This window comes from Centropristis striata, chromosome 20 (genome assembly GCF_030273125.1).
Source record: "Centropristis striata isolate RG_2023a ecotype Rhode Island chromosome 20, C.striata_1.0, whole genome shotgun sequence".
Classification (NCBI taxonomy): domain Eukaryota; kingdom Metazoa; phylum Chordata; class Actinopteri; order Perciformes; family Serranidae; genus Centropristis; species Centropristis striata.
Window position 1 is genome coordinate 19,484,679 of NC_081536.1, and position 107,188 is coordinate 19,591,866.

Here is a 107,188-nt window from a genome sequence, read left to right on the forward strand (position 1 = left end):
GTTGTTTTTCTCACATCAAGAATAGCTTTTATCTGTTTTGCAAATGAACTGTTAAATGAAACACATTTGTTATTTTAAACAGTATATCTGCATATTCTTTTAAGTTTTTGTAAACTACAGAGTTTTGATTGAAAATCATATAAACTCTAATAGAATATGTAAACAACTCAGTTCTTTCTCATCAGTCATTACGATCTATCCAACGTAAAGCCACGATCATGTAGTCTAATCACATATTTTATTATCTCTCCATGCAGGAAATAACACGCCACATCAAGTCTGCCCTAGCTAAACACACGTGCGCGCGCGCACACACACACACACACACACACACACACACACACACATACACACACACACACACTCCTGTCATTTTGCCCTACTTGGCTGCATGCTGAGTATATTTCTATTCAAATCAATCTGGCCAGTCAGTGCAGGAGAGAGGAAACAGTAGAAAGGCCTGTGACCTTGGAAAAGAGACAGACTTTTCCTGTCTTTGTTCCAAAATGTCTATCATCATCCTCTTGGTTTGCATCACATGAAATCACAAGGAGAATTTCAGACAGTGAAACAAGCAGGGGAGAGAGTATCCAGCTGCATGCAGGGAGGGAAAAAAACAGTTCTGTTACATCTTGCGTCAAAAAACATTGCAAGCTGAGTTTTTTAAGAAACCACTGGTGTATTTGTGAAACATGTCCCTGGTGTTTATCCCGTTCCCTGGTTTCCAAGTGTTTGAAGTCTAGAATAAACCAAAAAAGTGGCACTGAAAGAAAAATCAAACCAATTTTAGTCGTGAGTGTTCCCGTTTGACAACAGCAACTTTCTCTGTCAGAGTGAGAGTCACTCTGTCATAAAGGGAAACAAACCCTCCTCTGTTGACTGAGACAGAAAGGCCATCCAAAATCATACCCCAGGCCCGGTGTTACCCAGTGATTCTGTCGCTGTTCACACACTCTTGGCTGCGTGGAGATGATAATGACAGAGATGGCTGAGGGCCTCTGGTCACTGATCATAGAACAGTGATTCCCTCTATGCTGCTGCTTCAATCAGCATGGCAACAAAGCTCATGTAGAGCTGCGCCGTCTGCTGTGTCAGCATAAAAAATTATCTTTGTAACATAGAATAAAATAGAGCAATGAATCAACTCTGAGATCACTGCTTGAAATATTGCAGGATTATAACTATTACAAATAAGCAGTAGTGGAAGAAATATTCAGATCCCTTACTTCAGTAATAGTAGTAATACCACACTGTGAAATTACTCCACTACAAGTAAAAGTCCTGCAAAAGTACAAATGTACCAGCATCAGAATGTACTTAAAGTCTCAAAAGTAAAAGAACTTGTTATGCAGTATGGCCCCACTCAGATTGTTTTATGTAGTCTATTTAATATTGTATTATTATTTTTGATGCATTTATGTAAGCAGCATTTTACTGTTGTCCAGGTAGGGCTAATGTTAACTACTTATTATACTTTTATGTGATTTGATTTATAAACATGTATTTCAAATTTATCATATTCTTTCATGTTAAATCATGACCTAAAAAAAACTGTTTAAATGGTAAGTGTCTAAGTTACTCGTAGTTAATGACCTGGTAATTATATAATACGTTCATGCAGAACAAGGAATTAATAAGATCTTTATAATGACTAATAGAGAGCCAATTTGGTATTAATAGGCACCCTGATAAACAAGTAGGTAATGCTGAATATGTGTACCTTAATATAAAGTGTTATATAATATAAACATTATTTGTAATATAATTAAAGTAACTTTATCTTGAGAGCATATAATATGTCATGTTCACAGCTGACCTGTAAGGTGTTGACCGCTGATTCTGGAGGAGCTTAAAGTTCCCTGTCAGGATTCACAAATCTATCCATATGTGGAAATACTAAAGTAAAGTACCAGTACTTTAAAATTGTACTTAAGTACAGTACTTGAGCAAATGTACTTAGTTACATTCCACCACTGCAAGAAAGTACTGGAAATTAAAAGCTATTTAAGCACTAAGGGAGGCGAAAATACAATCCAAACTGGTTCAGTGAAACTTGAGTTTATGCACAACAACAAAAAAGATTACGAAGCTCTAAATAAGGAACGCATGATTCCACAAATCCTACCTTAACTCACAATTCTGGATGGTTGTCTTGCTGTTCATACTGAACAACACAATTTCAAACTTTGAGACAGTGCAGAGCATCAAAATAAAAAAATAGGAAACATATTGCACAATTCTTTTCAAGTATATTCCGCTTCATTCAACAAATGTTTTCAGCTGTCTTGCCTTCGTCAGGGTGGTGTCTGAGGTTATTGAGGTTGACATCTGAGGAAAACAACCTCAGGTAGTTCTCTAATGAAGGGAAGTTAGCCAGATATGTTTGGTTAATAAAGCGTGGTGTAGAGGAGAAGACTTGTGCAACTTGTTTTCATTTTGATGGCTTGAAGGTTTGTCTTTGTCTGGCTGATCTATGTAATACCAATGTATAGGACTGGGACAAAAGTGGCCTGTATGCTTACTAAGTGTTTAAGTACACAAAGGAAGGTTTTTGTGTTTTTGTCGTGATAGTATATATTTCTATAGCCTTGCTCCTGCTGAAGAGGCCTCCACTATTCAGCCTTGAGTTTCCCTGCAGTTCAATAGATGTTGAGTCATCCTGCCTTACAACTCTGCTAAAGTTCAGAGATATTCATCTGTTTAGATTTCAGATGGCAGTTTAAGTGTTGCATGCCTGAACAGCTCTTTAAAGGGATTTTTTCACCTGGAAACACTGAAGGTAAAAGCATTAAAATAGAAATATTTAAAAAGCCTCAGCAGAATATTCAGAACATTTCAGATTGTATTTGAAGTGCTAACCTGCCGTCAGTCGTGGAAGAATTGAAAAGTAGATATACCACAGTGTACAGAACAAAAGCTTTTTTTCTGAGAAACTAAAGGATGAAGTGTTCCTTTCTGCATGGAGAAAATGATCTAAACTCAATAAACTCATTAAATACCATCCAAGGTCAGCTGGAAAAAATATCCCATCACAAAGCTGGACACGGGTGTTTTTTTGATCTCGTGAAAAAAAGGTTGATTGTTTTTAGAGTTATGTGGTTCTCACAGGACGCAACTAAACAAACAAATGATGATCTTACAGAATATGATGCTTTGCTGTTGATTAAACTACTGAAAATTAGCTCAACATGTAGGGCAGTAAAATACAACACATTAATGCAGAAGAAGAGGTGGAATGTAACTAAGTACATTTACTCAAGAACTGTACTTAAGTACAATTTTGAGGTACTTGTACTTGAGTATTTCCATTTTATGTAACTTTATACTTCTACTCCATTACATTTTGAGACAAATGTACTTTTTACTCCACTACATTTAGCTGCCACCTTTAGTTACTTTTCAGATCAATATTTAACATAAAAAAGCATGATCAATTTAAAGTAATGAGTCAGTTTTTAATTAAACCTCATAACAGTATATTAAGTGGTGAGCCCTACCTTGAGAAAATTTAATACGCTGCTTACATAAATGCATCAATGATAATAATAATCTAATAATATATTTGGAATATATTGTATATAACAATATGAGTGTGTCCATTCTGTATAACGAGTATTTTTTTTATAATTTATTATATTTGTCCAAACAAATGTACCTTAAGTTGTACCAGGCATTAAAATAAATAAGAAATTGAAGAAAACAGTACAATGTAAATTGTGCTGATTTTCACTCAAGTAAGGTTGTAAATGCAGAGCTTTTACTTGTAGAACACTTCCTCTTCTGCATTTTGTAGATTAGAAAGCCACAGTGCAGCTATTATCAGTAGTCTGTGACCAACTGCTACACCTCTCTCAAGACTGGCTAATTAATAACTCGGCTATTATTTCACACAGTAAATTACCCTCTGTGATCCTGTGTAATACAGCTGTCGTCAGCTCCGTGTCATTCCTGCTGTATCCCAACAGGTGGCACTCAACACCACAGCTTCCAGGTGGAGCAGAGCACAACAGCTCTGAGAGTTGCACCTTTATTAATCAACCTGACATTTATGCTAATGGACAAAAGGCTCAGCACACTGTGTAGGAAAGGAGGGGGTTGAAACTGAAGAGGTGTTATTAAAATTAGCAGTTATTGCTGCTTGTGTGTGTCAATCTATTTTTAGGGATGAAAAATGTTTTCACACAGTTACCACAGCTCAGTGGGTGTAACTCATATTTTCCAAAAGAGAGCTCCTTTTAAGGAGAAACCACAGAATCCATTCCTCCTTTGTTTATTCATTTAATTTCATGGCAGCTGCGCCTGCTTTAAAGCCATGTCAGAAACAACACGAGTGGATTGTTTCCCCCCAAATATAAACTTTCTTTAAACAGTACAGGTCATGGGTGAAGCAGGTGGCTAAATGGTCACACAACTCTGGCCTTGATTCCCCCTCCTCATTGCAGAAATACTGCTTCAGCTCAGGGCCCTGCAGAGTCACACATGTCAGGCATTTGCATGGGAGAAATTGGACTTAAATGGGTAACACATGACTCATTCTGTCTCAGCCCCGACAGCTGCAACAGGCCAAGCAGTTATTGGACAAATATGATTCGCCTCAGAACAGAGCGAGTCTTCAAAGCTTTTCCAGTGTGGAATCTTTGACGTAAGCCGAACAATAAAGAGATATTGAGGGGGATTTAGTGTGAAACATATTGAGTTACATTCAAATCCATATCATGAGTATTCATTTTCCTTTCACTCGCTGGATATTTTTTTCTGACCTTAACCTGACAACTGTTATGAATTCTGCATTAGCAATCAAAACAAAAGACTATTATGCAGCGCCGTGCTGGCCCCCGGTTGCTACTTGGCTCATATTCCCTGTACAGTAAACAGCCCACAGATGTTTTACATTGATATTAAGAACCTTAATTTGTCCTGTGCAGAAAAAGGCCAAGCATAGCGTGGGGATTAAGTTCTCAGCCATGTATCACACACAGCACAGACAGCAATCTCATTTAGCTTGAGTGAAGTTTACAGTGAGTGGGTTTTGCATAGGTCATTAGTTGTCTCAAAATACCCCCCCTGTCACCATAGCAACTTCAAGTGACTGCTAAATTGCCTTATAAAATGAGATAAATTATTAATGCCAAGAGTTTTTTTTCTTCTTTAATATGTGTGCTCGGGCTCTGAGCTGAACAAAATACTGTGTTTCCTCTCCTGCTCTGCTGCTGTAATGGAACAATTCAGCTGTTGTCAGTCATATTTCATTGTCTCCATTCTTGAATGGGCTGATTGCTGTGTCCTGATTTGCAGATATATCTCTGGGATTACACAGATTACAACAGTATTGCACACATGACATCTGAAGCTGTTATCCAAATAGAATACATTATGACAATCGAAAACGGCGTTGTCGTTATGCCTGTACGCACGGTTATTTGACATATACATAATGCAGAACTCTCAGCCCAGATGGGAGGGTGACACGCACCAGTGAATAATCTGATCATGGATGTCTGCTGACATTTATAGCCGTTTTATAACAATTCAGTGTTTGACAGTTGGTGATGCATTACACAGATGGTAAACGCTGAGGTCACTGTCCTCAACGACTTCATAGTCAATGATAGCTTGACCACAGGGTGTAATAACCTGACTGATGTTTGAAATGCACCCAGCAAATCGTAAATGCTAAGATCAGATTCTGTATTAATGCATTCCTCAGATGTAGAGGTGACACTGTGACCTCTTTGCTTCAGAAATACAGCTTTTCTTTTTTCTTTTTTTTGGATTCAGCAGCGTTCGTTTCTCTCTGCTCTGAAAACATCCATAACTCGCAGGCAGTAACTCAATCTAACAAAATGCCTTTTCAATCACTCTCATCTTTTATAGTTATACCCATCAGACATTTACATAAATACATTATTCATGGTTCTAATCCCGGTTTCAGATGGGGAGATATAAAATGCGACGGTGTGTGTGTGAGTGTGAGTGTGTGTGAATCCTGATGTGTATGCAGATGGCAGGGGAATGAAGCAGCCTATTTTGTTTGTGGTTTGCACATTTCTGATTCAGCTGAGCACTCTCTATCAATGAGGCAAATTTACATTTGCTGTGGCGGTAATAACCTAAAACCCATAGTGATGTTAACACTTGTATACACTCGAATTCACGTTGCCCTGCTGCATGATTACATTTGTGTGGCGCTTAATAAAATGACTCACTTGACATTATCAAACAATTCAGCTGTAATAGCGGCCCATGAATGTGAAATTGTGTTTTGCAGGCAATTAGTTCATTGTCATGGCAGTCATTCAGGCTGGGCCAGCCAATATTATTACTACACCTAACATACATATAAATATATGATTTTATGTAGGCTACAGTCATAAATGAATACAATAATTGGCTTGGTGGAAACAAGGGTCATAGATGTCGAACACTGTAATTGAATAGATGGATTGCAGAAAGCATAAATTATGCATAAAACATAATGAAGTATGGTTGCTCAGATAAACAAGTGTGATATTGGATAAGAACAAAAATGAAATAAATGCATCTTTATTCTGCGGTGAACAGCAATAATCCACACAGTTCACAGCATGTGGTAACCCCTTTGATGTTCTGAAGATATCACTGCATCACAGATATTTATGAGCGAAGTCAGTTAATATTCAGCCAACAGCACACTGGCTGACACCTGCTAATGCACACAGAAATCATCTCAAATAGCCTCCAGATGAACACGTCAAACTTAAGTCCTGATTAAAAGCGATCCTTTCACTAAACTAATTGGATTCCTTGTGCATGTGCTGTCCACTGAAGGTGGACTCACATGTGATTGAATGGAGAGAAATGTAACACCGCGTTATAATGAGTCTAAGGGGCTAAAATTAGCCCAGCAACATCACTCAGATCTCCTGTTACCTTTCCTAAAGTCATGCTGCAGACGAGGGCCATTGTCATGTGATTACAGCAGCACAAAGACTCAGGTGTAAAGTTACTATTCAAACGTGTTCCTGTGGACAAATTTACTTGATGGATTTTTAATGTCCAGGGGCTTTCCATTGATGATAGATGAATATCCACTGGGTAATACAATTGTGCATGCGGAATGAGTTGGAGATAAAGTGTGTTGCCCTAATTTCTCAGAAGCTTTCTCGCTTTAGTCATCTGTAGATTTTCATAATGCCTGGCAGTGCAGTTACAAATGCAAGTCCTAATATCACTGAGAGAGGGAGAGAAATAAATGAGCGAGAAGTTTGGCCATGTATGATAAGTCAAATATATATTTCATTATTATTATATATCTAAATATTCAAAAATAAGTTTTACTGTGGGTGTATTGCTATTTTTACTTAAGTAAAGGTACTTATTTTCCCACTGTGGAAATGTTTTCATTAAGGTGAGACACACTTGTTGTGATGAATTAGCAAATAGTCATTTCCATTAAGAATGTATAAGTTTTTTTCTCATGCTCTGAGCCATAAATCTCAACTTCAGCTACACTTACAGATACCAAACTTACCAGTTTTATTCCTAACTATATTCTGAAGGGTTTTTTTTTTACCAAGAGTTTTCTCTATATGTCATTCATACCCTGATATATAGAACATTTTGTTCCGAGAAATTCATTTTTTTATGCCTTTTGAAAGTATTTTATGATTTATGAAATGATAAAAGGAGATATCCCAATTTCCTTCTGTAAAAAAACCCACTTTGAATTCAATATATCAACAAAATAAAAGAATATCTTTGAAATTTGTCTTATCCAATGTTAAGATTTATGTCCTGGAAATATATGCAATTTAGTGCATATTGATGAGTTTATCCCTCATTTGCATATCTAAATATAAAAGTTAAGAAAATTTGTAATGCAAAAAAATTGTCTTAACATAAATAACAAATTGGTGAAGTTTAATGGTGACATCAATATTTTTTTTTTTTTAAAACCTTATTCACCTATAATAATCTCAAATATTTAAATTTAAATAAACATTCGTCAAGTAATTTTGTATATTGCTGAATGATGTAACACAGTGATGATTTAGCATATATGGCCCACTGATGAAAGCCTTTTGATTTGTTGTATTAAAACTGGGTGTCTGTGGCGACATTTGCAACAAAAATCTCAAGCAGTGCACAGATCCTGGAAGAGAGATTAACCCTCTGGGGCCTGAGCCTATTTTGGCCGTTTTTGAATACTTTTGATTTTGCCCTTCATGTACCATAAAAAAAAATGTTTACTATACCCATATTTGGTGTCCATTTTTTCTTCACCCATATAATCTGACAATAATTTTTTCACTTTAACCAATCATGAAATCTGAGTTGAAAAATTATACTATTTACTACAATAAAAACCACAAATATGCTCAATGAACTGTTTTGGAATATAAACATAGGATGCAAATATCAACATATAAAAAGGTAAAATTTAAATATAATAAAACTATATACAAAAAATTTCAATAAAAACATGTATATTTATAGGCGTTTTTTTCTTGTTAGCTGCAACTCTTCAAAACAAACGATGTGCAAAATTACACAGAGAGCTACACTAACGCTAAAATTTTTCTGTACTATCAAATTAAAACTATAATATCTTTGGTTTTACATGACCTAGGAATGTCAATGTTAAATGTTTTTTGTTAAATGTCACGTGATCTAATAAGGACAGCACGATCATAGACCCCAGAGGGTAAAAAAAAAAAAAAAAAAGGACACCTGCAATTACCGTTTATGGCCATAGATAGCGCCAAAGAGCACAATATGTCTCTCAGGCTTGTTTAAGTGTGATAAACCCAAAAATATTCCCAGGCTCACTGAACTGAACAAAATTTGGTTCATTAATATTCGCAAACAATCTAATACTTTGTCGTCTATTAAAAAGATTCCCTACCAATCAGTAGGAATGTCCTCTAATGGTACAAAAATAAATATTACCATAGAATATAAAGTTTACTGATGAAATACATAAAAACCTGATGAGTGCAATGTAATTTGGTTGCATATCTGTTAGAAAAAATGTCTTATTATGATTTTTCATACATTTTTTAAGATGTTTGAATGATTATACAGTGATAAATAGGTAAATTTACATTCTGCTATAAAACTGGTAATAATTGTTCAACAAAGCCTAATTTAAATCTGTTTAACTGGTTCTATGGCCATTTGAGGGCATTGGAAACAAGCTGTAAACCATACTTTACTAAAGAAATGTACATACAGTGATGCCATCCATTTGGTTTGTGTAATACAAGTCTTGATTTTGGCATTTTTGATCATCACCACCTTTTTTTTTTGGGTCAACAATGTTAAAAGAATGCTCTGTTTACCTAATCACTTTTTGGAATTTTTGTTATGAATATTAGTTATTAGTTAATTACTTTTTATTGTATTTATTAATATTTTTAATATTTCATGTTTTATTTAAAGGGAGTTTTGGTCTGGTCATTTAAAATATATGTTAAATTCAGAAAAGTATTTTATTTCAATTTAATGGGGGGGAAATAGACTTTCTACTGTTTGGTTGAGAAGCAAAGGCCTACTTAAAAAAAACTATGGCCACTGTTTGTGTTCAAAGGAACTAAGAAATGCAAATAAATCATTTTTGAACGGCTTTCTTCTGGGTCGGAGCATCAAAGGGTTGATTTACATTTATCTCTGCAGCTCTCTGTGGGCTGATTTCTTACCTCTGTGCTGGTTAAATAGTTAATATTATTTTTAAGCCATTGTAACTAACATCCATATTAATCATTAGGACATGTCAACATATGGTCAGAATTATGTTGGATATATGCTATTTTAATGGCTTTTGTGTTGCTTGTGTTGCTTTGCTGTGGTTGAAACTGTAACCCCAGCTTTCTATTTTGAGGTGACTTTCCAAACTCATTTGCGGATCCCTGCTGAGGCCGCCTCATTCTGTAGAATGTGGAACACCTGGGTTGAGAACAAGGTACGGTTCATCCACTTATCCACTCTAAGGGAACGACAAAAGCAGAAATCTGCTTTAAAGATAGTTATTCAGTTATTTCCATAATATTTCCCATAACAAGGCATTTTTGGTGCTTTCATTTTTAAAGATATTTCAGGCTGCTCTGCTCACTCATGCAGTAAACAAACAGTGACAGGAACAGGTTTGTGTCAGAACTTTAAAATGAAACATATAGTAAATTATGTTATTACACACAGCCACTCCAATAAACACATTTACAAGCTGTGATTGCAAAAGTAGAAAAAGCTGCTTGCGAACATACACTGAATAAAAAAAAGGCTTACTTTCAGATTTCAGAAGTGGGTTTGTATAAGGTTCTTAATCATAGTCAGTATATTAGCTACAGTAGATTGTGGTTCACATGCATATCATTAAATAAATAGTTCCACCTTTAAAAAATCAGTTTCAGTTTAAGTGTACACTATATTTGGAATAATTTCACTGATTCAATTCCACTCTACTTTCTGTCAGACAGCTCTGTTTAATTTTAAGTGGTGGAAACTCAAGCTGTTGTATGCTCTTGTCAAAGTCACCAGACTCCATTTACAAAAACAGTCATTTTACATCCGAGAACATGGGATTTGCTGGCTGCCTCCATTGTTTAGTTTGTTTGTGTTATTGTGCGACTTTGGTCAAAATCAAATCAAATCAAATCAAATCAGTAGGCTGTAGGCTGATGTATAAGCCTTCTTTCATTCATACATTCGTTTCATGTTTCAAGTTCACTCACGAGGTTAAACCATGTAAATGTATCTTATTGATTTCCTTTATTGAATCTTATCTAATCACAAAGACATGTCGAGATAAAGAGAAGCAGATGAGATTATAAATTCTGATTTTTAAGATAAATAAGTGCAGCATGTGCTCGGCTTTAAGATGTTCGTAATTTCTTTCCTTTTTTTAAATAATATCATATTTGCCCAATACCTCTCTCTCTTAGTTATTTTTCAATATATATTTCTCAACATGAAGCTCCATTCACACCAGTCCACATCAATACCTGCATCACAACACTGCAGCTGCTGCTGGGCTCTGGCTGTTGACAAGCAAACACTTGGAATTGCCAGATAAGAGCTCTAGTGGTGCCATTGATTAACCAGGGACTTCATTATAGTGGCTGCCATTAACAATGCAACCCCATTGATTTAGCCACTGAAATGGCTGGGAGAGAAATCAGGAAAGATAACACTAAGAGCCGTGGTTTATATTAGATTCACTGCAGGATCCCAACACTGCTGCAGCCACGTGGAAGACAACGAGCTTCTGTGTAATCCACCTTTTTACTCCGAACTGATGCGCTAAACTAGTACTTAAAATATCTGAGTGTCACAGAACATTGCCTCAGCTATTTTAGTATTAATACATCATGTTCTGCTGCTTCTTTGAATAGAGGGCAGTGAAGAGATACTGGTGCAATTTAGTGGACTGAAATTATTATCTTGTTCCTAAATGTTCTACATTATATTATAATGATCTATTGAACCCCATTTATATAATAGGTAAAAGTTATTATCTATGAACACTGGAGAAACTGTAAGTATTTAAGATAACTACCAGACAGCCAGTCATAACAGCAAAAAAACCAACTTGTCGACAGGGAAACACTTTACTGGATGTGAATCAATGCGCCTGTATGCTCTGCCCGTCATTTCAGGAAAAAAAAACAGCGCATTGCGTAATACTGTACTTGAAATAGCTGGTGTCAGAAGTAGGCCTATGTCGCTGTTGCTGTATGCTCTGTGATCTGAATGCTGGATAAATACAGGGCAAAGGGTGCATGACAGTGGGGAAACAGCACAGCGCTGTGGAAAGACGCGGTACTTTTCAACACATTAATAATTCCAGACAGCAGATAAAATACAGCTGACACATTCAGCGGCGGAGACTGAAAGGACAATGAGTCCACACATGTAAATAGAAACCGTCAAGTTTGCGTAACTTCGTATAAATATCATACATATGTTTAATAAGTCATAGCTTTGTATCGGTCTTTTAATACCTTTTGTAAATCCCCGGTGTTTATGGTAATAAATATTCATCAACATAATTATATAAGAGGCTTTGATCGTGTAAATGTGTTAACCCGTGTCAAATATATCCCGCTGTCTTCACAAGGTCAGCGCGGCGTTTTAAGATGATTTATGTCCGCTTAATGGACCGCCTCGTGAATTCTGTCTCGTGACGCCCCGCTTTCTAACTCGGCCAATTTTTTCTGTCTTTTCATGCTCGTTTAAAAAAATAATATATAAAGGCCATTATTATTTTCGGCATTAACGCCAGCCCCGCGCGCCTGAGCCATAACGCGGAGCAAGTGACACCGCTCAAAGCGGAGCCGGCACCTCACGGGTCCCACATTGCCTTTTGAGGAATCATTTGATAGCCCTATTAACTTTCATGTAACATTGTTTCTTGAAGGCATCCACAGCAAGCGCCTCAGTGTCATTACTGTGAGAAATGTGCTTTCATAGTGAACGTCTTTTACAGAAGTCCTGGAAGACACACAGCCTGAGAAAATCACATAAACACGGAATTATCGCACAAATTCTGTGTCTGTGGACAAATAATTATCCAAAATCGGTATTTTGTATTTGAAAATACGACTATTACCTACTATTTTTTGAATATTATTAATATTTTTGTGATTATATGTAAATATTTGTCCAAACACGTGATTACGCTTAATCGCAATGCACCAAAAAATCACTATCACCGATTTACTTCGAAATATTAATACGCAGGCTTACACAACACGTAATTCAGTGAATTTAACCAGGATAATTATTTTTCTACGTCCTTAATCGACTAATACACGATGTTTTAAACTCTACAGAAATATGTCCCTTCCAGGACCTTCGGCGATCCATTCAAGCCAGCAAGTTTGGAGAGCGTGTTGAGTTTAATCAATTCATAACGTCGAGATGGAGCCGAACTCACTGAAGGTAACGTTTGTTATCAACCGTCTATTTATTTTATTTTCGCATTGCGCTAATCGCCACCTACTGTAAACTATACTCACGTGCCTGAGCCACAAAAGTTTGACACATTGCATTTGGTGTGACCACATCTGTGTCATATGTTGAACGTCTAAAAATAGTTACATGATACTAATTGTGTGCAGAAAACTGCGATATCCTTTTGTGATATTTGCCAACCGTGAATAATTACGCAGCGATGTTTTGAATGTTTGTGTCCGCTAAGCTACGATTTGTTTACCAAATGAGTTGATAAACCATTCATTAATTTTGTGTTTTTTCCTCTACAGTGGGTGGGCTCGTCTTGCGGTTTACATGGACCATATATATTCTATAAAGCCTTTAAATTTAACAAGGACGGCAAGCCGAGGATTCTGTCTCTCGGAGACTTTTTCTTCGTCAGATGTAAACCAGAGGATCCTATTTGCATAGCGGAGCTTCAGCTGCTCTGGGAAGAAAGAACAAGCAAGCAACTTTTATCAAGCTCCAAACTTTATTTTCTACCCGAGGATACTCCCCAGGGACGGACAGTCACACACGGAGAGGTAGGAATATTAAACGCCGCCTGGTGAATAATTATGAATGACTGGCTGTTTCATCGTGTTGTTGTCTGCCCTGGTTGGCGAGCATTTTTATTAACCAGCGTCTTCACTGCATAAACAGTTGGCTGTTTAGTCTCAGACGTTCACAGACGCATGCATCAACACTGACATCGATCTTCCTCCTGAGCAGATAAAGGGTTGACCTAAAGCGGTGTTTGTTCTCTAGTTTTACTTTATTTGCCTATTGTGGTGTCAACTGCTGAATGTGCACTTGTCCAGCTGCGCTCAATAAGGCTGCCGCTGCGCTCTATGGGGTTAATTGTGTTATAAAGGGGAAAATCCGCAAGAATCCTGCGTCTAGGCTCTGTCATTTCATTTCTTAGTAAAGCGTGTCAAATACTGACATATGAGCGGAAATTGCGAAACGGTAATGAATGCACGGGGTCAACCTGGCTCAGATCGCTCGGTACGATAGTTATTAGATATTTTGTAATGCCGCCTGATGTTGAAAGAGGCAGAGCGAGTCATAAAAGCGTGGCAGAGCACAGCCAGCGCTGACACGTTTTAACTACTCTCCACGCTTTGCATAATTTTCCATGTGGACATTTCCATCTTTTAACAATGTGATATTGTCAGCTCTACATTTGAGGCAGCACTTAAAACGCCTCTGTGTTACATTACGCTGTTGTTGGCACAGAAAAGCAATAGTTATGATTGACTGTGGCCATATGTGGCGCTTGTGATCCGGTTACATCGCTGAACTGAATGGTATTACTCTGATATTGAGAGTTTTTCTCCCTCTCTCTCACCGGCTGTAAAACAAATGATGTGTTGTTTTCTCTCTGATATTCTTCAACCAGCGACAACAGCACTTTAATTACTACTCTCTGCTTTTGATCACTTGCGGCTGGATGGAAATTATTCTCTGCTGCTGTTATATTGTTTATAGGGAAGGACAAAGCCGTGTTTGTACTCGACTCTTCCGCTGATGGTTTACTTACATTCTTTCCTCTTGAGTAATAGAGTGGCTATCACATTTCCCTTTCATGAGAAAGGTGGCTATTTATGGGCTGCCGCTTAGACAAGCTATCATCTTTGTGGCAGAATTCTTCTATGAACGGGTATCATCTCCCGAAGCCCTCTCGCTTTAGCCTTTAACACGCTGCAATTATTTAGTAATTACTTTGAGTGCATGCATCACCGATCTTGAGGCCACACTTGCGCAACGACATGTCAGCTCCGCCCCTTACCCAATGACTTATTTGCATTGCAAAGTGCTTAAATTCCAGTCCATTGGGTATATCTGGAAAATATTATATTAACTACCAGAAGGGCTGCGATGCCAATGCAAATTAAATCTCAAATAGTCAAAGAAACATAGAGTGATTCAAGAAGAAAAAAAAACATCTACTGTAGTTTGTGCATTTGATAACAGAGTAGAAGCGTAAGAGAAATAAAAGCATTTCTCTGCATGAATTATGCAGCAACTTGCATCACAGCACACAATCCTGCAAGCACCAGAGACAGATGCACTTGCTTTGAAGTTGCAGCCACTTATAGAATAAGCCAAACTGAGAAATAATATAATTTGAGGATGATATGTTTAAATGCAATGTAGGTGCCTGCAGGCTGACCTCAATTAAAGGGCTTGTCAAACCTCCTGCTCTCAGCAAATCGGACTACTTACTGTATATTACACAGTGGAAATTGCCCTGACAACTTCAAGTCAGTTTATGACCTTCACTGAGCCCATTCAGATTCTCGCTGACTTTGCCCCATAACACTAATCTGCACTGTGTGAGTCAGCTAGGAGTGCTTACAGATGCAACACATAATCCTAAAAACAAACAAGGAAGGGTGAACCATGCAGCCTCGCATAAAAGCTATGATATGAATACTTATTGGCTGTTAAAATTCTGCACCTGAGTGATGTATCCATGTAAATATTATTTGTTTTTAAAGTGTAAACACTCGACAGGAGTTCATTTTTAGCAGCACTGGGAAGTTAAGTTTGTAAAACCTCACATTAGTTATTTTTGTTAGATTTTTTTGGGCATATAAAGAGAGATTAATGGCCGTGAAGTAACTCTGTGAATCTGTAATTGAGTGGCTGGAAATCAGGAGTTCAAATTAGTCGAGTGACTCATGCAGATCTGAACTTGATAAGATGCAGTTCTCAGGAAGTGTGCTATTTTCACAAGGTTTTGGTGCAAAAAGAGCACATCATGAGGTAAAGCCACAGCTTGGTGTCATTGAGGCTCATGACATTTATTCTTAGATTTACTGCTGAATATTTTCTCACAACATAAAACAGAAGCAGCATATGACATTTGACATAAACAACCAGTTGTGTTTTGCTTCTTTTCTCAGAGACCGCGACTCATGTTGTATTATCTTAAGCCTGAAGCACAATATCCTCCAAATACCAAAAGGCACAACTTTTTTCAATACATCAGAGCAGCTTTATATTGAACTAGCTCGCTGGAATTGGATTACTGATTCACTTGTGTTCTCAGCGCAGAGGTATGATGTAATTTCCTGGTTATTTCTCAGGTATTTGTTTGCTTTCAGCCTCTCCTGCACTGTGTTTGCCGTGTTTTGCTGTGCTGTGCAGTGACAAGAGGAACCAACCCATGACCTACTGTGCTTGTTTTTCTTCTGTCACAGGGTTGGAGGTCAATTCCTTTTTAAACGCAGCCAGCTTTAAATCCAGTCAGCTTTGGCTGGAAATAGAAATAATGATTCATTGAATAAACCCAGCTCTTGGCGGCTGTGTTTGCTGAATAGTTGATGAAAAGATCCAGGGAAAATTTATTAATCTATTTATTCTGGGTTAATTATTAAGTCCATATGTGGAGGAAGCTCTATTTTTCTTTGTATCTCCGCCTGACAAGCAGTGTTTACCCCCACCAGTTGAGCTCTGCTTGCTCTTTAAACAGGCTTTGTGTCGAGTTGCTCACCCATTATGACAAACCCTCTATTGGGGCCTCTGCTCTATTTGTCTGCCTGCAAACTGCCACTGACTAAACAGTCACATGTGTTTTAAAACTCATTGAATGACACATTATTTTCTTCTCACTCCAAATGGCCTGCCTCTCCTGCTGGTACCGCTCGCCGTCTGTAGTACTTTCTGTTTTTGGACTCAACATTTTCAGGAGAGAGCTGTTGTAGATAACAGCTCACCGCACACACAACACCCACTTATTGTATACTCTGCTTCAGGCGCTTAATTGCTTATGCTTATCTTATACTATATATCCCACTTTTGTGCAAATACAGCAAACCGCTCTTGAATTCACAACCGCGGAGAATATTTCTGGATCATGTTATATTAATATGCTATTATCATCACCTCTGATTTCATCTGACCTCTCTTCTCCTCTATTCTGTCCCTCAAGCTGACAAGGCTTTGGCACACACACACACGCATTCATACACACACATACACTGACAGGCTGGGGACTGCAGCAGTAGGCCAGTATTGATTGCTGTGGAAAACACTTTGGCATGCGTCCAGAGCCATTTCTTCAGTACATGGCAGTAGTCCATGCATGTGTTTCAGTGCTTGGAAAGCCAGCTTGTAGGGAAATTAGATTGTATTCATTTGCTGCTTCTTTGATTTTTCCTAAGGGAAAAACCCTGAATGGGTAATTCAGGCATCTGGGATGCTAGTTGAGTTAAGTGTAAGTGGCTTAGATATGCGACCAGCATTTTGATGGATAAGGTCGTTCTGCTGAATGAGTAGAGCGTAAATGTGATATGGCGCATTTTTACAGTGATCTTTTTTAGAACATCAACATCCATAGTGCTGCCTTGTCTTGGCCACTCTGTGCATTATACCAAATCTCCCCATTCACACAACAATGGCAGGAATTTAGAGGTAGGGGAGAGCGAGAGAGAGAGAGAGAGGGGGGGGGGGGGGGGGTGCTTTTAGCGTGCATGTAGCGTGCATGCATGTGTGCCTCCTCCTGCCGCAGAACAAGTCATTAACTCTGAACACTGCCCCCCAGTGAATTCCTCACCATTGCTGAAATAGCATGTAAATTATTACCAGCTTTTTAGGATAGTGTAATTTAAAACCTTTAAAACTGAATACCCCGGACTTCAAAGGCTATAAAAAAACCTCACTAACATTTCCCATTGGTTTAGGAGTTGTCATTCTCGTCCTTCGCAATCTTCTGATTCTTCTTGACCAAACTGTTTTGTGTCTTTGCAGCCTAAGTAATGATATGTTACAGCAGCGGCCCGTTTGTCAACACACAAGAGACTTTTGGTGCTCTTTAGCTCGGTTTTTTCCACTTTGTCATTGACTAACCACTTGAGCAGGCAAACATTTGCCTTGATGCATGACTCCAGTGCCCCCAGCTACAGTGGATCGTTATTATAACCTTTGAGGAGAATAGAGCCACAGATGAGAAGCTCTTGCTTAATACTGCAGCCAATATTTCTCTTTCTTAACTGTGGTTTCATAGATTACAGCATGTGGAATCATCAGTCTGTTTTTTGTTTTTTTCTTGTCTTGTGTGTGTGTGCATTTGTTAAAATACAAGAGTACAAAGCGGCTGTGATTCTAGGGAGCTGACGCAGCTTTTTTGTGGTGTCACCTTACATGATGGATGCCTCACCCACTTCTCAGAAAGCCTTTGAAAACTCCTGTTATCTCGCTATTTTTCTCTGTCATTGTAACTGCGGAAGAATGCTAAGTTCATATATCACCCCGGCTCATGTAAGAGCAATCTCTTAATGGAATCAGTGAATAAAAGATGAGTTCAGAACCCCTGCAGATATTACAGCAACTTTTATGCATATGAATAAACTGCATGCATAAAGTGGCAGAACATTATGTACAATAATTCTCACCTTTTAAACACCGTACCTTGAACTCTTTCTAGTCTTGAGGCAGTCTTAAAAAACATATTGTAATTCAATTGTCCCTGGCTTACTCTCCAGAGCGCACTTTTAATTCCTAGATAAGTTTGTTTTGGGACACTGAAGCCAAGGTCAGCCATGGGGAGGGGAGATAGATAATGAACTCATATTGTGTTTCATACCGCCGTTCTCTCTCTCTCTCCTTCTTTCTCTCTCCTTCTCCTGCTCTCTCTTCCTCTCTGTCTCCTCATTGTCCATGTCACCATGTCCATTACTCAATTACTAATCTCCTTTGGCCTTAGAAATTCCAGTGCTGACCTCTCTGAGGCAGCAGGCTGAAACCTTCCCAGCATGACAGCAGCACTGTGTGTGTGTCAGTGTGTGTACCCACAGTATAGAGAGACACCCACCCACGAGGAGCATGCACCCCTTGACTCCCGAGCTGAAAGTCCTGTCCGAGCGATGAGACGCTGCGCCGAAGAACGCTGACAGTCAGGAATGTCTCTGTTGGGGCACAGTGGCGTGGATTTCTCGCAGGGAATTGTTCAGAGTGATATGGAATATTTCAGGGTGCATTGTTTCTAATTGGATCACCGAATATAGAATCGGGAACGTCCCTTATGTGCTGTTTTGCCACCAGTGCACCACCGCATCCATATAAATTGAATGATATGGATTTTAGTGAGTTTAATTTCAATGAGATTGCCGGGCCGCTGGAAAAGAGTTATCTACAGTTTCACAGCAGAAGTCTGTTTTTTCCCCACTCTCAGTCCATTATGTGCAGTCATAGCAATAAATTCACTCAGTAATGTTTTTGGAGATATCATGCTGCTGCAGTAATAACATGAATTATTGATAGAAGAACGGAGACAGAATGTAACTTTCGGCTGTTAATGTGTCACCTTGCATTTTAACTCAATCATAAAACAAGCAGTTAGAGAGTATGCGCTTTTATTGACGTACCCGAGGTAAAATTCTGGTAACACATTAAGACGTTTAGTGTCAGATTCAGAGAGTATAAATGCTCTTAATGCATCTGTGTAGGAAGTGTCACTGGAATGACACCAGACTGTTTGGTATGTTGCTGATGTGGAGTGTCACCTCCTGGCTGGGGGCTCGCAGTCCTCTGACCTATATTATCAAGTGGCCTGCTGGCTGCGTCTGCCGCTTTGCTTAACTATCAGCTGCCTAACTGGAAATGACAGGACAGTGTGGACAGAAGAGCGGGTTTCCAAAGCACATCTTTGAGACTGAAAATACAAACATATAGTGAGTAGAAGACCCATTCAGGGCTGATGAATGCTGCTGGAATGATAAAAATCTGTATTAGGTCTGGTCTAGTTTGATATGAATAAATAAATAAATAATGAAATGGTTAAATAAATAATTAAAGATAATCAAAGGTAAATATACAAAGAAGAAAATTAAAAACAAAATGATCAGAAATGTATGTCACATTTTATCAATTAATTAATGCCTACATTTATTTTTAATATTATTTTTGGTACATTTAATGGCTTATTCATTTATTTATCAAGGTATTTATGTATTTATTTATTTATGTTGCCATCCTCCATGTAAACAATCAGTTGATTAATTGAATAGATGAAGCATTTAAATCATTTGTTAAGCAATACTTTATATCTGAAACTAATGGTTATTTTGATTGTTAATCAATCTGTTGATTATTTTCTCCCATTTTCATTGATTGGTAAAAAAAATGCAAGGAAATTGTTAAAATGCCACAATGCTACAGTAGTTAAAGTCCAATTAAATGTTTTGTTTTTTCAAACCAACAGTCCAAAACCTAAACATTTTGCATTTACTATCATAATGGATTCAGTAAGCTAGCAAAAACTCACAATGAACACAACTGGAGAATTAGTAGTTTTAATTAAAAAATCATATTACTTAAACATTTTTATTGACTATAGAAACAGTTGCAGATTAATTGATTGATTAATCGACTCTTTTATTAATAAAAATGCCTTTTTATGTGATATATGTTGAGCTTTGGACTATTGGTTTGATGAAAAAGTAGTATAACAAAGCCTGTGACTTCCTTTTTCATTGTTTCTAGCTCTCTAGATTACAAGGTGATTTGAATTACAGGGTTATGTCCGTGGTTTTTCATAATTCTTTTTCAAACCAGACAGTTTCTCAATAACGGTTTCTCAGAAACTCCTTCCATGGAAACACATCACATTTCTTAACTTTACAGTATTTGCCGTCACATTTCACAATCCTACATCATGACTTATGCAAACCACAAGCTTCTGACTGTAAACGCTGCATCACACAGCAGCCCACAGCCTTCAGCCGGTGTAAAGTTGGCTGGTAAGGCGAAAAAGAAAAAAAAGAAAAAAGAAGAAAGCAAATGGATGTAGCCTGTTGTGGCTCCGTTCATAGACTGATTATATTCTGGACTGTGTTGACAGCTGCTGAATTGCTCTCACCTGTTGTGTTTTGCTCTCAAGCCGAACAAGTCCCCAAACAGGATCTGTTGACACTCACACAAGGCAGCGTGTCATTCAGCTGATTGATATAGAGGGAATGGCTGTGTGTTTTTACGGTTTGCCATTGCTGTGTGTATGCTCTGGTGTGCTATTGAATTACTTGAAGTATTGCTGCTTGACTCATACATCAGCAGCAGAACATTCAGTACATTATTTTTGTTTCGAATGGACTCAACTGAAATATTTCATGGTTACGTTGTCTGCAGATTGCATCAAAGTACAGTAGCTAATTCTGTTCAAGGTTCAAGGAATTCTGTGGAGATACAGTACAATGTGGTTTTTGGCTGCAGGCTGAATGCTATTTACTGTTGCTCTACATTATTCAAATGGCCTGCTTTTCTGAAGGCAGAAACAGCAGTCAGTTTTTCATTGCATGGAAAGCCGGTTACAACCACCCGCCACCACTTGACAGCTGAAGACAGCTCATTATAAGAAGACCGAAAACCCATGTTTGATGTTTCTACTTAGTGAGGGAGGCACAGCTATATCAAGCTATCCCTCGCAGGCTTTTCCTTTATAAGGAAATGCTGTCTCCAACTGGTTGGGATTTGATATGCCTGTAGTTGCACATGATGTGAGAACTGAATATGGGTAATTGTATAGACAGAGCACTAAGGGAGAATCAGAAACGCTCAAAAAGTCATGTGTTTGTTTTTAGAATATGGCGACGAAATAACAGAAACACGTTGATATAATCCATTAAAAACACGGGGAAATGCAGCTTAAAATGCCAAAAAGAATGCCAAAAGTTGACATTTTAAGCTCCACGTAGGAAGGATTTACTGCAGAGTCGTCCTTTTAAATTTTATTAGATCGTATAGGTAAGCTTTTATTGCGTCCAACCTCTCTACGTTCATGTATAAACTGCATAAATATGTCAATATAAAGTAAATGAATGTTATTTTAATGTCACTAATATGCAGGCGCTTTTATGGGAAATGCGTACAGACAGACAGATGCCTGGTAAATTGGAGATAACTAAGGTAAACATCAGAGAACTACTCTGAGAGTCTGCCTGTACACATCTGTCCTCCAGATTTCCCTGTTTCTGTCTTGCAGCACACCGCTCCGCTCTGTCGGTAACAAGCACTTCAGCCATTAGCCCTTCAAATGGAAACACATTTAAGCATCTCTGCTTCCTCGCCTCTCCATTGGACTTGTAGTTTTTCGAGTAGGAGAGTTATTAGAACGGGCTAAATCAACCTCGGGAAAATAAGAAAGCTCAAGAACATACTGAGAGCAAATCTTATTAAGTAAACCGACTGAACAGAATAAAATATGTACACAACCCACCACAGCTCCATTGAGCTTACCTCAGTCTCAGCCAAGCACATCACTGCCATACAGTTACATTTATAGTTTCCTGACAGTGTCACATTAGTTTTATTGTGTGTCAGGGAGACCACTGGCTCACAGCTTTCTCCTGCTCTTTCATTACACTCTCACTGCAACAAATTACATTCCATCTGTACTCCTCTACACTTTGAAGGTGTTATCATAGCGGCTGAGTTAAAATATCTCAACATTCAAGGCGACTATCGGGAGCCTGTCTTCCTAAAATGCTAATCAAAAAGTCTAAAAACATCTACGTCCTCATTGACATTGATTTAACTGCTGGCATAAATTCAATTCAGCAATCATCCACATCATCCATATTCATGCTGCCGTAATTTACTTACATTAATGTGCATCCACTGCCGTAATGCAACTTGACGCACATAGCAATTTAGTTGATAAATAAGGACGTCCTGTTGTTCGTCCTGTTTCCTCGACTAAGGCTTCTGATTTGATTCAGATCTTTATCCTTATTTTAATCCTGCCTTTTTTACCCTCATACATTATACCTTATGCTGTCATATGTCACTTACCAACAGTGGAATGTAACTAAGTACATTTATTCAAGTTATGTAGTGAAGTATACACTTGAGGTGTACATGAGTATTTCCATTTTATGCTACTTTATAGATTTATTTTTTATTTTTAGCAGCTGCTATACTCCGTGTAAACAATCAGGTGATTCACTGATTTAACAGTTAATGAATTAACAAAAATTTAAGCAAAAGATGAGCCATTTAAGTAATTTGTTAAGCAATACTTTTTATCTGCAACTTATTAATCAATCCGTTGAATATTTTCTCCCATTTTCACTTATTGCTTCATAAAATATCAGAAAATTGTTAATATGCCACAATCCTACAGTAATTAAAATCCAAGTTGATGCATTTAAATGTCTTGTTTTGTCCAACAAACAGTCTAAAACCTAAAAATCTTACATTTGCTATCAACTAATTACATTTTTATTCATTGAATTTAAGTCAGCTGCTCATGCACCTTTACTCCATTTTATTTATATGACACTTTTTACTAGTTACTCTGATGATTTAAGGTTTTAAATAAATAAAAACATGTACTACAGATGTATGATATGATGCATTACTATACTATTAATCTACACAGTAGTCAACACAGTAACATGTGTGAAATGATTCACTGTATCCTTTATTGACAAAAATGAACTATATAATATTGCACTAGGGAGCCATTCTTCATTATGAGTACTATTGCTTTTGATATTTTTGGCACATTTTGCTGGTATCACTTCTGTAGTTTGGTTCTCTTTGGCAGCACCTGTGGCAATAAGTGGTTATTGCAGGGTGTTTTTGGATCTCACTTCCCAAAGATCCAGACACTGTTGCCTGTGTGATTTGCTCTTGTTTTTTGAAGTTTCATCATCTGTAGTCATGGCTCTTGTCTTTGTTTGTTTGGCCATAGTCAGCGTTTACTCCCAACGCTAGCATTGACCGGAAAATATATTTCACACACACAAGTGAACTGTGCACTGCCTGTGATTTTTCCCAGGAATGTCACCACAGAAACCCAGTTCATGTTACTGCAAATACAAAAACTTCTGTTTAGGCTGCAGGTGTTACCTTATTCAGCGATATTTGTCGACATTTAAATATTATTACTTTAAGTTGCATTTTGAATTCAGGGATGGGGTATTTTTAGACTCTGGCATTTCTACTTTTAGTTAAGTGAAGGATTTGCGTACTTCTTGCACCACCCTGACAAACTGTGTGGAAGTACACACATAAAACAAATCCAAGTTTTATACTTCAAAAGAGAGCTATAATTTTAAACAAAACTACTCATTAAGAACCACCTAACCCGGTATTTATTGGATTAAAGGCTTAAAATTCAGTGAGACTCAGTGATTTTAAAACAGCACACAAATTATGTATAAAGTCTAAAAGAAACGACAACGAGAAAGTGTCAAAGATGTTTAAAATGAGAGAAAAAGTCCAAATGATTTAAGAGCAATATGTATGTTTTTAAAAAAGAAGCTTTAAAAAAAATAAAACGACAAATATAATATAAATGATATTATTTATTATTAATAATATTATATTTTATTTTTGTCTTATTTTCATGTATTTTGTAAATCAATTGTTAACGTTGTTGAGATGTGTGGTTTACAAATAAAATGTATTATTATTATTAATGTTAAGATTATTATGATCTGTATTATTATTGTTATGATATAAATATTTAATTTTGAAGAATCACTTATTGTCAATACAAGTATAAACACCCCTAATTTAACCAACTTTCAGATGTGTTGTTTTTAAATTAATTGCAAAAACATTTTCTGGGTCGTAGAATTGTGTCAAAAATAAATGCTCCATGACCTCGATAAATTTGCTTTCATGTAACTCCTTTCATGCTCTTGTGATTGTAATTGTGATTCTGCCCCGCTTCCTTTCAGCACGAGGTAATTGCAGTGTCTGAGAAGGTGATTGTGCGGCTGGAGGACTTGGTGAAGTGGACGGTACCAGACTTCTCAGGATGGACCCACTGTCTGAAGGCCGAGCCTCTCAAACCCTCCGTGCTCCGGGAGCTGGGGACCAACGGGAGGCGGGAGGCCCTCCACCGCTACCGGGAGAGCACCTTGACCAGCGGACTCAACTTCAAGGATGTCCAGCGGGAGAGGGCGCAGCTAGGTGAGCAGCAGCAGAAACCTCAATTTCTTTTAGGTTATTTCTTTAAAGCATTTCCTAAAGGTTACTGCAGTGTTTCTCCGAGCTGCTGTGTTGAATGTATTTGTGTCCTGTCTCTGCCATAAATCAGCTTATGTTTATTGTCCATTGGTTGGTTTAACAAGTGTTGTCTTGACTGGAGTAATTCATCAGTATGTAGTTGGAATTTCTCCCGATATAATGAGCTGAGAATCACACTAATAGAGGCAGGATAGAGGTAATGGCAGCATGTTTGCCAACGCATTACCATCCCACAGTATAACAGCTCTGTTTTCAGAGTGCGACAACAACAAAGGCAGCATCGCAAGAATCGCATAATTCATCTGGTAACGTCTTTAAATAATTGAGTCAAATCAAACTGCAGTCTGCGCCACCTCTGACGCCTTCTTATCCATCAGTTCAGATCATAATTGGCCGTGTATCTCAGGAGCTTAAAGGATCATTGCTGTTTGTGTCTGAATGGTTGTCTGGCGTATTCATCATGTATACGGTGCCGTTAAGTGTCAGTGAATGTTTGATTCCTGCACCGGGCTCTCGGGGTCTCAGCATTACCTATGAATCAGGCCCAACATAAAGCTGGATATCTCTGCGGATGACTCATCGGATGCAAATAGGAAACTCTGGCATTTGAGCCTAATAATCAGAAAGAACATAATGTTCCCTTTGAAGCCTTTTCCCAGTTATTTGCCTCTCTCTCACATGGCTGTGATGTAATGCCTAATGCTGATTATAATGGTATAATGTAGCTTAGCAAACATGCTAAAAATACCGTCATGTCTTGTCAGGTTATAAGTATGCATCCTGGTGATTTAAGCCAGAAATTTAGCTTTATAATCCTCAATTAATTCATTTTTAATAAGAATTGTATGCCTAGAGCTTTTGTGGAAGTGAAACTGCTATAGGCTTAAAAACATGAGCTCTTTTTTTCTGTAGAAAATGGTGGTTTATTGATGAGTCTTGCACTGTTTTTTGCTCCGGATCTTCCAGGAAGAGAAGCTGTTGTGTGTTGTAATGCCCTTGATTACTCAGTATTGCTTGAATCTCATACGCAAAAAGGACAAGAGGATCGATAATGGATGCTTTGTTGTTATTCCAGTAATCAATACATTTTGATTGTGCTTGTGGGTGTGTGTGTGATTGCTTGCTTTCATAAATAGATGTGTCAGCCCGCTTCTTAAATGATATTATGTTCCATATCATGGCTTTCTATAAATGTGCTGTATCGTCCAGATTTTATAGATTTATCTGTTGTCGGTGTAATAACCTGACGATGACGCTATTGTTACTGAGGGGTGTGCGGATGTGTGTGTGTGTGTGTGTGTGAATGTGTGTGTGTGCGTGCGTGTGTTGCTAATGAGCAGCGCTGCCGTTAATGACTCCATCAGGCTGTTTCTAAATGCACTTGTCACTCCGATGGGACACTCCGCCAGAGAATCTGCCCACTCAGCAGAACGGGCTCAGACTCTGGCAGGGCACCAGAGACACACACACACACACACACACATGCACGCACACACACACACACACACACACACACACACACACAGACGGACACATGCACACATGCTACACACCGACAATCAGTGGTGTGCACTCACTTATCCATTTGTTTGTTTGTTCACTACGTCTTTGGCGTGTGTCAGTTGTTGACAGTCTAACAATATGAGCGGGGCAGAGAGTTTGGGAGAGAGTGAGAGAGATCACTTATTCATCAAGGCAAATGCACGTTACTCTGAGCAAGGGTTTGCATAGAAATATGAAATATGCCACTGCAATGCTGCTGACTACTGGAATGAAATATTCATGCCACAGCAGCAGCAGATCAGATATAAAAGTGCCCTTAAAGCTGAATGTCTGTAATTCTGTGTAATATTGGCTCATTGACTTTTTATGATGCAGCTATATGCTCTTTTTTTGGAGGGGGGGGGGGGGGGGGGGATTGGCTGGAAGTGGCTGGTCGCTGTTTTACTTGAATGATGTATTTGCTGATTGTTATTCTCGGGCTGATCTGTAACTATGTCAGAGGAATTGGATTGTTCCCCATAACAGGATACTGCAGCAATACCACAAGCTGCACAGAAAACCATTGTGAGCTAAAGAGCAATAAAGTGTGCCATTGTTATCGAGGGAAACTGCTCTTTTTTATTTTTTTCCAACTGCATATCCTAACTTTTCCTGGCAAACTGCCAATGTGAATTAAGTGCACTGTTTTGCATTGTGTCTCACAGGCAACTTATGAGAAATACTATGAGATAAACGTGTCTGAAATAGCAGAATGCCAATTGTTTTTGTTCCTGTTCTGCATTATGTACATGGAGCTTTATGTTTGGTGAACAAAGCTCCACTCTGTCCTCTGAAATGCATAAAGAGTGAAACCAAAGATGCCCGTACAAAGTAATTAATTAGAGAAACAAGTGACCTTTGCTGCTGTCCTGCAGCATCGACAGCTGTGACTCTAAAACCTGTGAGGCAGAGAGATGATTGCTGTCATAATTCAAATTCTAGCTTTTGCCGGGGTCTAAAATGCAGTGTTTTAAAACCCAAGGCCTTGAGAATGATGCAACATGAAAATAAAAATGTTTTTATTCATAAAGTTAAAGAAACACAACATCTGTCTGTTCTTGCTGTGAGACGAGAGGATACAGACGACTGTCATGTCTGCACCATATGATGCCAGCTGCTGGTTAGCTTAGCTTAGCATAAGGACCAAGGGTGTAAACATATAGATGCACTTGAATATTGCCATACTATGTTTTTTGATAATGTATTGATTCTCAAAAATGAAAAGTTTACATGCAAGATTTGTAACATACAGTTGCAGTTACAATGCAGATCACACTATTCTGATGGTATGAAAGAAAGTCATTTTTAACTCAGATTTTATGCATATGGTGGTTTGTTCTCTATACTATGACAGTTTTCCTAAAATTAGTCTAAATAATCGCAATATATTGTATCATGATACCTAATTTATCACGACATTCTTGATACAGCCAAATAAAGACTACTATCAAATCTAAAGCACACAGATTAGCATGTTATTATCCTGTTTGTTTAATTCCTACAAAACTACATTATTTATTTGCTGAGCTCTTTCATTTCTATGCTAAGCTAAGCTAACAGTTTGCTGGCAGTAGCCTCATATTTACTGTACAAACATGAGGTTGGTATTATCTAATTTTCTGCAAGATAGTGGATAAATGTGTTCCACAAAAAATAGATTATTTCCTTTAAGCATGTATCATTTTTCAAGGATCCCCAGTAACTAAGACTATCGTATTGTGGCTTTCATGTATCACCAAATAACATTTAATAGAGTAAACATACTGTGGTTTCCCATATACAGCGTTCCCAGCCAAGAGGACAGTAACAATATATTTCCATGAGTGCATAAAGACTGATGTATTTTGAAGTCCTTACATAATCTGTAATGTAATTCACTTAATCAGGTAATGCAAACTGTCCACTCAGTTTATCTTGTATTGGAGTGAGCATTAGAGCTTCTTTTTACTGTTCAATCCACCAGGGATGGCTTGCCAGGGAAGTTTACATTCTGCCCCTCTATCTCTCCCCAGAGAACTGGCCTGATTCTTTTTTTTTTCATTGCTGCCTGCCGAAATTGGTTTCTGGTCGTATACTACGAGGCCGAGCGTTGGAGAGCTGTATCTGCTGATACAGTTTGTTGGCTTTAGCTGGGAGAAACAGAGTGCCGTAGAGGGAAAATAATAAAAAAACAAAACAAAAAAAGGATTGCTCTTGCTCACAAAATAGCTCAATAGGTTTTCTGTCTTGTCTTTTTTCAATTCAAGCCTTCAGCGCAGCAGATTGGGAGTTGAGATGATGTGGAGGATTATACAAGGTCAAAGCTTGTGACTCCTGCATTCAAAGAACATAGATGGTGTTCCTGACTTCTGCCCTCACCTATAGTATCATCAGCAGCGGGTTCATCCCTCAGCGCAGCGAGGATCAGGGCTGTCTGAGAAAACATCCCATGTACCCGGGCAGGCGGAAAAAATATACAGTGTATGACAAAAGCAGCCACCACTCCCATATTTTATTATTGTGCTACACCACCTTTTAACATTTAAAGGAAATGACAACATTTAATTACCAAAAAATAATATTATCTGGCTTATTTCTACCTCTGACAAATATTTGTTTAAAATATTAGATGCTTCCTGCAGCACCACATATTAAAACGTGTGTAGCTCAACAAATTTATACAGTGAATAAAGTGGTGGGTGCATGATGGATTAGATAAAGATTTTAACATTTTCATGGAATATTCAGTTAGTGATGATAATGAAGGTCAGTTATTATTATTCAAGGAAAGGCTTTTTATTCATGCATGTCTTCCCTCCATGAAAAGCTGCAAATGGTGTACGTTGATTGATGGTTTCCTCAGTCAATGTTCAGAGTCAAATTTAATGTGATGGATTTGAATCAAAATGCACTTGACTAACATTACTGCATTTGGCAGCAATGGACGCTTTTGTCCATTTTATATCTGCAAATTTACATACACATTCATCCAGGGCAGTTTGTGGTGCAGTGTCTTGCTCAAGGACGCTTGATCGGAGGATTGGAGGAGACACGGATCAAACCACCAACCTACGATAAATGGCCTTCCCTTCCGACTAAGCTGCAGGATTTTATTAGAAGCTGTGTCCTTATTCCAAACTGAAATATGCTAAGTATATAGAGGATGTAGCTGTACTGTTTGCAGTTACAAAAGCTAGAATCTTCACTAGATAACATCAAATGAATGACACTGCCATTTTTTTCATTATTAGTTTAATATTTCTTTCAGCTTTGAGTAGCTTATTGATTTCTTTGTACATTGCATATTGGGACAATAGTGCGTAAAAAAAAAATTCCAAACAACACTAAAAAAAAAGCTTTTTTAAGGTTTTAAAGGCACTTTGTGAAGCAATTTTCATGGCTACATAACAAGGAAGTTATAAAACTTTTTTGCCATATGCGCCATGCGAGCAATATTCGTGCACTGAATCTCTGGGTCCAGTGTTCACTTCTTATGATACATCCCTGGTCACGTCACTGTTTTGCCACATGCCTAGGAGTCTCACTTGCGCCTTCAGAGTGCAAGTACAGGTATGAGCAATAGCAGTTTATGTAATGGCCACCAGTAGTCGTGTTTCCCTCAACGAGTTTCAGTGCACATTTTGAAGATTTGCATGAGAAAAAGCTTGATAGAAACACCAAAATTTGATAAAACTTTAAAAAATACACATCTTTTTAGAAAAATATTTAATATGCCAAACTGGAGATGGAAACGCCTTTTCTGAATAAATTCAGTTGTAGCAAACATTTAATTCACATGACTGATCAGCTGTCTTCCCTCTGACATGAAAGAACAATTATAAGTTGTCCAATTGAATCCAATTCCTGAAGACTTCTCTTCATTTTCTCTCGTGGGTGGCCAAATCTGTCTTTGTTGTTGTTTTATCTCTCTCGCCCAATCTCTTCTTCTACTAGATTAGCCTACAGCGATACATTACACTGCCATCTCTTGATGAAAGTTAGTTTATGCAGCTTTGTTTATTCACTGTTAACCAGTTGATGGAAACGTCCCTAATTTGCATTTTCTTTAATGAGACATTTCCATGCTTTCGACTTTAATGGAAATACGGATAGTGTCATTTGTAACAAGGATTTTCTGAAAGTTCTACATATTACCTTGAAGACTTTCTTTTTTACACACTGTTGAGAAATACTGCGTTGTCTGGAATTGGGGCACAGTCATACATTACTTTATGTGATCAGAGCTAAACGTACAGAGATTGAGCTGGAAGGCGCCGTAGGCCGGTGAGGCACGGAGCGATATCACTGCATTTCAAGATTCTTTACAGCCTCGCCCGCTCAGGGATAGGACCACTGTATTTCCCTCTGATGCAACATCTGATCTGTATGCCAGACTTGGCACATATACCCGACTTGATATCCCGACAATATTTCAGTCGGAACATTTCAATTTGATGTAGAGGGTAGATTCTGTCCCTTTTCAGAGACTGTTCAGAGCGTCACTGAGTGTTTATGCGGGCAGGAGTTGGTGATAAGGAAACAGACAGATGCTGTCTTCTCATGGTTGATTTGTCTCGGTGACAATACAGAACAATATTTGGGACTTTGAGTCACTATCACACATGAAAATGTTTTATGTTTCGACTGCAACGTGGGAAGGAGTAAAGCGCTTTCTTGGAAAAGATAAAGAGAAAGTGTCGTGGTGTTACAAGAGTAATGGTATGTTGTGACTCCGACGGAGAAAGAATGCCTTTGTAAGACACGCCACACTGTACTCCTCCATTCAGAATATGTGGCAGATTGTATCGTTTGCACTTGTTTGCTTTCCGCCCCTCAAACATATTTGCTTCCCTTCTGCTTTTTTTCCGCAGAACTAATTCTACAAACTGTCCAAAATCCCTTTTGAAATAATTTAATGGAGTGTTTGTATTGATTATGTGCCTCTCTCAACCCCCTCCCTTCTTTCTCTCCTTCCCTGGTATGTTTTTTTCTTCCCTTTTTGGTGGTGTTAGAAGGGTTTATGGCAGTATCTTCTTCATTATGCTCAGACCTGTAGGAGAGAGAATCACAAGCTGTTTTTCCTCGCTGATGTGCTCATATCATTAATTCACTTCTGACTGGCCGGAAGCCAGAGAATTCTAAATCTGTAAGCAGTAAATTGTGTGCCGGGGTGGAAAAATCTATTAGATGTTTGAGCATGCCTCGAATTTGAATGGGAGAAAGAGAGAGAAAGACACACTGTGAGAGAGAGAGAGAGAGAGAGAGAGAGAGAGAGAGAGAGAGAGAGAGAGAGAGAGAGAGAGAGAGAGAGAGAGACCACCCAACACCCATATCCTGTTATGGCTCGCACTGTAATCAAATTCAGCTTCTTCGGATAGCTATATTCATTAATAATTTGTGTTATTTTATTTCTGGAATGTCACATAATGTGTTTTTGGGCTTGTGCGAGGGAGGGGGCTGGAGGCTGGTGCATGGTTAAACAATGAGAATGGCCTCAGAGGAAATGAAGAGCTCCGTCTCTCCATTAGCGAGGTCTGAAACAACAGTTGTGTCTCTCTTCTCTCCATTAGTCAGGTCTGGAACAACAGAGACGCTATTGATGTGACCTCTGCCAGGCATCTTAAATAGACAGAAAGAGAGTGAGCTTCTTTCATAATGCACCGGCTCGTCTGCATCAAAGACAAATTTCCTCATAGATTTATTTTATATTATTATTTTATGATTCTTTTATTATGAAAAGCCTTGAAATGGCATTAATCAGGAGGCTTTATCTGAGCTTGTGTGTTTCCTTCCCTTAAAACAAATTGCCTGCTTGTTCCAGTTACACTCTGACTCACACTCAAGTGTTACCCAACCAGCAGCCTTCCTGGAGAGATTTCTATATTCGTCTTTGTCAAAATGATGCTCATTTCAAGTATTACTGCAACATTAATAATTCATCGCAGAGCTGCCTTTTGTACACATCTCCCTGATATGTTATGTTGACATTCTGCCTTCAGATATGGATGGTTCTCTCTCAGTAGTCCTTCTAGACATCACAGATTGTACAATTAATAACTCTGCATATTTTATGATCATGCCAGTCCATCTGCTTTATGAATGCATGAAAAAAAAGTCCTCTTCTTGGCGCCCTGTTGTGCATATCGAAAGTTCAAGTCAACAATAAAAAAACACACAAAATGATTGCGAAAGGAGTAACTAATTAATCAAGTTGTGTACTTAAGCACAGGTACTAACTTGGCTTAGGGCTGGATGATATGATGGTATATAGTGTCTATCATATATATTTTTCTATGTTGTTTCTTTCTCTATGGTTAAAAACATCAAATTAACTGTGGTATAGCAATATTTTCATCATTTGGAAGATGTTTTACACTCTTGAGTGAACCGTACTCCACAAACTTTTATTTACCTTTTTTAGTCACTAGTTCTAAACATATTACAATTTAAATATGACATTAAAATTCAGATATGATGCATTTTTACAGATTAAACTCCCCAAATTAGCTCCGCTTCAACCAGCTGTGACAGTAAAATGCTACTTATACACTAATGCATCAGTGATCATAATCCATTAATATATGAGTATACTCATAGGAGCAGTTTTGAATACTGAGTAGGCCATATGAGTACTTTTAATTGTGATACTTATAGTACATTTTGCTGATAATACTTATGTGCTTTTACTTAAGTGACACTTTTACTTAAATAAATGATCTGAATACTTTTTTCACTGCTGAATATGAACAGCATGGACTGTTTGTGAACATGATTTATATTCAGATGGGCAGCAGTCAGATGTGCTTAAAAGACTATTTCATTACTTTAGTGTGTTTTGTTATTTGTATTTTGCCAAGAACATAAAAATAAGTTGTCACTTGTAACAAAATTCTTTAAGAGCTTGTTTAACTATATTCAAAATATATCAAATACATTATTTAATAGTTCATTTTATTCTCAAATGAGTCACATTTTTTTTATCTCGAGTGTACAAAAAAACTGTACAACACTTCAGCCTCAGTCTAAACATTTACAGGCTAAATGCAAGTGAATCACGTGACATGTCAGATCCATTAACACACTCTTTGTGAGCTTTCATGTTTATTCTGTGTTGTGCTGTTGGTCCTGATTGGCCATTACAAATCTACGATGTGACAAATCAGCAATGCTCCTTTTTTCAGTGTAGTAGGGTAAAATTTGGGGCTACTAAATGCATAAAATCTGATTATATCTGTTTTTAAAGCATTTAATTAGGATTTTTTAATTTGAAATTACTTTATTTTGACTAAATACCTATATATTTGATGAGCAAGTATTTGTAGTAACAAGATTTTGAAGCATTTGTGCTGATCTCTGTTCATATTATTGCATTATCTTGGAAGAGTGACTCTAGAGAGTGGAGATACTTTAATTTGATGCTGAACAAAAGATTTTCAGAGACTGGAGTGACCTTCTGTCATTACTGCTGCCTAACCACATGACTCTAACATTTATTTCACCAGTTTATTCTGAGTTTTAATTTTAATGTGATTGTAAAAGATACAGTTGGTTTTCTTAAAATTTTAATCATGACTCATTTTTCAAGCTTTGTGGCTACATGACTGAACAAGAGAGGGCTGCGCATGTTGATAATTATAACTTGAATTCCACAGTGTGTGTGAGGGTGTGTGAACAAATGCGCTCTCACATTAAATACCCATTTAACTCTACCTTAGCATTACAGTGTTGGAAAAACACTTTCAGTGAGACCTGTGCCAAGGTAAAAAACAGCTCTCATTGCTGATTGCAGATCAGCTTTCTCAACATCCACTTAATATCTGTCCTAATCTGTACGGCAGTACTGATGCAGGAGGGTCACATAGCTGCAGGATATACAGTGTATAGTGCACGGTGTGGAAGATAGACTTCTCGCCTTGTAGGAATAACATAGTGTTCATTTCACAGCAAAGAGGTAATGCATTTTTCCTGCATTGAAAGGTAATTGCAATGGGGGCTTTGATAGATTCCAGACCTTTGGTGGGAGCAGTGTGTGTGTGTGTGTGTGTGTGTGTGTGTGTGTGTCTGTATGTGTATGCTGCATGCTCACACATACTTGCCTTGGTACATAACCGCTCTTAATGCTTTTATTAAGCCAAAGAAATACAAATGACGTAATTTGTATTTGTAAAATATCTCTGTGCAGATGGTGTAATATATTTTTGTTTCTTTGATATATTGACTGCCAGAGGAGTTGGAAGGAGCGCCTTGGCTGCAAACAATAGATCATTGATGCCTCTCTGTCCTCTTTCTCAACCTGTCAGTCCATTTCCTTGTTATGTACTGGCCCGAGGAGCACTTGGCAAAATGAGAGGCATTCAGCCAGTCTTGTTTTTTCCCCTGATTTTCCCCTCAGCCATAACTCAGGAAAAGCTGTTGTTTCATCCACCGCGTCAGAGGATTATATCTGAAGTTAATAATAGCCGAGTCACAGATTTACTTTGTTCCAATGTTATAGGTGCAACCTTGATTAATCCTGCTGAAGATAATTATTAAACGTGTGAAAGAACAGCCGAGTAAAAGGAGATAAAGCTACATAAATATGCAGTGAACTAACCTGATATTTCAGTTATGGGCTTTCATGAGAAGCAAATTAATTCCAGTTGCATTTTTGCTCATTTACAGGCTCGTCACTGTGACTGGCATGTTTTTAGATGACGGAAGTCTTCGTCAAATAATTTCTACAATTCATGCTGTTGTCATGTTGTCTTCAAGGCTCTTCTCACTGCGTTAAAATACTGGATACAAAATTTATAACAGTGTATGGATGGGTTTCACAAAATCAACTACAAGTACCACCTTTACAAAAATGTCTCCCATCATCATTTTAAGCCTCTTTCACACATAGTTCCTGCTAAATTACTGGGGTAACCTTCCAAGAACTGCTGGTGAATTCATCTATTCACCAGCATACACACTACATTAGGAACATTTCTGTCTCTTTCACACATGCCATTGCAATGCAGAAGATGGGGTTAATGCAACACTTACGGATTCCAACCGCCATAAAATTTAACAATAGAAAAAGATGAGACAAGGCAATGGGCATGCACATGTATGCAGCGTGCAAGGAGCTGTTTTTGTCTGCTGCCAATGCTCTTGTAATGTATTTAGTAATCAACAAGTTTGCAAGACAAGTCATGTTTCTTGATAATCTACTTGAATCAGCAAAACACATTTGATTCCAATACGTCACCAGCAGAGTTTTGTTATTTATTCCATGTTAATGTTGCTTTTGTCAGACACACAAAATAAAGTAATTTCCTCAGAAATGTTACTTGAGCCTCTTTCACACATGTAGTCTTTCCCTAAAATGTTCAGGAACATTTCCTGCATCTGATCATGTGTGAATGGGATCATTATTCAGGGAAATCTTATTAATTCGGACAAGTGAATCAATCACATCATCACTGAATAGATTTTTAGGACTCCACTGATATGATTCTGCATTTAACATTTAGCAAATCAGCTATTTGCACGCCATGTTCCTGAAAATAATAAAAACGTATGTTGTGTACACGTACATCTGACCTTGCCCCATCTTCTTCGTCTTCTGTTGAGTATTATGGCAGTTTGCATCCAGATCACTATGTGCTGTACTGTTCTTTGCCCCATCTATTCCGGCATTACCTGGGCACGTGTGAAAAGTTGCAAGATGGAAATACTTCTGAAAGTAGCATGTCAATCATGAGCAGTGCCTGAAAGATTGTTTATATAATTTACCAGGAAATGTGTGGAAGAGGCTTTGGCGGTACATATTACCCTGAATATTGATCCATGACCCCATGCAGGAGATTTTTTCCTGAGCATTTCAGGGGTAGATTGCATGTGCCAAAAAGGGCTCTATAAGACTTTTTCTTCACAAGTTGTAAAAAAAAAAAAACAATATAGCAAGCAATATAACAGAGAACTAAAAAGCATTGAGTGACCAGTGAACATAAGTTTGTTATCGCAGTTGGTAGATATTCTCCATTGAAGTTCTTATCTTTCCGGTGCAATGTGAGACAAGCAGCTACAAACACTGTATGTGCTGCTCTACAGTGATTACAGCTCTGCTGGTAGAGCAGAGGTTTGCCACATCAGAGGTCGTGTTCTGTAATCTGGCATGAATGAGTTTTAAAGCCAAGCTGGTCGCAGTTTATCAGAAATTACCTGCTTGTTTAGCCAGATACTGTGTGTGTCACATGAGTAACACAGCAGTCTTGTAAAAACAATTTGCGTAGGAGCGAGCTGGGAACTTCAAATGCAGATCATTAGGGGTTGTGGAGAGAAAACAATTGTTAGTGGTTGTTGTTTTTCTTTTTTTGTGGTGCTGTTAGAATGTGTAATCACAACTAAGTGCACAGAGAAAATCCTACAGTTTGCATTTCTGGGATTTGCTTTTTTGCATCTTCAATACGCTTTATATCAATGACAGCACATAAACAAGAAATCTGAACAGATGGCGCTGGTTTTTAATGACATATTGCTATCTGTAAAGTCTCCCTCTAAGCCACAGACTAAAACGTCTCTCCTTGGGGAGCGCACCGCTCTAGTTGTTATCATCCGCTGCTAATGTCACTCTTTTCTTTGCCACATTGTCAAGTCCTCCAGCTAAATAAATGCAATGTAAATTGAGTATTGTGCTGGATGTAATTATTGAAAAGTGTTCCAGTTGGCTTAACTCTACGGGCTGTTTATTTAAAGCCTTCCTCCTCCGTAAAGATCTGATGATAGAGAGAGAGAGAGGGAGAAAGAGAGGTTCTTATATAATGACAGGAATTCACAATGGAGCTATGCTGAATGACAACCCCCTCCCAAACATCTCCGACAAACAGCCCCCCCTTTCTCTTTCTCATTACAGCTTTACCATTGGGAAACATGCCTGTCTCAAATAGCCTCTAGTATTATTCCTTTTACCCCCTCCTGCTCTTTTTGTGCTGTCTTTTTACTGAAAACATATTAAATCATGTTTCCTTTTACACAGTATACACCCTGAGAAATAAGTCTGTGATGATAATGAGGGGGCCCTTCTTTGAGGAAATATACACGGCAACTTTGATCTAGAATGGCATGTAATTCCTTGCCTGACCCAATTCCCAATCTCCTGATAAGATGTTTTTTCCTTCTCCCTCCTTTGCTCTAACCTTCCCCGCAGAACTCACTCAAATGGGAACTTGCTGTCCCATTAAAGATACATTTAAAGCCAAACATGTCATCCATTTCATTCTGCAAGAGGAGGATATGTGTGGTTGGAAATGCTGTCTACTCCAGGCTGAGCTGAGGAAACTCTCCATGTGCCCCCACCCCCCCACCCCCCCGCTCTCCGCCGGTGACAACCTCTGAGATCTCTGATCACAGCTGCTCAATTGAGTTTGTGTCGGACAGAGCTGCGTGACAAATGAGAGTGGCCGTCATAGTAGATAGAGTGTCATCACCTGGGTTTAAAAGGCTTTAAACTCGTTTGAGGGGAGAGGGGGAAGAGGCATGGAGAGGGGTTTCACTTGTTTGTGTAGTGGAAAGGCAGCTGTATTTCTACAACCAAAGATAGTTGATTAAATTTACTCCCTGTGGTATTTGCACATTTCGGGTTCTTGCAGAGCAGCTTGTTTTTGCTCTAAGAATTGACTGTGCCATAAGTGGATTGACCCCCCAAAACCCAGCAGTAGTCTTTCATTAGTCAGGATGCAGCCGGGGACCAGACAGCGAACAGTGTTTAGGGCCGATCCATCACTACACAAAAAGGGGATCAACACGGCAGAAACTTGTCGTCCTCATCTTAAGGGACAATGTGGTCCTCTAACATCGTAGTAAACACGGTTCTCTCTCTCACGAGGGGCCAACACTACGTGTAATTTCATCTCCAGAACAAAAGAAGCTTTTCTGATAGCTCGTTTGCTGCGAGGCCCCTGTTGTTTTCTGATAGTCAAAAGAACCAATTTGGGTTTTTGACAAGGAGCCCCTCTGAATAATTCCTTCATGTATTACAGGACCTATTAAATGCAAACTTTTCAATCTGGCAATCAATAAGGCAGGCAGCTCTCCCTGGCCCCGTGCCAGACACATTAGGGCTGCGAGCGATGGTTGCTAGGGAGCTGAGCCTGCTCAGGGGAAAAAATGTTTAATGTAATAGAATCACATAAATCAACTGGAGGAAAGTGCTTGTGTTGTTTCTTTTCTCTTCTCTTCTCTTCTCTTCTCTTCTCTTCTCTTCTCTTCTCTTCTCTTCTCTTCTCTTCTCTTCTCTTCTCTTCTCTTCTCTTCTCTTCTCTCTTCTTCCTTCTCTCTGTTTAACTGAAAACATTTAATATGGGTGTGTGTTTTTGAAAATGTGGTGCGGCCTTTTTTCTCTCCCCCCCCCCCCCCCTCGTTCTGTCAACCGCAAGAACATCTGGGATGGAATTAAGCTGAGGGAAGTTGAATTTTCTCTGTGTTTATGTGTGTGTGTGCGCGCTTGTTTTTGTACGCATAGCTGTGTGTCCTCAATCCCTGTGCCGCACACTTGAATAAATTGAGGTGAAAATTATATAAATGTTTCTTCCTTTTTTTTTCTTTCTTTGTCACAGGCCACTGCCCCACCCTGCTGAAATGAATGAGGCACTTTAGTGCTTTACTATAATTAAGAACAGGAGCCAGCATGCATGGAGGGCTCTCTTTCTCTCTCTTTCTATGTATTCCTCTCTGTGAGTGTTAACTCTCCCTCTCTCTGCCCTCTGTACAGTTTCAATAGAACATTTCCTCTGGGTGTTAGTGCCCTTTTGTGGGAATATGATTATCTTAGAAGAATTAGCGCGCAGACATGGCCTGTGAATGTAAAAGCCAAATCTCTCTTAAAGTCATACTCCACCCATTATATCTGATAAATCTGAATCTTTTTAATATCTGATACAAAAAGTTTGTCCATCACAGACCGCGGCTTTAATTCATGACAGGTACAACTTCTCAAATCAGTCCTGCAGCAAAAAAACACACCTCTACTTCCCATTTGTTCTCTCAGTGTGTTCCAAACAGTCATATTTGCACCAAAATGGGACTAAATATGCTGCTGGTGTCCCATTCCATCTGACAAGCCTGCTGTATTGTGCTTTTTGCTGCTGGGTTTGTCACCTAAACAAAACACCAAACTCAAGACAGCCATGCTTTACAGAGTTACGTGTTAAAATTTGGGGGTAAAACAGTTTTAGACATTTAAATGCGGGAAAGATACATATGTTATTTATTTTGTAACGTCATTTACTTACATCATCCCAAATGTTTCCAAAGATTTATTAAACTGAGACAAATCTATAATTCTAAACAGTAATTTTGAAATTTAATTTGGTTGCTCATCAGTGGCGTCATTGGCGGCACTTTTTTTTACAATGTCCTTTGTATTTTTTGGTCATTTTCTACCACATTTTTAACTTTATAAAGGATTTTAGTCATTGGACAATGATATTATGTTTTCAGAGAAACTGAGCAAACATTGGCAGCAGCTGTCACCCCAAGAATGTCAGAGAAACCATTTAAAAAAAAATGAAACTGCTTTATTGAGTGTTTTTTTACCATCTTTAGTCTCCTGGTCTATTTGTTTTGGACAGGAGGAGGCCTCTGCTGATAATTTGGCTTCTGGTAAAAATCTCCTGAATGTGTGGTTCTTAAGTTATCAGAGGAACAAGCTGAGCAAACTCTAGTGGTCAATGTTGGTCGAGCATAATGCATTTAATCCACTGTTAATATATTGTTTAAAAAACATAAATTATTGTAGCTATATCATCAATTTGAGCTATCGTGTACATTTGCCATATCATGACAGATCAATAAACATAACTCTTTATTGATCCCCAGGGGAAAATTCACTTAAAGTATAATAATACCAGTGAGTGTGGGCTCAACAGTCATATTCAGTCGTCCAGGCATGAGTGTCCCTTTAAATAGCTGTGTGTTGTGTACGTTGTGTGTGTTTGTGTGTTGTTGCACAGTTTGCAGTTGATATGATGAGCAGGGGAAAGGCGAGTCAGTGTCTGTGAATGATGGGATGTTGATGACGGACGTCCACGGTGTCATTTGCAAAAACACAGAATATTATTCAATGCAGATCCATTAAATACATTTGAAATATTATTCCGATGCCGCTCCTTTTGAGGAAAATAGGCTGAGTGTTAGTGACACACTGTGTGATCGCTCTGCTTTGTTTTACTCGCAATACAGCGATTTATTGATGCCGCATCCTCTGCGTGATTAATGTGATTTTGTTTACAGCACAGACTAGCCTGCAATTAGTGAAATGTTCTAGCACATTTTGTTTTCATCCAAGATAGAGTAGTCATTCACAGATTGGACAAGCGATGAATCATGCAAATTCAATGAATTTTTTTCATTGTTTTATGTAATTCTCTCTCTCGGAGGAAATACAAGGTTGTGAAAATGTGACGCCCTCGTCCCCTCCACCCCACACACATCATTTCCATTTGGTGTCATTGACAGATGCTGTTCCCTCTTTATTTGGTCAGGTTTCAATAACATGAAACCAATAGCCAGATCGCGCGCCTGCTGCTGCTTATATGGACCCCTCTCAGTGTCATGTCCCCTCATTGACAAGTGAGAGAGAGAGAAGGCGGATGAATCAGAGATGTGTTATATATTATGAGAAGAGGCTAAATGGAAACAGGGCGACCTCTGAGATCAATACGGAGCAGAAAGCCTGCAGGATGGAGCGAGAATACAAAACAAGAACCTGCTCCTCTCACCTTTTCCTGCTTTATTTCACTCTTTTCTTCACCAATGTATTACTGTGTGACTATTTTTAAAAGCTCTTAGACTTGTTTTGGTAATATATATATATATATATATATATATATATGATGTAAAAAAGGGACATTATTGGTTCTGGGTTACATGCCTTGCCATTTCTCGCAAGCCCCACAAAAGCTGCAGGGGGATCCAGTAAATTCCTTGGCCGAGCAGATAATGTGGAAATGTTGACAACAGCAAATTTGAGCCGAGTGAGTGATTTAAGAACTACAGCGGGTGACAGCGAGCATGAGAGTAATGGTTTTCAGCTTTTTCCTGCTAGTCTGATACAAGAGAAATGAGCATACTTGCCTGAAAGATCTTGTCAGAGCTTGTGGGCAGTTGTGAATATTTTTAAGCTCGGTTGAATGTAAATGACACAGTTTACATGAGTCACATTTGGGTTTTAATTAGCAAGCGCCGATCTGCTTTAAACTGTCAGCTGCCCTCATATTACGACTATAGTTTTACTCCCAACTTGCAAAAGCTGCTGCAGAAATTCTCCAATAAAAATAACATCAGTTCAGAAATGTAGCAGTGGGTCGCCCTTTTTATTTTTTCTGGTTGGCCATTCAATGATATCAGTGATGTTTCATCTAAAATTGCAAACGCTTTTCATCCAGCGGAGCAGCTGCTTCAACCACAGCTAATGAGCATTGCTTGGATTTTGATTATGATGAGTAATTTATTGTGCTTTTTATGGAAACAGAAATTCAGCCTTTGTTATAATTACACAAACTATTCTTTCATTCTTTCTGGTATACTGCAGTCTCAAAGCATTTACTTCTGCCTCCTCTTTTCTCTTTTTAGTAAATGCTTTTCTTCAAAGGACGAGCTTGCTCACTGGAATATATTTCCCCCACAAATATCAAATCCATCCCACATTGTTAAACATAATTTTGTTATATTTATGAACCAAATATTGTACGTTTATATTACAGCATTTTACTTTTATTGCGTTGGAGTAGATTGAGATCCGTATTTTACTGTAGAGTGTCTCATGACAGCTGCTGGAGCTAATGACTTTAGCAGTCTGCTGTGGACTGCAGTGGTGTCACTTACAGTGTTGTGTGATACAGTGGTGCAATAATGTTGTTTTGCATGTTTTAGCACATTAACTACGAATCCCCTCGACCTGACACAAGTTTTTAGACATATCATCCTTGTTATTGGTCCATTTGGGGCTATTCTGTTGGTTTTTTTTAAGATTAATTGAACAATTTTTTCATTAACTCTATTAAATCTCAACACAATTATGCCCTCAAGTCAGTTTGCCTGTTTTGTTTGACCAAAATGCAAAAATACTGAACTGGGGATATTAAAGATATTCATTTGAAGTAGGGATTGCCATTTCAAGCAAAAATGCTATTCAATATTCACTGGGAACTACTGGAAATAAACGTAAATTATAATGATGTTGTTTGAAAATAAACTTTGTGTGAACTATTTTGCTGAAGCAGAGCTTTTGCAGCTGAGTCTGCAGCGGCAAGCTTTAACAGCTGTTCCAACGAGTGCTCCGGTGCTCGTTTCCAAAAACTTTGTAATCCAGACTTTGTAAAATAAATCTAAAATGATAAATCCAACACAGAAGGTCTTCTGCAATAATTGCTCATGTTTTGGTCATTAGCCGCCTTTCCACTGTTGTTGTTAGCGTCCTCTAGCTGTCCATGATGTTTTGGGTAGAGTCTCTAGACCAACCAGAGGCTGTGTTTCTGACCACTTAGATGAGTAACTTTGGCTATCGTGCTTGGTAGCATCTCGCCCATCTCTCTGTGTTGTAAGAAAAGGGAGTGCCACAAAAACAAGATGATAGTTGCTTAAATTGTTCAGTTTGTTTTATCATCAATGAATGTTTGAAAATTGGAAAATCATGGCCCATCTCTAATTTAAAGCAGCAAATATTGCATTTGAGAAACTGGTGTTTATACAAGGACATTTTTGCTTAATAAGGCACTTAAAAAATCACTGAAAAATTACTTATTGACTAATTGCTTAATCAACTAGTTGTATATGCATTTGTTTCCTTTCATATAGATTCTACAAGAAAATACACTTAAAAAAAAGAATATTATTGGCATGCATTTGTGAGTCATTTTTGCTGATTTAACAACAGACAGTTTGTTTGTCTTTCCTTGGTGAAAGTGTGAAGCACAGAAAGAACTCATTACATTTTGGAGCGGATCTGAATCACAGGGCAGATATACAAATTATTGCCAGATTTGGCATTTGTGCTGCATTCATGTGTTATCAAAATAGTTGAGAAAATAAGTTCCCAACTGGGACAATTCACGTGAATTCCCCCTTAACTCGGACCATTTACACTGGAAGACTGGGCCTCAGTGGAGGTCTGTGCTTTTCGAGTGCCTTTCTAGTTTAAATTGCAATGATGGGTTCAAGGGAAATTGTGTTTCCAAGATGTCCAAGAAAGAGCAGTCAGCTGCTGAAAGCATCTAAATCATGAGTTATTTTGAAAGGAAGACCGACAGGAAGCAGACACAGATGTTGAAAAAAAAGGATGATTTCATTTCATCGTGTTTCGCATTAAAAGGTTGCTGTTTGGCAGACGATACTCAATATTTCTTGTTCCTTAAATGCATCAAAGAACAAATGTCATTATTCTGTGCAAGTTGTTTTTAGCATGTTGTGAATAGGAAACAATGGATGCCTGGAGGCCAATAAATAAATACAATCAAATCTAGTTGTATGTTCTTTGACTTCTTTTGTGCAGTCGTTTTATTTCACATCTTCAAAGATGTGTAAAAACAAAAGCTTTGCACTGTAACTATTCATTTTGTTCTCTGTTAGTGCTTTGCTCTCTGTCTCCGCTTGTAAAGTTTTTGATTAAAAGAGGTGCTGGAAAAATAATATTGTTGCACCTGAGTGACAGATGTTTGTATGCTTTTGTCTTCAGAAAACCAACAGATATAGTTTTATTTGGGTTCAGTTGCCTTTCGTTTTTGTGGCATCTGTTTTATCCCCTGGGCCGTGACTCATAATAACACAAAATCCTACAAAGATACACCAGTAACACACTGTATTGATTCACAGTATTTCTTAAATTCCACCATTTCTCAAAAATGGTACCTGAAAAACAAGTATGTTTCCATGAATAAAAGAAACAAATTGTTGCAGTTTGAATCTCCATATAGCTGAATGTATTCCAGGCCACAAATGAGTTGAGCAGACCGTTTTTTATATAATTGTCTTCCTGACATCAGGGGGTGGATGGCTCAAACTTTTAAGCAGAAACATACATTTTAATCATTGTTCCTGACCCTGTTGCACAAGCAGTTCGATAATTTCTGGACTCTTGCACTAGTCATGTAATGCCTGCGTCTGAAAATGTAAAAATTTAGATTTCAGCCTGTATTTTAATTTGCATATTACAAAACTGTCTCAGTCATGCTTCTTTAATCTGTGGATTGTTAGTAAGATCAGCTGCATATCCTGTCATCTCAACACACACTGAAACTCATTCATGCCTTTGTCACATCCTGGGTACATTATTGTAATGCACTTTTTACTTCAGCAACTCAGTCATCCTTGAAGTGTCTACAGCGTGAACAAAGTTCTGCTGCCACACTCCTGAAAAAGATGTATGCTAATATCTCTACTGCTGTTGTTTCTTTCAACTTGCTATTAGTACAGTTTAGAATTGGTTTTTAGGCCTTGTATGGCAGAGCTTCAACCTACAGTATTTTGCAGGAGTAAATCCCCTTATTTTTACTACAACTCTAACAACAGCAACAATAATGAAAGCTACAAGAAAAAGCGATAACAACAAGACATAACAACACTGATCAAGGTCTTTTAGCTGTCTGTGAATAAGCGCAGATCAAAAGGAGAACAGGCATTTCTATTTATGGCTCCCAAACTATGCACCAGTTTACTATTGTGTGAGTAATCTGTCAGCTGTACAACAAAGTTTTTCCATGTTCGGCTCAATCTCATTAGTTTGTCTTCTTATCTTGTTTTGTATCATGTTGTATATATATATATATGCTATAGAGTCCTGCAGGGATGAAACCATAAGTTATCATCCCCATGGTTTTCTCCAAAAAAATGCCAATGGAATTTGTTTTTCAGATTTTGGATTATTGCTGAAAATAATAAGCGTGGCAAACAAAAGTTTACGATACTTGCTTATCTTATGTTCAGCAACATATTCTCTGCAAATGAGCACCACTTTGATAAATGCATTCTGCAGAAACAAAAACACAGACGTTTAATGTCACTTGTTGACAAACACCTTTTAAATACACAAAATCTTCAAAATTCACAAAACCATTAAAGAAGAAAAAGTTCACTTTGAGACAAGGGAACCAGAAGCGTAAAAATGCTAACTAATTTCCCAATTTAGGACTCATTCCTGCAGCTTCTTCTTTTTTCTCCTTTGTAATAAGTTCTTTATTAACTACTATTTACTGGACTGTACTGGTAAATTAAGACAATATAAATTAAGAGGGACTTGCAAGAACTTGAAAAATGTGAAAGTCCTAATTGCAGACACATGCTGACTTTCAATCCTGAGCACGAGTCAAACTGGTCAAGCTCTGAATATACTGCCTCCTAGAATTCCCATATACACCTTTATACTGCCTTTCATCTGAGCTCTTTTGGTTTGCAGACCTGTATGTCTTTTATGATCCATACCATTCTAGTTTATAACACAGGCTTTCTGTTATACACTTGTAGTGTGCAAGCCAAACAGACTAACCCTGTTGACATCACTGTGACATCATCAGGGTTATTTTTCAGACTTGGCAAAGCTTCAAGAATATATCATAAATTGAATTAGTGGCCTCTTTAATGTTTGTCCAAAGCATTAAATGTGTACTACTAAATATAATACTTAATTATGAGTATACTTTATCAGTTTACTGTGTGTTGTATTGTGTTACAATTTATTGAGTGCTGCACTGACTGACTGGTTACAACGTCAGCTGTCCTGCAGAGCAGTTATGACCCTGACACTATTGTAGTTTATGAGGTCAGGAGCTTTACAGCGTGTTCTGAAAATAATCTGCCACACTGCAGCTGTTTGATCAACACACTGCACTAGCACCAGGACAGGACTGACAGACAGTCAGACATAGAAGAAAAGAAAACAGAAAAGTGATCCTGAGAGAGAAACAAATTGCATAATGTTCTCACAGAGTCTTCCAGCGAAGAAACCACAGCCTCGACCAATGAGAAAGCTTACGTAAAGATAACGATGGGCCTTTATTTTGAAAGGTCGGTCTGTGAGAACAAAAGGATTTTTTATAGTGTACATACACTCTTGTACATCATGCACATACGCACACTCCGACATGCACACTTTACAACATCTTACAGTTATTAATGCCCTGCAGCTCTCTTTCCAAATTGAATCTAATCAAGTGAAATGCTGCGAGGGTCCTCGGGAGAAAGAGCAGGTCTGACGGTGACTGCTTACAATGAAATCCCTGACATTTGGAAACAAAGCTTGCTCTACCTCTGAGCTGTAATTGTGTAAGACAACTGTTGCAATCTTTGATGAATGTGTGTGTCTGCAGTGTGATGTGATGTGCATATATGCAGGAATATGTGTGTTTATGCACATGTGGCACTGTCCTCCACATAGGTTGTGTGTGTGTGTGTGTGTGTGTGTGTGTGTGTGTGTGTGTGTGTGTGAGTGTGTGTGTGTGTGTGTGTGTGTGTGTGTGCGCGTGCTGGATGAATGGTTTTAATAATTTCTTTTGAAGTGGTCATCATATTGGAGTACAGTGGAACTAATTACGCTGATTGTCGGGAATGCAGCTGCTGTAAATATGTTATGAATGGTGTCCTTCCTGCCCTGTTTCTGCTGCACATTTATCAGCCTCCAGCTTGATAAAATAAAAGCAAAGAGGGGGGAAAAATACATTTTTAAAACAGACCCTGACTGTTTTGTCTTTAGGAAGGCAAGGTGAAAAAGCTTGCTAGTTAGCCAGCCCTGAAATATTAACTTACCAGCAGAAATTCCCATGAATGTCATGTCCAAGGGCTTTGTAAAAGCAGACAGGACAGTGAATAATTCATGTAGAAATCGTGTTTCAAACTGCTCGACTCTGCTTCATCAACTGTTGAACCGTGTAGTCGGCTTTGTAAGCTAGAAAAATATTAGCAGTCTACTTTCAAACAACAGACTGCGAGAGCAATTGAGTCTACAAAACGTGACACTCACTGCAGCTTTAAGGAACAATGCACATGCATATTTTTTTCTGCGTATTATGTGTCATGATTTGGCTAATTTCCATTTAAGTCCAGCGCTGTTCTGTGTTGTGTTGAGGACATTATATTAATATTTAATCACAAGAAGATTAGAAACAGCACACCCATAGAAGCTTTGGACCAGAGTCACCATATTTTATCATGTTCTATCTGTCATATACTAATTTATCATATTATGTTAGAGATCATAGAGGTCATTCATTGATTATATGATAAACAGAAAATGATTAAACGTGTGAGTCATTTAAGCGTGAGTAAACAAAACTGCCAAAAAGTCAGTGTTTTCTGCTTCTCAAATGTCACTATTTGCAGGATTTCTTAGTTTTCTACGCTATTAAACTCATTTTATCCTGTTAGTTGGACAAAAGAAGACATATTAAGCTCTGGGGAAACGACATATGTCAATTGTCTCACTAGTTTCTCTTATTTTATGGTCTGAATGCTTCATTCATTCATTAATTAGGAAAGTAATTGAGCAATAGGGCTGGGCAATGAAATGATATATTTCTTCAAAACCACATTAAAAAGCCTAATGTATATGTTTTTCTTTATAATTTTTATTGCAATGTAAAAAAAAAAACGGCAGCCAAAGTTCTGCATAATATCAATATTTACATCATTTGGCAGAACTTTATGTTCTGATCCTTGCAAGTTAAGACAAAGCTGCAATGAGCCCTGGAAAATATGCAGTGCTTTTATTTGTCACATGTTAAATTAACACAGGGGTATGAACAAAAATAGAGAAATAGATGATATTATATAGACTATTTATTTATTAAATCACCAAAATACATTCTATAGCCTGATATATATTTTGAATGAGATATAAAATAAAGATTTTGGGCATATCTTCCAGCTCTGCTGGAGATTATTTGTAGATGTATATTAAATTATGTAAAATATCTCCTCCTGTCATGTCAAGCATTAAAACATTACGTTTATTTTGTGCATATGTTCAGATCATCTCTCGTGTTTAAGGTGAGCAAGATTATGAAAGACAAAACTAATTAGATTTAGCTCAACATGGAGCTCCTGTGAAATAATGCAAGAGGAAACGGTGGAATATCGTCCTTAAAAAAAGAACCTTGTCTAAACCTTCAAATTGTCTCATTAAAACATTTCTCTCCTAACGTTCCTTATTTAACCAGTTCTGTCTCCTGCTGCATAAAAAAATAATAACTGTGCATGTAGTTAGTTATAGATTATTATATTTTTGTGTGTGGGAGGTTGGAGATGTTCTGTTATAGTTAATCAGTACTGCAGAAGAACTGTAATTTTAATCAGCATCAGTAACCTGCAGCCTCAAATGCTAACTCGCTGTTATTTGCATAAAATCCATAAAGAGGATACTGTTAGAGGAGAGTTTTATGAAAGCAAATTAAAGAGAGGGAAAATGTCATGAGCAGATACTGTTAATAAATACAAAAAATAGTACTTTATCATGTCAAGTCCTGTTTACATATTAACAGCGACTTTAAAATGTGTTTAATTGGTTTAAACATTTCTCTGGAGTGACTCATCATATTTCTATCACACTCAACACTGCATTTTATAACTATAAAACATAATCGTTGTCACCATCAGGTCAAAATTTCTGTTTATAAAATACTTTTATGTTTATGACCAAATAAGATAAGATAAGATACAGTAAGTAAAGATAAGCCTTTATTGTTCCTTGGAGGGGAAGTCCAGGTGTTGCAGTAGCCAAAAACAGAAAAAATTCACATGAATAGAGAAGCGAAAAGACAATTAATATAATAAGAAGTATAGAAATTTAGTATAAAGAAAAAGCAACAAGGTAAAGTGACAATATGATTAATGGCAGGGAGTCTTATTATGTGTACAATCTATTATTGCATAAATATTATCACTACCATTATTATTATAATGTGTACAACTCTTTTTACACCACATATTATTACATTTTCATAATATGTATAGCTTATTCTTGTGTTTTTAATTAATTTTTATGTCCGTGTGTGTGTTAGTCATATACTGCTAATATATGATGTGGTAAAACAGTGGATGAACAGGGTAACCATTGTGCTGCTTAACATCAACATGTTTTCATTGTCATTGTGGAGCATCGCAGTGCTGCACCTAATTAGATGAAGCTGTAAAAACTTGTTCTTCCATGGTTTATAATTAACAGTTTGATTTGTCTATCAGCATATCGTCCTGGCTTTCGATGTGGTTTATTGTGCCAGCTCATTCTGTACTTCCTTTCCAGAGGCTTCTTTGCCAGTTCGTTGTCACAGGTGATAATGCATCAGTCAAACTTACTCTCTTTCAGTGGAATATTAATTACACACGGCCACATCAAAAACAACACACCCAGTGTGCTTGTAAAGTCTGGCTCTGACGTGAGGTTTCACAACTACCTGAGAAAAACGTTTATTATTAACAAAATGTGCCAGATGAGTATATTCAAACGAGAGGCCACTGATCTTAAAGTGTGATCGGAAACTGTGCACTCGCTGTTATATATGGTATTAAAAAAACTAGTCAGTCAAAATATCAATCATGTTAAGTTCTTGTTGACATTCCTGTTGTCACTTTAAAAGCGATGCATTTCAGACATTCAGCCCAGCAACAGCTGACAGCTAGCACTTTAGTTAAATGTACAATCACTACAAGGAAACGTTGTGAGACTTCATACAAAGTCACAGTGACTTAGCAAGGTGAGATCAGGTTGCTTCCTGAATGAGATGAATTTCCTGAAACGTGCAGAGAGATCATGAGGAATGGAGGAGACAGAACGGTCCAAAAATCATGATACTGCTTGGACAAATTAAAGCAAATTTATGGGTGTATGCTTTCCAGGAATTATTGAAAATAGCTGAAAATAAAATACATTTTTGGCATGAAAAGTTTCTATCACTTATTTACCTTCTTGAGATTTATACGGCACTCAACAAAAGTGGCAGTACAATAAACGTAAAGTCCAAGATCTCAAACATTACAGGCAATCATGCAATTTAAGGCCAATAGTAGGTAGTAAAAGGATTATATTCACAGCACACTGGCAGTAGATGTGCCAGAATATAATAGTCGCCAAAGAATGATCTATGAGAGAGAATAAAGTAATAACATCTGAAGAGAAATGGAAGAGCGAATGTGTCATGTAAAATTAAGTGCTGCCATTTTCTGCAAATCTTACAGGAGCACTTGGAAAACATAACGTTCTGTATTTCCCTGAAAAGATTTCTCTTTTAACTGTGTATTATGTCAAACCTTCTAACTTTGTGTCTGTATTTTGTGTGTTTTTCAGGCCAGGAGGAGGATGGGCGGAAGGTGTTGGTCCTCAGTTACCCCCAGTATTGCCGTTTCCGCTCAGTTCTGGCGCGGCTCAGAGAGCAGCCGTCCTCTCTGCTCATAGACCACACGGTGCTGGCGCTGGGCGGTATCGCTGCGTTGGGCGGTAGCACGAAGATCCTGTACTGCCGGGACACCTTCGAACATCCCACCCTGCTGCAGAACGAAAGCATCTGTGACGAGTTTGGTGAGTTTGTCGGCTGGCGGTTAGACGAGTTATCATATCAGCTCATCTGCAATGCCAACAGCCATTAAAGCGTCAGTTTATGGTGTTTGGAGTGTTACGCATTGAGCCCATGAAACATCAAACTCCTCATGTCCTGAGCTCTGGACATAAGCATGCACTTCAAACTCATTCTCACCGTACGGTTCATCCCAAACTTTCAATTATGTCATTTTGGTTACCATGACCATTTGTTCAAGTCTGCTTTTAGTGGAAAATGGACAGTGTTTGGGCCAAGCTCTTTAGTGCCATTGTGTGAAATCCCAGAAAATGTACTTGAGGTCATTTAAAATTCTGATTTGTGTTAATGGCTGGCAATCAAAATGAAGACCATCAAAGGGCAAAGAAGAGTGAGCTGCTGTAACATTCAGGTCCCAAAGAGAAATACAGTTTCTGTCCTGTGAAACAACAGCATATCATGAGCTGAGAGGAACAGCCCTATTTACAGTTTTCTGACAATGCATTTGTTACATAATCTAATGGCATTTTAAAGAGAAAGAGCACAGATTTTACACATTGGTATATGTGTAAATAAATATTGGTATATACAGATAGGAGCAGACTACCACGACACATGTGAAAAAAGTTGTATATAGAGTGTGAATTTAATATAAGTTCATTTCCTTGAGTTAGTGGTGGTCTACAAGAACAGAACTGCTGTTGATCATGTGCATTGTGGGTAATGTAGGAGCCAGGTTTTAGCAAAGAGGAATATGTGGCATAAAAAAGACAATCTCTCTGGTTCTGCTGTGTTGATTTCGATATTTTTTTCCAAAACTGAGTCATAGACTTTATAAACATGATTGTAATCTATGTGATGTCACCGATAGGTATCTAAAGAGCCATTGTGCAGCTCAGTGTGATGACTACAGCAGTCGTTATCTTGGCTAATCCAAAAATTAATAAAGTTAAACCACCTGTGACGCCACTCGCCTATCATTCAAAGCAGCCACACCTTTAATTATGCATAACTTTAAGCCTTAATATGATCTAAACAGGTGAGTTAAGAATTCACCCCCATTCAGTTGTCATGAACAGGGAAATTAGCTCTCCTTTTTTTTTTACCAGGCTATAAAAAGGTTTATTTTTGCTGTAAAATTGGGGATTTTATCATGGGGTTCTATGGGGATTGATTCGCTTTTGAACAGTAATTAGACCTGCCACAGCGGCCATTCAAGAAACTGCCATTTTTAGCACTTATACTTTTACTATTATTCATTTTTCAGCCCTGGATTAGTCTGACGGTAAATCAGCAGTTCTTTTTTGCTCTTTTTTTTTTTTTTTTGCATTTATTTTTTTATTGAAGGTATTCATAACAAGACAGGGCTATGAAGTTACAGATAAATCACATCAGTAACAAGCACACTGCTCTTTTAAATGGTGTATTGAGCTAAAGAAGCACAATGATTTTCTTGTTGCATAAAGGAACACACATTAGCAGACACATGGCTTTTACTGGTCTGCTACAAAACAAACAAAAACTCAGTAGGCTTTTATAAAACTATATAATTCATAAATAATAAATTAATTTGGCCTGAATCTGAATGAAATTAATGTAACAGAACAGTGATATAACCTCAGCTTAACCCTAAACCCTATATTTACTGTTTATTTCATGCTACATTTTCCTACACTGTAATTAGTTTGTGGTCTCGTTTCACTTGTCACTCCTTTGTTTCTGTTCTAACTCTTCTATTTGTCCTTTTTGATCTTTCATTAACCAAATTGATTGAAGCCTTTTAAAATGAACATGCGTTTGATCAATGCTCTTTTAGTTGAGTTAATAAGGACTAAAATTCAATACAATTCAATTGACCGTCATTTGCTTTCAATATGGTTTTCATTCAGTCTGCATGTCCCCAGAGGGGTCTTTCTGTTTACGAACCTAAGTGACCGCCATTCACTCACTGTCACCAGTCACACCTTTGAAAAGCATTCTGTGGCTCCGGTGAGGAATTTCGAAGTGCTGGAACACGTCTCTTTGCCATTCACTGTGCTTTCCCTGCCGCTCATGAATCCACACATTTTATTAACCCCGAGCTGGGCTAAAACAAAGGCGTAATGTGATTCATCTCTCTTTATATTTCCTCTGCTCGGTAGCACGGCGGAGCTCAGCGGGCTCTTGTGCAGCATCAATTTGACATTCACAGTAACGGCTCCTCTGGTCAAAAGTCATTGTTTTTCTTTTCCTGTAAATTTGCCAGTAGGTAATTGCATTTTAAGAGAGCAGCAGAGGTGAGACCAGAAGGGAAAACGGTTTTGGGCATTGGAAAATAAGTTATGAATAGTAACGCTAACATCCTGTGGCTGCTATTGCTCATTCACTTGGCTCAATAATGCCATTCCTCTGTGAGCCACATTTAAGCTAAAGGTTTATTTTCAGAGCCGAAGGGAGTTCTATTTCTTCTTTTTTTTTACTCATTCGCATTCAGATTTCTAATGTTATTCACATGAAGGTTTACTAGGTTTGAAGCAGGCTTTTATTTCTGCTTAAATTGCTGCTAGGTGATTTGTTTCAAAACAGCAGAGCTAAGTAATTTCCATCACTCTGCCAAGTGGACTCAAGGGTTTCTTATAGGCACAAACACACACATGAATGTTTGCACATATGTGCTTAGAAACATACACAACTGCTGAGCAAAATTCTCCTGCCATTTACAGGCTGCGTATAAGAAAAGTAGCTATAAATGCCACATTAAATCCACCTTTATTAGGATAAATACCAGCACTCTAGACGAGTGAGAAATAATACTGTGCAGCTGTGAAATATTACAAACTTGAAAAATTGATGTGGGGAACAATTTTTGGACTTTCTTCTTTGCTTCTTTTCAATGCTAATTCTGACCTTTTGGATTCAACCAAATCTGCTGTGGCAGCTTTAATAGCCGTCCGTCTTGTCTAGGCTAATTCATGAAAGTGTGTCAGGCTACCTCAGGGGGTAGAGAAGACGAGAAGGCTGAGGGAGAGGAGAAAAAAAAGTGCTATTGCAGATTTTCAGCATGCCTGTTGGTACAGTATTGTGTGAAATGCAGCCATCAGATGGAAGCCTGCTGGTGAAATTCAGTCTATTTTTGATAGCCTGGTAATGGTTTCAGCACAGCACTACAGTAGGTACAGCGTAATCATGCACAGATTTATTATATAATCAGCAGCATATTTGTGTTTGAGCATGTGCAGTGTTCTGATTTATCTGTATTTTTGGAGGTGAGTAATGAACATCAGCGTGCTCCGGCTGCTCCTGTGTACATAATGACTTTGATATCTTCAATATTTGCTCTCACTTTACTGGATGATGTAAGGTCGTTCCCAGTATGACAATGACAGTTGTCGGAGGCTTTCGCTTTATCTTACTCGATCTATATTCATGTTTTTTTTTCCGTCCATGTCACCGCTGTGCTTTTGAACCAGCCTGAGTAAAAACTGCAGTTGCGTCAGTTACCAGATCTTAAGTCCTGTGATCCATATTCATGTTCAGCATCGCCTGTCACCCCTGCAGCTGCTGTCCTCACGGGGAATGACACAGTTTTTGTTTATAATTATCATGCATTCTCTGCCAGCGTGGATTGATTATACCCATGCTACTTTGTGTCCCCAATTTAATTTCTTGCCAGGAGGAATGTAATATTACTGCTGCACAATGGCAGAAAGGGAAAGTTGTGCAGAAAGACCTTGCTGGCACATGCATTGTTTAGCGTTGCTATTTTGTGCACACTGACATGCTGAATGAAAAACAAGCTCTTATATAAGGATAAAGGTCCTACATACTTTACTGTACTGTAATAATATTGGCACTACTGAGGCTTCTCTGCTGTGAGAAAAAGCTCGAAATAGTTTGAGTGGGCCAGGCCTTTGCAGAGCTGAATGACAGATGAAAAGGTCCAAGGTTTTGTTATTAGCTGTCGTGGTTCTGTTGAGTATTATTCACATTCATTTGGCGTGGATACTGCAAAGCAATAACATAAACATTTGTAAGCTCGACCTAGAGGTGCTGTATATGATATATTTAAACAAGATGTACATCGCGGAGCGTCTTGACAGCTCCTCATTTGGGCGTCTGTTAAGGAAAATATTATGACCAACATATTTTCTCTTATTCTGAAGTTATTCTCCCAAACTGCTGACCTTCCTGTCCCCTCCCTTCCCCCACTCCTTCAGAAACCTAACACTCCTTATGTGCACATTGCTTAAATCAACAGCATTTTGAAAGTTAGTGAGGCAATCATATTTGAGGCAAAGCAGTTGCCCCCCCCTTTCTCCTCTTGCTCTTTCTCATTTGTCCTATATTCCCCAGGTCTCTTTCCTTGGCACAGAAACTTTATATTTCATGCTCAGCTCAGTGTGTTTTGTTTGAAATATCTCACTCAGTGCCGGTTTGATTATTATTAAAAAGAAACATTTTCAGTGGAATCCTTTGGAATCCTTTTCTGTAATCCTCCAGGGTGGGAGGAGTACAGAAAAACAATTCACTGCCTCAATATATTAACATTGTCCAGATGCACTGATCATAAACAGAATTTTACAGTCTATTTTTGTAATGTGGTGCGTGTGTGTGCTAGTTTGGTACATCTGTGGCTGCTTTCTGTGTATTTATGAGGGTGTTTCTGCGTGTCTGAGTTAACTGCATCTGTGTTTGACAGGGGAAAAAAAAAATTTCCTGTTTGGATACTCATCCTCTTACTGAAACCGATACTGAAATAAACTTTACTGGTTAGACGAGGAAAGGGAAAAGCAGTAAACATGCTAAAAACTTTAACCTGCACTTCCAGATAACATCTTTAAAAACATTCAGTCCCTGCTAGCTTGATTGGGCTGGGTCATCAGATGAACACACAGTATGATGTCATTGTTTCCACAACTTGAACCACTTTCTCGCTCGCTCTTTAAACATGAAATCAGATTAGATGTAATATGCATACGCCTGTATTGTCCCATGACAGCCCCGTCTGTTAATGTAATAGGCAAACTGCTTGCTAAGCTCATGTTTTCCCATCTCCTCTGCAGATTTGTGTTAACCACCAGCCCATGAATTTTTCATCGTCCATATGTCGATGGTATACAGAGGCCATAGAGGAGAAATTTAGAGGAGAAAAGAGCACATGTTGTAGCTTTATAGCCACATTTCATAATCAGGGCATGGACTCTCATGTCACGTTGTTACATATCTGCAAAAATAGGTTTTTACAAGAAATGAAAGATACATATTTTTACTCCTAACATGCCATGCTAGTCCTGTGTCTTATTTATTGCTGTAATATGCACAGGCAGAATTAATGCCACAGGGTTGTTTTAACTAAAAGCACTTTTCTCCTTCTGGCACCGGCAGCATTAGAATGACTCTTGGGCTGAGTAAGGCACAATCTTCTTGATTATCCCTATTATGTCATCAGCAACGCACCAGCTCTACACATAATATTGCTTTGCATTGCTGCTTATCTATTTTTAGCAAACAGCACAGAGAGAGATAAATAAGCATCTGGCAATAGGAGAGAAGCTTTTCAGAAGTCTGGACCTGTTATTTACAGTGCAAAGGTTTCTCAGAGAAGCAGCGTCGATCGAGATAATTGACTAGTGGAGGAAGAAAGAACACATAGGTATACTCTTGTTAGTTCAGTCACAGGATCATAACATGTCGTCCCTACTTCAAAGGAATTATATCTGACTTTTCCACATTAAAATGTATAAAAACAACTAGACATATGTTATATTCAGTTGTGTAATTTTAATCAAGGTAACTGTTTTATTTCATCAGATGTCAATAGCATCATATCCTGTTTGTACATGCGTCAGGGTTTTAGTTATCTGCCAGAAGCTGTCAAAAATTTACTTTTAATCCAGTTTAAGGCACATTTTTGTGATACACTTCTTAGATTGTTGACATTTAACTACATATTTTAACCCGATGTAGGGTTTCACTTTGCCGCAGTATGAAGATCTTTTGTCGGACAAAACCTCATAAACATAAAATATACTTTTTATTGATGATCTAACACAGTGATTCATTAGTCACCTGTTTTTTATAGTCATATCATCTATCTGTCATCACATGTTGTTGCAGCTGTGAGTGTTTTGTAATCTCTCCCTGTTGCTGCATTTGCAGTAACTCCGACATCCCAGATTTGTAAGTTTTATCTGCCAAATAGAAACCATTTGAAATGAAAGTAACAACCAAATTCTGATATCCTATTAGACGTGTGGTTTCCTTCGGGGTACAATTTTCTGTTGGCACATTGTAGATCATGAATGCTGTGTTTTCTTTTTGATGGCAAACTTTCAAACAGCTTTTGTCAGAGTGTCCTTGAACGCACCACCAAAGAGAGTTTTCAGACTTGCTCCTGCTTGCAACTGCGGTTCCACAAGATGTTACAGAAAAATAATGAAGGTGTTTAAATGTTAACTGTGAACAATCATCCGTCAGCCACATTTCATATCTCTTCATGTTGATTTTCATAGGAAACTGAAATGCCTCAGACGTAGGAAATTATTTAAAGAATTTAGGGTGTAAAAGTTTCTGGGTAGTGAACAAAGCTGCTCTCTGGAAAGCCGCTAAGTGATTCATAACTTTGACATTATTTTTACAAATAATATGACAGGTCATTATCAGGCTTGGTCATAAAATATGGACCAAAATGTGGAGGGTTTTTTTTTCTGTGTGTGTAATTTAAAACTCTGATAAAACTGCGGAGCATGTTATTAATTACTTTACACTTTAGCTGACCAGGCCAGCCTGACCTCATTCATAATGGCTTAGATGATTATTCCATTAATACACTTGTCAGATGTGGAAGAGCCGCTGTTGGTGAGCACGGTTTAAATCAAGCAATATTATGATTTACATGATTTAAAAAAAAGGTTTGTTGCTGCAGAGGACGACATGTTGAGAGTCATATTTTCACAAGTTATGATGCAACTCCTGAATGTCCCTAATAAAAAGGACAGAACAGCATGTTGCGACCTGGTGTGAACACGTCTGACTCATTAGTGTAACTGTAGATGCTGTTAACAAAAAAAGTCTGTCTCTGCCTGTGAGGCTGGTATATGAACATCTCATGAGGTGCTGGGTTAAGTGTCGAGCATCTCTCCCATGTCTGCAGGTAGAGGCTTGTTGTCGGTTGTTATTTCTAAAGGCAGCTTGTGTAATTTAAGTGACGTCAAAAATCATTGTTACACCACCGGAACATGACGGCAGCAAGGTGAGGATTAAACTTGAACTGATGATTGTGGTTGATTTTTCCAGTTTTTTCCAATATGACTCAGACGTTTCTTGGAAAAATAACGCCCACAGTGCCACTGCTGGCAGCTGCTTCAGACATTTATTTCAAAAAGTATTACTTTTCTGTTAATAAAATGTAGATACTATTATTCTCAAGAGTCTTGAAGTGTATTAGAATTATTAGATGTTTGAAATCAAACCATCCAACATATAATATATGGATTCAAAATGTATGGGAATAAATTACATAGTTATTAAGGCTCTAAAAAGCCACGTTTATTAAGTGACTGAGCCCTGTCATGGCTGAAACAATACAATATCAGTACTAGTGGTTGTCACGAGTTACCAAGTCGAATAGAAAAAGAATTTGCAGCGACTTTTATGTTAATGAAAAGTGAAAATACAAAGAGCGGCAGAGAGCTTGTTGTGTTCTTCAAATTATTTGTAGATTACTGTAATAAAGTCCTTAAAATACAATACATTCACATATAAACCAGAAAAACTAGAAGATAAAAGTATCCATTGGCCTATTTTGTTATGGGAATGATGATTATTTATAATCACCATGGTTAATGCTGTGTAGCTTTTCAAAATGATAAAGTCCCAGTGATTGGGCTCATTGGCCAACTCAATCCCATCAAGTGTAACTAGAGCGTGATCTATTAGAATACATATGTTTTATTGATATATGGGCTCCGTGTTTATCCTGGCATTCATTTATTTATAGGTCGATGCTGTGATTTTTTTTTTCCTCCAGTAATGAATAGGATAAGCCTTGAAGCTTATCCACTGCTCCCTTTCATCTCTCCCCCCCATTCCCTCCCTCTATCTATCCCTCCCTCTCCCTCTCCCTCTTTCTCTCTCTCTCTCTCTCTCTCTCTCTCTCTCTCTCTCTCTCTCTCTCTCTCTCTCTCTCTCTCTCTCTCTCTCCCCCTCCCTCCAAAAGCCAAATTGAAATACTGTATTTTTAAAGCCCCGGTCCTACTGAGTTGTTGCTGCAGTCTGTCAGTATCAATGATGTGGAAGCGTTTGAAGGTTATTCCGTTTTTAGCAAATCCTCCACATTATGTAACTTTGACCATGTTTTACATTTGGCACTCTTGGAACAACAGGGTGTGTATTTGGGACAGTCCCTCTGCATGCTCTTAACATTTCTTTGCAAAATGAGATTTATTTTTTTTCAATGTCCTCTCCGGGAACAATAGCCATTAAGTGCTACTTGCCAACACTTGGGCACAAGCAGAAGTGACGTGTTCTCTTGTCAGATATTTACAGCCTGTATTGTGTTGTAGTGTATTGGTTTATTTTTGTCTCGACAGCAAAGCTAAATCATTACCGATTAAATACACACAGAGAGATATTGTTCCTTGTTGGACCGGCGCCAGAGAGTTTTCCGTCTTGTGTCTGTGTCGAGCTAAATGCTGGCTGATATTATGAAGTTCTTCAGGGTCAGAGGTCATTGCATTCCTGTGTCAGTCAGTGGATCTGGGTTAAGCTTAAACCCAGCCTTGTCTCGAATGTGATGTGTGTTAATAAGTGCTTAACAGGCAACGCTACCATCATGAGGCGATCACGAGGCGGACAGAATGAAAGAAGAAAAAAGAAAGAAATGATTTTTCTCCCTATAATTAAAGCTTATTTTGACTATGAATTAAGTTTGTAAAATTTCTCTTGTAAAGCATGTGACACTGTGACTGCGTGCCATAATTTTCTATTTACTCTGCAAATGGAAAAGCTCGAGTCGACAGCCTTTATGAGTTTGCGCAGTGGTAAAGTACACACATTCACACCCCTGTCGAAACACACACACACCCCAATGAATCCGATGAGAATGATTTCATAATCCGTCGCAATAATAAACTTCTTTGAACAGTTTAATTGGCTCTTCCTGGAACGGCACGGCTTCGCTTCATTTGATCTGATGAAAGAGTAATGTTGCCTCTCCCCAGGGGGAGCATGCACAACGGCGCACAAATAATGAATTAAGAACACTACCCCTTTTTTTTTTCCAAATGACTGCCATAATAAAGCAGCTAAATTCATACAGCACTTACACCACTTTCCCTCTAAATTGCTTTCATGTTTACTTGCTTATGTATTTAATTTGCAGAGCTTGTTTTTAAGTGAAAATAAGCCAGATTCCTGGAAGGGTAATGAAATGAGGTCACATGGAAATTGATTGTCATCTCAAAGCGCCATTGTCGTTAGAAACATTTGGAAACGTTCCAGAAACATTCCTCATGTGTGATGCTGTGAAAAGTCACACTTACTGTACACTGTTCTGGAAATACTAGTACTATAATAGCCTGCATGGCAAGGAGTGAAATGTGATTTGAATGCATCTGGTGTATGTAAAAACTGTATGCAAAAGAGGGAAAAAGGAATATGTAAAATTGAAACTGACAAAGTCATGATGGTTCGGGAGAATGTCCTTTTCCCTCGGCTGAGGAATATTAACAGTGACAGTCTGAATGGAGAGTCTGTGTACAGCAACAGTACGGTCACAGAAATGAGCTCATTACTGGCAAATACATTATGTATGTGCACATACACACATTTATCTTAATATTATTATGGTGCGAATATTCCATTTACATATCCATCTGCTAATTGTAACCCCTAACATGCCTGATCCTGGAGGCAAGGGAAACTGTGTAAAACCAAAACCATAACCTCAACCAAAATTATCCTCAACTCTATCCCTGAAAAATCTCTTTCCCTAGTTTGGCTTGGCAGGGAATCCACACACAAACACACACACACACACAGAGACACACACACACACAGAGACACACACTTTAACAGTGCTCATAGTTAAAGAAACTAAAAGAACGATTTACACAATATCATAAGTGCGTGATAAAAATATGGGAGAGTATTTTTAATTTCCTGGTAAACACACTTGCTGAGATGTGGGCTTGTCTCCATGGCAACGCTAGTCAGAGCGTGCCCGGCCTAGCGTTTTGACAGGTTCTCCTGATGATGATTGATAATTACTACCTGACTTGTTGTCCCCGTCTCCACAAACATATGGCGGGAGCTGCCCTCCGCCATATATCTGCCAAAATGTTCCCTTTTCTGATAATAGCTTTTTAATGTTGCGTTTTGTTGTGCATGCATAGCAATCACCCCCCCCCAAAACGCAAACACACATACACAAACTCCCCTTTGCACCCCCCCCCCACACACACACACCCCCCACACACACACACACACCCTCAGCCCCACCCCTTTGTAATTACATTTACTGCCGCTCACACAGTTGTTACAGAAAGAGAAATAGATAGGAGAAGCAGGAGAGTGGGAGAAAGTAAAAAAAAAAAAAAGAGGCGGAGGAAGGAGCGGGGATAGAATTGATTTCGCTTTGAATTGATGTGTTCCTCCCAGTGCTGCTGGATTTAAATTTGACAAATTGTCAGGATTAACACAAAGAAGCAGCATTTTTTCTTTTTTTTTTAACAGTATAGTCACATATTAGAATATAAACACCAGATAATAGCGGCGGTATGGTGGGCTGTAGTTTAAAATGGCAAGCGAGGCTCTTTATTCCATATCCGTGCACGCAGTATTTTATTATGCAGTGTGTTTGCATGCATAACGCTCATATTTAGATGCAATTGGAAGCAATCTTGTTATATTCACAGAGGCCATAGAGGAGGACATCAATCTATAAACATGATTTATCTACTGCGCAGTATCTACCAAGGCATTAGCATAGACTCTCTTTTGTGGATCTTATTACCTGACTGTATGCTGAAATTTCAGACCTGACCAGCATTTTAAACCTCAGTCAAATTAAATACTGAAGTGAATTAGTATTCCTCTTAAGGTTTTACTGAACTGAAATGCAACATAAGTACACTGCAACAATGCACAGTCTATATAACAAAGATAAGATAGTGGCTTATCTTATTTTTATTTATTTATTTATTTTCACCCAAACAGTTTGTCCTCAGTGACCTCCACTTCCAAGAAGAGGAACACTATCAGCAACTCATTATGTCTTGACTTCCACGAGCTGAATCTAATGAACTTATCAGCCCCAAGTACCTGATTTTACAAGTCTGTAGTTCCAGATGTTAGGGACAACTAGTTCACCTATATCCCGCTGGTTGATATAATGTGTAGCGCACCTGCAGCAGGAAAAGTGCGGCGCTCCGTGCAAACCGGAGTCATTTCTAATACTGTGTGATTGAGGTCTGCCACAGGCTACGGCAACAGACAGGCTCTGTGAAGGAGATAATGATGCATGCACACACAGCTGTCAGTCACCCAGCTAAGGGGAATTGTCTTTGAGGAAAATAAAAACAGACTGTAGCCGATATAATGCAGTATTTGTATAGGAAATGATGGGTCGGGGAAATAGAGCTCAACGGGATGTCAGAGCTTTTGCAGTAGGGAGAGCTGATCTGGTTAGAGTCTGCCCGGAACAGAAAATCTCACATGAATTTCTACTATTAGTGTCAATACTATGTATATGTATATAAATACTGAACACATGGGTGTTCATTAGACAAAGTTAGTTTAATTAAAGGATGCATGTCTTTTTTTCACATGCCACTAGTGGTTTCTAACCATGCAGATAGTTTGAGTCTAATTTGTTCATAAGTTTCTGTCTTCACATCCCCAAAAAAAACAAATAAAATAAAAAATCTCTTTTTGAAACGTTCTCCTTGTTACTAGAGATTTTCCGCTTGGGAAATTGTGGGCCAGTTCTGATGTTTAATAAATAACAATTTGTCAGAAAGCCGATGCTTTTATGACAGGGAAATAAAGAAATCTTCCTCATAGAAAAATAAATAAACTGTTTTAAAGTACTGTTTTGTCTGCAAATAACCAACTCAACATTGAGCCAGTGCAAAATTGATGCGACACATCAGATAAACTTCGGCCACTGCCAGCAGTGAATTTCATCTTATTAGCTGATAACAATCAACCTATTACAATCAACAAGTCCAGCATTAGCCAATATATACAGTCATGGAAAAAAATATTAGACCACCCTTGTTTTCTTCATGGTTTTCTTGATAATGATTTTGGTTAATATCATGAAAACCATGGAAAATGGCTAGATAACAGCTCTTAATTTAAAATCTTATGAGATATTTTCGTTGTTATTATATTTGTCCAAGCAAATGTACCTTAAGTTGTACCAGGCATTAAAATGGACAAGAAATTGAAGAAAACAAGGGTGGTCTAATCATTTTTTCCCTGACTGTAAGTGCATCTCTTTTTGTTATTGTAAATAATCCATGGATAATTGGGGGTTAAGTTCTTTGGTAGAAAGTACTTTGAATGATTTTGACATTTGATTTTGTTTAAAGCTCTGCCGATAAATATTTTCATATAAGATCAAATGACAACGTGTGATGTAAAAGGCATTGCTAGTTGTTATAAACTGAGATGACTAGAGTGATTGCAGCCTTCAACAACTATATTGTTTTGTTTCACTCCAACCATTCTCATCAACCTTCTTGTTTGCTCATTAGTGAAAATCATGGAGTATTTACCAGCTATAGATTCAGATATTTGCATCATGAGTGGGTAGAGACCACAACAGAACAAAAAGTAGAGTGAATATTTAACTTACACTACAACACATATGACTGAAAATGTTGCTCTGTGTCTGCTCTGTGTGAAAACAAGCAACTTCCCCTCAACACTTTTATTAGGTGTTAATAACGTCAGTGTTGTGTTTCCATCTTGTTCCTACTCAAAACAAAACAATTAGTGCCATTTGTTTCTTCAGTGCTGTGAGCATCACAAGTGAGTTTATATTCCCTGATCTCACAGACATCTCAGATATCCCAAAACCTGAGCAGATTAGGTTATGAGTTATGTAAAAGGAGATAAAAAAAACTCCAGTATTGGCCAAGTGAGAAATGCATTTTTGGTTATGTGGGTGGGTTTGCCCTTTAAAAGAGAGGTTAAGGCCGGGAAAATGAATGTGCTGCGTGGAAAGACCTGTTTACAAGAAGCTGTTGAGGACTTGCGGATGAGTTGGCTGCACCTCGGGGGACTGTTGTTAGAGCTCTTTTAGTAACAAGCCGGACTAATCCCTGCCTTTCACTCAGCCACATGCTCTAATAGCCTTGTATTACAGTGGGGTTTTGTGTGTATCAGTAGTCAGGACAGGAGTTCCTGATACAGGTGCTCTCTCCACACACTGACTCTGAACACCGGTGAAAAATTTAAATTGTCGCTCTCGCTGCTAGCTGGTGTTTACTGTTTATTCCCTCCGTCTGTTTCTCTCTCTTTCAGCGTGATTCTGTTACCACTCTCCCCTCTTCCCTTATTTTTTTTCTCTCCCTCTGTTATATTGGAAGGTGAGGCTGTGTTTGTGTAATAACAGAAACTAGTATCCATTGTCATGCCTAAGAAGAAGCCAAATGCATCCCTCATTAAATTCAGAATCGCTCTCAGCCACAGAAGTGCAAAAATATCTTCTTATGTTGCATTCACGGGCGGAAACGGGCAAGAAAATAACACCAGTGATGAAAATATTTCACTGTTATTGATGTTAAACCCCTTGAGCTTGACCTAATACGTAACACTGTGCTCTTAACTTCTGCTGTGAAATGTTTTCCAGCTTATTCATGATAATCTCCCTCTCTGTATAATTATGAGAAATTAATTAACACTTGTATCATCTATCAACCTACGGAGGTTTTGATGATTAATAAAAACAGTGTACTCTGTCCACCCACTCTCTCTGTCTCACTCTGTGGGCGCATTGTGTAATTTTTTGATGATTGCAGTGATAGAGATGCTTGAAGTATAACTGTTCATTAAAAATTTCTGGTGCTGTCAGTGTGTCTCAAATGACTGTGTGTAGAAACGTGCCTCGAGCGCCGGAACAGAGGAATAACTCTGCTGTCAGATGTGACAAAGTGAGAATTATGAGCATGTCAAAAATGCCTGATATTAGTGTGTGAAATGCGACGGTGGTTACAGTCAGCAACAAAGTGAGAGAGAGGAAGGAGTGCCTACTGTTTAGTCTGTAGTTGTTTAACCAGACTAAATGATTTTTTAGGCATTTTAAATCCTGTCTGTTTATACACCCATGTTTACTAGCTCGTAGTCTTCTTCTCCTTCTACATATTTATGCATATTTTGGCACATTACTGCCACCTGTAGATGAATGGGATAGTGTGAAACCATTTCAACTCTATATATCATGTCGCATGTCGCGCGCATAAAACAAACAAAATGGGGACCTAAAGAGACAGCTCCAGAGCACTAATAGCGGTCAAAATCACCACAGGGAACCAAAAATCCAAAGTAATTAGGACATTTGTCCTTTTTATACATATAACAGAAGAAATGTGACCTAAATGTATGTAGTGTTAATGCTAATACCTTCAAAATCTCTCTATACGGATATTAATATATTAAAAAAATAAATTAAATAAAGGTTAGAGCCTATTTGTGTTCTGAGAGGTGAAACCACAGGCATACAAATGTCCACCAAGGACCTCTTCTACTGACTTTTAAAGGGAAATTTTAGTATTTGAACTATTGTCAGAATAGCTGAGTTTTATTAAAAAAAAAAAAAAAAAAAAAAAAAAAAAAATATTGCTCGAATTGTGTGGTAATAATCACAGATGAATGAACTCTTTTCTTTCGTTGAGATTTAAGTAGCTGGACAGTAAGAGGACACAAAAAAATCTGATTTTTATACCCAGTGGAAATTACTATTAATTATGATATCCAGATTTTGTACTACTTTGAAAGTAAAGGCTTCATTAATTAACATTTCAGTGAGTAAAGTAATTATAAACACAGCTGGATGTGTGCTATGTACCGTCGTATGTTCTCAGGTATTAAATATTTAATACTGCATTTTGTTTTGTTGATATTTTTGTTTAAAAAAACCCTTTTAATCGTCTTGCAATGCGTTTCACGAACCTCATCTACCAAGAAAACATCAAGCAAGATATTTACTTTAAATGAGCTTGAAAAAGAAACATTAGCTCTGACATATTTCTCAATTCAATAGAAACACAAAAACTTGTCGCAGTCGCCTCCTCAAACTGTGGTCAGAAACACGGCGTCCTTGAGCAGAAACGCTTGAAATCCCTCCAACCTCCGAGCTCTTTGATGTGTAGTGAAGACGCGCCGTCGCCTGTCACTGCTGGCTGAGGAATCAGTCATCGCTGCCTTTTTTTGTATTCTCTCTGGTACTGTTGCCTTGCTGCTTTGGAGCCTCCCTTGTCTCATCCCTGCGCCTCCAGTGGAGTTAAAATGTTCCAACAAAGTGTAATATCACTTCACTGATCGCACATTTAATGCTCCGCTGCTCCACAGATTAAAGTCTGCGTCTCAAGAGTTGTATCAGAGTTTGTATCATGATTTGTCAGGGTTTATTCATTATTTGTTTGGTTTTATTTGCTTTGGTTTATCTTTTTGGATGCTGACAGGCGCTGTTGTTGTTCCTCATGAAATATAATTTGAATCTCATGATCGTATTCAATTCTGTTTTCTATTTTATTCTCTTTAAAGGTATAATATGGAACTGCTTGCATTGAAATGACTTAAAACAGTTAATATTTTAATCAGTTATATACCTACATTATCCTAAATTTATTTAAGGTACTTTTCAATTAACCATCTGTCAATGATGTCACATAACCTGAACTCCTCTAATTGCACTAACAGTAGCCATATGGGTAGTTGACTCATCTAATAGATAGAGGGTCTGTCTTTTTTGGTGTTGTTTTGATCCTATCACATACTTCTTCTTTTTACTTTTAGTATGTACTCCAGCTGTCCTTATAAAGGATGTTTTGTTGCACGCAGTATGCACACAATAACACCATACGGCTTCATCATAACATTGCACTTTTAACTATGACCCTCTGGCTCAAAAACATGCTGTGCAGAGGATTGTGGGTAAGAGAAGCCAGAAAGGCGTGCTGGCTCGCACAGGGCAAATTCTGACAAAATGCAGTAGGACATTCTCATACTTTTGTATTTAACATATGTATTGGAATATACTGAATCCTTTTCCGGCATACTGAATAGTACGGTAGTATGGTTATAGGAACGTAGAGTACATACTGTGTATTTAAGTCTAATTTGAGTTACAAAACTTCTAAAATAGCAACATTATTACTTCATTATCAGGATCTTTTGCATCTGCTCAGTGCAAACAGGGTTTAAATACTTTCTGTCATGTTTTATGACTAGCTGTAAATTTCCAAGGCACCACAAATCCATACCGGTTAAGGGTTCCTTCTCACCTGTGTAAGTTCTTCAGAATCTGTGGTCATAAGGCTCTGCACTGCACACTGTTGGATGTTTTACAGACGATATTACGCTGTGTTTGCTTAAAAAGTCTTCTGCCTCGTCGCCATGTGACTCATTAAGGAGTGACTTCAAATTGACTGAGTGCATCTCTCTTGGAGAATTCACATCGATTACAGAGCTGGAATGTAACTCTGCTTGTCAAGTTCTCTGTTTAACTGACTTGAATAACTACTATATATTTGCATTAATGGTCTAGTTTGTGTTTAGACATTTATTAACAGGATATTTGTCTTTTTGTTGTAGTTATATGCTGTCCTTTTAGCCTTGTCACTCTTTAATTCAAGATTCATCATCTCATTACATCACCCTAATTCCAAAAAAGTTGGGATGCTGTGTAAAATAATTATAAAAAAATAACGTACCTGTACTCTGTGCAATAACAATAAAGTTGAATGTAATCTAATCTAAGAATGCATACATTTAGAATGTTTGAGTGTATATATTAACAAATAACAAAAAAATTCCTGTGTGAGCGTTAGATATATTTTTCTTTCTACCGCATATAGTTTTTATTACATTTGACCAACCTTTTTTGAAACTGGGTTTGTAGTTTATACAGAAGTTGAATTATAATTTATTTTAAATGTGATATATTGTTTTGTATTCTGTTCTGTCCTGGGGGACATAGTGTGCTGTACAGACAAGGCCATGTATTGCAACATGAATGTTACCTTTGGCAGCAAGCTATGCTGATAATTACTGAGTGGGTGTCAGGCCTTTAGTGAATTTGCAACCAAGTGAGACGACGAAATATGTCAAAACATGTTTTTCATCTACCTCTACTTGTTCTAGTCATGCCTTACTCATCCTCCCCCTCCTCCTCCTTCACCTCCTTGTTTGAACTTGGACCTCATTATGGTGAGAAGAAGCCGAAGTTAAATAGAATTAAGAGTTTGAGTAAAGGAGTTTGAGTGGGAGTTTTGTTCAATTACAATGATACTTCTTCAGTCAGGCAGTTGCAGTTATTCCACATGGGGGATAAAAACTCTAAGATGTAACTATTTCTTATTTAATTTGTCTATAATTGATTGAATGTGATTCACTGAGCTCAGCAGGTTTCGTAACGGCATGTAGGATCAGAGTCGTGTTGTCTGTCATTAGGAACTTTTACACTGAAGTCTTTCTCAACAACTTTTAGAAGTGATTTATTTCAGCTTGACCTTTATGAATCTCCATAAAATGAATGATCAACATCCATAACAGCCTTATTACCATTTACAAAACATGACTACTGAGAAGACAGCAAACAAGATGTCTTTATTAAAGCCTCTGCGCTAAAGTTAAAAGAGGCAGTTCACGCTTAAATTAAAAACTGTTGAAATTGCTGAAATATTCGCCCACATAGGTTATTTTACCATCACAATTATTTCTAAACTGTTTTATTAAGTTGAAAATGCTTTCAGTCTCACGCTCCCTCGAAAAATGCTCATTAAATAGGTTTTTAAAAAAAGAAGAAAAGAAAAGAAAGTAGAAGAGAAACCTCCCATGAGTGAAAAAAGAAAATGAGATTCTTAAAGTTTCAGTTTTGAAATTAAAATAGGTTACCACACATCTGTAGGTGTGAGAGACTATTCTAGTCATAAAAGAGTTGGCGGCTAATCTACTAAAATATAAAGTTTTTAATTTCAGTTTGCCAATTAATTACAAAGACATGAGCACCATCAGAGCGTTAATCTGTCAATCTGATTTAAAGTTTTTTTTAAACCAACCCTTCTTTAAAGAGACAATCATTAAGTGAACACATGTAGATATTGAGCTTCTTTTTTTTTCTTCAGTCAATTCTGTGAGCGTTATCAGCCAAGGCATCCATCAGTCGAATTCTCCAGCCGGCTTGATATGTCTCTGCATTCCCAGCAGCCTCTCAATCAATCAGTCCATTTTGTTGTGGTTCCCTGTGGCTCTACTCTGTTGATGCATAGAACCGTCAGAACCCTTCCTGAGCTGTCTCTAATGAGTTTTTCATTATCATTGACATCAAGTGAATGGCAGTGAAACAGAGGTAGTAGGGCTGTATTTAATTGAATCTGAGGAGGAGAAATTATTAGACAAAGCCGCTTTGTAAAGCTGTTAAGAGCTTAAGAGCGTCGGGGCTGCATCCGGAGATCAGTCAGTCTGTGCATCTCGCTGCTGAAGTCGCTGTGACTTCCATGACTCAAGGGTTGTGCTCTGTGACAAGACATGATGGATTCACACCCCTGGGAATACCCCTTACCTGTGTATATATGTGTGTGTGTGTGTGTGTGTGTGCCCTCTTCAACAAACCCTGATCCAGAATGCTACACAATGTTCAGCTTCATAAGCAGCATGTGTGTGTATTTGTTGTCAGTGTTTGTGCCTTCTGGGGTTTGTGAAGGACCAGGAGAGAGTCCTCTAGTCACTTTAAGGCTCTGGGTCATGTCAATGACCCAGATAAGCAGAAAGCCACAGACTGAGAAATAAGTAACTTGATGGGAAGCAAAAAATTAACTTGGCAGCTTGGTTAGCTGCCATTTTTGGTGTATGACTAAAGTGCCCGATTTTGGCTCGTTGAGGGATAAAATCATGTATACTTAAACGTTCTCTTTCTTTTCTAGTGCATTGACAAAAACACTTAATGCCAACAGAGTGGTAAAAATATCACATCTCCCAGGGCGCTGTAAAATCATTACCTTGTGATGTTGGCTTTGTGTTTGTTTTTTTACGGACTATAAATGTCTGCGTTTCCATTCTAGAAAATCAATCTGCAGAGAGTCGGTTTTGATTTTCTGTGTGTTATTCTAAAGCTGATGACTCCTCCCTTATGCAACTCTGTCACGAGGAGAGCAGATCAGCAGTTCTGCACAACTTCTGCGGCACAGAAAGATCGCCTGCACTTGACCTTGTGTGCCTTTTTTTGTGTGTTTACAAAAATACATGAATGCACCATTTGACCCTAGTTTACAGCAATATCTGCGAGGGTTGTTTGACTGTGTTTAGCTCGCCCTTTATCAGTAAGTCGATGGATTTAAACTTGCTCTCTCTTGTGTCAAAGTGTGTTATGCAGCAGCGTTTTGCTGTAATTGCAGCATTTTCTTACGCAGCAGTATTTGACCTGATGAAAAATGTAAACAGACAGGCAGGTTATGTAACCCAGTGTAGGGTGTCTGGGGGAGGGGGTTAGTGATTGGACTAAAAACAGATCCGCACTGGGAGTGTGACCTCACTCAGACCTAAGAGATGCTTGTTTAAACTGATGTCACATAAATCTATAATAAGTCAAACCTGCATGCATTACTCTTCTGCCACACAATGTTTATGTTGTATGATTGAATTTTTTAATGCAGTGATTATATGTCTGGCATCAGTTACTTTTCTTAAGATTTTAATTGAAGAGCACATTTATTGTAATTCAGTCTCTATTTATGGTTCTGTTTAATTACATATGGATTTCTTTACAGAGGCCCAGGCATTATAAATTAGCTCAGCCTATAATGAAATGTGGCATTAGTCTATTCGCTGACTATTTTGTGCTTATGTATCTGTTCCTTTCAGAAATAAACACAACAAAATAAATAAATAAAGGGCTTTATGTAATTTGTCAGCATTAATGATGAGTAATTGGCAACATAGAAGAGGCAGAATGAGAAAACATTGACGGAAGAAACACACCGAGTGCTTTCTAAGTAAAGATTACATTGTTGAAAACTTATTTTTTTGGTGCCAAAGGGATGACAAATGCACAACAAATGCCCTTGGAATTTTCCCTGCACAGCATAGCGGTTGTGAAAATAACAACATGAAGTGATAGGTTGCTGAGTCGTGATCATTTTACCCTTTTTAATGACTGCCTCTTAGTTTTATTCAGCTCCAGTGTTATTGTAACATTTTCATGATGGGAATTTGATCCGACAAAAATAATCACAGAGCTCTCTTGGCAGAGAACAACCTTGGATGTGATTTAATTGTCATTGCAGATGGAAAGAAAGAATGTTGACGCTGTGAAAATACGTGACTGAACTTGGATTATTTGAAGTTTCTCTCTTGTTCTTTCCCTCTCTCTCCTTTGAGCTTATCTCTGTTTGTGTTGCTGCGTGGAGGCACGGCACTCTGCCAAGAAGTTACATTACAGTCGCGGGTTGACATAAACGTGGGTGTACAAAGGACTTGGAGGGCTTAAATACTTTATTGTGTGTGTAATGTGAACTGAGCAATTATATCTGCCAGCCTTTCAAACAAAGAGCTCCTATCAGACAGGTTCATGTGTTTTTAATTAACAGCGTTCAGCTTTAGGACATGAGTAGGCTAAGAAATAAAGCCATGATGATCAGTACATCCAAGGTCCTTTAGTATAATATAGTTCTTTATTGAGCTGATGGTGGCGATGAGATGACAACTCCACCAAAAAACAAGACAAAACCACATTATATATGTTGTTTTGGTCTGTATGAAGAATTTCTCTGTGCAGAAACTGTTCTGTGGGTTTGTGGGTTAAACAGCATCTGTCATTTACAATATTATACTAATTGCTTGACTGTTACGACGCCCTCATTTCAAATCTTAAAAATACATCTGTCTGAATTTAAATGTAGTTTCTCTTTTTAGGCTGACGGGGAACTTGAGGATTGTGTTTACTAGCACATTGGAGCAATTTGGCAGCCTGCTTCCCCCATTCAGCACAATGTAGCGCTAATCCAGTTTAAAAATAATTAGCTACAGGCTAGCAGGCCTGTGAAATTCCTTTCCCTGATTGTAAATGTTCCTGTCATAGCCTTTGTCCTCTCCAGCTCGCTCCCAGAGAGGAAACATTTTCATATCTCTTTTAGTCTTCCTTTTAATAATGGTTTATTATTTGAAGATAGCTAAAATGTTGAAAAAACAAAGTGTGCAGTCTCAGCGCACATGACTTCATTCTCATTGTCACTGTGGTTTTTCCCCCCTCAGCTCCTAACCTGAAGGGGCGACCTCGGAAGAAGAAGCTGTCCATCTCTCAGAGGAGGGACTCCCAGGGTCAGGCTCAGGGTCAAGGGTCGTCGGGGTCAAACCAGGGCTCGACAGCAGTGGCGGCACATGACCCGTGCAGCCTAGACAGCAAAGCTACTACCAAGGTAAGATAAGATAAGAATTTATTGATCCCTGAGGGGAAACTCACATGTTCAACAGGCAGATAAAGAACATATACACGTAATGTTATAGCCTTATATAATATCTTAGTGAATTATGCAAGTATTTGTGCAAAAGAAGAGTTTTATGCAACAAACAGTAACTTTCTCCACAGTAATGACACCTGAACTTGTGTTGAAAGCAGGTGGAAAGTGTTGCACCCTCTGGCTGCAATATATGAAGTAATAGAAAACACAATGTTTGTGCTTGTTAACCTTTCCATGCCGTTCTTACAATATATCTTCAGTTACAAGTTACAAGGCAACAACTTTTTTAGTTTTCCCAAACACATCACTATGAGAGACGCAGCAGGGGACTAGTGTTACAGTAACACATGTGACTGTGAAGCCATCATATGTCACTTCCTTATTAAATCTGTCCTGTAGTCATTATGGCTCGTCAAATGATTGGCTCGGGATTTAAGTCCCGTGTGCAAACACTAAATTTGGCAAAACTGCTGTTTGGTTTTGTGCTGCACAGACTTGGAACAATTTACAACACACATTAAACTTAACTTTGTACTTTGAGGTTAATTTAAAACCATGATTACACACTACGATGCTATTAAGTGTAACTGTTTTTAAGTGTGTTCTGTTCTTCTCTCATATTTCTCTATTTCATTTTATTATTTTTATTAAAAATGAAGGCCAGCCCTTAATGATTTCTAAAGATTTAAATACAGGTTAAATGAAGGATCGATCTTACGTGACACAGCTGAGCACTGAGTACTACATTAAACATTTTTGTTATGATAGAAATAACAAAATATGATCTTATCCTTGAGAAACTGATTTTTTTTCATTAGATCACTAGTTTTTCCAATAAATCTCATAAATACAGTAATACGAGCTATAACTATTCTTTCACTATTCAATAAGCTGCCAGTTATTTTCTCAGTTAATTGTTTGGACTGTAAAATGCCAGAATGCATTAAGAAATGTTAGTCACAGTTTTCTTAAGTACAAGTGATGTCATCAAAGCCTGATTTGTTCGACCAACAGTCCAAAATCTACAAAATATTGGACTTAGTATCACATAAGACTAACAAATGCAGCACATCCTCACTAATGACAAGCTGGACTTGGAGAATGTTTGATGTTTTTACATAAAAATGATTTAAATCATTAAGGGATTATCAAAGTATTTGCAGTTTTTATTTCTTGCAGATGGACTTGATCAGTTCAGTCATGATCGCAGCAGTCTCTTTGTGTCTTTCCTCCTCCACCAGACACATAATAGTCACTTAAATGAATACAACATGATCCCACAGTGAAACAAGATGTTTTCGCTTTTCTTTCCACTGCATTCTCCAAAAACAAGAGAGTCACTCAACTACCAGTAAAATCATGTTACTTGATGAAGAAAACTGAAGGCTAATTTGTATTAAAAACAAGTTAAATCACCCACTTCCTGTTGGCAAATTGTTGTCATGCATTTTATGAAAGGAATTAATCATTTTAACTGATATGCTGATGGACTTTGTGTCATTGATTCTGTGTTTCTGCATTTTTAGTGCTCCTTTTTATTTGACATTGCTTGTAATATTCACAGTGAAGGAAATATCTATAAAAGCCCGTCCACTGCTGTTATTCCTCTGACCTTGGACAGATAAAACAATATTAGTCAAACTAATCTGTGCCTAATCTGTGATGACAAGAAGAGCTGCCTCATTGATAATCAATGAGAGGCTGCCTCTGTGGCCAGTAAAAATATTTGTTTGTGCTTAAAGCCAAACAGATCTCATCAAAACTGTCTGATATAATTTGCATAACACCCTGTAAAGAGTTTAATTCCCATCTAAAGTCACATCCACTGACTCTTTACTTTCTTTTGCAGGTCAAACCCAACTGTAAAACGGTACCCAATGGAAAAATAACCCCGGCAGCCAAACACAAGGCCAACGGCCTCAGCAAGAGATCCTCCGCTGAGGAGAGGGAGCGGGGGAAGGATCGGGAAAGGGATAAGGAAAAGGAAAAGGAGGAGAGGAACGAGAAGGAGGAGAAGAAAGAGGAGGAAACATCAGAGGAGAGCCGAGCGGAGGAGCAAGCTTTCTTAGTCGAGCTCTACAAGTACATGAAAGAAAGAGACACGCCCATAGAGAGGATCCCCTTCCTCGGCTTCAAACAGAGTAAGTAGGATAACTTATTCTCTTATTCCCTCACTGGCAGTGCTTTAACAATGGAATACTCCAGTTTACACTCAATGGTTTAATAGCTTCTGTTCATATTTGTTTAGTTTTGTTTGTGTGAATACATTTTATGGGATTATTTGGGCGACAGGGTATCAGAGTAAAATACACCTATAATAACAGGCATAAAAGTACCAAAAATATCCATGCGTTGGGGTAAAAACACATTATTTGAAATCTAAAATGGCTTGTGCTTTGAGAATAGAAACAGAAGTTTATAGCTGGGTATTGGTCTATATTTTATATTAGGGTTAGGGTTAGTTATTCAAGCTTATTTTTTATTTATATATATATATATATATATATATATATATATATAAATATATGTATATATATATGTGTATATATAAATATATGTATATATATATGTGTATATATATGTATATATATATATATATATATATATATATGTGTGTGTGTGTGTATATATATATTTATATATCTATCTATAGTTACCTTATATCTCTTTTTGTAAAACTTATTCTATTGTTTTCACAAAATGAAGCTCCCCAGCTGCTCTGAGGTTAGGCCTAGATGTCTGACATTTTATATGTTTCAGTTTATATGTTTCAGTTTGTGTTTTAGCCACATGCTAAACAAGCAGAAAGTAGAAGATGTTACCTTTCAAATTAAACCTCATGCGTGCATTTCAACCTCACAGTTCTTGTGTCATAAGCTTTTCCATTTGGGTATGCCAAGTAGGCAAAAAATATGGTGTTGAAAGGATCGTAAGATGAGCATAGAAAAACTCAGTGTGGATTTTAATCAGCATCTCTAACCATGTTATCTATAGTGCCCCCCTGTTGTGATCAGAAGAGAAACCAGTCGCTTCTTTTCAGGCAAGTCAAGGGCAGACTTTGTCCTAAATATCCACAATATTAGAGCTTTAGGGGAAGAAGTAAAGATGGCTGCCAGCTACTGCAGGCGTAACGCCTAAAATCTCCGAATTACACTGCTGTTAAACTCTAAGAAACACATTCAATCTGCAGTAATAACAAACTAAAGTAATAATTGTCTATGTTGAGAAAAATCACATCTAGCTGCTAGTAAAACACTCTGGAGGCCTCCTGTCAGAGCCCATTTTGGCTTGCTTTTATATAAGGAGTGAATATCTTCTCACAGTTGTCAAAGGGGTTTCCTGTGAAGGCCAAGAACGTCCTCTAACAGTGCAAAGAGAACATCACATGTATGCGAAACACGTCTGCCCAAAGATGAAAGATTTTCCAATATAGGTCGGATGCTTAGCTTGCACCTGGTGTGCACGGGACGGAGAGGAGAAACATGCACGTAAACATCATAAAGGGCGCACTCTGGTCTCTTGAAACTGTTCTCTCAGTGTGTTTGTTTTATGTGTTTCATCTTCGATGCCAGACACATGGGAACGTGGGCTCTCACCTCAAACTGTGGTTCTCGAATGTACCTCTTTCTCACTCTTTATTCAAGGGAGGAAATCACATTTGCATTCATGTCAAACGAGCCAAGAAAGATGTAGCCACTCGCATCAGAACGTAGCAAATTAACAAGAGGCAGGAGAGAGGGAGAGAGATGTCTGCTGCATTTAACAGTGACAGTTTATAGCACAGTAAAACTCATTACTCTAAACTATTACATGAAGGTAAGCTGTGGTCGCCTCGACTCTGCGAACCTCACCGCGGTATTTTGACAATCCTGTCATCTTGACTGCCGACATGTTGTTGCTTAAATAGGTCATTGTGGTTGAGGGAGATAGAGCGAGGGAAGACGGAGGGAGAATTACATACTCAACATGCTTTACTTTTCGTTGGCATTTCTCGGTTTGAGCTCAGAATAAAGTCGAGGTCCACGCGCCAACTGTTTTACATACAGTACATGCTTTGAATCTCAAAACCAGACACATCATAAGCAAGGCCCTCATTAAATGGTGAAATCATGCTGTTTAAACTTCGTCCTTGGCAGCGAGCACACATCAGCACATGTAAAGAGGAGGGAAAAAAAGGAAAACACATCATAATTAATACAACAAACCCTTAGATGTAATCAGGCGCCGTTTTCATATTCTTCCCTTTAAACTCACTACAAATGCATTAAAAGATCAAAGAACTCGCTTTCCTGTAATGGAAATTGAAATTATGTTATTTTAGTTGCGTTTGGGTAATAATCTTTTTTATGAAGTTCTCTGGAGTTTAACAAAGCAACAGATGGTTGAATGATTTACCAGACTTACCCATTGCTTTGTTGGCTGAGCTACTTAAATGTCCATTTGATTCGCTTCCAAAAAACCCTATCTGAATCCCAACATAGACTATTTATGTATATTCCTCTTCATCTCCTCGCTGCGGAGGCTCACCTGATTTTTTTAGGGCTGCAGTTGTGACTCTTTACAGCCCAGCAGAGAGATATAAACCCTAAAACTTCTACCTCGAATGGCTCATAACATATTTTAGACCCAGTAATATTAATTTTGCTGGTTTAACAAAGTTCCCATTTGTTTGCCTGCCTTACTCACATGTTGAATTTATATTTCACTCCAGGGTTTATATGCATAAAACATCTGAGAGCAAAGGTGCTGATCTGAGACTCAACGCCTGTAATAATCACTAAATATTCAGTTTACTTTCATAAAAAAGGGAAAAAGTGGCAAATCTTTATATTTGAGAGGCTGGAACAAGAGACTTTTGGTTATTTTTGTTTGACATTGATATAAATGATTAATAACTATTATCAACATTTAGGCCTGCAACTTAAAGTTATTGACTGAAATGATACCTACTGGCTCACTTTGCTTCAAAGTCCTTAGAGGACAAACATTTCTGCCTCAGAAAAACTGCCATAAAATAATTTATTGATATTATTTTCCAGTTTCACTGAATTCAATATTTTAAACAGTGTGAGTCTTGATCATATACACCAAATATTCATGTATTTTCTTAATTTCAACCCTTTACATGCCAGTCTGTTTACATGATTCTGCTTTTGTTTTTATGGGGGAAAAACAAACACAAAAAATTAATTATTTTATTTTCATGGGATATGACCTTAGAGGACAAAAGCGTTCCCTTCCTAAAAACTGCTAAAAAAAATTAAAATGTATTAATACTATTTTCCATTTTATTTTATTTTTTTTTAACCAACTTAAGTTCAGATCAGCACACTAACTCATGAATAGTGAATACTACAGAGGTTTTTTTGTCAATTTTTCAGTATGCAATATGTCAGTGACTGGATTGATTGATATTGATAATGCAACAGCAATAAGTGGACACTATGAAAATAACATGTATTTGCTCCTTAGGGCAAAAATGGCTCAATCTGGTGTAAAATACAACAAACTACAATTTTGAACCTAGGGCTTTATTTTGAACGCCTGATTAATAGAAGGCATTGTGGTTTTAATGGGTTTCAATAGGGAAATTTTTGTTTTTAACATTTTTCACAGTTTATTGTTGAATTGAGGTTGAGCTTCCGAAATTTGAGGGGGAAAACAAACTCATATCCTTACCAAAATGTATGAGCACTGACACAGCCATAATGACGGAAATTAAAAGAAATTAAAAAGACAAAAAACATTTCTCTAGTAAGGCACAAGGGTGTTTTTTATTGTCATATTATTTCACTTCAGCTTTAATACATTTTACAGTACATCTATTATATGCCATGCTTCAAGATTGCTCTATTCAAGAGTCCTAGCCAGGTATTTTTAATATATTTTTGTAAAGAAAAAGAAATGGTGTGGCTCTGAATTACTTCAGTAAACCCATTCATAGAGGTTGAATGCACACTAGCACCTGAATCTGTGGAAATGACAGAAAATAGTTGGCTGTTACTTTTTGAGGAGCAGTACAGTTGGAGAGGAAAAACAGTTTTGTGCTGCAGTTTATTCATGCGAGCTGCTGTCCTTCTATTTTTTATCACTTGGTTAATATTGACTTTGCTCTACAGCTGCTGTCATTGAAGTTGTATGGGTGCAGTCGAGGCGCTGAAAGAAATGAGAGATAGAGTGAATTGAGAAGGAATAAGACAGGAATAGTTGTGGTTACATTGTATATTCTGAATGTCCTTGATCTGGAAGATTAACTGTGAGTATGTGTGTGAGTGTGTGTGCGCTTCAGTGCTCGGGCATCAGCATGTGATTGTGAACATCAGTTCCAATTTGTCTCCCTCTTTCAGCCTTGTTGTCTAATTGCCATGCCATCGGTGTGTCATTGAGGCTGCATTGTGTTCCTGTTTTGTCATCCTTATCTCAGTGATAATTGCCCCTGCCAAATAGAAGGGAAATTAAGAAAAGAAATTGCTAATGACAAGACATCTAAGAAAAGGCATGTTCTCTCATTTCCTTTATCTGTTCTGTTCACTCCCAGTCCCGTGTGCTATTGTGGTAATTACAGTCGATGCATAACAAGCTAGTTAAATAGACCATCTTTCTGTTTCTACAGTCAGAAAGCACAATACGCCGGAGTGCTCAGTTCAAACAGAAAAACCTACCCAGCTCCCTTTGTTATTCCACCCGTGCATTGACAACGGTAGCAGAGAGGAGGGAAGGAAAAAATCAATGCTGTCAAATGCGGAGATAGGAAAATGTCATTTTGACAAATGCAAGGCTTTGTGTACGCACAGATTGAATTTTGATGGATTTCTCCCCAGGCGAGGCCTCCTTTTCTTATTTATAGGCCTTCATATAAAAATGTTAAACAATGATGTTACAGAAAGCAAATACAAATGTCATTGGCACAAAAAGTCCCCCAATGAACTTGTGCTTCTTTGTTTGTGGGAAGCATTTTCTTTGAAAGACAGACAGCCATTTGAAGCCTTTCTGAAAGCTTACATGGCTATTTTTAGGAAAACGTTACACAAGACTTGTATTTTGATATGGCCTGTCATGGGGTACTTGCATGGGAAAATCAATGCAAATGAATTTGCATTAGTTCAAACAGAAGTTTGAGCATATTGCCAAGCGTTTGATGCTCGTAATGGTTCTCATTCATACCTGCAGGCTGCAGCTGAAGGTTAACAAATCTCTTTGTCAGGATGAAGCATATGCTGTATTTTATCACATAGCGGTGATTGTACAAGTGCTCAATATTCATTTGCATCCTTTCAGCTGAAGTGCAGCGTTGCTTTGTGTGAAAATGATAAAAAGCTGTTTTCATTTAGTCAGTCCAGGAATATGTAATTACTTTGTTTCTGTGAGATGTTCTTATAAAGATGAATACCACCGTCTGTCTGTCTGTCTGTGTATGTTTCTGTCTGTCTATCTGTCTACATTACTCAAGTAGCTTTAGTATTTGATAGGAATCAGCAAGTATGTATCATACCTCAACTTAAAGGCACCACAAGTAGGGTTTCCTTAAAAAAGTTTGTATGGACTCAAAAGTCTACAAAAGTAATCCCTCTGAATGATCATTTATTACCCACTAGTGTCTGAGACCTCGTCTGCCCTCGGCCTGTATTTTCTCTTTCTTTTTCATGTTTCTGTGTTTGGGACCTTTCTGTGCATGGCCTGGCTGACAGTTTAATCGGTGTTGTCTGAGTCCAGAGCTTATTCTCCTGTCTGGACAAAACGGCAACCTCCGGGGCTGAATCTGAAGCCAGTGCTGATGTGCCAAAAGCTGCAGTTCCTCAAAAGGCCACTCGAGGCTGGGTCCAAAACAAATCAATCAATCCTTATAGACCCCATGTTAAAATGCCCAACTTTACAGCAGAAATAAACACGTGTACATCCTGGTAAAGGCCTGGTTTTGCTCTTTATAGGTTATTTATATGGGGGGTATATTTTATGTTTATATAATTATATTATATTAAGGCTTAAAGTTATGCATAATTAAGGGAATGGTAGCCTCTCAGCTCGACCCCTTTCTCCATTAGTGGATTAGCCGGAAGTTAAACAAAGTCCAGCAGTGCTATAAGTTGGTGACAGCTAGAGCCACCACACTGAGCTACAAATTGGCATTTGCAAATCTATGTTACGGAGACTAGGTCCATGTGTATAGAGTCAACTGTCTGAACACAAATGCTAGCTCTCTTGAAGATTGCTAAACTCTCTGGTTAATAAGATGTCGTTGAAGGATCCATCTTGTTTAAAACTCTTACGCAATTAGGCATAAGGAGTTTGATTGGTTAAGGTTGAGGTAGTAATATCAGTATAGCCAGTCAGAGGCATAAGAGGGTGGGTCATGACTTGAGTCGCTCCATCACAACAACAACATTACATCTTATTTACTCAAGACAAATTCTTTCTAATCATAAACAGGAAGGACGGACCAGCTTTGAATCTTGTGGTTATACAGTAGTGTTCAATATAACAGCAGTCCAATGTGACTATCCAGATTAATCCAGGTTTTTAGTATATTTTTTATTGCTACATGGCAAACAAGGTACCAGTAGGTGCAGTAGATTCTCAGAAAACCAACAAGACCCAGCATTCGTGGGTGGGAAGACAACCATCAAAATGGATGGAAGAATAACCAGAATGGCAAAGGCATTACAATTTGCCAAAGAACACATCAACTGGCCTAAAGAGAAATGGAGGAACATTTTGTGGACTGATGAGAGAAAAATTGTTCTTTTTGGGTCCAAGGGCCGCAGACAGTTTGTGAGACGAGCCCCAAACTCTGAATTCAAGCCACAGTACACAGTGAAGACAGTGGAGCATCATGATATGGGCATGTTTCTCCTACTATGGTGTTGGGCCTATTTATCACATACCAGGGATCATGGATCAGTTTGCATATGTCAAAATACTTGAAGAGATCATGTTTCCTTATGCTGAAGAGGACATGCCCTTGAAATGGGTGTTTCAACAAGACAATGACCCCAAACACACTAGTAAACCAGCAAAATCTTGGTTCCAAACCAACAACATTGATGTTATGGAGTGGCCAGCCCAATCCCCGGACCTTAATCCAGTTGAGAACTTGTGGGGTGACAACAAAAATGCTGTTTCTGAAGCAAAACCAAGAAATGTAAATTAATTGTGGAATGTTGTTAGAGAATCTTGGAGTGAAATAACAGCTGAAAGGTGCCACAAGTTGGTTGACTCCATGCCAAACAGATGTGAAGCAGTTATAAAAAACTGTGGTCATACAACTAAATATTAGTTTAGTGATCACAGGATTGCTAAATCCTAGGAAAAAAAAGTTTGTACAAAATAGTTTTGTGTTTGTTAAGTCAACGACAGACACCGCTATATTTTTGAACACATCCCTTTCAACTAATTGCCCAATTGCACAGCCTTAAGATTGTGCATATCACGAATGCTGGGTCTTGTTGGTTTTCTGAGAATCTACTGCACCTACTGGTACCTTGTTTGCCATGTAGCAATAAAAAATATACTAAAAACCTGGATTAATCTGGTTAGTCACATTGGACTGCTGTTATATTGAACACTACTGTATACTACAACGGACAAATCCTACTTGTTTTGCCTATAACTAGATTTCAAAATGTATTTTATGATAAACATGTATTTAACCATCATGTATTTGCACACCCTACATATTGTAGTTGTGCTACTGACATATCATATTATTTGAATGTTACATTTTGTATATTGTTTTGTTTATTTTGTACATATCACACTCACTACCTCATTGGTTTGTAGTCAATTTTCTTCCAGTAAAAGATCCTTCTTCATAATGACTTCTACTTTCAATATTAAAGTACATTTTGCTGGTAATATATAAATTTAGGACTTTCACTTGCATTTTCACATTTGGTATCACTGCTTTTACTTAACTAAAGCAGCTAACTGCTTCCTCCAGCACTGTATTTCTCCCCCTCTCTCTGGTGTAATGACTGTATGTGACGTCATGTGTTTCGGCTCAGTTCCTGACTGCCTTGTTTGTCTTCTGTCTCCCACAGTCAACCTTTGGACTATGTTTCAAGCTGCTCAGAAACTGGGAGGATATGAGTTGGTAAGTATTCACATATGTGGCGATATAATTCTTTTCTTGCGTCTAGGTCCCTCCCTTCTTTCCTCTATCTCCCCCTCTTTCTGTTTCCCTTCTGCTCTTTTTCTCCATTATCTCCTCCTCTCTCCCTACCTAACTACCCCCCTTCTTTTTCCCCCTGTCTTTTCTTTCTCTGCCCTCCTTTTGCCCCTTGAGGTCAGTCACTATTTTCCCAAGAAGAAAGTCTTGCTCAGAGCTACATTTAGCAAAAATGATGCCGTTGTTTCAAAACCGCCTTGGAGTGGAAAACACATGTTCCTCTGCTCTGCACTGGTCAGAAGGAAATTGGTCAAATCGCTCATTTTTTCCCATGTTGGCGATGAAGTGAAATGCATATATATATACACACATAAACTGCATGCACACACACACAACCACAGTTAGTCAGAAATGAGTATGTATGAGGCACAGGCATTTAACTTGGCAGTCACACCTGCCGTTTATTCATTCACTATTCATGTGCAACGTATTTCCAAAGTGAAGTCAATGTTTGATGTTAAGTCGTCAAGTGTATTGCTCATGCCTGTTTCTTCATTAGCTAGCCGGTTTAATATCATCCAAGCAGACAGCCAGACCAGACCATAAACAGGATACAGCTCATATAATTGGGGCTCATATCCTTTTAAAACCTTCATATCTGCAGTTGATTATCTCACATTTCATGTCGAGGCTTTGTTAGCTCTGTGGCAGCCTGGAGTTTTGTGTTTTGTGCTGTAGCCCGTCATCTGTTATGGGATAAGGGGTTATAGCAGGAACAACTGACTGCATGATGTTAACAGAGCTTATTATGTTAGAGAATTGAGTGTTGAGGATTCAATAACTGGAACATCATGACTCAGTAACTCCCCAAGACCTCGAAATGATGTCAACCACTTGTGTTTTTCTCTTTGTTTTTTCTTATAATTCTTTCTTCCTCTCATATTTTTTCAATTTTCCTCACCCTACATTAATCTCATTGTCATGATTTCTTTCTTTCTCCTCTTTGTCTTATCACTTTGTCTTCTCATCCATCCCTGCAGATCACAGTCCGCAGACAGTGGAAGCACGTATATGATGAATTGGGCGGGAACCCCAGCAGCACAAGTGCCGCCACGTGTACACGGAGACACTATGAGAGGTGAGTTATTATGGACGGCAGTTATATATGACACATTATGCATGCACACATGGAACAGTTTGCATCGCCTGAAGTAAGTAAACTCCCTCACAGCTGCATCAAATATGATTTCACAATGCTTTATTCATAACATCAGGAAACTACAAGACAAAAATTGATCTTATTCAGAGGAAGTTGATGCACTTCTACAAATGTGAAGGATAGTCTGTCAGTGTCGGGGCATGCAGTTCTAATAGGATCGAGAAATGCTTTCCATATGGAATTAAATCAATCCATGATGATATGAGATTCAGTTATTTTCTTAGGATTAATTGATTAGTTGCATGGCACTATGGAACCAATTATGCAGCAAACTCCACCCATGCTGCTCTACAAGCAGGCTAAAGAGGATTTAAAAGCTCAAAATTTCTGCAAAGTTTTGAATTATTAACTGACCTACATGGATGCACATATATACAGCGACTACTCTTTCAACCAGATATGCATTGCAAGCACACGGAGCTGCAAGATAAAATGAAAACACCAGTTTAATGTATTCATCTAATCATTCAGTCAGATACTGCAGCATTTTGAACCTCCACATTATAATCACTCAGATGGTATTACCGAACCAAAGCAAGCATATGAATATGATCCTGAGGGAGCTGTGAGGGTATTATGCAGGGCTGCTTGCACACGCTCACACACCCACACACACACACAAACATGCACACACGCCCACTTTTCCAAGGTTAAACAAATGCCAAATACGATCTTCCAAACAAGAGATAAGCAGTCGCTCATGAGGCAGGTCATTCCTCTGGGCCGGCGACCCCTCTCCACATCCCCCTGGCTGCTGCAGGTTCATGCATCAGCACAACTCAGGCAAACACACACACGCACACACACACATACACAAACACACCTGTCAGTAATACAGCAATATGCCAGCAGTACCATATGAGGCAGCCGGGCAGCTTCATATTGTGTCAAGATTGCATGCTGTAAGCAAATTTGCAAGCAAAGTGGCGACCGGAGAGGCTTTTCCAGGAAATTTGTGAAACCATAGGTGTGAGAGTGGATTGTTCAGTGTGTTGTATTTGTACACAAGTTAACAAAAGCATGCCTATACATGTTCGATTGAGAGGGCTTTCAGTGTTTACACTTTCCTAGTTTTTTCCTAACTGCCTCAAACACAGGTGTTTTAAAGGAGTTCCTTATTTCACTCTTAATAGAAATGACTTTGAAATGATGCTGGCCAAATATCATTTTATTGCAAAAATCAGAGTGTGTCTTTGATGCTTGTTTTGGGAAATCAGTATGATGTGTCTCTGCCAAGGAATGACTTAAAAGCCAGATGTGAAAAGCTTTATTGTTCATCAGTTTATAAGGTGTAAATAGGGTCGTAGCAAGACAGGCGGGGTAGGACGTAACCGTGTGGGAAGCGCTGAGGTGTGACTGCTGCTGCGCTGGCCTTTCTCTCTCCAGCCACCGAGAAGCAGCTGAGAGAAAATAATGCTGAATCAATACAAAGCAATAATATCCACACACTGCAGTGAATATCAGGCTGACAGGGAGAGAGAAGGTGTAAGAGGGAGGGGTGGAGGTGATGGGGCATGTGTGTGTGAGAGAGAAAGAGAGAGAGATCAGCTGAAGCTGAGCAAGTTTCCATTCAGGGGAATAATTTTAGCTGAGCCTTGGTGTTTGGGCTGCTTGGAGGGCAATTAGCTTCATTGTATTAACTCAGCAAACACGGCCATTCTCTCCGCATGATGAATGAGGCTGTTTGTGGGCTCGCTGAAGTGTGTGTTTGTTCCCCAGAGGCGTCTTTGTTTCTACCTTTAATCATTAGTCAATGTGCTACAGAAATATAATTCACAGAGAGGAATGTACAGTGTACAAACTGGAACAACACTTACGTTTTCCTCTCCTCTCAGAAGAATCACTTTTGATTTGTCTCAGCAGGCCAAAGTATAGTACAGCAGGAAATATTATGCCTCACGCTAGTAAGAAGAAAGGAAACAATATTTCAGGACATAATTGCTTTAAATTAAGTGGATATTCTTGGCTGTGTTGGCGTTATTTGGGTTAAAGACTGTGAATATCCACAAGCATTCTGCTCTCATTTCAAATTACACACATTATCCCTTTACAGCCCTAATGGTAAAATCATATGAAATGGTTTCCTAGGAGATGTTATTGTGAAAGATGGAGCCAGGGGCATAATCACTATATTTATGCTGTCCAGGAGCAGGTGGTAATCACTGGTAGTAATGGAGTTACATGGCTTGAATTGAACAGGAGATAACCTCAGCTAATTGTAATTTTCAAAGTTACTGTTTTTTAGTTGCTGAGCGCCGTTCATTAGGGCGCAGGGAAAAAAATCAATGCAGAAATGTCCAAGCCAAGGTCTGCCGCTGCAGCTACGGGGAAGCTTTAATGATATTTATTTAAACCGTTTCCCGAGATTAGCTGTCAGGGCCCAGCGCTCTGAATTAAAAATGAGGTCATGAAAAAGATGGCATCAATAACCTTGAAATAGACTGCCTTTTGCTTCTGTGCTGTGCCATTTTCTGTGTGCCCCCCCTCCCCTCTCCCTCTCCCACTCCCTGCCTTGCACTTCATGCTGTTTCTTTCATTATACAGGTCAGCGCCTTTTAACAGCTCCTACATATTTAATCTTCCTGGTTTCCTACGTGATCTCTTGTTACAGAAACATCACATTTCACTATCTCTGTTCATTCCTGCCTGTTACAGATTTTTAATACCTCACCATGCCTTGGCACTCTAATGTAATTGCACAACGGGGTTGGTATTGGGGGGTATTGGAGGGGGGGTATCCATGGCAACAGAGAAGCAATTTAGAATAATTTGCTATTTAAAAACTCTGAGGTTTTGGGCAATAGCGGAGAGACGCAGATGAGGGGTTTTGGATTAGATCATTTCATCTTTAAAGTATTAGATGTTTGCCAGATGTACTGTTCATGGAGTCTGAGGCCTGTGAAATATTCTCCGGCTCAAATGCAGATATGTGTTTCTTTTAAGACAGATGCACGTCTGTTCCAATTTTAGTCGACTAGATGTTTTATTGATTCAGCCTTTATTCATTCCTCCTGGTATCGATGTTCCTCTGCATTCACTAAAGCTGCTCTCCAGCTATAAAAATATACATGTGTTTCTCATAATTATTAGGAAACCTTGAGCCAGTTTTCACACTGAGAATTACAACAGAATAGAGTTCAGATAAAAGGGAGAGAAAAGAGACAGGGAAGTTTTTGTTTTATTTTAATTTTATTCAGTGAGATGCTCGGCATCTTGCACTCGTCAGCATCTCCCTGCATTGTCCTTGCTGTATTGCAGATACATCAAGTGTGGCGCATTACACTTTAGATGGCTTGTCTGAAACTGTAGCTCAAACGCAGATTTCAATTACTCTGGTCTCTTGTTGTAAAGCAGAGGGATTACAATAAGAGGTGATGGGGAGGGAGTATCACCTTCATGTCCTTTTTTATTCCCAAACCTGTGAGAAAAGGTGAGAGAAAGAAAATGACACTTTCTAAAAAACAAGCCAAAATGATTCAATTGTAGGAAATAAAGTAGGAGAGAAAGTTGTAATATGAGAAAATGGTTACATATAGTCTGTCAGCATTACTTAACTCTATAAACAATGTCTCAACATGTTGCCTGCATCAAAAGCATGGCCAAATTCTTTGTATATGCATGACTCTTCTGCTAAATCTGGACTTCAGATTCAGTGGGAATGCAGCCAAAGAGCTGCATGTTCTTTACACTAAAATAGCAGGCAGCTATTTTAACCTCTGAGGGCTAGATGGTTTCCAGAAGACAAAATGCTTCATTGAGCATTCAGTGATAAAACCTCTCCTTTTTTTTTTTTTTTTTTTTTTTTTGCAGATCTAACAAATCATGATATTGGATGATTTCTTTATGCGCTGAATTAAATCAAAAGGTCCAAGGTTTCTTTCCCTGGTGGCAATGAGAAATCACAAATTATGCCACTGACGTGTGACAGGCAATCGACTGTATGAGAGTCTATTCAAGTCTACTGAGATTAATAACTAGTTCAGTGTAGCAAATTAAATTAATGACATTCTTGCAGAGATTTCGGTCCACTGTAGGGCAGAAAGAGGGAACATATGCTGTATATTTTTGGATATTAATACTTGAGTGTGTCTTTATGCAGAATAGCACACATTTATTTTAAACAGTTAGCACTCTTGGCTCACACCTGCTATGGCGAACATTTACCGCAAGCTGCAGCAGCAGCTAATGAGAGCAAACCCCCGGGGAACAGTAGAGGTCATTTTAAATCTGGTATTTTCAGACTTGACAAAGGACTTAAGTTTTTCATACATTCCTGCGCTGCCCTCCTGTTTTAACTGCATGAATGAGGGTCACCTCAAGTGGTTTGGCTTCGAGACAAAAGAGGGGCTTTGAGGCATGAATCCAAAGCAGTGGGACCAGCTACTATGTCTGTTTATCCCTCTGCTGGCATCCTGTCTCCCTCTTTCTGCACAGCACTTATTGTTTCCTCGTTGCTGTGATGATGCTTAATCATTGCATTTAGATTCGATAAAGATTTGATTTTATCTTTTTTATTTTATTGTCTTTTCCTCGCAGGCTTGTAAAAGTAAGTCATTTTCTTTCCTGCAAATCTTTCTACAGCCCCCGGGGCTTGTCCACCAGCTCTTTAAATAGTTTCTTTTTTTCTTCCTTTTTTTTTAACATGAGGCAGCTCTTGTGATCTTAACACAACACCCGTTAAAATTAATTTCAGCACGGATGGGAGGGAAATTGTTGAAATGGAACAGCCCGCAGGCTTTTTCCACTTATTTGGTGACTTAGGCATTTCTTGGATTCTAACACACTGCTTGTTCCTGTAACACAAAACTCAGATGAGAGCAGCACATTGCTGGTAAAGTCACCTTGTTTTTGCCAAGTTGTGTTTTTTTGGGGGGAGGTGCTTTGTGTGCAATCCATTATTTCAAAGGCACAGACATGCTTAGTTGACAGTTGTGGTCTGATGATGTGCTTTAAGATGTTATTGATCTAAGGAAAGGCTACACAGATATAATGCATTTTATAGATATAAGAAGCAATATTTTTAACTGTAATTACATCTTCTATCTGTGTCTATTCAACGTTTAATCTCTCCACTGCATATTTTACTTGCTTGTTATCAACATGGAAAACGGCTGCTTAAACAAAAGCCGTGTGATAAATTGGCAAGAGAGGAAGTTAAGTATTTATTGACCTCATAAAAATGTTGCCTCTCCTGCTTTAATGAAATTCCTTCCTGGAATCTCTCAGTGCAGCACACGCCCCCTAGTGGCTCTAAATATTAACTACTCCTGGCTTTCTTTCAACTAATGCAGTGGCTGCCAAGCTCAACCCTTCTCCTTCCTTGGAGGAAATTGCTACTTATATAAGTGGTATTGTATTATGAGTGCTGTATTACATGATCATGATCAAGTTATATATATATACACAGCTTGAAATTACTCCACTCATTCACAGCGAGGGCTCTATTGAGATTTTACACATTGAGCTGAAATAGGGAAAAGTAGCCTATTCAGCCATTTCTGCAAATTTACATAAAACTGGAAAAGGTGTATTTGTTAATATTGATAGTGCTACTTGTTGTATAGATGTTGTAGTTTTGGTATATCATCTTATATTTAGATAAGAAGGCAAACAATTCTCATAATAAAAGAGAACTTTCTGAGACTGTTTTTGTTATTTGGCTAACGTAGCATCCCAGCTTTTCCATTTGGAACTATTTAAGGCTTCAGTAATTTCCCGGGCTCAGCTCTTACATTATCCGGGCCTGTGACACCCCACCCCCACCCCATATTGACATTCCATAAAGCTGACCCAGGCCAAGGCAGCCGTCTCTTTCCCACAGATCATTGTGATAGTCAATAGTGCACCCTGGTATACTGTATATACAGTATTATATATGCCACTTTTCTAGCCCCTTGATCACTAAAAGGACACCTGGACATTTGCTCATGATTAAGACACATTGACAGTTTTATAATGGAGGAACATTTAATCTACCTGCCTTTTCTGTGAAATAATACCTAAAAATAGAAAGCCTGAGAACCGCTTCCTTATTTGTAATAAATTACCACTGCTGCTATTTTAAAGTTAAAAGGATTACATGTTTTATCATCCTTTGGATTCTTCGTTCCTTCATTTCGGATCATTTTTGCTCTTCATTAACATGTCATTATCCCCTCTTTTTGCTCTGTTTCTTTTTCCTTTTGCTTTTTTCCCTCCCCTCTTCTTCTCTTTCACAACCTCTTTGCTCTCCCTCTTTCCAATAAGTCACATTTAATAGTACATTTCCTTTCTTGGCCTGGGGCCTGGTGCCAGACCAGCTGTATGAAATGTAGTTTCACCGCTTTCCCTGCCAGCACTTTTGTTCAGAGGAAAAATAACAAAAAATCCCACAGAGCCTCTTGAACTCTCTGAGGCTTTTTTTCTTCCTTTTGAAGAGGAGGCGAAACAGCTCTTGATTCATTGTTTGTTTTACCGCCATGTCCCTTAAAAGGAATACTGCAACCGTCTCTTGTCGTTACACGAGAAGACCTTATTTTTTCTCATGACTGAGAAAGTCATGTTTCTGTCTGGCTTTTATGGATTGTTATTGTAAAAAACCTGACAGAGGAGCTGGAGAGATTTTCAGAGGAGCTTATTGAAGTTTAGAGTGTTGTAGCTTTTCAGTTGTCTTGGTTTCCTCTTCCACAACGTTTCTTATTTCTGGTCTAGTGCCAATTTCCATTTTCTTTTCGGAGCAATAAAAGTCTAAAAGTTTCCCTCGCTGCTTTCTTCATGTCATTATTTTACACATGGGTATTGTTATGCTATCCAGATCTTAATGTTCCCATTAGTTATGACATCAGATACGGAAAATTGACTTGGGAAGTATTCAGAAGAGAAATAACAGAAGTCAAAAATAGTTTATTGTTTTTTTTCTACAGGATGGTCCTTGTCACTTTGTATGGACTTAATTAAGTTGGAGCACATGCAGCTATTCTGCATTTAATCATGTCAAATGGACAGTGTGTTAAAAACTACAGCGTACTGTTACCAGCTGAACTATTTTATTACCTTAACCACTTTAAGGGCTACTATGATTTATCATATTTGTATATTAAATTACTTATTATGTGCTATCGGGTTCCTTTAAACGATTTGATTTAGATTCTTCAAGGCATTTTCCTCCTTTTCATTCCTGATCACATTAGCTTTACACACCCACAAACACAACACGCACACACATATTCTTTCCGCTCGAGGTTTAACAAATATCAAATGTGATCTGTCTCAGCAGGAGATGACTGGTTACTCACATTCTCTCTCTCTCTCTCTCTCTCTTCTCACACACACACACACACACACACACACACACACACGCACACAAACACACTCTCTGGCAGCCATCTGAACCTGGATTTCCCCTAACCTAGATTAATTACAATAGGATTGTTAATGCTTGCCACGTATTAAAACTAGGAGGTTTTAAAGGAAGGTATTTGATACTCTGCATGCCTGTGGCAAAGCTGCAGCTCAGTCTGTTTTTGGTATTACCAAACCAAATACTTATGTGGTTTGTTGTGCTTTTTGCTCTTTAATATGAACACTAGCATATGGTTTGCTTCATATTTGCTTCATTCACTTCACATTATTGTGCAAATATGTAGTTTTGTGTATTTTTTTAAATCTAAAATTGCTGTTTGGATAAAAATGATTTTTGTTTGTGTGTCATGAACCCAAACATAAATTAGTAATTGTTCTTCCAAGCATGACTTGACATAACATGATCATACCACAAACTCATCTGCATTCCTTTTGCATGCATTCTTCCTCAGGCTCCTCCTTCCCTATGAGAGGAACGTTAAAGGCGAGCATGACAAACCCCTCCCCCTGGCCAAACCCAGGAAGCAGGAGGGCGTCCAAGAGAAGGCTTCAGGAGCCAAAGCCAAAGGAGTGGGGGCCAAGAAATTCAAAGGCCCCAACAATCCCAAGCTGGGGAGTAGAAAGGACAGAGGGGAGACAGTGAAAGGCCAAGAACAATCACAGGTCAGTCACAGACTTCTCCCAACTGCTGCCTCATCAGGACCCCTTCTCGCTCTAAATTCAGTTTAATTGTAATCTCCCTCTGCTTTCTCATAAATGCTTCACCCTCTGTCTTGAATTCCTGTTGTCTTTGATCATAATAAGGAAATATAGGAGTGTATTTTGCTCTGAGAAACCATAGTAACCACTATAATTTTTCTGCATGCAGGACTCCAAGGGGAAAGAAGAGAATCACGAGCTGTCCGCAGCCATAAAACACGAGGTATCTCTGAGAGATGAGCCTATTGTAATAGAGGAGGAAGAGTTACATCTTACCCTTAAGAAAGAGGAGTCCTTGGCAGTGGAGCAGCCATCTTTACTCTGCCCCAAAGAGCCAGACTGCAGAGCCCCACATGCTGGATTACCCCTCTGCACAGGGTCCGGCCCCCAGCCTGAATGGAGGCAAATCAGCGAGGTCCTCCGAGCAAAACTCTCCTGTGAACAGCAAACTGAAGTGCATTTCATTCCTAAAAACCCCTACCTGCCTCACCGTTGGGATCAGAACAAACCTGCTGGACATGTTGCTCTGCCTGAGCCCTCCTCCAGGGTCAAAGACTCTGTAGAAAGTCACGGAGGGAGAGTGGGGAAAGTGTTACCAATGTGTAAGCAGGCGGACAGACAGTGTATAGACTTGAGCACAGATTCTTTCCCAGAGAAAGAAGACTATGGGGTCATTAAGAAGGAGTCCACGCAGACGGCTGCCTACTGCAAAGCCAGCCAGGGGGTCATGTCTCCTTTAGCCAAAAAGAAGCTCCTCTCCCAAGTGTGTGAGTCCAACCCATACTCCTTTACGTCTCCTCTTCACCCTCCACCTCCCACAGTGACTTCCTCTATCCCCGTCATATCAGTGGCTGAAAGGGACAAGGAGAAGAGAAAGGGTGAGAAGGAGGTGGTAGGACAGAGGCATGGGTGTGTGTCAGACAATATCCCAGAGGTAGCGCCCATATTCAGGCCATCAGTCATCCAGCACGCCCAGAGCAGCAAGCCTCACCAACAAGCCGCCAGTGGCCCATCAGAGAGGGGCGCTGCCGGGGAGCTCTCAGAGACTTACAGCCGCCGGACGAGCCATCACCTACAGCCTCAAGTCAATCCGCCATGGCAGCCATATCTCCCCCGAGCCCATGCGCAGGATGGCGGGGAGAACGCTGGAGAGTCACTACTCCAGGGACCAGCTGCTCAGCCCCGGAGCTACACAGGTGACTGCTACTCCTCGCCACACCTCCACAGTCTCTACAGGCAAACTGAGAGCTGCCTGAGCCAAGAGAGGATGGTCGGCTTCCCCAACGGAGATCGGAGAGAGCGCTACGCCAGGGACCATGAAGGCAGCCAGGCCTTTGTCTGTCCAGGCCTGGAGCAAGAAGGCTTGGCCTACAGATCCCACTACAGTGACAGGACTCAAACACACGGAGAGAGGAGAGAGGCAGACGATGAGCCCAGAGACTTTACAATCGCTAAACCTCTCTCTCAAAGGGTGTCCTCCTTCTCTAAGCCCGCCTTCTGCAATCTCCCATATCCCATCATGCACCAGAGTTTGGATTCCCATCCTAAGGCGTGCAGAGTTCCTCCTATGACCATCTCTACCCCAAAACAGAGCCCAGCGGAGTCATTGCAGCCAAAAGCTTCAAGCGATTCGTCCCTCACCAGCCCCATTCGACCCAGTAAGAGGAGCCTCGTGGAACCCGAGAGCGAGGAAGTCCCAGAGAGGAAAGTCCGCGTGGTGACGCCAATCCACCCCGCAGGCGCAATCAGACGCAGCGACCCAGAAGAGCTAAAACCAGCTGAGCCAGCCCACGCGGTTCACCTAAACAACCATCTCCCTGAGGGCCACCCAACAACTACCTACCCCCCGCCCCACGCAGCCCTCTACACTGCCTTGTACCCACATGGCCTGGTCTCCCCGGGGGACGAGCTCCAGCAGCACCCGGGTCTGCAGTATCTGAAGAGCCAGTCAGCAGTGTCGCCCCTCGTGCCCCCCTTAGCCTTCCACTCCATGATGCTTCACAGGCAGCTGCTGGCCGCCAGCCCCAGCCCGCACCACTTCTACAGGCAGCCGGGCGGGGCCGCACTGTACGGGGACCTGTTGCACCACCTGTACCCTCTCTCCACCCTCCCACCACCTCAGCTGTCGTCGGTACACCCCAGCACCAGACTGTGAGGGCAGGAGGAGGATTTATTTCTCCTTCTTCATCCTCAGAAACTTTTTCAGCTTCTCTTTCTGTCTCTCTTGCTCGGGGATTGTGGCTCAGTCGAAAAATAAACACTGATTATGAAACTTTGGCTGATTACAGACTGATAAACTCATCATTCAGGCAGACTGAAAATTCCATTTTCTTTTTTTTATTTGTGTATGCATTTGTTTATATACTTTGCACTGTTCTTTATTTGTATCACCACTTACTGTATTGTTATTTTTGTTATTGTCGTATCCTTATTTGCACAATGCTCATGTGTATGTGCTCACAAATCAGTTTGCCGCTCTCAGTCACCATGAGTCAGGTTGTTGCTCTGAGCGTGTGAAAAGTGGAGGGCAACAGAGAAAAGCCATTTGTTTACTGCGTCTGAGGGCTAAACTTTTTTGCTTAAAAACACTACAAGTAACATGACAGCATAAATGAAAATTCTTTATATAACCAGAGGTGCGTTCACCATCGCAAACAGTGTTCAACAGCTGTTTAGTGCATTATTACACTTTCGGCAGCCAGTGGTGTTGGATCTGTTTACATGTCTTCATGCTGATAGCTGTTGCCAGTTTGTGCCACAGTAAATCCACTTGGCATGGACATTGACACTCACTGCGGTGCTGCATAACGTGAAATAGTTTTATCATCACATCCAGAGGTGCTGTGTATAACAGATGTACTGTAGACTCGCATTTTTACTCAGTTCAGGTTCTTATTCGTTAAATATTTTAGTCCAGATCATACAACACAAGCAGTTGTCATGTTTAATCTGTTGACAAATCACGAATGTTTTTTAAGTCAGAGTTAATGAAAAGCCGTTTTAATTTTTACTTTCTAAATTGGAAGTAATTTGATCCCAAAACCCCTTGTGATGAGTAGACTGTAGCAGCTTGTTTTTTGTCTGTAGGACCGCATAATGAAGCAGCCGTCTGCTGTGGAATGCTCACCACAAGAAATCAGCATTTCATCTTTTTGTTCTTGACTTGAAAAGCTCTTTTTTTGGGTGAACAGACTCTTTTTATTCAACACGCTGAAAAGACTCACTGTATGATTTGATAGGAATGTTGTCACTTAGGATATTATTGCTTTGCAAATATCTGTGCCTTTCGCAGTTTTGGATTAGAGTTAGCACTACAGTTGTTAAGGTTTATCTTCTGTAGCAGGGTAGAAATATCAATATTACTGTCACTCTTGTCTGAAATGCAGCGCACAGACACTCATACAAAAAACTATTTAGCACACTTGGCTTTCAGACACCAGACTTGATAGGTAAGGCACAATTTTTTTAAAAATTTAAACTGTTATGCTTCAACCTGAAGGTTAGTATTTGTGCTTAAATGACTATTTACTTAGCTTAACTGTGTCAGGCAGTCAATTATAGAAGAACCTGAAAAGATTTACTGATAGTTGATATTGACACAGGTCTGGTGTCTGTCATCCGCAGGGCATGTGTGCTCTATGTGTTTTCTAGCAGTGATGAAAAGGTACCAGACTCCATAAAGTATGCCGACCATGCTCCATAGCTTGAGGTGAAAAGACAACACCTGCTCTGGCTTTTACAACCACTATAATTGCAATCCAGGATAGTTGAAATACACAGTCGAACATGTCTGGTGTTTCAAAAGAAAGAAGAAGAAAAAAAAGCTGTAAGCGTCTATATGTAAAGTTTTAATGAATACTTAGATAAAGACATTCATTTCTGATTAAGTACTGTATATTGCTGTGTGTAGGTAAAACTGGCATTAGTGCTGGCTCCTGTACAGAACATTCATACGGGATCAAATCACAACAACCCCCTCTATCTCTCTCGTCTTATTTTCTGTGTAAATAGCACTGTAGATAGTACAGCGTGGTTGTTATCATATAAACTGTTATAATCTGTAAATAGTATAAAAACAGTATAAAAGTCGGTTACACAATCTAGCTGTGTCCTTGTTTGCTCTGTTTCAAGGTCACCGTGATCATGTTAGATTTAAACAAACACTACAATTTAAGAATTAGGATACTCTTATTTGTTGTCGTTTCACTTTTTTTCCACGTTGTTTCCATTAATGTGCATCCTGAAAGTGTTTTTGATACAGTAGCCATCTGTTTACCAATCACCCAGCTGGCGAGCAAGACAAAAAAATAAAAGACATTTTGTATGATATGACCTCCTGTATATTTAATTAAAATATTTTACTATCTATACATGTTTCCTCATTTGTGTTCTTTAACTGAACTTCATATAAATGGTGAGGGCTAAATAAACTGATATTTAATGCCAGTGTACTAACATCAACGTAATGTTCTTTTTTTTTTTCCTTGAGTAAATGCAGTGTGAATGGGGTTTTATTATTGTAATACCATTATCTGGCTATGAGATTCCATTCGCCTTAATCTTCACAACAGGCTACCTCTGGGCTCAAAGCCAGAGAAGCCTCTCCAGTATTTGCTGCAGTAGAGAAATCTGCCAGTGTGTGTATCTCTATGGGGATGTGTGTGTTGGGCTGCAATAAAAGCTATGCTTTGACTTTTATTGCCACCCCCTGGTAAACCTTTACCATGAAAAATATTCAGTAATACTTCCAAGCTCAGCAAAAATAAAGCAGTCTCACCAGGGTAGAATGTAGGCCGTTTTATTGCAGATCAGCAATAATAAAAATTACAGTTAGCTTCCAAGACAACAGAGAGTGAGGAGGAAATTGCACTTTTTGAGAAACAAAAATAACTAAGATATTGTTTTTACATTGCACTATACACAAATTATTCTCCACGAGGACAGGATTAATGCATCCCTACGTACTAGTAAATAAACATTGCCACTTTAAGTCTAAATAATTCATATGCTAAAAGAAATATTGAGATGGCAGTTATATACTATAAAAATGAATTACAGCGCCTTTAAATCAAAAACAATAAAAAAAAACTACAATTTATTGCTGTCACATGTACTCAACAACTGACATATAAAAGATACATTTTAAAAACATTGTAAATGATAATAAATTTGGCTCATTAGTTTGGCTACAGTCAAAATGTTCAGTCCTTGTTTAGTCATAAAGCAGTTGTACATTAAGATCACATGCTCTCCCTTAATATCCACAGGGACACTTCCTGCTTTCGCTACAGTTAATCTAAAGTAATATATAGAAACGTTGCCTTTCATCGTCAGTAACACTGGCATGTAATTGAATGTTCTTGAGTCTCTAATATGCTTAGTCTAACTGAAAATGGACAAAATGTTACCATATACATTTATTATTGTGATGATGTTCCCCATTATCAAACAACCAAAGGCTTAACTACATCAGCATCAGCAAAAACGAATATGAGCAATGTTCCCTTGTTTTTCCAGGTATGCACAGCACATCATCAAAGTGACTTCTGGTAATACACGCCGAGCATAGAAAACATTTTGAACACACTGCTAATATTGAGCAGCATCCCCTTTTATACAGTCCATTCTCGGTTCTTTCAAGGCTTTAACTAAATCCTCCTGTAATCCGCCTCCCCCCAAATCTACATCTCCCCCTCTTGATTAAACAGAATTTTAGAGGGTGAGATAAAAATAAAAAAGGGATTTTAGCTTTCATCACACTGCTTCATCTGGCCAGGCAATTTCAGAGAAAGTACCTAATGTTTCGTACACTGTGTGTAATTATGAAGAACGTTCTTCAACACGTGACTGCTAAGTGGTTGAAATATTTAGTGGCTGGCAATATGTTGATAGTTTCAAAACACAAACACACGGGCATTCATTATTTTAGCCACTAAAAAGACTCATTCACTCGATTAGGTTCATAACATTTATAGGCTACAGTGTTAAATTATGTTGGACATACTGTGTGGCCACTGAAAACCAAGGTCACTCCATTATTAAGACCTCTGGGAAATGGAGAAGTCACATTAGTGCTTGCAATTGCTCCTAAAATCCTGTTCCCTTAAAATCAGCTATAGTGGTCATAAAGTTGTCACAGTAAGTGGAATAAGTCAATAGTTCCAAAAGGAATGACTCATTCACAGTCGCCCAATGGATCAATTCCAATTTGAGTGCTTCTGCAAAGGCTCTTTCTTCGGTCCATGTTCCAGTGGCAGAGCTGAGAAATAAGCCTTTCCATTTTAGTGGGATTGATGATGGCGGTGCTCAAGCCAACATACAGCTTTCAATTTCATCTATGGGTTAGCTGCACATGAAAAGAGTTTATAAATGGAGAGTGGAGCTGGAGGTGTATCAATACAATATTGATATTGTGATATGAGGTGTCAGCTGGGATTTGGGTCGTCATGATGGACATTGTGAGGATTTTTTTTTAAGAGACGAGGTCACCCAGCCATCCTTTAGGTTAAAGAAATAGGTCGACATTTTGAGAAATACTATGAGAAGATCGATACCATACTCTTATGAGCTCGATATAAAGGGAGATGGTTAGCTTAGCTCAGCATAAAGACTGAAAGCAGGGGTAAACAGCTAGCCTAGCTGTCCAAAAGTTTAAAGATCTGCCAACCAGGAACTTTACAGGTCGCAATTAAGACCAAAAACACTATGAAAACCCTTGCCTTAGGACAGAGCTATGCTAACCGCTTCCACCTGTTTCCAGACTTTATGCTAATCTAAGATAACTGACTCCAGCTTCAGATTTAGCATAAGAGCAGTATTGATCTTTATATCTTACTCTCACGGCATGAGCACATTCTCCAAAATGTTGAACTATTAATTTTAACAGTCATACCCAAAATATTACATTATTGCTATTGAGGTGCAGTCAAATATATTGGGATGTCTGACTTAACAACATTACTGAGTTCAGTGAAGTTCTGTTAGTGGTAAGGTAGGTAGTTAGTTGGTTAAATCCAGTCATTGGTTAAGGTCACAAGGCCTTAAGGTTCATCCTCTCTCTGAAAGACTTCCTCATTTTGTTCCTCGGTGCAGGAACAGGAACAGGACCAGGACCGTAACTTGGTCTGAGGAAGCCTTGTTCACCTGTGGCTTCAGTGTGCTGGGTGTGGTGGTTCTGGTAGTCCAGCTGCTGCAGAGGAGGCTGAGGCTGACTTTGTGGTTGCACATCGAGGACGCCCAGTGGAGCGTTTTTACGGCTGACGGCTCCGGCTCCTCCAGCGTTGCTCCGCTGGAGCTGCTGGATGATGGCAGAGAATTTGGCATCCAGAGACGGTCTGCCAGTTTTGGACCTTGTGGTCGGACGCGACGTGCAAGTGCTGGAATTCTCCTTCTCCTGGTATGAGGGAGGAGGGGGACGATGAAGTGAGGGAGGAAGAGGAGGAAGAGGAGGTCTGGCAGGGCGGCTAGGGGGAGCATAAGGCTCTCTGTCAGAAGGAGGGGGCGGGGCACGTCGCTTCTTGTTGCCGCTGGATGTAATGCTTGTGTTGGGATTGGGGCTTGAAAAAGGGGTGGAGGTTTTGCTCTGGGACAGAATATTCTTCTGCACTACCACTGACTGGGACCCTTCAAACAGAGTGGACCAATTTGGCGCCTCCTTCTCCTCTTCATGACCGATAAGATAGCGGCCATCTGTCTCCTCTATCTTGTTGTGGATGATGTCTGTGATGCTCTCAAACTTGCCAGGTGAATTTATACCTGCACGTTAAACAAGCAAACACTGAAGTTTAGTCAAATAGAGGATATCATTAAAAGGGATAGTTTGTAATCTTAACTCTCCCTTTAAGTTGATGTGTTTTTCACATGTAAAATTGTGTTGAAATGCAGAGCATACATAATAGCATTTCTCAAAGAACACATAATGTCACAATCCAATATTCTAATTTGCATGTACATGCGTCAATTCAAACTATTATTCATGCTTACTAGAATCTATTTATTTCACAGAGGTATCCTATTTGTTTTGAGCAAATAATAATGTATTCTATAAATAGATATTATATACATATAAATAAAAATCCTGTCAAACAGTTGGCAAATTATCAGACTCTGTCTAACTCACTTCACCCACTTGCTCCAATTACTTTACTCACTGAGGTCATTGTAAACAGAGTCAGCCTGCTTGGTGAGGAAGAGTGATGGTTTCCGTGGTGATGCGACCTCGATCTTCATTAGCTGGTTGCAGCAGTGCAGCCACTGGCCTGGTTGTAAACAAGGAGAGGCATGAGAGACACAGATAAAGGTTACACTATCTTTGCTTGCTAAGAGTTAAGCTAAATATATGTGCAGCCACATTTCTTGCCAAAACAGATTGACAGACACACTAAATCTCTAAACTCTCTTAAGAAAAATACCTGCTCTGTACGCACATATACTGTATGTACCTATACTCTTTATATGCACACCTCTGTTATATATTTACAGAAACACACTCACTCTGATCATAGAGGTGCTGGTGGAGGGCTTCCAGCCAGTCCTCCAGTTCTTCACTGGTTTCTGTGGTGAAGACGATGGTGTCAGACCCCTCTGCTGAAGGGTTGATGATGGACAGACTCCTGGATTTCTGGCCTGCTGACCCCTTCTCCATCACACAGATTCGGGTGTCCTGCAGAAACACCATAGATAACTTGTCAGGAGCTGAAAATTAGTTTTACTGTATACAAATGAGATTTTGCACTGAAGAGTATATCGCTGATATTGCAGAAAAAAAAAATAATTCAGCAGCAAATGCCAAAGATGCATGCAAGATCTCAGTGAGTTAAGTGGCATTTTGTATTTTGGTTATCCTGCAAACGCTAGAGAAAACCTTTAACTGGGAATGTAATAAATTATATATAACTGTAATGTTAATATTTAATTTGTAATTCCACTAACCAGACAGCTAAATTAAAACAGATAATAATGATAGTGTGAAGATAGTAATAATTTTGACAGGGTGAACAATAATAGCTATTTCTGGTCTAATTAACATATCTACTCTTCTGCTTTAACATTTATTTATGTAATAAGTACATCTGCACGTCTTTCAGTGCCAATAGATTTTAATCAACAAGCTCAACAGTAACTGAGCATCAAATGCAAATGTCAGTGTGGGATGTAAATGTTAGGGTTTTGTGTTACCTTGTTGATAGGTACGGTCAGAGTGGGCTGTACTTTAGCATCAATTTCTTCCGGGGTGAAGTAACAGGACAAAACAGCAGCACTCAGCACACAGTAAAGACTGCAGCAGCGGTACATCCCCTCCACACTTTGCTGAAATTACCAGAAAAACAGTAATTAAAGGAAATTTAGCATTTAACCCAGCGACCAGCAATTAATCTTTTGGTAATGATGAGAGCAGTTGACGCACCTTCTGGCTCAGGTAGCCGGTCATCATGGTCTGTGTCATGCAGGACGGCTGGGCCACCAACCGGCAGCAGAGGTTACCATAGAGTGGAAGCCAAGATGACCACTCAGCTGTGAAGATGGTAAAATATACATATCCTAATCTGAATAAAGTATTATATGTAAAGCTAATGGTAATCATTGAGATTCCTATCTTGACAGACAAAGTAAAATCACATGACTGAACAACTTTTTCAGTTATAAAGGTGTCGTGTTCCACACAAGAGAGCTAATGCATGTTCCTGTCACATATTACTTCTCATTATATGAGCGTTTAATTTCTAATATGCACTGTGGATCTGGACGCTAAAGTGTCATTGTTAAAACTCATATCAAAAGTTTGCAGCTGAAATTAAAGATAGATAACATAAACCCGCCTGAGCACCTTCATTCTTATCCATTAAATTGCTCACCCAAAGGGAGGAAAGTAATCCAATGTGAGCTTTCAAAATTTTGTTTAATTTTCGATTTCAATTTTAATGTTGTAAAAATGTTGTATCATTACCAAAGTGCTGAATCAAATCAGGGGACTAAAAAGCATAATCCATTTATATCATCAGATATAACATTTATGTGCCTTTGCTTCTCACCATCTTGGAGGACAATGAGGGAGTGAGACTGAAAGCTGCCTTCAGCCTCGGGCAGACCCAGTGTAGTGTAGGCCAGCAGGCTGTACTTGGCTCCCCTGTTACAGGTAGAAACATACAAACACACAGTTTAGCATTCTTTCACATATACTGCATTGGATTTTTTTCCTTAGTCTCTTCGGCTTTACCATAAAAGATGCATGCTCAACTCTAACCCTAAATAATAAAGATAAAATAAATAAAGATACTTTTTTTCAGAATGTAACACAACTACAGTATTCATCCAAGCATATTTTTTTTCCACTTATGTGCATTGATTTGTGTAAGTGTGTGCTATGTTGTTGTTTTTAAAAATATAAATAAATAAAAATGAATCACAATACAAAGACTCAAGCCCATTTAACCCCAACATGTGCACATACCCTACAGCGTTTTGCTTTGTGTAAATTATCGCCCTGTTCAAAGGCCTAATGATCTCAATGTTTCTCTTCCCACTGAACAGGTGGTATGCATCACTTACAGATGTTCAGTTTCAGAGATTCACTAGATGCTTCAAATGCTGTTAGACATGCTTTTTGTCTCAGATGATTAAAAGAGCTTTTTCTCTGTCAATAAAATAGTTACATTTATTGGCACAAAAAATATTATGTGTATCCAGAGGCTTCATGTATCATTATTCATTACTCCAAATATTGGTTTACGTCGGTGTCAGTGTGATTTGTTTACAAACTGGTTTTGTGAGCCTGCAGCTACATCTTTGTACAAGTTACAAGCCAGAATCGAGTTCTTTCCCAACTGCAAAAATCCTAAATAGAGAGCCGAGAGTCTGTAAAGGGTTTTATGGGATAGCACAATACATACACAGGTATGGGGTTGTACTGCAGGAAGGTGTCAGGGTCTGGATTGTCCACCAGAGGGCTCAGCTTCTTCCCAGCAGTCTTTCCAAAGGAGTTGCGGAGCTTCTTGGCGAGTTTCTTTGGCGTATTTACCAACGTGAGCTCTTCCTCCAGGGCACAGCTCCACAGCTCCACCTTCAGATCAAACTCAGGAACTGCTTCTTTACTGTTTGAGGAAAAATACATTCCAATTAGTGCATAAACATTCATATAAATAATTGAAACAAACAAAAAAAAAACATTTCAGAGGCATAAATAATGCATTTTATTGCACAGCAGTTTTTATCTGTAGCATCCTTAATAGATTGCCCATTTTTCTGCTCTTAGTAAATAAATTACATTACATTAAACATACATAAATAACACATTTCCAGCAACATATTCTTAGTACAACTTCCACTGTACAGAAAAAACTAAAGCGGCTTCCCAAAAGTAAGTGCAGCTGTGTATTATACTGCATATTGGACATATATTATTAATACTTACAAGATGGTGACTCCCTCAAAACAGATGTCAGTAACTGATCTGTCCACCACCACCATTTCAGTGTCATACACTTCTGAGCCAATCTGCATCAGACAAAACACTGCCACTCGACGGGAACCTAATAAACACAGGGGATTTACAGGATTTGTAGTCCAGCAAGTATCCACAAAATAACATGAGAAGATGATAAACAGAAGGACTGACTGTTAGCAGAATAAGGACAAACTTACTCCCTCTGTTGTTAAAGTAGGCAGAATCCCTCCACATCAAAGGAATCCGCAGCCCTAAATCAGCAGAGAGGACAAAAGTTAATTAAAAATGAAAGTTTTTAAAAGTTAATTATATGAGTTAATCATAGTTTATATGTAAAATATTCTATATCTTGTTCTCTATATCTTGAAAGAGGGTAACCTTAAAAACTATTCAAATTGTACTTAATTTTGTGCTTAATGTCATTCTGGACAAAGGAGATTAATCTTACCAGACATTGCAATTTTTCCATCACAGGGCACACGGTCATCTGACACTGCATCTGAAAATCTGATTTTTTTTTTTTAATTTACCATTACAATTGACCACAATCTATGAATCAATATATTAAATTCACAACAACAAAAGACCCTTCAAATCTGAACCTTGAGATTTATAGTTTGATCTGCAACTTTTCCAAGACATCTTCCACACCTGCTAACACCGTAGTCTTACCTCATGGCTGCTCCGATCATGTCCTGCTCCTCTTTTTTCTTCTGCAGCTGTGTGAGATAAGCCTTAATCCTGGCGTTACAGGTCAGCAGGTTCTTGGAGGCATTAAGAACCTGCTCTCTCTTACTGCAGGCGAGCAGAAGCTTGTAGGCGCCATCCCGCATTCGGATTTCAAAGTCAAGCTTTTCTTGTAGGTTAGTATTCTTTTTGGACAAAAAATACAAAGGAGAGTTTAAAAATCGCCAAATGAGGATAACTAACTTTGTTAGTCCATCAAACAACATGCTGTAAAGAGACTAAAGTGGAGCTAGAGTGAAGTTGCCCTTGAATGTTGTTTTTGGCAAGAAATCCCTTCCAGTGTTAAAGGTGTTACATCACTCACAGTAATGCACATACATCACAAACAAGAACACTTTTAAGATGGACTGCAACCTCTTCCAGGCTCTACAGTGCACTTATCTCTGTGCGTCTCGGAATCTGAGTTGTTTTTGTTTAGGCAAAGATGGAAGAGTGATGTGCAGTACAAAACAAAAAAGCAATCTTTCTGGCACAAACAGAGCTTAAAACTTTCAGAGCTACAGCATATGACAATATCGGGCTGCAATTTCTGATTATTTTGTCACTTATTTTCTCGATTAATCAATTAGTTGTTTGGTGTATAATAAGACAGAAAGTATTTTTAAAAATGCAGATTAGTGTCTCCCAAAGTCTAAGATGACTTGCCCAAATCTTTTTTTGCCCACAACTCAGATTTTCAGTTTACTATCAAAGAGGAGTAAAGAAACATTGCATATAAAAAAGGTGGAATTTTCAACTTTTTTCAACTTGTGGCAATAAAGCCAACTTCTTTTCATCACTCAAGAGCAACTTTATGGTGGCAGAGTGAGGTGAAGTGATGCATGCAGAAGGGGAGAGGAATGGTTATGAAAAGCACTAATAAGTTAGTTTCATAATGACCAACATACAGTATTTGCTAGATGAGAAGACAACAGTATGTGCATGCATAAACATTTTCAGTTTGGATGGCAATGTTGCAGTATGGAACTATATGGACGACATGCTGCAAAGAACAACAGTGGCAGAAAGATGTATCAGGGGAGCTCTAGCTAACATATTTGTTGACCCAAATGGAGAATGGTGATGTCTACTATATCTGGTCTGAAAAAATACATTTAAAATGTACATACATACCGTAGTTATTTTAGGGATATAAACATCACCATTCTCCATACTATAATCTAAAAAATGCACCTGTAGCTTCTTAGAAATCTGTCGTATGTACAACAAATTCATATCCTCTACTATCTGCAGAGTGTCATTCAGAAGACTTGGGCATCGTTTCATGCTTTTGGTCTGAAAAGACATTAGTTGTTGTGGTGTTAGGGAATAAAGAAAATAATATTATTTCTGCACATGCTCGGCAACATTCAACAAGTTTCAGGGAACTGAATAAAAAGGGGCAGCTCCCGGATTGGATAACAGGCCCATTCAGCTGACGTTAGCTTTGTCCCAAGGAAATTAATGCCAGTGGGTGTGTGAATGCTTAAGACAGACGTTAGAAAATTTAAGTAATTATTTCCAAAATATCAGAGCACAACCTAGCGAAAAGCTAGCGTTAGTAGTTATTGAAGCTGTGTAAGCAAAAAAGAACCGTTTATTAGCTTGTTTACGTTAGGATCATTGCACTTTGAACCCTCTCCAACTGAAATGTCATTATGATTCAGTGTTGACGGCGAAACTCACAAGACCACACTGTGAACGTTACGCTATCCCTGTGTCCTTACCTCTGATTGCTGGAATAATGTACTCTGTCGTATTTTCTTCCGTTTGATCTCCATTGCCACGGCGGAACCGGCCGATAATAACGACCTGCAGCTCCCGTTTCGCTTGGAAGTTTGAACATCCCGCGGATCGTCCATGTTGTCTGTCCATTCGCCAGCAACAGAACGTGCAGCACATTCCTGCTCCAACTGCCAACGCCCCTCCAACGGACAGGGTGCTTCGATTTGTGACACCTAGTCTACCGCAGTATCGACATTGTCTGGTAAACACACAAGTGCGTCAATTTAAAAGATAAATATATATCCTATTACACATTAATAAAACATTTCTTTCGGAAAGTTTAACATATGATTCAATTGAAAAGTCGGGTTACGCACAATCCTTGAACTTTAAAGTAAGATCACATTAACTTCAAATGAAGACAAAAACAATAAGGTAAATGCAGAAATAAAAGCCTACAATAACTTAAAATCACTGAATGTTATAAAACTGTACAAGGGTAGGTGTACGGTTTTAAATTAATAACAAACAAACGCTCCGCCTTGTCAGACGGTACTTCCAAAGATTTAAAACGAGTGCTTTCACGCCGACAGTGAGGGAGCGTCATTGCGTCATTTCGCCAGACAAATACAACGTAATACCACGTTTCGTTTTTGAATTTTTGATATTGTAAAAATATATACATATATTATGTTTGATCCTGTTGTTTTTGGTGGCAATATCTGTGCAAAATAATTCGATTTGTAACATCAGTATTTTGCAACGTACAAGCAATTCATTTTCATCTCTAAACATTATTTTTTATTTAATATGGTGCATTTCTCTAACCTCCTCCGACAATGTAAACAAAGCGTTTCAGTAACATCCAAACCACTATAATGGAATATCGTTTAATTAATAATGCGGCTTGATCGAGGTTTAAAACAGCAAAATTAGCATAATAATGTTAATTTCCTATGAGTGTTATTTGGTTCATACTTCTTTTGACCGGCGCAGCGGGCACTACTTTTATTTTTAGCATTATATATAATAATGTTAGCTGCGCAGCCCAGCTGATGGTACGGTGACAAAAGGCCCTGAAACGTGGCCAGTGAGTCCAGGAAACCCGCCCACCCGGTTCTGGCTGGCTTCTGGTCGAGTTGGAAGCATCCATGGTTGGAAGTGTAGACGCAGGCGCTGCTGCTGCTGAGGATGAACTGTGTCAAGCTAGACAGAGACAAATCCCCACACTCCGGAAATTACGGTATGTGCTTTTAAAATTAAAAGGTAGGTTTTTGAAAATTCAAACCC

At 38.6% G+C, this 107,188-nt stretch overlaps 2 protein-coding genes across 2 annotated transcripts; one reads left to right on the forward strand and one right to left on the reverse strand.

Moving 5' to 3' along the window:
• Window positions 1–12,808: 12,808 nt before the first annotated feature.
• arid5b (AT-rich interaction domain 5B) lies at window positions 12,809–96,236 on the forward strand. Its single transcript, XM_059359253.1, has 10 exons — window positions 12,809–12,918; window positions 13,242–13,496; window positions 24,645–24,879; window positions 50,750–50,980; window positions 72,435–72,598; window positions 74,490–74,781; window positions 82,678–82,730; window positions 83,786–83,883; window positions 91,758–91,968; window positions 92,174–96,236. The coding sequence occupies exons 1-10, from the start codon at window positions 12,898–12,900 to the stop codon at window positions 94,157–94,159; spliced, it is 3,546 nt and encodes a 1,181-aa protein (XP_059215236.1). The 5' UTR covers window positions 12,809–12,897; the 3' UTR covers window positions 94,160–96,236.
• A 550-nt stretch (window positions 96,237–96,786) lies between these two features.
• On the reverse strand, window positions 96,787–106,560 carry rtkn2 (rhotekin 2). Its single transcript, XM_059358800.1, has 14 exons — window positions 106,276–106,560; window positions 105,901–106,157; window positions 105,368–105,469; window positions 104,120–104,319; window positions 103,896–103,954; window positions 103,645–103,698; window positions 103,415–103,532; window positions 102,894–103,094; window positions 102,036–102,130; window positions 101,411–101,517; window positions 101,182–101,313; window positions 100,498–100,666; window positions 100,155–100,262; window positions 96,787–99,759 (listed from the first exon to the last, which is right to left on the reverse strand). Exons 2-14 carry the CDS (start codon window positions 106,033–106,035, stop codon window positions 99,035–99,037), a joined length of 2,205 nt encoding a protein of 734 aa, XP_059214783.1. The 5' UTR covers window positions 106,036–106,157; window positions 106,276–106,560; the 3' UTR covers window positions 96,787–99,034.
• Window positions 106,561–107,188: the final 628 nt, after the last annotated feature.

What these genes read in the sequence shown, in the direction of transcription:
- arid5b (XM_059359253.1), top strand. Translation starts at nt 12,898, where the DNA reads ATGGAGCCGAACTCACTGAAG. An exon ending in AACTGGGAGGATATGAGTTG is followed by an intron (nt 82,731 to 83,785) that starts GTAAGTATTCAC and finishes CCATCCCTGCAG; the next exon opens with ATCACAGTCCGCAGACAGTG. An exon ending in AAGGCCAAGAACAATCACAG is followed by an intron (nt 91,969 to 92,173) that starts GTCAGTCACAGA and finishes TTCTGCATGCAG; the next exon opens with GACTCCAAGGGGAAAGAAGA.
- rtkn2 (XM_059358800.1), bottom strand. Translation starts at nt 106,035, where the DNA reads ATGGACGATCCGCGGGATGTTCAAACTTCCAAGCGAAACGGGAGCTGC. An exon ending in ATGATCGGAGCAGCCATGAG is followed by an intron (nt 103,955 to 104,119) that starts GTAAGACTACGG and finishes AAAAAAAATCAG; the next exon opens with ATTTTCAGATGCAGTGTCAG. An exon ending in CTCTGTTTACAATGACCTCA is followed by an intron (nt 99,760 to 100,154) that starts GTGAGTAAAGTA and finishes TTTAACGTGCAG; the next exon opens with GTATAAATTCACCTGGCAAG.